The 124,390-nt window shown below is 44.2% G+C and overlaps 5 protein-coding genes across 7 annotated transcripts in view; 2 read left to right on the top strand and 3 right to left on the bottom strand.

Annotated features, from left to right (window-relative positions):
- Positions 1–11,623: 11,623 nt before the first annotated feature.
- On the bottom strand, positions 11,624–45,462 carry Ubqln1 (ubiquilin 1). 2 transcript variants are annotated; one of them, XM_027409726.1, is made up of 11 exons: positions 45,307–45,462; positions 30,649–30,800; positions 27,985–28,100; positions 25,120–25,382; positions 23,771–23,929; positions 23,450–23,684; positions 18,897–19,039; positions 16,433–16,516; positions 15,104–15,219; positions 14,761–14,929; positions 11,624–13,468 (listed from the first exon to the last, which is right to left on the bottom strand). In XM_027409726.1, the coding sequence occupies exons 1-11, from the start codon at positions 45,460–45,462 to the stop codon at positions 13,316–13,318; spliced, it is 1,746 nt and encodes a 581-aa protein (XP_027265527.1). In that variant the 3' UTR covers positions 11,624–13,315. The 2 variants fall into 2 exon arrangements, with proteins under 2 accessions (XP_027265527.1, XP_027265528.1); XM_027409727.1 differs by lacking the exon at positions 16,433–16,516 and having other exon boundaries at positions 13,316–13,468.
- LOC103160266 (translation initiation factor IF-2-like) lies at positions 45,461–50,513 on the top strand. The gene is made up of 3 exons (XM_027409601.2): positions 45,461–45,709; positions 45,753–46,821; positions 49,380–50,513. The coding sequence occupies exons 1-2, from the start codon at positions 45,461–45,463 to the stop codon at positions 46,488–46,490; spliced, it is 987 nt and encodes a 328-aa protein (XP_027265402.1). The 3' UTR covers positions 46,491–46,821; positions 49,380–50,513.
- Positions 50,514–58,707: 8,194 nt separating this feature from the next.
- On the bottom strand, positions 58,708–95,177 carry Gkap1 (G kinase anchoring protein 1). 2 transcript variants are annotated; one of them, XM_027409724.2, is made up of 12 exons: positions 95,048–95,177; positions 87,326–87,571; positions 86,725–86,871; positions 84,163–84,240; positions 80,522–80,645; positions 74,911–74,933; positions 67,123–67,275; positions 64,445–64,546; positions 63,116–63,179; positions 61,793–61,863; positions 61,298–61,375; positions 58,708–59,022 (listed from the first exon to the last, which is right to left on the bottom strand). In XM_027409724.2, exons 2-12 carry the CDS (start codon positions 87,539–87,541, stop codon positions 58,975–58,977), a joined length of 1,104 nt encoding a protein of 367 aa, XP_027265525.1. In that variant the 5' UTR covers positions 87,542–87,571; positions 95,048–95,177; the 3' UTR covers positions 58,708–58,974. The 2 variants fall into 2 exon arrangements, with proteins under 2 accessions (XP_027265525.1, XP_027265526.1); XM_027409725.2 differs by lacking the exon at positions 95,048–95,177 and adding an exon at positions 88,888–89,016.
- On the top strand, positions 94,487–100,953 carry LOC113830912 (translation initiation factor IF-2-like). Its single transcript, XM_035441738.1, has 4 exons — positions 94,487–94,549; positions 94,944–95,575; positions 95,631–96,721; positions 98,680–100,953. The coding sequence occupies exons 1-3, from the start codon at positions 94,487–94,489 to the stop codon at positions 96,583–96,585; spliced, it is 1,650 nt and encodes a 549-aa protein (XP_035297629.1). The 3' UTR covers positions 96,586–96,721; positions 98,680–100,953.
- An 8,126-nt stretch (positions 100,954–109,079) lies between these two features.
- The window catches only part of Kif27 (kinesin family member 27), a 64,293-nt gene continuing 48,982 nt past the window's right edge, over positions 109,080–124,390 (bottom strand). Inside the window, exons 13-17 of the mRNA XM_027409723.2 lie at positions 122,689–122,904; positions 116,123–116,329; positions 114,126–114,324; positions 112,249–112,413; positions 109,080–110,334 (exon numbers count right to left, since the gene is read on the bottom strand). Of these exons, the coding sequence (XP_027265524.1) occupies positions 109,853–110,334; positions 112,249–112,413; positions 114,126–114,324; positions 116,123–116,329; positions 122,689–122,904 (1,269 nt within the window). The 3' untranslated portion in view covers positions 109,080–109,852. The remainder of the gene's footprint in view (positions 110,335–112,248; positions 112,414–114,125; positions 114,325–116,122; positions 116,330–122,688; positions 122,905–124,390) is intronic.

A 124,390-nucleotide genomic window follows, 5' to 3' on the forward strand; every position in this document is an offset into this window, starting at 1 on the left:
CTCAGCGCAGTGGGAGCCAAGAGGAACTGCAGTAAACTCCATCCACAGAGGGAGTAATAAATCTCACCCAGAGGGCTGGCAGACGCCTGTGAGAGGACCTGAAGAGAAGCTCCGCATCCAACTCTCTCTCACATTACTCAACATTTTACCTTTTTATTATATTTTGCTATTTTTTTTTTTTTTTTTTTTTTTTTGGTTTTTTGAGACAGGGTTTCTCTGTGGCTTTGGAGGCTGTCCTGGAACTAGCTCTTGTAGACCAGGCTGGTCTCAAACTCACAGAGATCCGCCTGTCTCTGCCTCCTGAGTGCTGGGACTAAAGGCTTACTATTTTCTTTTTAATCATTTTTATTTTGTTTTGTTCTTAACACTCCAATAGATGAATTCAACGATATTAAAATGATTGAAATGCTACATAAAAAAAATGGAGCCAGGCGTTGGTGGTGCACGCTTTTAATCCCAGCACTCGGGAGGCAGAGGCAGGCGGATCTCTCTGAGTTCCAGGCCAGCCTGGTCTATACTGAAAGTTCCAGGTTACTTACTCGGAGCTACATAGTGACACCTGTCTTCACAAAAAGGAAAAAAAAAAGTTTGGGTTGATGGCTCAGGAGCAAGAGTGCCTACTGCTCTTGAAGAAGGCCTGTATTCGGTTCCCAGCACCCACACTGACTCACAATCATCTGCACCTCCAGACCCAGAAGATGTGATTTCTCTTCCACCCCTGCAGGCCTCTGCACACATGTACACAGGAACATACTTTGAGAAACACACACACATCAAATGATTTTGTTTTAAGGATGAACGACTTCAAGAGACTGCAGATGAAGGCAATTTACAATTTGGATGAAAAACTCAACTTCAAAGAGAAATTCAGCAAAAAGGATGCCACAAAAAAATAAAATACTGGAACATAAAGTTCAATAAATCAACTCAGCGGAGAGCATCACCAACAGACCAGCTAATTCTACACATGAGGACTGGTGGGCCGGGTGTAACACGGATAATAAAAGCCCCAGAGACAGATACTGGGGCTCAAGCTTCAAGCTGAAGATCAGGGAAGCAAAGCAGCCGGCCACCAGCTCTCACCTCTACCTCAGACGGAAAGGTGATCCTGGCTCCACCAAACCTGAGACTGCTATGCTCTGTTCCCCCATAACACAAGCTGCTCCTGGAGTGTGATTTTGAGCCCCTCCCAGGGTTTGCTTCAGATTACACATTGCTGCTTTTGCCTACAGATGACATTTCCAAGAATGGGTTGTCCTCGTGATGCATACAGCTGAACTTTCCTTGTGTAACTTAGCCTAGCCCCCAGATTATAACTTGCTTGCTGCCCTGAATGCAATAGGCTATTGTATGATGTCAGTCTCTCTGTGGAGCTTACAGAGGTTGTGGAAAGCCTCTGAAACCCCTCGGACACTATATGTCATGGATTGCAGAAGGAAGCAAGGGGAACTAGAGGAGGAGGTGTGTCTAAATCTCACATGCTACTTCAAGCTCTGGTGTCATTCTAAGTGTGTTCCCCAGCCTTGCCCAGATCATTCCTGGTCACCATAGGGTCCCCTCGGTTTACCATAACTACAACCTATCCCCGCCATGGCAAAGTCCTTATTGTAGCCGCAAGGAACTCTTCTTTCACCAAACCCATGCCCACTGTGACAATACCATTCCTAGGCAGGTGGTCCCAAGTACAAACCAGCTAGAGTGAGCCAGCAGTGTTTCTTCATGGTTGCTGCTGTACTTCCTTGGCTCTGAGTTCCTTGATCTGAGGTGACGTCCCTCACTGATGAATCCTGACCTGGCACTGTCAGCTCAGTAGACATTTTCTCCCCTAAGGTGCTCTTGATCTCACAGCCTCAGGAATGAAACTACACCACACCCTAGCCAGCCCCCGTACCTGGGGCCTCTCAGCCTAGACTGCCAGTTGCTAACACTCTCCTACTCCCATCCTGTTTTCTCCAAACCCTTGGTTCTCAATTATGAAGGGCAGTGCAGGGTCTTAGCCCAACCATGGAAGGCTGATCTGGGTCCGAGGAAAGGTAAGTGCATGGCTCCCCCATTTCCCCAGCCTCCCAGAGACAATCAGATGCGGCAGGGAGTCTAGTCAAGCAGGAACCCATTTATTGTCACACAGCAAGCATCTGTTAAAGGAAAAAACCGCACAGCGGGGAAACAGCCAGCCAATGGTTTGAAAGGTCAGCCTATCTCAGCCAATGGTTTGAAAGGTCAGCCTATCTCAGCCAATGGTTTGAAAGGTCAGCCTATCTCAGCCAATGGTTTGAAAGGTCAGCCTATCAAGCACCTGGGCGCTCTACACTTTACCTAGTGAACATGAGCTGTTCATGCAGTGACCTCATCTGGTTTGGTCTAGGCAACCAATCACCTTTTTTGGTAAACAAATCAGGACTCGCCCATCTGACTTCCCTCAGCGCCATCTTTGACTGGCTCGTGTGCCCTACAGACGCCCCCTTTTTGTTCTAGACTATGGCCCCACCTCATTCCAAGTACGGGCTTCTTTGCACCTCCACAGAGGTTCACCTCTAATAGCACCTTTTGTCAAGGTCACTCAAAAGGGAGATATCCTCAGGGCTGAGCCTATCACAATGTACGTGAGGGGTCATCAGTTGGGTGTCTTGAGTCTTTGTTTTGATTATTCTGACCAGCCTATTGGAAAGGCGGGGCCCAAAGACACAAATAAAGGTTATTACTATAAAGGAACCCAACAGGGTGGAGACTGCCTTATCCAGGAGTCCGTTCCTGTTTTCTCACCTCCATTGTGGACAGTAGAAGGTGTCCACACCACCACATTTGGGTATGTCCGTTGCTGTTTAATTGTTCCCGGGGCATATGCAAAAGTCAGTGTCCCATAAGGCTGCCCTATTGGGACCATGTGAGCAGCCCGGTGATTGGGGGCCCAATACATGGGGCAGGTTGCACCCCCACAACCCTCCACATTCAGACCGTCCTTCATGAAGAGAGGTCTAGTCTCCCACACCCCAAGATCCTCAGGCCAGGTCACAGAGGTCGAAGAAGAGTGTGGGCCATCAGGTCTGGGGGACTGCCTCATTTGTGGTGCTGTTGAGGACATCTCCATTGGTGGCATCGATCACCATCCACGTCCATCGTTGGAGACGATGAGGGTTCTGCTGAGTGGTCACTGGAGCAGTCAGCATCAGCAGCAGGAGCATCAGAGCAGTCAGGAAGTGGGCATCATCTGTAATTTTTAAAGAACACAAGAGCCTCTCAAGGGTCCGGCGCCCTTGGACATGGTTAGGTATCATTGTCTTGGCCCTGTTATTTCAGAAGATGAGCCTTCACCACACCATTGTTGCTTCCTTTCCTTGTTGGTCAACATGTTCTTAGTCATCCTCCTGCATTGTGGGAACAGGCAGGAATCTTAGATTTCTGGCTGGAAGCCTGATGGGTGCTTCCTCCCCTATAGGGAAGACATCCAAATCCTCTTCCCATTCTAATTAATGGGTCTGGGCCCCTCCATTGGGATGTTAGAGGGTCTTTCCATTTGACCTTAACTTGGGGTTTGGGGTTTAGGTGGCCCCAATGTTTTTGGAACTTAGATTTGGTTGTTCCCTTAGAAAAATTTAAAATATTAATAGTAAATAAAGCCATTCCTAGTTGTAAATGGGGGCTGATTTCCCCTTTTTGTTTTAAAAGTTGTTCTTTAAGACATTGACAGTTTCTTTCTACAATTGCTTGTCCCTGAGGGTTGTAAGGGACTCCTGTAGTATGTTTGATGTGCCACCTATTGGAAAATTCTGCCATGGAATTACTGGCAAAGCAAGGACCATTATCAGTCTTAACCTGTGTGGGTAATCCTGAAAGATCCCAGGAAGCTCAGGCCTCCAGGATCTCAGCCCAAGACCATGGTCACCCCAATCACCAGGCAGAGTTGAAAACTTGATGCACGAGGCTTTATTATAATTGTTTAAGAGCTAACCCCATGTTAGCTTGGGTCTTTCATCCACCCGCCAGGGCAGATGGCTAGAAAAGACAGAGCAAAGCGTCTGCGTAGAGATCTTATAGGGCAGCGTAAGGGGAGTGTCTAGGGGTACGCACAGGCTCAGGATTGGTGTGCCTCCAGGCTTGGAGGGTTTGCCCTGTGTTGATTGGTCAACTGGTTGTTATGGCCCATAGGCCCTCCCAGGGCGGTTGCTATGCTCTGCGCATCATTGCTGTGCACTTGTCCGCAAAGCACACCCAGAGCCGTAAAGCATACCACCACCAGCTAACTTCTGATTGGTTCTTTGCCACGAGGCAGGCATCTGACCTCCTAGTGACTAAGACAAGGCCAGACAAGCATGTGTTTGGCTATTATGGCTGCAGAAATGGGGAGCTGGTCCCTTCAATCCTAGGGTTTTGAAACATTGGAGGAAGTGAGCTTGAACATATTTGGTTTTTCTCCTGTATGTGCAGTGGCCCAACAGGCCCCCGAATAAGTGTCTATGGAGACAAAATCATACCTCTGTTTGCCAAAAGCTGGAAAATGAGTAACATCAGTTTGCCAGAGGGTATTGGGCTGTAGGCATCTGGGGTTAACTCCTGGTGGCTGTAGAGGGGAATGCTTAGATACAGTTGACATGATTAGCAGGTGTGAACTATCCTTTTTAGTTCTTTCATAGAATCATTGGGAATCTATTATCTAGTCCCCTCCAATTGACAGGGGTCATATCATGCAATTGAATGGCTTCCTGTAGGGCTCTGGGGCTGTCTCTACTCTGTCTGCCCATTCATTACCCTTAGTTAGGAACCCTGGGAGGCCAGAGTGCCCCTGAAGGTACTGAAGGTAAATTGGTGCTTCTTGATCCTCTAAAAGGACCTTAAGAGCCACCATGAGGGGGAATATAGGGCGATTATCTAACCAAATGTGTGCTTGTGGGATATGGGCAAGTAAGTTAACCACATAGAGACTGTCTGAAAAAAGATTGCAGGGCTCAGAGATGTCCTATAATGCCAGGATCACAGCCAGCATTTCCTTATTGGGCAGAACCCTGGCAGGGTTTAGATCTTTGGTGGCTTGGTGTCACTTGGTATACCCTAAAGGCAATGTAGGCAGAGCCTGCTCGGCTTCTCGCCGCGCCCCGCCGCCCCCCCTCCCCCCCCCGCACTTCTGGGATGGGCTCGGATGGAAACAAGGCAGGCATCTTTGGGGGGGGTGTCTCTATGAAAGAGGAGCCCATTTGGACAGCCCATTGTGGCAATCAATATTCCCCATAAATCCTTCTAAGGTGAGAGTGAGGCAGGCATTAGCCCGAGCAAGCCATTCAACATCTGCCACCCGAAAGAGGAAGACAATGGTGTGGGGTTTAGCCCATAGTGTCGCTGGGCTTGGGTTCTCCTGTCCTTTATGAAGGTATCAGCGAGCTGATCTGCCTGAGAGTAGACCTGGGGTGTTAATTAATCTCCCCCAGTAAGCGCTGGAGCTGGTTCAGGATCATAGATTCAGGCCCCTCCAGAGCAGGCTTAAGTGGGCTAACCTGGGTGATTGTGAGGTTCGACCCAAGTACTTTGAGGGGGGCACCTTTTGGACCTTTTCTGGGGCAACAGTAAAGCCTCCTTTTTTAAGCAATTGGAGCACCTGTGTTACAAAGCCATCCAGATATGCTGGATCCCTATGTCTCAAAATTAAATCATCCATGTAAGCATATATTATTAAATCTTTTGACTTTGGAGAGTAGCAAGATACTGTTGACAAAAGGCCAGGCTATTAGCCATTCCCTGTTGTAGCACTACACATTTAAAACGTTGATCAGGTTTGGAATAATTAAGGGAAGGAACAGAGAAGGCAAATTTATCACCATCCTCTGGATGTAGGGGTATAGAAAAGAAGCAATCCTTAATATCAGTTACCATGAATGTATATTCTGTGGGAATAGCAGGGGTCCAGGGCATGCCCCTTAGGGGGCGCCTACTAGTTCCATCTTCTCATTTGTCTTTTGAAAATCTTGGAGCATGCACCAAGACCCAGACACTTTTTGAATTACAATTACTAGGGTGTTCCATGGGCTTGTAAAAAGACATGTGTCCCCGCCTTTAATTGTTCGTCCACTAGCTGGTGGAGAGCTGGCAGCTTAGGTTTAGTCAGTGACCACTGCTCCATCCATATGGGTTTTCCAGGTGCCCATCTGGTAGGCGGCATTTGGTGGGCAGTGGCCGTTACGATTGGGGTATGCCCGGATGACCTCTGAGGCCCCCTGTGGTTGTGGAGGTTGAAATAATCCTTCTCTGTGACCCCCTTAGGTCATTTCCCACCCATGTGCCTCTTCCTTTTCCTCATAAAAAGCCCATTTGTCCTGGCCCAGCAAATTGGCAGTAAGGCCTCTGACCACTAAGGGGTATCTTTCCTTGGTCCCCATCTGGGCTGGTCCAGAGCATTAAGGTCACTGTTTCTCTTGATTGGGAGTTACCTCCCACCCCCAATACTGAAGGCCCAGGTGCCAGCTCTCAGGTGGAAGGTACTTCCTCCTCCCAGAGTACTGTCCTGTCTGCCCCTGTCTACTAACAGTGAAACTTCTTACCACCTATAAAGTGGTCATTTCTGGATGAAGTCCTTCAATCAAGGGGACAGTCCAGTGGGCTTGTGTTGTCAGTGTATGAGACTTTCCAATCCTACCTTTAGAGAGGCTTCCTCCCTTTTTTAATGGGGCTGGGGGCTGCCCCTCCTCTAGTTTAAAGGCTGCCCCTCCAGGTCAAATTTTGATCTAGTCTTCCATTGGTATCCCTTCCTGCACCGAGGGCATGGGGTAGAGGGAGGCTTAGCCTCTCCTGGCCTGTTGGGGGGGGTGTTGAGGCAGTCACTTTTAAAATGTCCCTCCTGCCCACATCTAAAGCATGTCCCTTTTCCCAGCATTCTTGAGGACCCTTGACCTTGGGTTGCCAGGGCCTGGGTGACAGCCTCTGCCATGGCACATGTCTGTGCCTGTAAGGTCAGGGCCAGAGACTGGGACTGGTGTTGTTGGGTAACTACATCTTGGGAGGCTACCTCCCATCTGCTCAGGTAACTGTCTTTTAATTCCACACAGGCCATTTATGGTCCCCATTCATGCCTTCCCATACGAACAGCGTGATAAATTGTTCTCTGAGGTCTCCCAGCTTGCGCTGTACACTCTGTTGGACCCAGTCTATAAACTCTGGCAAAGGCTCACTGGGCTTATGCCTCACCTCAGCTATGGGGGACTCAGTAGGTCCATCATCCAGTTTAGCCCAGGTGTTCAACCCAGCCTGCCTCACCTGATCCCGATGTGGCCCAGGGACCCCTGCTTGCTGGACCCCAGTGGAGTAACCATCTCCAGTTCCTGAGAGCATAGCATAGGTAATAGGGATGGCAGGGATAGCTTGCCTATTTGCCTCTGCTCATACCCTACACCACTCCTTATAAAAGGCACACCATTTGATAAACTGAGGACTAGGGAGGACTGCCTTAGTTAGCCATATCCAGCCAGTCCTTGAGAACGCACAGATGATAGGTGATGTCCTGCAACAGGGTCTGTGCCCAAGGGAATTAGGGCCATCTTTCACCACGGCCTTGCAGAGCTCTAAGATCCTTGGCCTCCCAAGCATACCAGTCTAGAGGCCTGCCTGGCCCAGGGGCCAAGTTTACCAGGTAGGCTTGGTTGGGGTGGTGGGGTTGCTAGTTGCATCCTCCCATCCCTCGATTGGTGTAGGCCTCTGCATAAACCGGGTCTCCAGGTCTCGACCTGCCTTGTCCCATCGATCATAGGTCGATCATGGTCTTGATCATGGGTCTAGGTCTCGAGGATTTTCCCTGAGGGAGGTATAGGGGGGACTCAACCTCCTTGCTCTTGGAGTTATCTGGGGCAGATGGTTGGGTCCATTCCACCTCTGCCTCATCTTTGGCAGACCTCTCCAGTTCCTCTCCTCCTCCCCCCTTCTTCCTGAAAATAGAGTTACCCATACTGAGGGTCTCACTTACCCTGAGAGTAAAGGGAGCATCTAGTAATATTAGAAAAGGCTGCTAAACAAGTCTTACTAGTGGGCTTAACACACTTAATATTCTTCTATGAAGAATACATAATAGGCAGTTATTTCTCTGCCACATTTTGGGTCATGTACACTTTTGTCACAAATTCTTTTAGTGGACTGTGCTACATTTTGCCTATTAAATTTGAATAGCTATAATGTCTTTTATTTCTTAAACCAATTTATTTTTTTAAAAGATTAATTTATTATGTACAGTGTTCTGCCTGCATGCATGCCTGCAGGCCACAAGAGGGCACAAGATTTCATTACAGATGGTTGTGAGCCACCATGTGGGTACTGGGAATTGAACTCGGCACCTTTGGAAGAGCAGGCAGTGTTCTTAACCATGGAGCCATCTCCCCAGCCCCTATAATATCTCTTTTGAATTAAAAATCCCCAGAGAAGTGCAGAGGCCAGACGGTTGGGAATCCCTAATGTGAAAATCAGAAATCTGAAACCTTGAGAGTCAACATGGTGATGCCACAACTTGAACTCATGTTACAGACTGCTGTCAAGACGCAAGCATAGTTTACCTAGCATCACTCCCCAAAGACAAGACCCCTCCAGCCCTCTTCAGCTGTGACCTGCCTTAGATGCCCAGCTCCATAGACCCAAGCATGTTCTCAGAGTACAATAACACAGCAGGCTGTAGGGAGACACCGTAACCACGCCTCCTAAGGGCTGGATACAGGTGTGCCTGACCACGCCCATCAGGGTGTGGTCAAGGTGATGTCAAGTTGACATGATAAAGGTTTGAAAGGATAGCCAAGGCTCTTCTGTCGGCTGCTTCTGCTCGCTCTGGTTTCCCCATCAGTTGGCATTTACTTATTAAAGATATCCTGGCCATTATTGGCTACGTATTAGTTATTCATCGTAATAGCAGGCATACAGGTCCAACATAGTTAACGATCTCCCCGCCACCTGCACAAAATCAAGCACCCTTAGTCACTTAGTTTTCTCTTTTCTTTCTTGTTTTCTGCTCTGTGGGATAATGATTTTGTTTAAAATGGCAGAAAGACCAGCAGACAGGACAAGAAAAAGAGGAAGCATGTATGTTCATACATGGCACTGAAAGTCAGCCTGCTGGAAAAACTGGACAGTGGTGTCAGTGTAAGCCATTCTATAAAAGAGTGTGGTACGAGAGACTACTACCAGATATGACCTGAAGAAAAGAAACTGTTGAAGGTCTGTGCTGACTGTGAGCCAAAATTAACAAAAAATAGAAAACCATGGCGTAAAGCTCTAAGCCTGAAGTCCCCTGGCCGGGTGCATGCTGCTGGATGGTGTGCTGCCTGAGAAAGGCAAAGGTGTGTCACAGTCAACTCCAAACCCAGAGGAACTGTGACTACTCAAAGGACACCGGGGAAGCTCAAAAGAGGGAACGGAGTAACACTGCAAAGATGTGTAGCAAAACAGCATCTGCAGCAGAGCACTTCACGGAGAACGTGAACTCTGAGGATCCCTGGACATTAACAATGAGCCAGGCACCACTGTTTGTTCGTTCGGTTCATTCATTCGGCTGTGGTAAATAAAACAAAGGGACTGGGCCTGCATCAAGATGTCCATAACATGTGATGAAGACACTGTTGACATTGCCAAACAGTGCCTCTAGGCAATGTGGTGCAACCACGTGTGCGACGAGCTTACTGAAGGGCTGGGCCATGTGCCTCCCTACTAGAAGTCAAGTCGGTTATCACACAGGAGACTTCTGAGACAACATCTGAAAAAGCCAGTCAGCAACCTATTCCCACACACCTCTACAAGATCCATTTCCTGGTTCCTGGGCTGTTGTTGACGGTTCTCACCTAATTAACAGCCCAAGGCCTAGCGACACTTGGATGAGAAACCGTACTGCAGCTGAAAACTGCAGGCTGCCGTTAAACCGCTGACTTGGGAAGTCCAGCCCAAGTATGTGATTTTTCTCCCACTGGATTAGCATGTCATATTTTTCACTACTTACCCATGTTGAACAGGTGTAAGGGAATGGTTGTTCACTTGGTTGACAATGGTAGCAGGATGTCAAACAGCCATATTGTCCACATAGGGGGGAGAGATAATGATACACTTGCTTTCTGGTCAGTCAGTGGACACAAACTGTTTCATTCACAGTGATTTAAAATACTGTGTGTAAGGTGTGCGTGAAACATTAGTGAATTTTATATCTGGACTTGGGGTGTACTCCTTAGATATCTCACTAGATACAACTACTCCAAAACCCAAAACTTTGGCTGTAGAGCATTTCAGATAATAGATATTCCTAACATGAGATTTCTGGTGGCTGTAGTGAATGCTTACACACACCCCCACACACCCCCACACACCTGTGGACTTCAGGTGTGGGCTAAGTTCCAGGCACACTTCTATTTCCTTAGGCTGTCTTTGTTCTGATTACATATAGCTGCTGTCACATAATAAAAGGAAATGCGACTCGCTAAAACAAAACAAAACCCACAGAGGCCAGTGGATCTTTGTGAGTTCGAGGACAGCCAGGGATACAAGGCCTTGTCTAATTAATAATCCCCGTCATTACTATAGTTAAACCAAACTTGAAATCCCAGCCCCCTTTTTTGTTTTTTTCGAGACGGAGTTTCTCTGTGGCTTTGCAGTCTATCCTGGCACTTGCTCTGTAGACTGGGCTGGTCTGGAACTCACAGAGATCCACCTGCCTCTGCCTTCCAAATGCTGGGATTAAAGGTGTGCGCCACCACCGCCTGGCCCCTTTCTTCTTTTGATACACAGGATCTCACTTTATATCCAGACTGGCCTCAAAATCTGGATCTCCCCCTAGTTACAGGCACTCATGACCCCACCTGGCTTGGAATCAGAAATTGTGAACACACAGAGAGGCCTAGCTGTCATTTAAAGTGGGACACAAATAATGAGTAACTCAAATGAGTTAGACCAAGTTTGAGATGAACTGAAGGAGAGTACTCACGCAACCAGTCAGTCCTCTACACCAGGCGAACCATGGAACACAGAGAGAGCCGCCTGCATGCAACCCTCATATTTAAGGTCTTTCTTGCTACGCCACTGACCACGCCTTAGTGTGCATGGTATGCATCACCTGTGCCAGCCCCCAAGAGGGCGGGGCTAAGATTACCCCTACAGACATTTGCATGTTTGCTATCTGGTAACTGTTGAGAGTTTCAATTTTCTCCCCTCCATTCTTTACTCCAATGGCTCTAAAGACTGACGTGGCGGAAGAACAATCTATGCCTGTACTCAATGTTTTCCAACCACAGGCTCTGCTGTTCTTATGTAGGGTCATCCCTAAACAAACCTACTGGGAGCTAAAGCATCCAGTCAAAGAGCACTCAGCAGCCCTAACCTACCAGATGGCTCATTGTCTCAACACCACCTAGCGGGACAGGCTGGCTCACAACCGTTATCACAATACTCAGGAGGAGGACCAGTGCAGATCCAGTCTGGGGATACATACATAATGAGTTTCAGAATAGCCAGATCTACGGAGTAAGACAGTGTTGTACAAACCACTGCTGTACCCCTTCCCCAACCCCCAAAAGAAATATCCAATTAAAAAAAAAAAATCCAGAATAAATCAAGCCAAATAGCCTTTAAGACGTGTTGAGAAAAAACAGACATTTTTTCTACAAAAGAGGCAAGACAACCAGTGTAAAAGCTGGAGATTTATTGTTATTTGTGATTAATAAATCAAACTGGCTATGACACAGCCCCTCTGTGGTGCCATTCACCAGTACAAAAGTCTCTAACCCAGACATAAGGCAGAGAGAGCAGAGAGACACACGAGCACTACCTTCACCAGCCAGGCCTCCACCCCGACTTTTGTACATGCTTTCTTCTTGGGGACAATGTCAGAGCAGTGCACAGTCTGGGGTCAACCTGACCTCTCAACCTTTTAATAGCAAGCAACTTACAGAGTTAAAGAGTTCACCATCTACTTCCCTTGATTTGTTTGTCTGAAGTCACTTCAGATTATTTTAACATTATAACTTTGGGTAACTGTACAAGAGAGAATACAATGACCTAAGAGAATACTGAACCAGAGTCAGCCAAGTATGTCACTGACCCTAAAGTTATATTTTAATTGGTCCCGAAGGAATGTATCACCCCAACAGTGTGAGAGTTAGGCAAACAGAACTTCTTTGGGAAGGAAGGAAGAGGCTATAGCATAGCCAAACTTACTCAACTGTGAAAACGGCTCTTTGTGTTCACCAGACTGACACTACTGTATGCATAAACTCTTCACAGACCTTGGTTGTCAGTATCACTTAGTTCAGGCTGGCCCAATCCAGAATAGATTCTGTCTCATCCCACCCCCACCCCCCTCTGAGGCTCTGAACAGCACGACAGACATTCAACTACTTCTTCGTAATAGAACTAGGCAAACACTTCAGAAACAAGTGGCTCACTCACTAATCATTTTAAATCCGGGTATTGCCTATGAATGAGAGAGCTGATAAACCCAAGAGACAGCTCTACTTTTATATGGCAATTAAGACGGAAACGTCAGCACTTTCAGGGAAGACAACATTTCAATCCCACTCAATGCTGCCTGGACACCTATGGGGAGCAGGAAGCCCCGGAAAATGCACTGGAGTCTGTTACAGTGCTCCTCAGTCTGAACAAAATATAGGTAATTTACAGCTATTATGTGAATGCTGAGATATTGTTACATTATATTGTCTGTACAATTAAATGTCCCTAAAGAGATAACCAGAGTCAGTTTTTCTTTATTTCCTGCTGAGAGGTGTTTATCAAAGAAGCTGTAAGATTCTACACAATTAGGAATCCTTGTTTTACTTTTTTGGTTACAGGAATTTTGCTTAGATGACCTAGAAATGTGCAGTAATTTGTACTGTATACAAATAAGCAAAATTGTCAGTAGTACAAACCTTACAGCATTATTTGCAAAAATACATGCCAAAGTCACAGTAAGCAATATTGTACCACAAACCATGGAGCGCAAATGATCTGCTTTTAATGCCTTTATTCTACATAAATTACTACCATGGGGTTATGTTTAAAAAGCAAGTTAGTTGGACAGATGCAGGACAAAAATTTGTTCACCCAATTAGAAAAGGTGATATTTAAAAAAAAAAAAATTACAATAAATGCCAAGTGTTTGATGCATGCAGCAGCCTTAACTGAAAACATTGATTCCCACTGTTTCACAGAGATTCAGAACCCAGCACAGAAGTCTTACTGCACTCCACCTCAGGTGCTTCCTACCGGTCTCTTTTATAACAGCACAGAGTTCCCATGAAATAAAGCAGGTTATTTTAAAGATTTAAGAGCCGTTATCAAAAATAAATTACATTTTTTCCCCCAGGATACAGAAATGCTGCTATGATGGCTGGGAGCCCAGCAACCGTTCAATTGCTGCGTTGATGTCACCCCCTGTTGCTATCAGTGCTTGCAAGTTTGCTTCACGGTTCAAAAATCCCATGGCACTGAGCTGTTCCAGTTGTTGCTGGAACCTGACTTCTGGGCTCTGCAGCTGTTGAGAAGAACAAAGAAGCACATTCTAAGGAGAGGCAGTCTTCAAACACCTCAACTGCCTTTTAAACGGTATACGCTGGTTGGCCAAGCTTGTTTTAAATTGCTACCTGTGCCTTGAGATATAACCACCATATTTGGCTATTTATTAAAGAGAGTGAACTTACTCAACTAAAATATACAAGACCATCTATAATTATTTTATAAACAAAGTGGACATTTCCAGGTGTTACTTTGTAATTTATCCTTATCATATTTATCATATTTACTTCAAATGAGCAAAATATGATTTAAAATAATTTAGTTATAATTTATAAATATATTTAAAAATTGTTTAACATTTTATTTTAGAATAGTTCATTCCTAAACTATGTAATTCTGCCTTTAAAACACCTTACAGAATGGGGGTGAATACTTGGGGGCCTTGGATTTGATTCCCCAGGCCCTCCCTCTCTCCTCTCACAATGGGTAAAACACGCTCAACAAATTCCATTACTTCAGAGGCTCATGAACAAGCAGAAACTCTTTTAAGAGCCCATGTAAAGACAGCTGGTGCTTTCTCTTGTATTGATACTGAGTGTACATCAATTACAATATACTAACTAGCCTGATGGCAGAATTTATTTTCTAACCTTATCTTAGGTGTTATATGTGTTTCGCCTGTATGGGTACCATGTGCATGCCTGATGCCCACAGAAGTGAAAAGAGCCCTGAGACTGGAATTATATATGGTTGTGAGCGGCCATGTAGGTGCTGAGAATTGGATCCGGCTCTGGAAGCACAGCCAATGTTCTTAACCACTGAGCAAGTCATTTCTCCAGGCCTCCTTAATGATAAATTCTTGGTAAAGACAATAAATGTTCACAGCTACAAGACCATTACTAAGGAGTCCACGTGTTCAGTTACTACAGGATGTGCTGGGGGAGTGGACAGGCTACAGTTGGAAGCCTAGATATGGCTGTTCTGAGACACTGACAATGTTTTTAGGTTTTCCCTGATAAACCCTTAGAAAATAAAACTTATTTCAAATGGCTTTGAAGAAAGAACTTCAAAACTCACATTTTATAAGGCTGTTTCTGAACACTAAGCATTATATTAAAGCATTCTTTCCTTTGGTATCTGATATAGCAGCAAAATTAACAATTTCCATAACACCTGTTTTTAGATTTAATGTCCGTGAATAGTAACTTTTCATCACCTCAACACTAAATGGCCGCTGCTCTCTTTCTGCCTTTCTTGAAAATTCTATATGTAAGTCAGGAATGCAAAATCCGTAAAGAAAAGCATTGTCACCTGAGGGTTCACCCCAGCAAGAGCCTGCAGCATTTGCTGGATAAACTGCTGGTGGCCCGGCTCAGTAGTGCCCCCTGGGGGGCTCGTGTTTTCACTAGGTGCAGTGTTGGGTGCATTGTTTGCTGAAGAGCCTCCAGAATTGCCTGCTGCCCCAACACCAGGAGAAAGCCTAGAGAAAGAACACACAGCCCATCAGCTGATGAACCAGTTACATTTTAACATAATATTGGCTAAGCTATCTTCTTAAAAGTTAGCAGGTGTAACTTTGAAAATTGACCAAGAAATAACTCAACAACCCAAATAAAAGGCAGAACGATACTAAATCTTCCCCAAATAAGCCTACCCTGGGATGAGGCCGGGGGCTTCTGTTGCCAATGTCTGCAAGCCCTGCTGGATCTGCAACAATGCCTGCATAGCTCTAGGGTTTGACATCGCTGAGAGCGTGTCAGGGCTCTGCATCTAAGGAAGAAGAGAAACAGTGTTACCAAAGGTTAAAAGGAAAAACAGGGTTACCAAAGGTTAAAAGCAAGGAGACACATTTTTTCCAACTTTGCCACATTTTTGAAGAAAATCTAAAACTTTACTCCCAGACAGCAGTATTTTATATTTCTTCACAAAATACATACCAACCCTCCTCTTTGACAGTAAATTCCATTAAGAAATCATTACTTGACTCAGTTGCAAGCCTGCCATAAAAGCCGTTCTCAGAATGAAGACAGAAGCCACGTTTCCCCCTTTTCCAAAGGAATGGAAAAAACAAAACAAAAACAAAAACAAAAACTCTAAGCGAGCCCCAAAAGCACCATGTATTGGACGGCGGTAATGCGGTGGGAGCAGTGTCTCTTCTGACCACGCACTGTCTGCCGCTAATCTAGCAACGTCACCAGTCTGCCACCTCAAACAACTGCTCCACCGCTGAGTCAACAGTGTCCTAAGCTTAGATTTGTTACTTTCCAACACCCACGCCTGACTGACAGAGGGAGCTTACGCCACTGCAGCAGACCAAGGACAACCACTGGCCGTGGATGACGGACGACTGGCTGGCCTGACAATCATTTCAGATATGAACCCTGAGAACTACCAGTTTCAAAAGCACCAACGCCACTCTCACGGCTTTAAATAATACTATGACAATCTCGGGCACTGCCTTTTTTGAAAAACCTCCCTGACATGACAACACTGATGATTTTAACTTACTAGTTCTGGTTTGGAGGAAATGAGGTCCACTCCCTGGAGAACAAGCATTCTAATATCTTGGAAGAAACTGACACATCACAACAAAAAACCCAACCTGTGAAGTAAGCGAGGGCAGCTCTTCTGTGTCACTCAGAACTAGTGCAAACTCTAGAGAGAGTGTGTGTGTGTGCGCATGCATGTGTGTGCGTGCATGTGCGTGCGCGTGTGCACACGTGTGCGAGAGGGAGCACTGTACAGCTAGTAAAGGGAAGGGAATGGTCTGACGTCAACAAGGCATTGCAAACCCGAATCCTCATGAGCAAAGACAACGCGGTTCTCTCCTCACAGGATAAGCACAGTCAGGAGTGACACGGGCTGGGAAGGATCAGGCTCAGTGTCCGCAAGCGGGCAGAGTCACTCGCTCCTCCGCACTGGACGCGCTCACCATCAATCCCTTCAAGCAGACCATTACAGACAGCAGCATCTTCTTACTCACTTGTTGGAGGAAAGTTGGGAGCTGTTGTCTCATTTGTTCTTGAAGCTGAGGATTTCCAGCAAATAGGGGATTATTCAGCATCATCTATGGGGCAAGTGTTCAAACAATTTTAACTGGAAATATCTGAAACAAGTAATGTACCTGGTTTAATATTCTCCTTTCCTTCAAGTGCCTAAATTGGCACTTACAAGGGAGGAAGGGAGAACATACATAAAAAGGGGCAGGGAAGTTCTGTTCACAAGAAGCTTAGGGGGCAGAGGCAAGAAAGGAGGAAGGTAAGTAGGAGGGAGGGAGGGTGGGAGGGAGGGAGGGGGAGGGGGGAGGGCAGCTTCTCTTTCACAGAGAGTGGTGGATGATGGATGCCATGCTGGGCCCTAAAAAATAAAAGCAATTGTTTTGTTGCCTTTTCCTTGAAAGAAGGTGAACCTCTGCCTTTGAGGGGGAAACCGGGAGTGCCAGGCTCTCAGGAAGATAACACTTTTGGCTACACTACGGAATAAAAGAAACATCAATATGTAAAAGCTTAAGTATGGATGGCTTGCTGAGAAACCCAACACACAAGCAGCAGCAGCACAGAGAAAACCCAGATCTGGAGCCACTGTTATACCTGCCCACTACTAACAGTCGATATTAGGTCCACAATAAACACAACACAGCAACCAACTGGCCAGAGAAATGGACTGCTAGGTGAAGCCAGCCCAAACTAGCACCAACAGTCCTCTGGGGTAGTGCTAAAACACCCCAGACCCAAAGATGTGATGAGATCACCAAGATTAACGTCTGGGTTCCACCTCATGAGCACCACAGGTAGAAAGTGGGGTACCACCTAACTAACCCTCAAACTACGGGTGCATGGTCGCCTGTAGGTAAGATCATCCTACACAGTCAGCAAACCAGAGACTGCCAAGTTCAAGAGAGACAGACGGTGTGTCACTTTCCTATGCTGGACTGACAGCCTGTTTACCTGTCCAAAGTCTGGGAAGGAAATGGTCTTTGCCCTCAACTAGGTAACCACACTGAAGAACAACTGTACGAAAATCCTGCAGAAAGAGTTCTCCCTCCCTCCTTCAACACCATCAAAGCAGGAGACAGTTAATGTTTTATGGACACAGAGTGAGTGTTTCAGGGTGGGCAGGAGAGAGCAGGAGCTGCTCCAGGCCAGGATGGCCTCTTCATTCTTCCAGACAGACGCTGCTTTGCTGTGAGGCTGTTTACCACTCATCACATTCACTTTTCATTTTCAATTACTCAAAAAAAGCCTGTCACAGAAAAATCACCTTTTCACTTATTATTTCTCCTAACTTACCTGAACCTTCATACCACAATTAAGCTTTTACATTTAAAATATTTTAAATATTGAAGCTTCCAAAGATAAACTATAAACCACCTGATGCTGGAGCACACTGTAAAAGTTGTAAAATAGCCGGGCGTTGGTGTGCACGCCTTTAATCCCAGCACAAGGGAGGCAGAGGCAGGCGGGTCTCTGTGAGTTCGAGACCAGCCTGGTCTCCAGAGTGAGTGCCAGGATAGTCTCCAAAGCCACAGAGAAACCCTGTCTCGAACCCTCCCCTCCAAAAAAAAAAGTTTTAAAATATTCTCTCATAAGAGACACTACCTAGCATTGTCAGTGTTTTTGCTTTGCAGTTAGAAAACAAGTGTGCATGTAAAGCCGATAAGTCCTTTATAAACATAATCTTACATGGAATATGTTTGCTGAGGATGAATTTTAAGGATGATGTACACATTTAGTGTTATAACCAAATATATACTTGGAAATACAGGAAAGCGTCACTTATACATTTCTACATCTTAGCTACGCAAGTGACAAAAGCAGCTCAGGGTACATTAACATCAAGTTGTGAATTCATAATTCACAAGGCCAGCCTTCATAGGAACAGCATTATGCATTATTCTTTAACTATCTGTACTTACATAACTATCACCGAGGCCCCACCTCACAGACACCCGCTATACCCTTGTGCCAATGTGCTTTTAGGGTTTTGGAAATAAAAATCACTTCATCCAGCGCAATGAAACAAGTCTTTAAAAGTAAATGAGAGGAGCTATAGAGGAAAGCATTCTGAACTGCTAACACAGCAGTAGCCACTGGACGATCACAGTCTGTGGCATGCCCTCCTCCATGGTTCAGGCCCAGGAGTGGGTGCTGCTCTGGGTGGCACACTACTGCCAGAGAGCTGACACCCAGGCAACAGAGAAACAGGGGGAGTGAGACCACAGCAAATTCTCTAAAAGCTTCAGTGTGGCTTTTTTAAAAGCACATCTCATCCACAAATAGCAGAAATGAGGTTGTTGCAAGTACATACAAAGTAAAACTGCCCCCAAAGGGGAGGTGCAGTTTGTCCACATCTCTAGCATGCTGAGAGAGCACAAGACCAATGTGCCAGGAACAGAATCATGGACTGTTGAGTTCACAATGCGCTGGCAAACACAATCACAAGCTTACCTGCGCAGCGAGGTCAGGGTTCTGGCTTAGTGACTGCATCATGCTCCTCATGTAGGGGGCAGACAGCATGTTCTGCATAAGCTGCGGGTTCTCAGTTATTTGCTGCAACAAGCTTTGCATTCCTGGTGTGTTGAACATACTAGCTAAAATTTTATTTACAAAAAAAACCAAACAAACAAAAGCCAGATTAATACATAGTAATGTTTAAATACAGTGTATACTGTACTAAAATTTTAGCTACTGAAAGTGGCATATGGCCATTTTCCCTTAGCAGTAGGTCCACTTTATGCAAATATGAAGTGACAACAACCTTTACAAGTAGTTCAACAGCTAAATTTCACAGTGCACGGTTTCTGAGAAGCAATGAGAAAATGCCATCACGCCCTACGCCATGCCTTCCTCCAGCATACCCTGGCCTAATAAGGGTCATGACCCGTTAAGATCACTTAGCTCAGCTTTCAGACCAACCCTTCCTTATTTTACTCAGTGATGTCTCCAAGGCACAAGAATAATGACACTTGCGAGGCCAGCTTATTCTACAGACTAAGTCCCGGACTGTCAGGACTATTTTACAGAGAAACCCTGTCTCGAAAAACAAGAAGAAAAATCAAAAAGAATTCTGACACTGGCACTTTAGAGGCACCAGAAAGAAGTGAGTTTGCTTTCTTCAAGTGAAGAACAGTCCTGACATAACTGAAGGGAAAGAAAAGATAACGTTAACCGACTATTTATTTTTTCGAGGCAGGGTTTCTCTGTGGCTTTGGAGTCTGTCCTGGAACTCACAAGAGATCTGCCTGCCAATTGCCTCCTGAGTGCCGAAATTAAAGGCGTGTGCCACCACCTCCCAGTGGAACTACTTAATTCTTTACTTCCGTTCTAAGTTTTGAATTAATGTCCCTTTATCTGGCTGAAAGCACTTTACGATTCCCACTTATGTTTCTAATTTGCTCCAAGTCTTGTGTTTGTGGTGTACCTATATTATGAAGTTTCAAGTTAGCTTTTTCCACACTCCAAAGTTCAAAAATAGCCTAAAGGACCCACCAATCTGGCTTTCACAACCTGTTTTTTACATAGCCCACAAAGTGAACATCATAGAAATGTGGAAGCTACTGAAATCCACACTCAGTGACTTGTGCCATTTTGCAGGAACAGCTATGCTGACTCTATTGCTGTGTGTTTTTACACTATAAAGGCAGGGCACCTAAAGGGACTGTGGTGTCACAATGCTCCATGTGGCTTTGTAGTAGCCACAAGAAACCTCTCTAGCACCCTGTTTTTCTTAATCACAAGTACAAATTAATCATGTAAGTAAAATAAGAGAAGCAAACTGTTAATATCATGGGTTTAAGGAACAATGGGGTATGCATTACTTTACCAAATGAAATGGCTACTTCACATCAAAGAATAAAACATACATAGACATTAATTATCAGACTAAACAGGTATCACAACATTCCAGCCAGGCACGAGATCACTCAGGAGGCCCAGGTAGAATGGTTAAGTTCCAAGCTGGTCTGTGGTACATGAGACCCAGTCTCAAAAAATGAAACAACAGGGCTGAGATGACTCAGCGGTTAGAGTTGGTGCCTGTTTCAGAGGACCCAGGCTCAAGTCCCAGGGCCCATATAACAGATTACAACCGTCTATAACTCCAGCACTAGATGCAACGCCCCCTTCTGGCCTCTGCAGGCACTGCAGACATACACACAGGCAAACACCCATGCTCATAAAATGTTTTCAAGATATTGGCTCAAGGATGAGATTAATCTTCTTTTAAATGAGAACATCCAGTCAATGTTATGAAACCTTCGATAGCTTTAGAAATTAGTTTTTACCAGAAACTGAAGTTTCTCCATGGACTGAGCACTTACTGTAACTAGCTCTGTAGGCCAGGCTGGCCTCAAACAAAAAACCTCAAGTCACCAACTCAGCAGTCCATCTAACAATGAGCTGAGTAGACAGCTCTCAAAAGACATACAGATACTTGAGAAGTTCAACATCCTTGGGCACCAGGGAAATGCAAGACTGCTTTGGGATTCCACCTCATTCCAGCTAGAATGCTTAGAAAACACTGGCAAGAAGGACAGGGCACTAGGAGACCTTAGTCACTGTACATGGGCTACAGACTCATGCAGCCCCTATGGAAATCAGCACAGAGCACCCTACCCCTGAAAACAGAATCACACCATGACCCAGCTACACCCCATTCTTGGGCACAGATCTGAAGGACTCTTAAGTGACACAGTGTTGTGTTATTCATGACAGCCAGGCTAAAGAGCCAGCCTAGATGTCCACTAACAGACAGACAGAGAGTACGTGAACTGAACTATATATGCAGTGCAAGTTTATGCAACTGTAAAGAATTACAATTCGCAGGAACATGCATGAAAGCAACTGGAAATCCTTATGCTGAGTAAAACAAGCCAAACTTAGATATGTTTTCTCTCTCACGAGGAGCTAGATATAAGGCTATTTAAACCATGAGAGGGCGATCAGAGAGGGGAGAAAGAGATCCTAACAGAGGTGGTAAACCCCTGAATACACGCAATAAATAAGCAGGCATGGGGTTATCAGGGGGAAGAAAGAAAGTCACTTTGGGAAAATGGACATGGGGAGGGCAGAAGGAAAGGGGAGCAAATAAGAAAAATGTATAAAGATTCATTCGCACAAAGCTTTCACTGTGAAACCCAATGCTTTTTTCTTTCTTTCTTTTTTTTTTTTTAAAGTTTTTCCAGACAGAGTTTCTCTGTGTAGCCTTGAGTGTTTTAGAACTCAGTGATCTGCCTGCACCTGCTGGGGTTAAAGGGGTGTGTCATCTTGCCCAGCAACCCAATGCTTTTTATGCTAATCTAAAAAGAACAACTTAACCTCCTTCCGCCACAGATCTCATATCTCCCCATCAAAGATTCTGGTTCACGAGGTCTGACATCAAGACCCCCAAACTTGGCTTTTGGGTGAGGAATCAGCCACTGTTACCTAGCCTGGTTGTGGTCTTCTACATCCACGCAGTCTCCCCACCTCAGTCTCCCAAGTAGCTGGATTATGGACCTGAGTCTGGCTGCAAAAACTTGCTAGTTAACACATCTTCAGCTATGTTGGACCTGGCCTTTGGACTGATATTTGAGAATCCATAGGCATAGAACGTAAGACCAACTAAAACCCAGGAAATAAAAACAATTTCTCTTGACACTATCTTATTAGGATGTGTGATTACAAAACCGCTTTAGAAATCTTTAGTAACACTCTTACTGACAATGTGCAATTAACCATCATGTATGTAAAGTTTCCTTCAGAAAAAGAAAACCAAAACCTTTCACATAACAATGAGAATGAATCAGGAAGAAAGCAGCTAATTATCCTCGTCTCCAACTATGCTAACACGGGAGCAGCAGTTCACATACATCATCCAACTCATTCCAACTCACGGAAGTCACAATTTTCAAGCCCATTCTGGCTTCTGCTAAGATCCAACTCAGAGTGCTTTCACCTTACCTGAATCTCAATTCTGCTTTCCACGCTGCATGCCTAATCCTTGTGCTCTACATCTCTACAAAGTATAGGAAAACTAGGCTGAAAGAAGGACAGACAGACGGGCGTGCACGGTAATAAAGCTTATATCCCCAAAGGAAATACTTGTCAGCAAAACAGACATGCACAGCATAAATGTATTTCAAAGTGAGTGCAAACAGACACAAAGAAAAGAACTACACCCTGTGGTCTGTGTCTATGAATACTGAGAGCTAAAGATTGCTTGCTGACTGTCTCAGAGGAAATGTCTGAATTGGTGTGGCAGCAACTTAGGATTAGACATCTAAACCTGCAGTTTCTATGCTACGTCTGGTGTCTAACCAATAACAGTATAGTCATGGTGATAATGAGGGCAACTGTTTTACTCCTCCATCAGTGAGTGGGTACATGGCTTATGTTTCATGTGACCCAGCCATGTTTCATGTCCTGGGTCACTCAAATGACCTCAGGATCAAGTTCCTTTATTAATTCTGACTCTTCCCAACACATTAGCACTTTTATGTAACTATGACAAAATATTGGCCATAAGACATAATAAAAGAAGAGTTTATGATGGCTCCTGGTTTTGAAGACAGTCCACAACAGCATGGAGATCGCAGCAAAGCATGACAGCCAAGAAGCAGGGAAGGAGCGTCCTAGGCTCCATCTCTAGTGACCCACCCATTTCCTAGAGTTTCCAGTACCTTCCCAATAGTGCCAGCAGCTGAGGCTTTAACACATGAATCTGTGAGGGGCATTCCATTCCAACCCATAATACCCAAAACATCGTCTCTGAAAAGTAGCCAGGATGATTTCACTATCATCTTAAGTTTCCATGAGTTCCTGTACACACTCACTCTAAGTAGATATTTAAGGGAAATGTGTTACACCCCATAGATATATATCCATAGATATAAACAATTTAAAAAGCCCATCCCTCAAACAATCCCAAAAGCCTGCAACAGAGAGTCTTCATAAAAGAGATGCACACGAATGGATAGGTAAGCACCAGCAACCACTTCATTATCAATGCAAGGCGTACATACCCGCTGCTCCAGACACCGAGCCTGGTCCTGAGGTATTCTGCCCAGCTGGGGTACTGGCGGCACCCCCAGCAGAGCCGCTCACAGTGCTAGCAGCGTTGCCAGAGGCTGGTGAACTCTGGGAAGTCTGCGGAGCCCATGGGTTGGGTAGTGGATCCCTATTTTCTGTTCGAGAAGGCTGACTTCCTTCACCCGAGGAAGTGCTGCTCACTAAGGAAGCAAACGGATTACCACCAAACTGAAAGACAAGAAAAGCAGATTAACAGATACGGTGTTACTTTTCAGGGAACACCTCTTGGCCTGCGCCTGGGAACAGCTGGTCACCTGCTCCTGCGCAGCATTCAGCATAGGCTCCTGGATGTCTGTGTACATGCGTCGTAAGGCATTGTAGCCCCCAGGGATACTCTCCAGGTTGCTCAAGGCTCGGTCCTGGTTCCTCATCATTTCCTGCATCATTGCTGGATTTCTGGCAAGTTCCAATGTCTAAGAAAGAAATCTCCATTTAAAAAAAAAAAAAAAGCACTGAAATGCAAGGAATCCCTTCAGGGTTTAACTAGCTGAAGTCAACTTGGATTAGCTCCTGCACCAGGCCCAGAAAACTGAATGCAGCCACTGGTGCTAAGTGCCAGGTAGTCAAACTTAACTTTAAACAGCCATTTTGAACAATATAAAACAGAGGATTCCAGTCAAGCTGAGTCAGCATCCTACCTCTACCAGGAAAGGTGACTGTCACCTGTGCTCCGCCTGCTAGAAACCCGGACTCATTTGCTCAGTTCTGTATCATCCAACTTTAGAACCAATAAAAACCAAATACAGTTTTAAACCAAATTTGTTATAATATTTAAATTAGGAAAGTACTTCTTAAAATTCCTGGTGGATTTCATCTCTAAAAACAATATATATTTATGGGATATCATAAAACAGTTTGAATGAATGGTACATCTCCAAAAAATGGACTTTTTTATTTCTTAAATCTTCACCCCTCCCCCCCTTTTAAAAGATTTTATTTGTTATGTATTTAGTCTTCTGCCTGCAGGCCAGCAGAGGGCACCAGATCTCATTCAAGTTGGTTGTGAGCCAGCATGTGGCTGCTGGGAATTGAACCCAGGACCTCTGGAAGAGCAGTCAGTGCTCTTAACTGCTGAGCCATCTTGTCCAGCTCCTTACCCCTTTTTTTGAGACAGGATTTCTCTACATAGTCCCTGGTGGCCTCAAACTCACAACAGATCTTCCTGCCTCTAACTCCCAAGTATGGATATTAAAGCTGTGCACCACCATGCCCAATCTAAATGCTTTTATTGAAAAAAAATTTTCATATAATGTATTTTGACAAAATACAAAACTGTGTTGCTGGTTTTGTTTTGTTTTGTTTTGTTTTTTAATGTGTGAGAGGTCACTGACGTTACCTCTCCATTCTGTACTCTAAGACCCTTCTCTCAGACCCATAGCACAGAGGAGAAAGGGGAATGGAAGGTTTGACCTCTATTGAGTGTTTTTTTTTTTTTTTTTTTAAATAATTTCCAAGCATAGCAGAGAGGTCAGAGTTCAAACAGACCAAATTATTATTAGTGTTCTGCTGACTTTCCTTAAACAATGGCTAGAATTCTCTTTAGTTTTGCAGTACATACACAGGTGATCTCTGGAACCACAGAAAGTACCAGCTCTCTACACACCTGTCTCATTATGTCTGGATTGTTGAGCATGTGGCTGATCTCTGGGTTCCTCTGTATCAACTGCTGCATCTGCGGATTGGCCATGATCAATTGGCGCATCAGGTCAGGGTTGGATAGCATGCTCTGAACGAAGGGGTTTTCCATGATCTGCACCATCATCTCAGGGTTGGACAGAAGCTGCCGTTGCATTTGGCTCTGTAGTTCAGAGAAGTTGGTGGTATTTAAACCCAAACTACTCAGACCTGCAAGTCCTCCAAGTCCACCTTACAGGATAAGAGGAAAAAACAAAAATGAAAATCAAAAGCTTGTGCTAAACATGAAGAATTATTAACTCAATAATACATAAACCATTTAAAACAAACAACTTCTCTCATTCATTTTTATGGTATTAGGTTATACTTACTATTACACTATTCAGCTTTAATTCCTATGCTATGGCTTAGATATGAAGTGTTGCCCCAAAGCCTTGATCCTCAGCTGGTGACAGTGATGAAGGTGATTGTGGCGCTAATGAGTTCGTAGCTCAATGGACTATGCAGTGCAGTCCATTGGAAGGGCCTTCCTGCTGCTATGGATAGAGGACTTCTACATCCGTGTTATAAAGACACACTTGTACTCCACACTGGAGAGAAAAACCTGCATAATACTCGGTAACACCATACAGCACACACTGCTAATGTTGTCCCAAGCTAATCTCACCCACAGCACACCAGATGCCCCTGTCATTACAGCACCGATACCAAGCAGACACTAATTATTCTCAAGGTTTCAGGAACTGCCTGAACCCAGGCACCCAAGGAATAGGAAAGGAGTGAAAGGTGTAACACGGGAGACAGACCCTGCCAGTCTCATGGCTGACTGACTGTCTCATGGCTGGCTGGCTGACCTGAGAGGCAAACCTGAGCTCTGAAATGATCAACTTTGTTTCTGTCCTCCCTACCCCATATCCTCTGCTGGCAGAAGATAAGATGTCGCCTCCTCAGATTAGCAGCTCTGGAATAAAGCACAGCTTACAAACTCAACCTGCCTCTTCTCATTCGCCTTTGCAGTGACAGCAGAGGCTCCCAGGCTGCGGCTACACTGTGCGGGAAGCAGCTCTCTGCTGCACCTTCCTTGCCACACCACAGGCCTTAATGTAGCAGCTGTCCATCCGCTGAAACCATGAAACTCTTCTTCCCAGGGTTTGTCACAGTGGATCCCACCTCCCACCCCAAATACATCCTACCAGCAAACTTAGCCACATTTTCAACTTTGATTCTTCACAGAACCAACTAGACATATTTTTTCTTCTTCTTTCTTTCTTTTTTTTTTTTTTTTGTGGTGCGGGGCAGGGTTGAGACAGGGTTTCTCTGTGGCTTTGGAGGCTGTCCTGGAACTAGCTCTTGTAGACCAGACTGGTTTCAAACTTACAGAGATCCGCCTGCCTCTGCCTCTCGAGTGCTGGAATTAAAGGCATACGCCACCACCACCCAGCCCTAGACATATTTTTTTAACCTTCCTGGTATTAGACTATATTTGTTCCTTCTTGATCCCTCACAGGGTTCCTAAAAAACCTAGGCATTTTGAATGCCTTTTGTTATGACAGCAGGTCCTGTAGATCGCTCACTCCACTGATGGAGGCTAACGATGGAGGGTGATGGAGATGGTCACCAGAAAGTCTGGTGGCACTTTCAGCCCCACCAATCACTCATGGAAGGAAAAAAGCAGCAGCTGGAGACTCCTCCCCGTGTAAACCTAAAAGAGCTTCTATTTGTTATTAGTGTTGTGTGTTGTACAGCAATCTATGCCAGGCTCTAAAACTTGTGCATCATATATTGGCACACTATAATTGAGTTACCCAAAAATTCCCACGGAAAGGACAAAGGTTATGGTCCTAACATGTGAAAACAACCCTAAGAAAAACTCCAAAGCACTGTACTAGCTATGACCTTGGGGACTGATACTGACATTTAAGCAATTCTTCTATTTAGCCCAACCTTTGTTAGCTTCAGAAGGTTTTTACTCAACAAAATCTCAACATATGCAACTGAATAAAGAGTCGCAGTGTAGAGCTGGGAAGTTGTGTGAGGCGCTTGCACAGCACACAGGGGGACAAGGCAGGGGAGGAGGGCAAAGGGGTTGAGGTGAGGGGGAGGGAGGCAGAAGGAAGGGAAGTGGCTTGGGCTCAAGCATTAGATTTAACTATGTTTTATTTTATCTATATGCGTGTTTTACTTGCACGCATGTAAATATGTGCACCACATGCGTGCCTAGTGTCCACGGGGTCAGAAGACGGTGTCAGAGCCCTTGGAACTGGAGTTATGGATGCTTGCAAGCCACAGCGTGGGTGCTGGGAACTGAACCCAGGTCCCCTACCAAGAGCAGTGTGTCATCTCTTAACTACAGCCCCTAGGACAGTTTCAAAGTAACTAATGTAGGTCCAGAGTGATTCTGTATGCCTGCAATCTCCACACCAGGAAAGCCAAAGTAGAAAGATCAGAGTTCAAGGCAAAACAAAAAGATAACAAGTAACTAGTGCAGTCCACCCAATACCTGTCTTATACAAATGAAAAAATGGTCACTCACTTGATCACACCTTATTATCAACTAACTATATCCTCATAGGCAATTATGTGGCAGTAAGATTACTAGGTACGTATAGCCTACATTTCTTTCATATAAAACAGAAGTATGTCATTTGCTAAATAAAAATGTAAGCCAATCAAACATATTGTATCCCAAGCTACTTTTTTTTTAACACAATTACAGAAGTAAACTATGAAAGGTTTTTTAAAAATTGTTTAAGTGATTTATGTTTTATCCTGTCATTTTATCTAAAACTATCCCTGGAGGAAGAGAACCTTTCACCCCCATAACAGCACTCACCTAAGCCAAAAGGGCTGCTAGCAGCAGGAGCAGATGTGGAGTTACTATTAGGAGATGATGTATTGGTCGCATTGCTTCCAGGGGTATTTGTTTGCTGAGCTGAATTATCTTGTGGCCTAGTGAAAATAATTAAATCACAATGTAAGATGCAGAACTCATTGTTTTTGAAAGAATTTCTAAAATTCCATAGCCAGAAACAAAGGGTAAGCTCTCATAAACAGAACTGTCATTAGTACCCTGTCTGAAATGATTGAGCATTAGGAACAAATACTGGAAGCAGTAAACTTTATAAAATTACTGTCTGTCCTCTTTGAATATAATATACAGGTGACTGTTCCATTACTTTCATGGTGACTATACAAGAAAGAACTGACAAGTCATCTACAGAAGATAATCCATGGTCACTAACACTCACAAAGCTCAAACACTTAGACCATTTTCTAGGGTTAGGAGCAATTTAACTTCAGCCCATAACACTGTTAAAAGAAAAGAAAAAAAAAAAATTCAGAAGATACTTTAAGGGGCTGGAGAGATGGCTCAGTAGTTAAGAGCACTTGCTGCTCTTCCAGAGGACCAAGTTCAAGTCCCAGCACCCACATCAGGTGGCTCACTACTAACTACTACTACCTACCTGTAATTCCAGTCCCAGGGTATCCAATACCTCCAAAGGTATTGCACTCATGTACACATACATACCCACCGATAGACAAACACAATTTTAAAGATAAAAATAAAATCTCAAAAAGAGGACACTTTAATTATGTTAAAAGCCGGCAGACTGCCAAGGCATTGGCTGTGACAAAGTAGAGTTTGTGAGGGGCTGGTTCTGACATTACTCTGCAACCCTGTCCCATGCAGCTCTCTTTGGCTGCCAGGCTACTGACAATGGTTCGACTGATGGAGTTTCCCCAGGAACCCCATGCTGGGAGAAGGAAAGGCTAGAAACCTGGTCAATTGGAGGGAGAACTGTCTCCTGGAGTGCGAGTTCATCAAAGTTTTGACAACTGAAAAGAAAACCTTGTAGGAGAGACTGACGCTAAGACAGGGATGGGCCCAGAGGCGGGACCTCACTTTTACCAGGACTGCTTAGATACGAATACCTCTATCCTCTATTTAAACCTAACCCTTTGCCAGGAACCCCGAGAAGGGGGTGGGGAGGTAGTCACTGAACTCTATTTGTTCTTCTTCCCGTGTGTGACCACATTCAGTGGTTTCCCTTCTCTGGTCATCAGCATTCCTTGCCTGTTTAACTGAACAACTGAGGGCATGCTAAGGACAGGCGGCAGCTCTGACACTGACAGTTTGGGTGTCATCATTACTTAATACTTTCAAGAACAGCAGGACTTTACGCCTTTGTGTGCCCTGTGTAGCAGTCAGGCATCTGCCTGTGTCCTCACTAGAGCTGCAGGGCAGGCCTGTGAGAAGTTATCAAGGGTACAGAAGAGCACAGGAAGGTCGGACAGTGGTGGTGCATGCCTTTAATCCCAGCACTCGGGAGGCAGAGGCAGGCGTATCTCTGAGTTCGAGGCCAGCCTGGTCTGTACAGAGAACACCAGGATAGACTCCAAAGCTACACAGAGAAACCCTGTCTCAAAAAAACAAACAAAAAAAGCACAGGAAGACTGAATTTCCTTATCAACTCTCTGGGAACACCAGCGCAAAAGCCTGCCTGACCTGAGTAATAATGGCTCAGAAGTTCCTAGAGCAGATGCAAGCTCTGGAAAGACATGCTTCAATACAATGCTGCAGCCTGTAGTAATGGGAGAGCCAGAAGAATCAGACTCATTGTCCACAGTGAGGCATTCCTGTTAACCCCAGCATTCAGGAGGCTAAGGCAGGAGAAGCAAGTCCATGGTCAGCTTGGACTAGGCTGATAGCTGTCTCAAAAAGAAAGCTAGCATGGCAACACATGTATGCATTGCAAGGACTTGGGATGCCAAGGGAACATGGCAACAGACTCAGGCTGACCCGGGTAAGCAGCTCAGCAAGTCATGGCTAGCTTCAAAGTTAATAATACCCCGCCCACCAGTGGCACCAGGACCTATCCCCAGTGCATAAACTGGCTTTTTGGAGTCCATTCCCTATGGTAAGGGAGAGGCTTGGTCCTCCCTCAACTTGTTATGCCAGACTTCATTGACTCCCCAAGGAAGGCCTATCCTCTCTAAGGAGTAGATATGGATTGGGTTGGGAAGGGAAGGGGGGAGGAGATGAGAGAAGGGGAGGGAGCAGGAACTGGGATGGTATGTGAAATGAAAAATAAAATTTTTAAATAAAAATGTTTTTCTCAAAAATTGATCACACAATAAATTATGACTGATTAGTCTGTAGTCTACTAATATGTTACTAAAATCATGTCTAAAAATTTTCTAAAGCCAAGAGAACACCTAAAAAAAAGCTGTTAACTAAAAAAATGTCAACATAATGTCAGTTGAATTTTCTAAAGTATTAAAAGAGGAACTGCCCTGATTTGCACCGCAACCCTCTCCACAGAAACATTTACCTAACAAGCATGCCAGAACCAGTCCTAGCATGGAGCCAGTCACACTATTTCTCACCTAAACATTCTGCTATCAACATAAACAAAGAAAAATACTTTAACCATTTAAATACTAATGATAAGGAAAGACCTTTAAAGCCAAAACTGGCTCCTTTAAGAAGACATACCTGTTCTGTGTTTTGATGACAAGGTGAACTGTAAGTCCGTCGTGAATTCCATGCTGACTCAAGGTATCTTGATCTTTTAGAATTTTTCCAGCAAATATCAACACAAGTTGGTCAGTATGAGATTTGAAACGTTTAGAGATTTCTTCTTTGAACTGAGTGAGATAAAATATGTATGTTTAGTAACGGGGGTTTGTGCAGCACCATCCAGACGGGAGAGGCCCTACCACTACAAGCATCTCCATTTTAAGTGTCCAACAGCCACACCTCTAACACAAAGGACTTACTCTAGAAGTGTTAATAGACGTAATCACTGGGCCTAAGATGGAGACACGGTGTTTGTTTCCCTCTTGGGGGTGGGGGGTGTCACAATTAGCCCCGTTTCCTAGACTTCCACCTCCAGCCCCCTTTCTTTTAGTTCAATATACACACAGCCAAGCTCACAGTCTCACCATCTTTACTGACTATCCTAACACTGTATATAACTGCAGTATTTTCTTTGGTTGGTTTGGTTCTGAAATAGGATATGTCACTCTGTAGCAGAGGGTAACCTCAAACTGCCAGCCCTGGCATGACAGGCTCGAGCACCTCCTCACCCAACAACCTGGATTTTACAACCTACTTTCTCAACTCAGGCACACAGCCAACCTTCTGAGAAAGCCCAAGAAAGCATGAAGATGCATAGAACTGCACTACAACAAATATTCTGGAACTTCATCATCTGAGCCCTCTTCCTTCCATTTGAAACTATATGATACATAATCTTTTTTGTCATTGTTGTCTCAAAAACCAACTGTTTTAACCTTAAGCTCAGAAAGTCCTTTTAGTTTTTATCTCCCTCACATTCTGAAGTAAATAATCTAAAATAAAACCATTCGGCTGGCAAGATGGCTCAGGGAGTAAACATGCTCACTTAACAACCTGAGGTCTACCCCTGGGACCTACATGGTGGGAGCAGAGAACTGGCCTTTGACTTTCACATGTGCTGTGGTATGCATGGGTGAGTGCGCGCGCGCACGCACACACACAAAATAGAATCATATAGCCTTTTACAGTGTTTGAAGATTTGAAGGTAAGATGCTAGATCTAAGGTGTGCTCCTACATTTGCCTCTAAATTCCCATTAACATAAAAGATGTCTTTAAGCTTTACTGAGTTATAACTCATGAGTTTGAAGCCAGCCTGGTCTACATAGGGAATTCCAGAACAGCCAAGACTACATAGTGAGATCCTGTCTCCAAATATCTATCTCTCACATCCCATATAATTTGGCCACTTAAGTGTATTACTCAAAGACCTTTAGTCTATTTAGAAATGGATTGTAATGACTGCAATTTCAGAACATCCCCATTAAGCCAAAGAGAAATCTGTACCCTTCAAGCTGTCACCTCCCTATAAACTTCATACCCGTTTCCCAGAAATCACCACTAATTTACTTTCTGTGTCTCTAAACTTGCCTATTTGGGACCCTTCATTCTGATGGGTAACTTACTCAACCATACAGTACATGGTCCTTGGTACTGACCTCTTACAGCATACCTGTACTCCATTGTAGATAATTAGCATTAGGTTTTACTTTGTTTGAAAACTATTCACTGTCCACTTCTGTTTCTGATCTAATATCCTTAAATCAAAATCTTTAAAAAATATTAATAAGCCACTAGTTTATCCAATCAAAAAACTAAGAAAGCATTATACAAGTGTCTGAAACCTACAGTAATTTCCCGAAAGCTGAAAACTAGCAAAACAACCAATCTCTTATAGAAACAGGAGAAACATTTCTCAACTCATTTCACAAGGCCCTTATTACCAGAGACAAAAACTAGTAAAAGTATTGAAGAAAACAGCATTACTCCAGAACAGACTAACACCATCAGATCTAATTTAGCTGTGTGAGCACCAGGGGCTGGGGGTGGGGCGGGAGGTAGGTAACATTGATGGTCATGATCAAATACATATATATAAACACACAAAATTTATCAAAAAATAAAAAATGTTATTTAAAAAAGTCTCAGTGACCAACAATTGAGCTTAGTCTATAAATGGCAGGTTGAATCATGTGGGGAGAAGTCAGGTAGATTAACTGACAAGAAAGGCCACATAGTCAATGCTACAAAGGCATGTTGACAGCATTACTTCATAGCACAATTAAGTGAATTAAGAATTTAAAAAAAAAAGCATCTTAAACTAGACAGAAGTGTCCCTACAGAATAATGGCAAGTGTATACTTAGCTATGAACCAGTTCCCTCTAAGTCAGTAACAAAGTGGATTGTGTCAACTTGGGACCTGGTCGTTGCCAATGCAAGAAGTTGGAAGGAGAGAAAGAGCAGGAAATTCTTACCAGTCTCTGGCCATTTAAAAACACAACTGGATGCAACTTAAAAACATCTTTTGGGTGGTGGCGGCAGCACACACCTTTAACCCCAGCACTCAGGAGGCAGAGGCAGAGGCAGACAGATCTCTTGAATTTTGACTTGAAAGCCAGCCTGATCTACAGAGTGAGTTGCCGGACAGCCAGGGCTACACAGAGAAACCGTCTTGGAGGTGGGAAAATTAGAAGATGAACAACAGACAAGGCAAAAAATTTGCAAAATGTATATTCTGATAATCAGATATTGCCCAAATATACAAAGCACTCATAAAACTTCACAGTAACAACCCAATTTTAAAATGGGCCAAAGCAGTCACTTCACCAGAGATATACAGATGACAAATTAGCATGAATGATGCTCCCCCAGCACACCCAGAAGATGTAAAACTAAAGCAAAGAGATAAGCAACAGACATGCATTAAAACATTCAAAATTCAGAATACCAACACTACCAAGTGCTGGCAAGGATAGGGAGCAACAAAAGGCCTTCGCTAAGGTGTGGGTGCAGAATGAAGAGCTACTACTGCAGAAGACAGCCTAGCTGTTTCCTAGGAAAGCAAACGTACACTCAGCATGAAATTCAGCAACTACTCCTTTATATTTACCACACGGAACTGAGAGCTGTTCACAATAAAATCTTCACGTAGACCTATAAAGGCTCCATTCATCATCGCCAAAATTTGGAAGTATCCAAGATAAACTATGGTGCGTTCAGATAACACAATGCTCATGCCTAGAAGAGAGCTCTCAGGTCATGAAAGGGCATGGAGAAACTTTAAATGCAGATTCCTAAGCAAAAGCCGATGAACTGAAAAGGCACCTAGTATGTGACTCCAGCTTACTGGCGAAGCCTAGGACCCTCTCCCTGCAAGCTAGACAAGTTCTCTACACTGAGTAGCATCACCTCAGAGTCTCCACCTAGGTAATTATAAACTTTGTTTTCAAAGAGAAAGAGAACTAGTAACCTAGAATTTTACATTCAGTATAAGTTCCTCAAAATTAAACTGAAATGTAAAGACAAACAAAACAGGTTAGGAAATGCAATAGGTTCCTTCAGGCAAGGAAAATGACCTTGGATGAAGGAATAAAAATGAAAAACTGTACAGACAACTCTTATAGCCAATATTACAAAACCCTAATAAATCTTGGGTCATTTGACAGGGACCACAAGAGGAAATGGGAAATCCAGGGTATACAGGGTTCAAGAATTCTAGGATCTATGCATTCATTATTTTAGAAGCATCGAGGAATTCTTGATTTGAACAATTTATAAAATTCATGGAGAAATCTCCAAAGGATATAAAAACAGTACACATCTGTCAATCTAAAAAGGAGGCAAATGGAATAATACAAAACACTTGATCCGAAGGGAAAAAGGAAAAGAAAACAACAACAACAACAATAACAACAAAAAAGGAGTGCACAGAACAGGCAGGATAAACAAAACCCAAATGTGCCTAGGCCCACACAGCAGACTGTGAATACAAAGACCGACCTCTTCATACTGCCAAAGAGAGAAATTGAAGGCTGCGGATGCAGCTCCCCAGTTGGCAGAGCACGTGCCTAGCGCACAGGTGGTTCTGGATGAGATCCTCAGCATCACCCAACAGGGGTTGGAGGGAAGGAGCTGATAATATGGACATGGCCAGCAGGTGTGGGGACACACCCCTTTAAGCTCAGGACTTGGGAGGTAGAGGTGAACAGATCTCTGTAAGACAGTGGTCAGCCTGATCTACACAGTAAGACCCTGTCTCAAAATCAATAAAAGTGACCTACCCACTTCCACAAGAGCATCTTTTAAAGCACATTTAACAAAATAGGTCAGACACCAGGACACGTCTTGTTAACACATTTCAAAAATTGAATCTTATCAAGTATGTACTTAAATGACATTCAATTAAACACTGCAAGAAAGATACTACCTCTTAAATGGAACAAAGATTCTCTCTCTCTCTCTCTCTCTCTCTCTCTCTCTCTCTCTCTCTCTCTCTCACACACACACACACACACACACACACACACACTAAACTATCAATCATAAAGAGTGAAAAAGAAAGTTATTGATAAAACAGCTGCCACACAGATAACCAGCAGAGGGGGCTGGAGAGACCGCTCGGCAGTGATGAGCCCCACCCCCACCCCCTCACCCCAGGCGATAGAGGATCTGAGTTTGGTTCCTCATAACCAACAGGGCAGCTTACAACCATCTCTAACTCTGGTCCAGCACTCTGCCTGGCTCCCATCGTCAGCATGCACATGGTGTACACACACACATGCAGGCAAAACATTCACATAAATTAATAACAGCAAATCTTTTAAAATATAACCAACAGAGAACACAAACTCAGATTTGATAAAAGTGTCCTACAAATTAGCAAGAAACACAACCTAAATGAAGAATGTGAGAGGGATCCCTCCATGGCAGAAGGTGCTCTTCCTTGTCCACGGTCAGACAACTATAAATCACAACCAGAAACCATCGCTAATGATGCAGGGTTTGCAGAGGACGCGCATTAACTGGACACCACATGAACTTCAGGCTCAAGTGTAAGCCAGTCGGTTTTATGTGCATGTTTCATGGGACATACTGCATTTGATTACCAAGACCCTACTTACAGGTTCCTCGCTCATGGTTTTACCAAGTTACATTCAGGGAAGTTCCAAATACATTAACCAAATAGTGAAAACAACTAAAAAGTGCCTGAATTATACATTTGCTTAGTAGAATACAGTATTCAAGAACAAATGAACAACAGCCATGTGTCATCACAGATATCTCAAAAGAAATCAATTACAAGTGAAGATAAACTCTGGTTTCACTTATATAAAACTCAAGAGAAGGGGCAGGAATAAAATCTGTTTTTTCTAAAGTGTGTGGGACTGGAGATGTAGCATGCTTGCCTCACATCTGCATGCACTGGGCCCTACATTCACAACTCGGCACCACACAAACTGAGTACACCACTTGCAATCCCAGCACTCAGGAGGTCAAAGCAGGAGGACCAGTCATCCTTGGCTACTCAGAGCTCAAGGCCAGACAGTCTAGACAAACCATGCGCCCCAGGTTCAGTAAGAGACGGAGTCTCAAAAAGTAAGACATAGAGCAACAAAGGACCTCAGTCTCAAGCTCCCACATGCATGTACATGTGCCTGCACAAACACACACACAACCCTTTATGTTAACCGTTTTATTGCAGGGCTATTATTATTTTCTGGTATCATATCACCGCATTCAATGTTTATAACAAAATCCCGAAAACAACAACAACAAAAAAAAGCAGAGTCCTGACAGACACATATGAAGTCACCTTCTCTCAAGAAGTAAAGGGCTGTTAACAATTAGTGTCAGACAGTAGGGTCCCACCTCACTGGGCCTCTTCGTTTTGAGAGGCACCCCAGGTGTGAAGTACGGGCTTATGAAACTTCATGTTGACAGTCATAAATGGGGACAGCTGCAGCTGCAAAGAGCATTGTTTGCACTCTTCTCAAAGGGAAACTGTACTAGCTGACTCCCACGATTTAGCTCTCAGAAAAAGCTGAAGAGATGTCACAGTGGTCAAAAAGCAATTGTTGCTCTTGCAGAGGACCAGATCTCAGCACCCTCATCAATAGCTCACAACTGCCTGCAAGTCCAGCTCCAGGGTAATCAGACATCCTCTGTGGACACCTCCCATGCTCACATCCACACACACATAATAAAACACATCTTTAAGAAAAAAAAAAATCACACCGAGCAGTGGTGGCAAATGCCTTTAATCCCAGCACTCTGGAGGCAGAGGCAGGTGTATATCTGTTAGTTAGAGACCAGCCTGATCTACAAGAGCTAGTTCTAGGACAGCCTCCAAAGCTACAGAGAAAACCTGTCTCAAAAAACCAAACCAAAAATAAAATAAAATATCACATTGCCAGGCTTCGGTGTAGCATGTCTCTAAACCCAGCACCTGAGAGGTAGATGGATCTCTAAGTTCAAGGGCAACGTGCTCTAGAGAGCAAGTTCCAGGACAGCCAGGGCTACACAGAGAAGCCCTGTCTCAGGATGGGGGAACCAAAGAGAATGAAGGAAAGTAAAACAATTCCAACTAATTGAGGTATTAAAACTATCTCCGTGGTCGATGGCAGACAGGGTTCAGGAGATAGAAGCACTTGTCATGCAGTCCTAAAAACCTGAGTTCAGTTCCTGGGACTTACACACAGTGGAAGGAGAGAACTGTGTCTAAAGCTGTCCCTTGACCTCCACACATGTGCCTCGGCATGCATACACACATCCCTCTGAAGAAGGAAAATAAAAACCATGCAAAATCTGAAACACTTCTGATCTCAACCATTCCAGATAAGGAATTTGCAAACTGTGCCTTCATTCTTAAAAAGGTTAACTTGATAGTTAACACTGTCACCCTGATAGGATGACAAAAGACGAGGATACAAACTTCTGCATGACTCTGAAGAAGTAATAAGACTGACAGCATTCCATACTGGGGTCCTGGGCTGAATAAGGAGGAGGAAGCAGAGCACCAGTGCTCAGGCCTCTACTTCCTGCCTGTTCAAACAAAGTGCTACTACTCCAGATGCCCTTCCCTCCATGATGGGCTGTGCTGTGGAAAGGTGAGCCAAAATTAACCCTTCCTTCCCTAAGGTGTTATTGTCAGCTTTTTTTTTTTTAAGATTTTATTTATTTATTTATTTATTTATTTATTTATTATGTATACAACATTCTGCTTCCATGTATATCTGCACACCAGAAGAGGGCACCAGATCTCATTACAGACGGTTGTGAACCACCATGTGGTTGCTGGGAATTGAACTCAGGACCTCTGGAAGAACAGACAATGCTCTTAACCTCTGAGCCACCTCTCCAGCCCCAGCTTTTTTTTTTTTTTTTTGTAAATCACAGTACTCAAAAAAGTAACAATGTTAAGAAGTCTTGAGAAGAATGCATTATGCTTTGGACTGCCTGCAACAAACAAGGAAGGCATGATTATTAGTAGTAACAATCATAAAAGCCAGTCGATGTCAGGGAGGAAAGAGCTAGTGACTGGGTGGCTGCCAGCTGCTGGGATGGAGGGAAGGAGTGCTTGTGTAATGGCTACAAGTTTCAATTCTGCAAAAGAGAATGGCTCCTGAAAAAGGGCAACACTTGACAGCTGCACAGCAGCTGAATTTACTTTCACTCAATTCCACACTCACAGTGAAGATGGCAGAGAGGGCTCCGAGATGCTAACTGGCTAAGTACAGTGCTCTTGTGAAGGACCCTAGGAGGTGGCTCACAACTGCGGGCAGCTCCGGCTCTAAGGCTCCAACATCTCTGGCCCTTCACTCATGTGCACACACTACACACCAACCCACAAGCATGCATGTATCTGCACAATTTAAAAGTTAAACTGAAACAAAAAAAAAAAAAAAAAAAAATTGGGGGGGAGTGGGAGGATTCGAGGCAGGGTTTCTCTGTGGCTTTGGAGCCTGTCCTGGAACTAGCTCTTGTAGACCAGGCTGGTCTTGAACTCAAAGAGATCCACCTGCCTCTGCCTCCTGAGTGCTGGGATTAAAGACGTGCCACCACCACCACCACCGTCATAAACCAAAAACGTTTAGCCTTAACAGATTTTAAAAGTTCAGCTTTATTGCTTCCTAAGAAAATTACATTTGTTCCTTACACTGTTCTACTAAAGAACTATTTATTTTATGTGCATGGTATTTTGCCTGCATGTATGTCTACTTATTACTGTACTGGTGCCTGTAGAGGCCAGAAAAGGGTGTTGATCCTTTGAGAACAGTTACAAAAGGTTGTAAGCCACAGTGTGGTTGTTAGGGATCTAATCCCAGACTTCTCCAAGAGCAGCCCACAGAGCAGTTCCCCGCTAAATCCACCTAATAAGCCACTCTGTTACATAGTAAAAGATTTCCAGTGGACATTGTAACAAGCTTGCAGTTTCTGTAACAGCTACATAAAGTCTATCTTGTTTCGAGAGGCCAGACTGTTCTGCTGTGAAAGGAGCCAGCCACACGCAGTACAAAGGCAGGCAGGAATTGCCCTGCCGTAGTTGCAGACCTCTGCCTAGGAAACCCACTTAAGTAATAGCGTCTTAATTTTGGGGAATTTTTGAAGCAGTTTAATACTGGTGGCTTGAAATCTACCACTGTGAAAATATTTACTACATACAATCAAGCAAATACTCCACATCTGTGCTTTTTTCCCTGGAGAACTGACTGACAATTATTTACCAGCTTAACACAGACTCAGCAAAAAAATTGGTTTCTCTACACATCTGAAAATTTACCAGGGGTCAGTGAGATGGCTCAGCAAGTGCTTGCAGCCAGGCTGGATGACCTGAATTTGAACAACAGGACTGACGTAGAGGAAAAAGGACAGAAGCAATTCACACATGTTGTCTTCTGACTTCCATATGTGCCCTGTCCTGGTACACATGCCCATACAAGAAATATAATAAAATTATCTTTGATATAAAATTTTCTATGAGACAGAGGATCTCTCCAAACGAGAAATGAGGAGTGGGTGAGACAGCTTAGAGGTGGAAAACACCTGTTATCCAAGCTTATTAGTGATTCCACAGTCAAAGAACCAACTCCTGAGAGCTGTCCTGATTAGCACATGCCAAGATACACACACACACACACACAAATATGATTTTTGTTTGTTTTTTTGAGGCAGGGCTTCTTTGTGTAATAGCTCTAGCTGTCCTGGAATCCTGTAGACCAGGCTGGCCTCGAAGTTACAGAGATCCACCTGCCTCTGCTTCCTGAGTGTTTGGATTAAAAACATACCACCCAGCTCACATGTAAAATAAGTTAAAAAGTTGAGCTGGGCTGGGTATGGTGGTTCATACCTTAAAATCCCAGCACCTGAGGTAGAAGCAGAAGGATCTTTTGTGAGTTTGTGGTCAGCCTGGTCTACATAAAGAGTTACAGGACAGCCAGGGCTACTTAGAGAGACCACATTTCAAAGAAAGAGTTCTGAGCTAGGAGAATTGGTTAATTAAGGAAGAAAAACTTAAGGTGAGGTTTCCAGGTGATGACTACCGTTTGTATATGCTTCACTCAGTACTAGTTCTACAATGGGTATTTAATATTAAATACATATTACTGTGCAAAATGTTCCAAATTCATCCACAAACACAATGTTTAGGGAGCCTATACTATGGCCCAGGTTCTTGGAATAGAACAGTAAAAATCACAGCTCTTTCCTAGCAGAGCAGCATTAAGTAATCATAACTATGTAATTTTGAACTGCAATAAATTCTCTCTCTCTCTCTCTCTCTCTCTCTCTCTCTCTCTCTCTCTCTCACACACACACACACACACACACACACACACACACACACACACACACGCTAATGGTATCTTGCCTGGGCAATCTGAGATACTTTGAGAAACTGACCTCTGTTGTGCAATTGAAAGGATTGGTGGGAGCCAACAACGAGTAGGAAGCAGGCTAGAGTAAGCTGTACAAAAGTCCTCAGGCAGGGAGTAAATGTAGTAACAGGTCAAGGTATTACAAAGACAGCAGGGCTAACAAAAAAGATCAAGGAGCCCTGCCATTAACTTAGACTTCAAGATAAATGCAAGTTTAAATTTGGTGAGGGAATTTGAGATTGTATTCTGGGAATAAATGGGAGGGGAGAAATAAAGAGAAGTCAGAGACTACCAATGAGCCACAATGTCATTTCCAGACAAGCAATGGCAACTTAGTTGGGCCTATCCTCATAAGTTTTAAGCAACTACCTGATATCTAATTACACTGCTCCAGCAATTTGTTATCAAGACACCATTTCTCCCAAGAGGTGTTTATGCAAATCTCAACTATTGGTATTATACTGGAAATTGAAACTTAAAATCTAAAATGTCAATTCAAAAACTCCATATTATTAGTCTTCAGAAAGACGGTACAATTTCCTAGTAGAGAAAGTTGACCAGAGATGAGTGAGAGCTCAATGTTGACAGCAAGGGCTCTTACGGGGATCTGGGTTCTCAGGACTCAAATAGTGGGTTTTAGAGGATCCACGCCCTTTTCTGGTCCCCACAGGCACCAGACACATGTGGCACATCCACAAACATGCACAAAACACCCATACACACACATTTTTTAAAAAGCTAGTTTTTTTGGGGGGAAGGGCACTGTTTTAAATTGTTACTATATTCGCAAGGCTGTGGGGAGGAGGACACACAGGACAAGATGCACAAGGTGGAGCTCAGAGAACAACTTCTGAGATCAGTTCTCTCCTTCCACAAGTAGCTGGGATTCAAAGCTCAGGCTGTCAGTCAGGACTGACAAGCACTTACCCAGTGAACCACAGAGCCAGTCAATGTGCAAAATCACTTTAACAGGCAACAGCTGGGTTTTCCTGTGTGGTGCAACTACGCCTTAATCTCAAAATCTGCCAAAAATAGTTTATTATATTTAAAAAAACAAAAACAACAACAAAAATATCTCTAGATGTGGTGGCACACACCTTTAATCCTGGCACTTGGGAAGTAGAGGCAGGCAGATCTCTGTGAGTTTGAGGGCAGTCAGGGCTACCCAGAGAGACCCTGTCTCAAAAAACAAAACAAAAAAACCCAAACCAAACAAAAACAAACCATATTTCAAAATTACTATAACATGGCCATCTTAAAAGGGTATCAGTAATAATTAACAACATCTTAGTGGCATTCAACAGCCACTAGGACAGTTAAAATCAAAGACAGACAATAGCAAGTGTCAATGATAAACTAGTAATTGAAACAGCCTGTTCAGAAAATACTTTGGCAATTACCCAGAGAGTCAAACATACAGTTACCATGTGACCCAGCAATTCTACTTCTAGGTCTACACCCAAGAAAAATGAAACCATATGTCTACAAAAACAAAACAAAACAAAACACATGTATCATAAGTGTTCAGAGACATTATTCACAACAAAAAACAGAAACTTACATGATCAATAAGTAATGAAGAAATAAGATGTGGTACACATCCATATAGTGGCATATTACTGAGCAATATATAGGAAATACTTGGGGCAATTTTGAGATAGTTCAGAAGGTAAAGGTATTTACCATCACACCTGGTGTCATGACTTCAGTCCTTACGACCTACACATTACCTTCTAATCGCCACACACACATTACACATATGGAGAGTAAATAAGGCTCTACAGGGAGCACTTGCTTCAAAAACTAAAACAAGGATGCCCGGTGATGGTGGTGGTGGCAGCAGCACACGCTTTTAATCCCAGCACTCAGGAGGCAGAGGCAGGCGGATCTCTGAGTTCGAGACCAGCCTGGTCTACAGAGCAAGTGCCAGGATAGGCTCCAAAGCTACACAGAGAAACCCTGTTTCGAAAAACAAACAAAAACAAACAAACAAAAAACCCAAACAAAAAAAGTGTGATTTGCCTAACAGCATAAGCTTTCAATATTCTTTTTTTCCTACCCCCTCACAGGTTAAGAATTTTCAGAATCAAGTATTTCCCAACATCAGCCTGCCATTTGAGAGGATGTGGAGTGCACTGGGGACTCAGTCAGGGCCTCCTGTATCTGAACCACACGCTCCACCACTGAACCCTAACCCCAGCCCCACTCACAATCACTAAGCATTTTTAAAGGCAATCTTATTGCCACCAAATACTACTCATCAACAAACTTTAATCTGTAGTAAATATCAAACCTACTAAATTCTATAAGAAAAATTAAGTTACAAAATGGTAGACCTTGTCTTGTGCTACAAATAGTTTTATATTTTTTTTGTACATGTTTCTAAGTCTGCTCCCCTGACTCACTCAGCAGTTTGATGTGTTTTCCGTTTGTGGTACAGGGGTAAGCTTTCAACTTTCATCACATTTTCTGTTTCCACAGAAAACAGAGAAAGCTTTAAACATTAAGCAATATCAGAGTAAGTTACTTTAGGAAGGTTTTACTTTTACCCATTAAATCATTTTTAGTTACAGCATAGTGAAATATAAACTTCTACGGAATTTAAAACTTTAGTGTCACTCTTTAAAAAAAAATCTTACAAATCTTCACATAAATAATTTTTTCATTTATTATATTTCTAAAGTCCTGAAATAAAATGGGGAAGCTGTCAGGATGGAAATTTAAGCTGGGAATCTTAGACTCAAGAGCTTCATGATTTATTATCGCTACACATTCATTAAACAGCTACAATAAAAAATAAAAACAAACAAACAAAAAAACCTTGTACATAGCAAATATTAGCAAGGATACAGAACAAGAGAAATACACACCCATATGCTGTTGGTTGTGTCTTATAAAACTAAACAGAACTGGCCAGATGAGGTGGCGCAAGCCCTCAATCCATCCCAGCACTTGTGAGATCCAAGTCAGCCTGGTCTACAAAGCAAGTTCCAGGACAGCTGGGGCTACATAATGAAACACTGTCTCAAAATAAAACAAACAAAATAGCAGGGCATGCTGGCACAGGCCTTTAATCCCAGCACTAGGGAGGCAGAGGCAAGTGGATCTCTGAGCTGGACTATAGAGTTCCAGGACACCCAAGGCTGTTTCACAGAGAAACTCTTGTCTTGAAAAACCAAAACAGCACCACAACAAAACTCAAAAAGTAAACAGAAGCATTCTAATGCAGATAAAGGCATATATTGTCAAAATGATTTATATGCGACTGTTCACAGCAACTACAATTGAGAAAGACCCTGGACAGTAGATTGTGGCATATGCATGCTATGGAAAACCACAGAGCAGTTAGGTACTGAGCTGGGGACATGGGTCAGTGGTAGAGTGGAGCCTGTGCCTAGTATGCAAACATCTGGGGTGGGAGGGGTACAAACATTCACAAGGATGAATCTCAAAAATATGCTGAAGAGGGAAAGAAAAAAAGTCTTTCCCAAAAGATTTCATTATATACAACTCTGCGTATGTGAACTTCTGGACAGGCAAAATCAATCTCTGGTGGGGGAAAAAAAAATCCCCACGGGGGTGACAAAGAGTGACTTCTTTAAAGAGAAGGTGAGACAAAAGCTTTCAAGTCAGCTCTAACAGGCCACACCTAGTTGTGTGCTTGGCTGGCACAGGTGTAGATGGGTTTGTGAAAACTGGCTAAGGCACCCACGTGCACATCAAATTTATGTGGAATAAATTTCCACAACAGTGGTTTTCAAGTTAACTAACACGCACACGGCTTACGTGCCTTGTAAGGTGATACCGATATCGGTATTTACACCTTAAAAATGTATTTTAGAAATAAGGGACGCATAACACAGCAAGTGCAGGAAAATGTCAATCGTGGGTGAGGCACACACATGCTGGAAAACACAAAGACGTTCAACCTTTTACAGCAGCGTTAACAAGGAATGGTGATTCAGTCAACAGTAGTTCCCTCAGCTGATGCCACACACCCTCCTGTTTCACAAAAAAAAAACAAAAACAAAAAAAAAAAAAAAAAACGACTTCACCTTTGGAACTAGATAAACGTTCAGAGAACCTAAAGGCACATTCCAGTGCCTGTTAATTGCGTCCTCGCACAAAACCGTCCACGATGTTGAGACTGTCAACAATCCGAGTGCTCTAGAACGTGCTAAACAGATAAATCTGCTAACTTTTACCAGGGGCTCTTAATTAGCTGCAAAATTTGCTTTCCCTGAACGGGATTTAAAGCGATTATTTGTTTAGTAAGACTCCCCGTTAACACCAATTCTGTTTTCTTGCGTCCGGCGGCAACCACCTAACACCCCGGCAGGTAGGTATGGCTCTCGTCCCCCTGGAGTCGAACAATAACCTGCCCCGTGACGGGCGGGCGAGCCGGCGAGCGGGCGAGCGGCTGGGCGATGACGAAGGTTATTGAGACAGAAACAGCGAGTCGTCCGTGAATCAAAGTCTTTGACTTTTCTCCCTCGGGCGTGAGCTTATCACCAGGCTGACTGAAAGCGATCTCCACGTCACAATTTTAAATATATATGTATATATATAATAGCGTATATATAATAAAAGGCTGAAAGGTGTGGGGGGGACACACAACACAGAACGCAGCCTGCACGTGCTCCTCACCCCCAAATCTCTGCGATTCGCCGGCAGGTGAAACAATGACCCCCACCGGGCCCCGCCCGCCTCACCTCACCGCCCCGCCGCCCCGCCAGCCGGGCCACAGAGGCCGAGCGAGCGCCGCCCGCGCCCTGCCCGCCCGCTCCTTTGTCAGGAGCCGAGGCCCGGAGCTCGGCGGCCGCCGCTCGCCCTCCCCCGGCCCCGCAGAGCCCCGCAGAGCCCCGCAGGGCCGGGCCCGGCCGCCCTCCCCGCCCCGGCGCCCCGGCGCCCCGGGGCCTCACCTGCTGGACCGAGCTGTCCTCGGGCACAGCGAACTCCTCCTTCTCCTTGGGCGTCTTCACCGTGACCTTCATGATCTTGGGCTCCGCGGGGCCGCCGTCGGCCGCGGCTGCGTCCTGCGCGCCCGGGGGGCCGCCGCTCTCGGCGCTCTCGGCCATGGCGGTGACTCAGGCGACCGGGACCCTGCGGGCTGCGGCCGGCTCGGCGCGGCGCGGCGGAGCGGAGCGGGCACGGGCTGCGGCGGGGCCGCCGAGGGCGCGCGGGCACGGGCTGCGGTGCGGTGCGGTGCGGTGCGGGCCCGGGCGGGCGATCGATGGCTCGGCTGCCGTCTCCGCGTCGCCGCGCCGCCGCCGCCGCCGCCGCTTCCTCCTCCCGCACCTCCCCCACGTCCGTCGCCGGCGCCGCGCAGGGCACGCTGGGTAACGCGCTGGCCGCCGCGCCGACTCAGGGGCGCGGGGCACGCCGGGAAGCCGAGTCCTCGCCCGCCTCACGCCTGCCGCCGCCGCGCGCCGCCGCCGGGCTGACGAGGGGCGCGGGCTCCTCCGGCTCCAAGGCAGCCGCGGCGGCGGCAGGGGGAAGGGGACAGCGAGTTAACTCGGTTCGCTTCATCGCCCCCGCTGCGTCGGGAGCCGCTCCCCGGGGTCTCTGCGGGGCGCCGCCGCGGCGCCCTGAAATGACGTCACGGCCGGCGGCGAACTTGCTGGAAGCGGCCTGGCCCGCTGGGCCTGCGCTCCCGGTGTCCCCCGACCCGGCCCCGGTGGCCGGCGGCCCGCGCGGGCACTTGGTTCTGAGGAGCGCAGCGTGTGCCCGGGCGGAAGGGGCTGGGGCCGCCCGCCCGGCTCTGGGCCCCGCTGGAGCTGCGCCACCGCGGGCGGGCGCGGAGACGGGAACGGACGCGGGGCAGCGCCAGCGCCAGCGCCAGCGCGGGGCCCACAGCCCGCAGGCGTGGGTGCAGGGAGGCCGCGGCCCCGTCCCCGGAGCCAGGCCGGACACACGGCCGCCCTGCTCCGCCTTCCACGCTGTGCGCGGCAGACGCGGGTGCCCAGGGCGGGCCGCTCCACGGGTGGGCTGCAGCCTGGGGCTCGTGTGCGCCTCCAGGACGCGGTCCAAAGTTACTGCGCCCCCCCCCCCCCAGGCCCGAGGTGCCCTCCGGGGTAACCCCAGTGGAGAACGTAGGTCCAGTTAAGTTATTTCCGTTTCAGCCGTGACCCCCACGCCATCCATAACTTGCGATACATTGTGGCACTTGGCACACTAGCTGGTGCTGCACCAAGGTGAGCGCTGACAGAGCACCGTGACCCAAATACGCAAAGACATCCCATATTTTTGCTCTTAGGCCATCGAACCCTTTTCCGTGATTAACTGCTGTTGCATAAACACGTCTTAGCAGAGCCCTTTGAAATCTGGGTCAGAGTTGCGGCGGCGGTGTAAATTGCAAGACGAGGTATCGGTGGATATCACTTAGTGCCTGCCAGCATTGTTCAGCGACAGGAAGCGTTTACAAGGCCTATGTCTAGGTACGAGACGATCGCTTACTTCTTGGGGGTAGGAAGTTCCACCGTTGGGCAAGCAAGTATTTTGGACATTTCTTCTGTATATTTAAGTAAAATCTCTCCCCAACTTCATTAGCTCCCTGTTCTCATCTGGTTTTCCTTCATGCAGTATTTTCCCAGGCTGCCTTTCAGCCTACAGTGACCTCCCTTCCCTTCCCATTTCTTTACTCTTACGTCGCATTCCCCTGGAAGTCTTTACTCCCTTGCCCTTTAGAAACCTAACCTCTAGCTGTGTACACATGGAATAGCCCTACAATTGTCTAGATTGGTTCTTTTCTTTCTTTCTTTCTTTCTTTTTTTGGGTGGGGGCGTGTGTTTCCAGACGGGGTTTCTCTGTGTAGCTCTGGCTGGCCTGGAACTCACAGAGATCTGCCTGCCTCTGCCTTCTGAGTGCTGGGATCAAAGATGTGGGCTACCATGCCCAACCTAAATTGATTTCTGAACAGTTGTAGTATAGCATGTTATGAACGACTGTTCTACCAGCCAGCCAAGCAAGCAGCTGCCACCTTGGCAAGTTCAGCTTCATTCCCTAGGAAAGGGTTGACCCTAGCTGGCCTTGACTGTCTCACCCCATCTGGAGTGGGAGGGAGAGTCACAAGATGCTCACCACCTGGCCATTCCCTACCGCCTGTTTGCCTTGGGGCCCTAATTGCACATTGCCCCAAGGCTCTGAAGAAATTTAGGGGAGGGGGCTCCATCTATGTGACTAACTGAAGGCCCTCAGCCCTGCTACATTAAGGCTTTCCAGGAGCACCTGCCCCCCACCCCCCACTAAGGAACCCCTCACCTATGCTCTGTAAGGAAGTACGATAAACTCATGGGTTCTCCCAAGTGATCTTTGAAGGAATCATGCCTTAGTTTGTTGTTGAGACCTTAGAGGGGGTAGCCATTGCTTATGTTGTCCCCTGGGAAGGAACCTTAGCAATATGGCACACTTTATGAATTATTTAGTGTATCAGTTGCTTTCTTTATTGCTTTAATCAAAAGGTAGGTATAGCCAAGGATGAGCCTCACTGATGCCTTGGGTGTATATAGTCAGGCTGACAGTCAAAGTTAACCATCACAGGCAAGGTAGGGTGTCATTAATTGCCCGTTGTCATGGTGTTAACCTGACAGAATCATAAACTATAAAGGACCACTGGCAGTGTGGACAGGGATTTTCTAGATAAGAGATCTATAGACTTGCTCCAAGGATATGGGTCCAGTGGGCCATATAGTCTCTGTCCAAAGTACTCAGTGAGGATACATTGCTGCCCCTTTGCTCCAGATGTCTATTTGAACCTTTTTTTGGGAAGGGTGGGGGGTAGCTTTTATTAAGTTGTTGGTTCTGGAGATAATTATAAGAACATGTTTCAATTCTTCTACATTTAGTTGAGTACAATTAATTCCCAAATACTGAATCTAAGATTGATGGAAAGCATTTCCCAATTTCCTTGCAAATGTCCAATTTAAACTACCAACTTGAGTCACTTGGGTCATAAAACACCTGGAATTTGACCATTCAGCTCTCACAATCTAGTTTGAGCAGCTCCAACTAGATGATGCCTCATGGCTTTAGTCCTAGCACGTGGGAGGCAGAGGTGGGCAGATGTCTGACTTCAAGGGCAGTTTGACCTACTGAACAAGTTCTAGGACAGCTAGGGCTCCACAGAAGAACCTTGTGTTGTAGGGGAGTATTCCCTGACAACATGAGTTAATCAAGAATTTATTGAGCACCATTTAGCAAGTTTATTCTAAGCCTGTGTATAGGAATTGATGTAACTTAAGTACAGTGTCATACATATGTCAGATAGGAGATAAAAGCATGCACTCTTCATGTTTCTCCCTGTGGTAGTTTTTGTCAACTTAACACAAACTAGAGTCATCAGAGAGAAGGGAGCCTCAATTGAGAAAACAAAGCACCTCCATAAGATGAGGCTGTAGCCAAGCCTTCGGGACACTACATTTTCTTAGTGATCGATGTGGGAGGGACATTGTGGGTGGGACAACCCCTGAGCTGGTGGTCCTAGGTTCTATAAGAAAGCAGGCTGAGCAAGCCCTGAGGAGCAGGCCAGTGAGCAGCTGCCCTCCACTGCATCAGCTCCTGCCTCTTTGAGCTCCTGTCCTGACTTCCTTTGATGGTGAACAGTGATGGTGAACATTTACATAGTAAATGTAACCCAAATAAACCTTTTCCTTCTCACGTTACTTTTGGTCATGTTTCGTCACAGCAATAGTACCACTAACTAGGACACTTCCCTACTGTACAATCTGTATAAAATAAAGACCAAGAGCTTTAGTAGAGGCTGGAGGATCTGAAGTTCCAGATCTTCTTCAGATACATAGTTTGAGGCCTACCTTAAAAGAAAAAAAAAAAAAAAGAAAGAAATGACATTTTATCAAAGCTCTTTTAGTTCCATATCTGTGTAATACTCAGAATAAATCTTAGTGTGCTTTCCCCAGTCTGTGGTGTTGCCAATATCCCATTATAAACTCACATTTAATTTTAGTTGTATTTCATGATCATGTTTTTTTTTATCTAGGTAGTATTTACTTGAGATTTGGGAAGAAGCCTAAGAATATCCCAGTGAATCTTCGTGTGGCATCTTCTGTTGCTTGCACACAAAAGGCACTGCTGGTTATGGGAACAAGACTGTAGGTGCTGCCCATCTTACAGAAGTTGTCAGACTGGTTCTCCTGGAAACTAGGGACACAATGTAACTGCTCTGGTAGATAGGCTGTGGCTTTATTCTTTTTGGTTTTCAAAATTGCAAACCTAGTAATTTCTTCGCAGATGACAGCTTTATCCCAAACAACTGGATTTAAAATGTGTTTCCTAAGCTCCTCTATGTAAAGATTTTGCTGCTATATATTTGTGGAAACCATAATCAGATAAGCTGTATGGAAATGGTAAATGCTCTACAGTAACAAATTTCAAACTGTTTGATGAAGCAAATCTAGGATAACTCGGTGTTTTAGGGAAAACAGGTCTTCAGGACTAAAGTCAGGTCTGTAAGGAAAGGAAGGCCTTTACCTCCCTTTGCAGCACCCTGGGGGATCCCCACGTGAACTTGTGACTTGTTAACTGCATCATTTAATCGCTACTTCAGTTACTACTTTCTACTCTGTATTTGCCTTTTCTCTTGTAAGGAGGCCTCCTTCACCTGCAACAATGTAGCCAAGAATTCTGTAGACTAGATTTGGACAGGTATTGTGAAACAGTTTCCTCTGAGATTGAAACATTCCATCCTTCAAGGAAACTCCTTAATTAGTAAAGTAAACAGCTTGAAATAGCTTCAGGAAGTCCCTGAAACTCACCAGATTCCCAAGTCCCCTCCCTGCCAGAGTTCGCAATAGGAACAGAGTTGCAAAGAAGATTCTCACATAAGCCAAGCTACAAAACAGACAACCCTAGCCCAGCTGCCTGGGCTACAACAAAGCAGTAGGACTGACTAGAAGACAAATAGTAATGCCAACCGAGGAACTAAACACTCTCCAACATGTTAACTTGCTTTGGTCTATGTAGTGAGCTTTAGGTCCCCAGCTTTGTGAGCTGTCACCGGGCTGGAGTGGGTGGTGATGTGGCTGTCTTCAAGTCATTTCTGCTGCTATAAGTAACACCTCACACACATTCCTATAAGTAACCCCAATAAAACTCATTGGCTTGCCAAATTGGACTTTGATGGTATCCCTGCTTTGGTCTCTCCTGGGACCCCTATCTGGGGTGAGTAGATATGTGTGCTATGTCTCCCCAGGAAAGTTTTGTCACACAACAATATGCAAGCAAGGGGACCCCATAAAGATGGATCTCTGTGAGTTCAAGGCCACCCAGGGATACACGAGATTGAATCAGTCTAAAAGAGTAACAGATCACACGCCTTTAATTCCAGCACTAGAGGGATATAAAAGATAGAAGTAGGGTCTTCAGTCTCCAGCCACACTGAAGATAGGGGCATTCAGTCTCCAGCCACACTGAAGATAGGGGCATTCAGTCTCCAGCCACACTGAAGATAGGGGCATTCAGTCTCCAGCCACACTGAAGATAGGGGCATTCAGTCTCCAGCCACACTGAAGATAGGGGCATTCAGTCTCCAGCCACACTGAAGATGAGGGGCATTCAGTCTCCAGCCACACTGAAGATAGGGGCATTCAGTCTCCAGCCACACTGAAGATAGGGGCATTCAGTCTCCAGCCACACTGAAGATAGGGGCATTCAGTCTCCAGCCACACTGAAGATAGGGGCATTCAGTCTCCAGCCACACTGAAGATAGGGGCATTCAGTCTCCAGCCACACTGAAGATGATAGGGGCATTCAGTCTCCAGCCACACTGAAGATAGGGGCATTCAGTCTCCAGCCACACTGAAGATAGGGGCATTCAGTCTCCAGCCACACTGAAGATGATAGGGGCATTCAGTCTCCAGCCACACTGTTCGGCAGGTTCTGACACTCCCACATCAATCATCAATAAAGAAAAGGTACCATAGGCCAACCTGGTGGGGGCATTTTCTCAATTGAAGTTCCCTCTTCCAAAATGACTCTAGCTGGGTCAAACTGACATAAAACTAACCATCACAATTGGTTGGAGATAATAGATAACCTTAAATCCTGCTCTTAAGTGTAATGGTGGATATTTTCGGTGCTGTGTGTCAGCATTGAGACTGAACTGGCTCAGCAGATCAGAATTTCCATAAGGCTTCAACTAAGCTGAGCCCTCCGAGTGAGGCCCTAGGACACATGGACACATGGACAGCTGTCAAGTGAGGGTCCCGCTGAACAAACAGCTTTTCTTCAGGGAGAAAAGTCAAAAGGACAGGTAGGAGAGGGATAAATTTTATTAATGACAAACCCCTTACGAAATCAATTTTGTCTGTGACAACTTTGTAAATGTATATAATACAAAACAATCACACTCCCTCCTCCTCATCCCTGTTACCCTCCTTTTGGCTGTACTTCCTGCTTCAAGTCCCCATTCCGCTCTAACCAGTGTCACGCACATGGGCAATGGTATAAGGTTATCCACTGCACCATGGGTGAACCACCACCAACTGCGTCACTGAAGACAGCGTCACTCTTCCCCAGCAACCTAGGATTGCTACTAGAGCCCCTGGATGGGATCCTGTGAGCCCCGACCTTTCTAGGATTGAATGTTTAGGGGTTCCGCCTTGTACAGGCTCTTATGCAGACAACCGCAACTGTTTGGGGTTCATGCATGCCTCAGACAGGTCATGTGGATGAGACCTCCTTTCATAGCCCTGATCCTTACCACCTGGCTCTTACCTTCCACTGGTTTTGCTTCTTCAGTGTTCCCTGAGCCCTGGTGTGGGAAGGTATGATATGGGAACCCCACTTAAGGTTGAGCACACAGCAGTCACCTGATCTCAACATCTCAACCAGCCTTGAGTCTGCTTTAACTGCTACTTGCTGCTAAAAGCTTCTTTGATCAAAACTGAGGACAGTGCCAGCCAAAGGTTTGACAACATAACCATTTAGCAGAATAAACAAACGTGCTTCTGACCTCCCCAGTGATGGGTCTTTGACAAGATCCACAGTATTAGGCATGAATTCCCTCAAATGGAATGGGCCTCAAGAGCCCATCAGAAGCCAATTGGTTACCCTGAAACAGTTGTGCCACTATTATTTCAGTAAGCATCTGTTGCCTGGCAACTTGATATTGTAGTTTGCAAGGTTCAAAGCTGGGAAATACCACATCTGACTTCTACTCCCCAAACTGCCTACATAGCAACTTCTGGTACCATAAATGACACCTAGCAGTGAAGATGCTTTCTGCTTGGTTTCAACATGGCTTCTTTACATTCTGAAACCAGGCTGTATGGTTGTCATCAACAAAAGGGGTGTCTTACCATCCTGCTCTGGCGGGCAAGCAGGGGCAATGGCCATAGGATGTATAATTTAGGAGGTATTTGGAACCAATAATTCCTGGTGAGGTATCTCATACTCAGGACTGGAAGCTTTGCTTTGTAACTCAGGGCTTGTGCAATGGGAAATGCAACTTTAAAAAATTATTTGACAATTTCATATATGTATGCAATATGTTCTGATCACGCTCTCCTTCCATCCTCTCTTGGTTTTACCCCTGAAGTCCCTCACCCCAGCCATCTCGCCCATCACTAGCAGTCTTTTCCTATGTTCTTGACTTGGGCTGTTAGTGACCTGAGCAGTTCAGCCAGGGCCATCTGTGTGATAACTGGATCCTTTTGTGGTCATTGATGTATGCACATAGGCACTGGTTCTCCCCCTCCCTGAGTCTCCTGGCGACAGCACTTCAGCTGTCAAGAGTGGATGTGCAAATCCATCTCATGTCTTACCCAGAAGAGAACACTTTGCAGTCCTTTCCCTATCTTTCCTCTCTTTCTTTCTACCCACTCTTCTCCAGTGTCCCCTGATCCCAAGAGAGGATTGTATAAATGTTGTCCAGGACTGGCTGCATGCCACTTTTAACCCCCTAAGTCTTTACATTCACCACCAGTCACTGGAAAGAACTTTTCTAGTTAAGGTTGAAAGCAGCATTTGTCCATGGGTGTAAGCATAAATATTTAGAAGACAGCTAGGTCCATTTGCCAAGCTATGGTATGCGTCACCTCTCAGGGCCTATAATTTTTTCCACCATGGATTTTTGACTAGGTTTACAGTCCCAAGCCTTTGACTCTCTCCTGGTTTCAAATCTAATCAGAGAACAGAAAGCTGCTGCTTACTGTCCGAACAGTGGTTCACTATTTAATTTTGAAACTATTGTGGGGGTGGTGAGCACATGACAGAGCACACAAACAGAGGACTGTAGGCAGAGGTTTCTGTTCTGCCTGGTCCCACTGCCCCTCAGCCCCAAATAAACACACAGAGACTTATATTAAATATAAACTGTTTGGCCAATGGCTTAGGCTTCTTACTGGCTAGCTCTCTCTTAATTAGTCCATTTCTAATAAACTATGTATTTCCACATGGTCTTATTTTACCAGACAATATCCAGAATCCTGTCTTCCTGGTACTACATGGCCTCTCCTCTCTCCTCTACCCAGAATTCTCCTGACTTGTAGCCCCGCCTACACTTCTTATCTGGATACTGGCCAATCAGAGTTCTATTCATCAACCAATAAGAGAAACATATATACAGAAGGACTTTCCCCATCAGAGGAAAATAACCCCCTTTTGCTGCTTTTGTTTTCAGACACAGCTGTCCTGGAACTCGCTCTGCAGACCAGGCTGGCCTCGAACTCAAAGATCCTCCTGCCTCTGCCTCCCCAGTGCTGGGATTAAAGGCATGCACCACCACTGCCTGGCTTAAGCTTTTCTTTTCTTTCTTCTTTTTGTAGTTTTTTTCTTTAAAAATTTTATTGTATAAATGAATTGTTCATGGTATTAAAAAGAACATTTTCTTTTTTTTAAGATTTTATTTATTATGTATACAACATTCTGCATCCATGTATATCTGCACACCAGAAGAGGGCACCAGATCTCCTAACGGATGGTTGTGAGCCACCATGTGGTTGCTGGGAATTGAACTCAGAACCTCTGGAAGAACAGTTAGTGCTCTTAACCTCTGAGCCATCTCTCCAGACCCCCTACCTTAGTTTTCATGTTCCTGTTTCTCTTGTCTACCTGGAAGTCCCTTTTGCTGTAGACATTTTTCAGTCTATATTCATGCCATACACACATGGTTTTAGACATCTAAAATCTAGGAACAACAAATAAGGAAAACATACACTATTTGCCATTCTGAGACTGGCTTAATTTATATGATTATTTTGGGTTACACTCATTTTGCTGAAAACGTGACTTTATTCTGCTTTGTGGCAGAACACACAGGCCTATCTCACACTCCTCTGCTGTTGGGCACCTAGGTTGGTTCCTAATTAGACACTGTGGTACTTCAATAGGCATTGACTCTCAAGTAACTCGTGAGATCCTGACTTGGGCCCCCCCAGTAGTACTGTTAGCTGGGTCATATAGTGGATGACTATTGTCAGGAACCTGCACAATCATGTCCATGCTGGCCGTGCCAGTTCACACCCCCGGCATCGTGTAAGGGTCCCTTGGTCCACATTGTCACCAATGTGTATTTTCCCTTTTTGGTTAGTTTTTACTTTTGGAAAATGTGTATTATATTAACATCATTGGACCTCCCCCTCCTGTGCCCAGGTTCTGTCCTCTTGTTTTCTTTCTTTCCTTCTTTTTAAACCATGCAACAAAACCTAACAGAGGTTCAGCTATTACTGAAACTTGTAATTTCTAAACTCAAATTGGGGTGAATGGCTATAGTGTGGAGTAATGCCATGATTGCCCATTGGGAATGCAGAGTGAAGAATAGCCACCCCTCAGGTGGAGGACCAGGGGCAGGGGTGTCTCTTTCTGGATGTTGATAATCAGAAAGAGTATGACCACCTTCCAGTTACTTACCTGCAGAGGTGAGTCACTGCTGGATGGGGGGCAGTGATGCCCTCTTTGTCCTGGATCTTGTCCTTCACTTGGTGTCACTGGGTTCCACCTCTAAGGTGATGATGGTCTTGCTGGTCAGGGACTTCATGAGGATTTGCATTTTGACCTATTAATGTGATGAAACCACAAACCCACAAGAGTGTAAACGCACCTAGACACAAGGACCACTGAACTAGACAAAGCCTCTCGTCACTCGTATTGTTTTCTTAATGACTGCCACAATGGCTGGGGTGAAATGAAAATTCAGTGTAGCTTAATTTGCCTTAAGGTACTTTTTAAACTTTTTAAAAATTATTTTTAATTATGTGTATTTGTGTGTCTGCATCTGGCCTTTTGGATTTTTTTGAAAAACTGTTCACTAGCACATTTCTTTTGAGTGGTTGTGTTTCTTTAGATTTTGAGTTCTGTGAATAATCTAGATAGTTATCCTGTCAAACAAACATATTCTCATTCAGTGGGCTGTCTCTTCACAGTGGCTTCCTTTTCTGTGCAGATTTTTAGCGAGTGAGGTCCTGTTTGCCAGCAGATGGTCTCATTTCCTGAACAATTGAATACTGTTCAGAAAGTCCTTGCTTATGATTCTGTTTATTTTCTTCCTGTAACAGCTTCAGCTCAAGGACTTACATTAAGGTTTCTGAAGCATTTGGTGTTGATGTTTTAGAAGGGGCAAGAGGTAGGGATCTAGGTTTGTTTCCTCTGTGGGTATCGAGTTTTCTCAGCAATGCTTGTTGAAAAGGTTGTCTTTTCTGCAATGTCTATTTTAGCCTCTTTCTCAAAAATGTGGTGGCTGTGCTGTGTGGGTTGGCGCCTGTGTCCTCTGTTTTACTCTACAGATCTAGCTGTCTGTTTTGACAGTATCGTGCTCTTGCTTTGGAAGCTATCTAGTATAATAAGGAATAAGAGAATGCCCACACAATCAGCCCTGCTTGAGCCATTCCAGGGTCTTTTATGCTTCCATGTGAATTTAACATGATTATTTTGTTTTTGTGAAGAATGGTACTGCAATTTTCATGGGATCACACTGGATCTGCAGGTTGCCTTTTCACACTGTTCATATTCAAACTCTTAAACATGGGAGGTCATTCAAGTCTTTCACCTTATTGGTTAGGTTTATTTCTAGGTGTTTGTTTTTTTCAGTTGTGAAGAGAACGCCCTCCGCGATTTCTTTCTCAGCAATGGTTGTTACTGGTATAATAGGAAGGCTACTGAGTTTTGTTAGTTTTGTGTCCTCTTTTCCTATGTGTATTCTGAGGATTGAACTTGGGCCAGCAGATTTGACAGCAAGTTCCTTTATCTGCTGAGCCATCTCGATGGCCTATAACTCTATAACTCTCTTTTCTCCCTCTCGGCTGATGAGTATCAAAGGCTCAGCTCATTCTCACTTAGGCTGGAGATCTTGTTTTTGTCTCTGAAACATTTTCTTTCTCACTATTCATTTTCCTGCCTTGAGACAGAATCTCTATTACATAGCCCTGGCTGTCCTGGAACTAGCTATGTAGACCAGGCTGGCTTTGAATTCACAGCGCCCCACCTGCCTCTGAGCACCCAACTGCTGGAATTAAAGGCTTGTGTCACCACACCTGCCCTAAACTCAATTTCCTGAAGATCAGAGTGAGGAGCTAGTCACTAGTTAACCCTAGAGGTCTGTACAGGCAGCCGGGAAGTGATAAGGTGGGAGGAGGAGACAGGAAGTAGAGGAGGAGAGGCATGACTGTGGTTAGCTCTTTTATCTCTCTCATATTTCAGCTTTCACTCCTAATATCTGACTCTGACTTTCTATTATTAAGACCTATTAGAACTCATGCTACATTTTGGCACCCAATGTAGGTCACAAATTCATGAAAAAGCTGCTTGCCTGTTGCTTTGCAGCTACCGGCACAGGCCTGAGCTGCACGTGGGTCCCACCTTATCACTTCCTCCCTCTGCCTAGCCATATCACTTCCTGTCTGTCTGTACAGACCTCCAGTCCTCTATAGCTAACTAGTGGCTAACTCCGAATTCTGATCTTCAGGCAAGCTTCATTTGTTAGAGTATAAACAAGATATCACCACATTTTTCCTTCACTTATCAAATGATGTTAATTTCTTAATTTCAAGCTCAAGATGGACTGCCAGCTATCTTCACTCTGCTTTTCTAATTACTACCCTGTGTAAACATCCATGCTTTGTCAAAATGAAGGCCATCTGGGCAGCCAGGGTAACTCAGTAGTGTTTCCTGCTTACCCCGGGGTGTGTGTGAGGCCCTGGGCTGGACTTAAGGCGTCTACTTTTCCACCATGCTTTGCTTATTGTTTCTTCTTTTAGCCTCAGTTCTATTTCCCTTTCCTGCCTGAATATCCCCTTTATCAATTAAACACTGCTTTAGCATCTACTCTATGCCTCACGACAGACTAGCACCAAGCATACAAGGACTGGAAAATCACAGCTCTTTGCAAGGTTCATATAACCAGATGGAAGAAGTCAGAAAAGGAGACGCAATAATGACAGCTCATCTCATTTCTGTTGTTTGTTTCTCAAAAACTGTCCAGAAATAGAGCCACTAAGTGGTTCAGGGGTGAGGGTGCTTGCCCTCAAGCTTGACACCCTGAGTCTGAGAGCCAGGACCCAGATGGCAGGAGGAAGAGTTACTGTCTGTGTTCTCTGATGTCTTCACATGTGCTATAGAACACGCATCACTCAGTACATTAGAAAAATAAAATAAAAAGACTGTCAAAAAAGGAACCTTGGAGGCTAGAGAGGTGACTTAGTGATTAACAGCACTTGTGGCTCTCGCAGAAAAACTTAATTCTGTTCCCAGGACCTACGTAGTGGCTTACAGGCATCCCTAACTCCATTTTCAGGGAATCTGATGCCCTCTCCGGCCTCCATGGGTGCCAGGAACGCACGCGCACACACGCACACACATATGGAGTATTTCAGTAATATTGACTCAAGAGGCCAAGGTCAGTGTTCATGTATTCACTTCTGATATCACACACTGCTTTAGCCACTCAGCAATCTATTTCAAAGGACAGACACTATTTTAATGACTCATAATTGAGCCCCATTAGCAGCTGACTATTCTAGCGATTTCACAGCGGTTGCTCTCCCCTCACTGAGACCCTCAGTGTTGCTGTCTAGTTCTCACTGCAGCGAGGCCAGGCTACTAGTTAAGCACATCTAGTCCAGATTTTATCCCTTCTGCCAGAATGCTTCTCAACAAATCCACAGGAAAAATTCTCCCTAAACATCATCTCTCGTAAGCTCTCTCAGCTAACATGCGGTGGGAACGTGTGGTGATTATTTTTCCCTCTTACTTCGCTCACCACCAATTGCACTCTTTCTACTCACTTGCTCTCCTCGAGGGCTTAGCACACAGAGTTGTTGGAAACTAAGCAATGACAATGGCACACTGTTCAGGAGCCTTTAAAGATCAGGCAGTTTAGTGGAAGAGTAAATTAATTTTATTGACTGATGAAAAACTAAAGTCATAAGAAGTTTGGACAGAAAACAATAATCAAGTCCTGCTGGTATTCTATATTTTCTTTTAAGCCAAAAGAACATAAAATTGTAGACTATGAGTGAGCTAGTTGCTTTTAGTTCCTTCAACAAAAACTGCACAATTCAGCAGTTGCACAGAATTAAATATACACATTTCTGCAAAGTTCTGAAAGTCCTGTGTGCTGATCTCAAAGGCTGCTGTAGTAATCACCTACACTGGTCAGACTCAGGGTTCCTTTTCCCTTTTCTGCCGCTCTGCAAGGAAAAACAGCACATTATTTTAGACATACACACCAGCTCAGCATTTTTAGTTTATAAGTACACAAAATCAAAACATAGCCAGGTATTCTATCGGCTGCTTGCACAGTTACTTTTACAAATGCTAAATAAAGCAAAAGTATTTCTATAGAGATCTGTTTAGGCTGATTAAGTAAGACCACAATTATATCTCATGTTTTCAGAGTTCACTTTGTCTTAAATACTTTAAAAAGTAAAAAATGAAGTTCATTCATTTCATATAATCAGCAAATTTGGTAATTCAGTTAATTACTTTGTTGGTAATTTAATTTATAGTTTATGTATGTATAGTTTTATTCTTACTAGTTTTAGAATTTAAATTTTTTTTAATTTATTTTTATTTTCTGTATATGGGTGTTTTGCCTGCACATATGTCTGTGTACTACTTTAACACCTGGTTCCCAGGGAGGACAAATGACAGTGTCAGATCTCCTAAAGCTAAAGTTACAGAAGGTTGTGAGCTGCCATGTGGGTGCTGGGAATTGAACCCAGGTCCTCTGGAAGAGCAGTCAGTGCTCTTAACTGCTGAGCCAACTCTTCAGCCCCAGCATTAGAAATTTGACTTTCAGGCTGGGACTGAGGGCAAAACTCCCACACACATAAAATAAAAATAAATACTTAAAAGTCTAAGAATATCGGCAGTGGTGGTACACGCCTTTAATCCCAGCACTCTCGAGGCAGAGGCAGGCGGATCCCTGTGAGTTTGAAGCCAGTTTGGTCTATAGAGCTAGATCCAGAACAGTCAGGGCTACACAGAGAAACCCTGTCTCAAAATAACAAAAAAGTCTAGGAATATGCTAACGGTGCATTTCTCGGCTGCATCAGGGCATGTCAGGCCAGGCTCATCTGAAAGGGCAGTGGCTTCTCTTCATCTCCTTCACCCTTTGCCTACAGCTTCCCTTTGAAATCAAATACACCAATCTTCTAAATTAAAAGACAACCCCAAAACTCCTAAATATATGAACACTGTTCTTCACTCCTGATTACACGGAAGGGCCAAAAAGATTTATTCATTTAGGGAAAAAATGTACTGATTTTGTGGGAAATGAAATGTGAAATAGCATGTATTTAAAAAGATTTAGTACCTATTAGTAGGAAAATAAAAATATGTTTAGGAAACACTCTTTTAAGGCAAATAGCCACTATGTTTAGGCCCTACTGTTGTGTACCCTAAAATTCTTATCATGTTTCTCAATCAAAGAATATCCAGTAACACAACTGGGGTAAGCACCATGTCTACGGTACCGCCAATGTGAAAAAATCCAATGAGATTAAAACAAAAAAACCCAATTAACAGACATACAAGGACTGCTTTCAACATCTCATTGTGATCAGCTTGGCCTTGAACTCAGAGAGAAACACCTGCCTCTGCCTCCCGAGTGCTGGGATTAAAGGTGTGCGCCACCTTGCCAGGCTTGATTACTTTTTATAATCTCTATGCCTCCAGTGGCTTTTAAGTCTTTTTTTTTTTTAACCCTGATTTCACATCGGTGATTTACATGTATTTGTGTAAGTATGTAAAAACCATCTGACACATTGCTTAATGGAAAATACTGATTACTCTCAATGTTTCATACAAGAAAAAAGAGCTACATTATCTTCCTAAGCCTAGCAAAATCTAAAATATCATCAAAATAATAATGAATGCAAAGAACATCAACAGATAGAAAAATCACTGGGTGAAAGGTCACATAATCTCAAAGTGTCAATCTTTACATCCAAGTCCTCAACTGCGTAAGCTGTGGCGTATGTCATCTTGTGCCTTCCTGTTACGTAATTAACAGCACATATTATTTACCCGACTCTAATGCATTTCTTGAATCACTTTAGTTATTGTTGTGCATACCAATATCTAGAGTTACTTTTATATTTCTGAACATGTACATGATCTGGCCAGTAACAGAAGCATTACCATGGAGAGATAGGTAACTTAGCGGTGAAGAGTGCTTGCTCTTCCAGAGGACCTGAGTTCAGTTCCCAGCCCAGGTCAGGAGGCTCACAAGTATTGCCAACCCCAGCTTCAGGGGATCCAGCACACTCTAAGGCCTCCACATGCAGCTCCCATACACACAAACTCAAACACATAAATAAAAATAAATTTATTATTTTTACAAAATCATTAATATATCTGGTGAATAAATTTTTGCTTAAAAATAAAATAGCACATTTATTCTTACATTGTATCTTATCCAAATGTAGCTATAAAGATAATTTCAAAATTATAAAAACATACCTGGTATTTGGCTAATTCTGCCTGTAATACTTTCACTTTAGATCTTTCTTGTTCCAATGCGGCATGAAGTGAACTCACCTATAACCAAACAACCAGTAAGAAAACCCTCTTTGCCTTTTTGGGCATGCATATTAATTCTGAACATATCCAGTGTGCTAAACTCTGACTCTTTGCATGGTTCCCATGAGACTCTCAGGTGAGCATCAGACAGGAGCTCCTGCTCACAGTCAAGAGAAAACCACGCCAGGAACAAGGTAAGCTCTGCCTGCTGTGGGTGTTCATGTCCACTAACCCACACCCTACTTCAGACTGTTTAGGACACACCACCATCTGTAATGGACAGGCTCAAACGCTCCTTGCTGATACACAATAGTCATGAGTACTTTCTGTTGCTTTCCCGCCTGCTTAGTGGGCAGTGTTTCTATTCTGTGGGGCATAACAATTAAGACCTCAGAACAGACACGGAAAGCAGTGCACAGGCCCCGAGCTCCTCACCTGGACTGTCAGCTCATTCTTGATGCTCTGTGACTCATCCACTTGCAGAAGTATCTCTGCCTTGTCTTTCACTGAGGGAAGGAAAACAGCAGAGTCACTGTTGCAGTCACTCCAGTGCTGAGCGGGACAGACTTCAGGACAATGCCGTCACAAGAGTGCATGCTCTTTTGGAGCCTGACTCGTCTTATTTCTCACTAGAGAATTCTGGTCACTATTACTGCAACACGTTTAAATTTTTCTGTGGTGTTGAAATACTAGCTGCATAGATATGATGATTAATTTTTCAATTTACAGTAACTAGGACAGGTATATATATATATAAGAAAACAAAAAATTACAAGGAAAAAAACTATAATCTTGGATATTTATCTGTGTATTAGGTCATGTTACTTCTTATACTTTTTGTTACACTTATTTATTTACTTCTCTGTGTGTGTGACAGGATAACTTGTCACAGTCAGTTCTTTCATTCCATCACAGAAGTTCCAGGGCTCAAACTCAGCTCAGCTTTACCTGCTGAGCCATCATTTTACTTCACAGCCCAGGCTGGCCCCTGGACTTCTGATCCTCTTGCCTCCATTTCCAAGGTTCTGGGATTACAGACACAAACCATTACACCTGGCTTCTTGGCTAATCTTAAAAAGCATAAAGCAGGGCTAGAGAGATGGCTCAGGTGTTAAGAGCACTGACTGCTCTTCCAGAGGACCCAGGTTCAACTCCCAACACCCACATGGCAGCTCACAACTGTCTGTAACTCCAGTTCCAGGGGATCTAATACCTTCACACCAATGCACATAAAATAAAGTTAAATAAATTTAAAAAAAAGCATAAAGCCAGGTGCTGTAAGAGGCCTGTGATAATATTACAAGAAACTGTCCAACTTGTATCACTCTGGGAAATTGTGTGTGTATGTGTGTGTGTGTTGATAATACATGAAACTTGACCATTTCTCTTCAGATATTAAGACTGCCTTTAATTCTAAAACATACACAAAGGCTGAGCGTGGTGCACAGCCCTCTAACCCAAGCACTTAAAGGCAGAGGCAAGTCGGGTAGACACAGCAAGTTTCAGGGCAGTCAGAGCTACACAGAGCTGCACCTATCTCAAAGAAACAAACAAAACCAGGGAGCAGTGGCTGCTGTTATGGGGACCCGGGTTCAGCTCCCAGCAACCACATGGTGGCTCACAACCCAACGTTGTGATTCCACTTCCAGAGAACCTATACCCTTCTCTGGTGTCTGTGGGCACCAGGCACACTCACAATGCACATACATACACATAAAATAATTACAAAACAACCCTAACAACACATGAATCACTTACTTTCTCCTTCCTGGAGCATTTTCAACAATTGTCCATTTCTTGCTTTTACTTCTTTATATTTTGCCTAATAATCAAAGAAAAGAGATTTTAACTTTTAGAAATTAACTGATAAATTATGGTCTACTTTTAACTTATTGGGCTGTGCATTCTATATTTGCTTAAAAACATAAATCATTTATGAAATAAATCAAATAGAGGCAGATGTAATCAGGACTACTTAATTAAACTTAAAGGGGAGTCAACAAGCTGGTTTAGAAGGTAAAGTCTGCTAACATGAGTTTGATCCCTGGAACCCACACAAAGGTAGAAGGATAAAATTGGTCCCACAGAGCTGAAATCTATGTGTGTTGTGGTATCTGCACACATACAAATAATGAAATATAAAAAAATTTCAAAGTAGTAGGGGATAAAAGTCAGGAAAAATTAAAATTTCCTGATGGATTTTTCTTTCTTCCCAAATAAAAACTTTAATTCCAACTAATTTCAATAAAAAAATCAAAAGAAAATGGCTCGCAGCATTTTACTGGACTGCCTTGCAAGTTTTACCAGAATTCCCCGAGTCTGTTCTACAACCAATACTGTTAGATAGAGAACTAGTGGCACTACTGGACTTTTTCAGTTCCTTTTCCCAAATGCCTTGGTTCTTCTAATCCTAATCAACAATACACTATACATTCATGAATAAGAGGCACTGTGTTCCCAAATGGACCATTTGAATTTTTGATAAATGTCTCCCCAAATGGTCTTCACTGAACATGTTTCTTTTAGTACTCTGAAATACTTTCAGACACTAATAAGCAATTAGTGAAAACAATATATATTAAATGTTGTAAAAAGATAAAAGCCTAAAAATGTTTGTGTAAAAAAGTTGTCATTTTTCCTCTCAGCATGTACCAGGTTTCATTTTATTTCTACAGTGCTGGGGTCCAACTTAGGGCCTCACCGAACACACAAAGCAAGCAGCTACCACTGACGATGCCAAAGCCCATTTAAATATAATTTATTTGGGGGGAGGGGCAAGGGTTGAGACAGGGTTTCTCTGTGTAACAGCCCTGGCTGTCTGTAGGCCAGGCTGACCTTGAACTCACAGAGATCCTCCTGCCTCTGCCTCCTTAGTGCTGGGATTAAAGGCGTGGCCACCACCACCTGGCTCACTGAATTTTACAATATATATTTTATAACAAAATTCATACCACTATTTAGACTGTAAGTGAACAGTCAGTTTAATAGAATGAATAACAATGACTATTTCTGGTAACTGAATAAAAACATATAAAAGCCAGAAAAGATAAGTTTCTGATTCTTCTGTGTAAGTGAGCGGACACGCACCTCCCACTGGGTGATGACAGCTTTGAGCTTCTGAATTTCAGCGTCTTTCCTTTCAAGTTCGAGCTTCAGTCTCTCAATTCTCCCATCTTTCAGACCCACTTCCTGAAAAAGAAGAACACTGCTTTTCATCAAGACCGTCCCACCTGTCATTGTTCACAAACGTTTTGTGAAAAAAGAGGAAAAGTAGACTATTTCTTAAGCAATTTTGAATTACTGTATTTCTACCTTTATTCAATTACATGATCCTAGCTATATATAGTGATAGCAAATAGGATTTTTATGACAAGCTGTAAGTATACTCTAGAGCAATATCCAAAAACGGTAATTCTATCCTAGAATAAACACGTGCAGAGGTTCCCTGACACACAGGGTCTCTACCCAGCCCTGGCTGTCCTGGAACTTACTATGTAGACCATGCTAACCTCGAATTCAAGAGACTCCTGCCTCTGCCTCCTGAGTGCTGGGATTAAAGGTGTGTCCATCTGGTTATATTTTCCTAAGAGTAATGCACACAGATGCTCAATGAGTAGTTTCTAGCTGCCAGGGAAAGGGGACTGAGACATTTTTGTCCTTATGAAACTTGTCTAACACAGCATGGGGATTTCACAGAGTGCACATGCTATATAGAAGCAAGGTTTAAGCTGTGAGGTAAACTGTCATACAGTGTTATGGTACAAGAAGACTTGGAGCTGATTGTGGTGAGATGGTGCTAGGGCCAAGGAGGCTAACACCTGAGAATTACTTGAGCCCACAAGTTAAACCCAAGCAAGATAAAGGTCACTCTTCATTTTTCTGAAAACATCTGAAATAACTGTCTGGCCCTGTACCCATCTGACTGTTTAGGAGGTCAGGAGCTTGGGTGCTCCCTGTTGGAAGGGTCTTATGTTTTTGTCCTGTGATTTTCCAATCTGGTGGTTTGAGTATCTTCCCATCTTGGGTGGGGTGGTGGGGTGGTGGATCTTTTTCTTGCCCAGCCTTCTCTTGAAGGCTTGATCCTGGTACACTTACCAAAGCGAAACAAGTTGCCTCTGGGGGTGGCTTCCGCTTCTCTCCTCCCTGACAGGGCTACTCAGGCGACTGTCCTAGCCCCTGTGCTGCCTGTCTGTGTCCCATGCTTTCCAGGGTCCTTTTCTTTATTTTCTGGGTTTCCAAAGCTGTTCCTGTCTCTTTCCTCCCCCCCCCCACTCTGGAACAGAATCTTTTTTCCTTATTCTGCTTTTCTTAAAAGCTTCCTGGCTTACACGGAGGCATTCTCAAGTCTATCATCTTGTATGTAAATCTGATGGTATTACCTATTGTGTGTGATCCATCTCAGCCTCTCACACACTAGGGTTGCAGACCTCAGACACTACATATAGTAATCTCATTAAACTATTACTTAGTGACTTTTCTCAATATACGGTGTATTTTTAAAATTCACTGTGATAATCCATGTTGCTTTCTATAGGTTCAATTCATTCATTTTGACTGACTTTGCTACTATAATCTGACTTTTACACATAAAATCATGTGTAGAATTATTATTCCAGCAGCCAGGCATGGTGGCGCACGTCTTTAATCCCAGCACTTAGGAGGCAGAGGCAGGTGGATCTCTGAGTCCGAGGCCAGCCAGGTCTACAGAGAGTGCTCCAGGACAGCGAGAGCTGTTACACAGAGAAACCCTGTCTGGAAAAACATGGAAAAGAATTACTATAGCATAAGTCATGTCCATCAGCTAGCTTCAGGCTTAAGATACTGACACAGTGTTTTTCAAATGGTTTTACCAGTCTTCATTCTGCCTAGCCTGCTACACCTTCCTGTCTCCTTGCAATTCTTATCCAGCCCCATGCATACTCTTCATGTTCCTTCAACTTTTTAGACTGCAATAAAATTACTAAATGAGTTTATTCTGCTCAAAAATTTCCTAAAATTCTTTGCTGTCTGTCTATTGACTAAATTACAAATTAGGCTTTGAATATCCCATAATCCTTTCCAATCTACTCATTAAACTTACACAACATCCTCCTTTAATTACTCTGGCTTCTATTTCACTCTGTCCATATTTTGACTGAAGAATTCTAGTTTCTTCATCCTCATCTTTGCATGCTCAGATCCCTCTCCCCTGTTATCTTCCAACTCAAATGTTAATTTCTCTCCTGAAACCCATCATAATGTCCAGTCTTATTAAACTAACGAGCCTATGTTTTGTATGCACAAGTCTTTTATCTATATAAAACAATTATCTATTAAATATATATTGTGCACATATACTGTTAAGTATTTTAAATTGTGATTTCTAACTCTTGATAATCATAGAAGAAAGGAAACAGCCATGTTCCAGTGAGGTCGAGCAGATGAGCTGCAACACTAACATTTTCATAATATTTTATTTCAACATCTGTTCTCTTTCCATTACATCCATGTCATTCCGTGCCCTAATGCCACCTCGTCATCTAGTTATACTTACATACTCATACTCCTGAGAGTGCAGGGCCTGAGAGACAAGACTGCACAAACCCATAGTCACTAGAGAATTAACTGCACACACACACACACACACACTCTTTGCAGAATGGTGAGTAACATAGTATCCTAAAACTGTCATGGTATACAAATAGAGTTGAAGCCTGCCATTTACATTTCTTTAAAAAGAAAAAGAAAACTTCACTGTGATTTTAGGAGACTGTTATTTTACATGCCTGGTTGTGCTCGGGAGCAGGACAATGGTCTGTTCCGTTATACTCTGTAAGTTGGTCTCTTCTTTTTTCTCTAATAAGAATCTTGTGAACATCGTCTTCCAGTCTATTGAAGAATCCCCCATCATGTGATAAAGTCTGAGAAGAATTCGATTCCTGTCAAAATAAATCTTGACTTACTATCATCCCACACAAACACGCATACTAACCCTGTGAGTCACTAGAAGGACAGTGAAAGGGAACGGTTGCTAGGAGACACCTTGTCTCTGGAAGAGAAGCAGGAGACACACACTTGCAGGTGTCTTCTTCTTTCTCCTTCATGTGACTGCTGTTCTCAGAGCAGCAGACTGGTTTGGGACTTGTGGCCCTCCTGCCTCAGCTCCTCACATGCTGGAACCAGGGCTCTGTAGTATCATGGGAGGGCACTGTTTGCCTTTTAAATTTTTACTATGCACACACCACACAGTTCACCTTGTTAGCATGTGAAGGTCCCAGGAAGAGTTGTCTGTCACCACAAACAGCTTTACACTCTCCTCATTCTGCACTCATCAGCAGCCAGTCTGTCACCGACGCTCTTCTCTGCCCTAGGCAACACTCATTTTCTGTCTCTGTGGACTCATCTATTCTGACATTTCATATAAACAGAATAATTGTGTTTTCTGTCTCATACTTTGATCCATCAATATGTTTAGAGGGTCCTGCCATGTGACGACAGGGATTGTTGCTTCATTTTTATTACCAAGTAATACCCATTTTACATTGTATTTCTCTTGTCACTGGTGGACCGACATCATGTGTTTATGGACAGTGTATAATCCTTTTTGAGAAATGTTAACTTAAACCCTTGCTCATTTTTCTGTTTTTGTTTTTGTTTTTTTGTTTTTCGAGACAGGGTTTCTCTGTGTAGCTTTGGAGCCTATCCTGGCACTCGCTCTGGAGACCAGGCTGGCCTCCAACTCACAGAGATCCACCTGCCTCTGCCTCCCGAGTGCTGGGATTAAAGGCGTGTGCCACCAACGCCCGGCTCCCTTGCTCATTTTTAACTGAGTTACTTGCTTACTCACTTTCGAGTTATAAGGATTCTGTCTTTTGGCTAGAGACATGGACCCACGGTTAAGAGTGTGCACCGTTCTTGCAGAAGGCTTGAGTTCAGTTCCCAGCACCCACTTCAGGTGACTCGTAACAGCCTATAACTCCAGCTCCAGGGGATCAGACACTATCTCCTGGCCTCTGCTCGCAAGTGCACAGACCTGTCCCTTAGACATGTCCCCCAGACATATGCATTTACAATAAATACAGATCTAAAAAAATAATCTATGTATTCTAAAAAGCTAAGCATGGTGACAAATGCCTATAATCCCAGTTGGTGATAGGGGGGCCAGAAAGATCTGTCCTGCTGAGGACATGTGACTTTGTGAATCTCTTCTGTCCCCTCCCATTCTCAAGTCTGAGAATAAGATGGTCTGACACCCCCTCAATAAGGTGAAGAGCTACTGAGGAGGACACTGGACACTGACTTTTGGCCCCCACAAACACACACATGCACAAACACAGATATGTACACACACAAAACTTACATATTTTACATCAGCATCTCATCAAATAGTATTTGCAAATATTTTCTCTCATTCTAAGGACTGCCTTAGCAAGGTTTTCATGCCTTCTATGTAACACATACGTTTTAGTTGCTTTTTTGTTTTTAACTAGGGACTGAGTTCAGGATTTCTTTACTTCCTGTTTCCTTCAAAGAGTTTCTGGGCTCCAGCTCTAACATTTAGCAAACCTTTCAACTTAGATCTGCCTTTGTGGTGTTGGGACTCAAAGCTAGGCATGGCCTTGCTGATGTCAGTAGTGGGTCCTTGACCACAGGAGCTGCAACTCCAGCCTGCCATTTCCAACGCTCTGTCCAAGCAATCTCCCAGCCTCTCAAGGAGCTGGGATGCAGGTGCACACGCTGCTGCTGCATTTCAGGTTTTACATGCGCTCCTGTGATCTACTCTGAGTTAGTTTCTGTGTATGGGGTGCAGAAGGCACCCCAATGTATTCCTCTGCATAGAGATATCTAACATTTATTCAAGGAGAAGACTATTTGTCCATTCTGAATTATCTTGGCACTCATACTCAAAAGTCAAGCAAATACAAATATCAGGGTTTACTTCTGAACTCTTAATTCCTTCAACCTCTATGCTCATTCTCAAGACTCAATTCTCAGTAGAAAACTGACTTGATTACTATAGCTTTCTATCTGCATTGTTGCACATTGCATTTAGAAGTCATTTGGATACCAGGCAGTGGTGGTGCATATCTGAGTTCTAGGGAGTTCTAGGACAGCCAGGGCTACACAGAGAAACCCTGTCTCAACTCCCCTCCCCAGCGAAAAAAGCCATTTTGACAAAAACTGTGTGTTACAAGCATTCTTCCCACCAGCCTGGTCCCACAGCCACCTTAGCCCCAAACAAATACACAGACGCTAGTTATGAAACTGTTGGCCGGTGGCTTGGGCTTCTTACTGGCTAGCTCTGTCTTAATTATTAACCCATAACTACTAGTCTGTGTATTTCTCTTTTTTTGAGACAGGGTTTCTCTGTGTAGCTTTGGAGCCTATCCTGGCACTCGCTCTGGAGACCAGGCTGGCCTCCAACTCACAGAGATCCGCCTGCCTCTGCCTCCCGAGTGCTGGGGTTAAAGGCGTGTGCCACCAATGCACATGATCTTATTTTACCAGAGAACACCTGACTCGTGTCCCCTCTTCCCGGACTCACATGTCAACTCCTCTCTGCCTACACTTCCCAGAATTCTCCATGTCTCCTAGCCCCACCTATCTTCCTGCCTGGCCAATCAGTGTTTTATTCATCAGCCAATAAGAGAAACATATACAGAATAACATCTCCCATCAACTGTGCATACAAATAAAGACACTATACTAAAGAGATGTGATTTTAACACCAACTATCCAATTACTTAAACTTAGAGACTTTACACATTCTCTAATAGAAATAGGATTTTTTCCTCATTATTAAGCACAGAGACTGAAGAAATTGCCCCCCTGTCCTCACAGTTCTTCCCTCCATCCCACACCCTTAGGCTACAGTACAGAGTTTTATCATGTTCGACTATATATTTTTTTATTGTGTATAGTGTTCTGTCTGCATGTGCACCCGTGTGCATGCCAGAAGATGGCACCAGATCTCATTATAGATGGTTGTGAGCCAACATGTGGTTGCTGGGAATTGAACTCAGGACCTTTGGAAGAGCAGTCAGTGCTCTTAACCTCTGAGCCATCTCTCCAGCCCCATGTTCGACTATATTTGTAAACATTAATACCTCCATAACACTTCAGAAAGTAAAATGTCTGAATGAAGATTTACTTGGATCAATACAAACTAGAGCATGAAATACCTGTGGAGAGCTTCATGTCCTGCAGAGCACAGACACACTGCTTTACCTGAGTCACATGAACACCAGGAGAGGCTGACAGAGCTTCAAGACTTGGATGCCCAGGAGCCACCGCCAAGTGGCATAGACATAATTACAAGTACTGCTTCCTGAGCCACTCCCACTATAGTCTGGTAAGACCTCATTTAAAGCACAGGACAGTGCTGATCTTCCATGCAAGGAGCAGCAGGCTGACCAACTTCTGGACTCACACCAGCCAGTGGCCCTGTTGACTGACTGGGTTTTTGAGAGAGATCTCACTGTTCACTCTGCAGCTCTGGTGGGCCTTGGATTCCCAGAGACTCACACCTCTATGCTGAGGTCAAGGGCCTTGGATTCCCAGAGACTCACACCTCTATGCTGAGGTCAAGGGCTTTGGATTCCCAGAGACTCACACCTCTATGCTGAGATCAAGGGCACACATCATGCTGACCACCTTCTGATTGCTACTCTTCTTACCAGAGCTGCTATCCCCAAAACAATTTTAGCCCCTCAGTATTCTGAATGACACACACATAAAACACATGTAGAACAGGCAAGAGCTGCAAAGACTGTTAACGATGATAACACAATTTTGACAAACACAAGAAAGCATATTCATTAGTCATCATGAAAATAAAACTGAAATTCAATGAGATACACTGTAGTCCCACTAGAGACAGTATTAGGTGCTAGCGAGGATATGTAAAGCTAGAACTTCTCACATACCACTGGTGGGAGTAGTAAATGGCACATTCACTCTTAAACAACATGACAGGCTCCTAACATTCCAACAGTTTCAACCAGGTCTCCTGGTACCGCTGAAGCAGGGGGAGCAGCAGGTCAAGGCTTGCCTGGGATACAGAGTTCAAGGCCAGCCTGGATAATGTAGTAAGAGCATGTTTGAAAAGCTAAAGGCCTTCACACTTTGTAACTTAGTAAAATGCTTGCCTAGCTGCTCAAGGCCCTGGGTCAATGCCCAGAACATTACAAAGAGGCAAATATTTTCAACCCCTACCTCTGCAAAAAAAGAAAAAATATACTACATAGTCTAGCAATTTCAGCACCAGAGAGAAGTTAAAAACACAGAACCACATAAATATTATCAATAGTTTATAACTGAATATAAAACATGTCCACAGTGTTCAGCAATAAAGCTGAATGAACTATTACTTGTTTGTTTGAGACAGGGTCTCATCTGTAGCCCAGAAACTATATAGACCAGGATGGCCTTGCCTCCTCAGTGTTGGGATACAGTGTGCAACTATGTTTAGCTGGATGAACTACTGATACATGCCACAACACCATCAGCCTGAAAACACTATACCCGGGGAAAAGGCCAATCATCAAAGAACACACAAAGTCTGTTCACAGGTTACCAGAAAATACAAATCTGTAGAAAACAAACACAAAATAGTCACTGCCAGGGACTCAAGAGGGGAGTAGAAGGGAACTCTGGGGGGGTTAATGGGCAATTCTAAATCTAGACTGTAATTATGGTCATATAACTCCTTAAATGCACTACAAACGGGGCTGGGAGTTTAGCTCAGTGGTTAAACAATTGTTTAATGTATCTGAGAGGCCGGGTTTGATTCTCTATCTGTGTTCACACTTTGTTATATACATGAAATGGTAAATGTGATACAAAGTGTGTAACTCAATAAAGCTGTCATTTGAAATTGTGTTGTTGACTTAGGGGGAGTGTGGTGGGGGAAGAAGCCAGAGAACCTGTTTACTGCAAGAGTTAGTGCTCTTCTGTCACGCGGATCCCAGGGATTGCACTAGGATCCTCAGGCTTGGCAGCAAGTGCTTCCCCACGAGCCACTTTGCCAGTCAGTAAACTTCGAGCAAAAGAGCCACCTGTGACCTTGCTTCTCTTGAAACTAGAGCATGACCTACCTGTGCCTTCCTGCACCCTTTGTAATCCTCCACACCAACTTCCTGCCTCCTCCAAGCAGCCACGACCCTGACTTCAGTGTCCGTCACTTCCACCGTGTTATTAAGCAAACAGCAGTAAACAACAAAACTTCATTCTGTTGTTTTATTTCACCTGTGTAATTCTTGGCTTAGGCATTTTGCAATAGGGACACCATGCATAACCTGAATGAGGCCTGCCCATTACAGCTGGCAATCTCTCAAGTCTCTTCTAACAGACTTCTTCTATCTTTCCACAACCACTTTTTCTTCACAGTCTTGCCAGAGAGACCAGGTGAGTTGTTGGACAAAAAATCCACCCCCCAGATTTTCTGAGAATCAACACAGGGCCTTATTTATGTGGACAAATACTCCACCATTAGCAACATCTGCAGCTGCTCAAACGTTTCCTTCAGGTTGGTCTCACAGACACTCTGAGCCCTGAAACTCATGTAGCATAGATGCCCTCATAAGGCTTGACTTATATTTAGGTTAAGCACTGTTTTTGAGCACAAAAGTTGTATTATTACTTCATAAAGCTCTGTGTTACCACCCTAAAATAAGTATTCTACTAAAGATAAACATCTGGATTTATTCTAGATACATAAATCTTGGGTAAGATCAAGAGTAAGCCAGGTCATTGTACACACAAATACCAACATTTATGTATATGGTTCCCAGGTGGTCACATATGTAAGCTTCTCTAGAGCAGGTGGATCTGGGATGCCTGCACAATCTTACCTTGTATGTATTTGTGTGTATTTGTGGAGTGCTTCTGCACATGTGTGCAGCAGTCAGAACTAGACATCAAGCATCCTTCTTTGTCACTTCCCCCCTATCCCTTAAGGCAGGCTCTCTCTCTGATCCTTAAGCTTGTATCATCTCAGCTATAATCAGGCCAGCAGGTCCAGCAATCCTCCTGTTCCTACCCGTCTCAGAGCTGGGATTACAGGATAAGCACAGCACTCATGACATATGAACTCATGTGTGAACTGCAACACTCCACCACTGATCATTCTCCAGCCTAAAATTTTCTTATTTCTGAGGGTTCCATGTAACCTCTTAATGTCCAGCTTTATAATTTAAAGATCTCTTTTTCAAAAGATTTATTTATTATTTATATGTATAGTATTCTGCATCTATGTATGCCTGCATACCAGAAGAGGGCACCAGATCTCATTATAGATGGCTGTGAGCCACCATGTGGTTGCTGGGACGTGACCTCAGGACCTCTGGAAGAACAGTCAGTGCTCTTAACCTCTAAGCCATCTCTCCAGCCCTAATTTAAAGATCTCTTAATGCACTACAACACACAATCTTCACAATGGTCCATCTCCACCTGCTACCCCACCCTCAACTAGTCAAGTGTTTGTAATGTATTCCAAGAAGAAGTCACCTCAAATTAACTATCACAGATGACCCTAGTTGGTTCTTTCCTTCCACCACTTGGGTCTCAAGGATCGGATTCAGGTTGTCAGGTGCTTGACAGCAAGCACCTTCATGTGCTGAACCATCTTGCTAGCCTTGCCCTCCCCACCCCCACCCCTGGATTTTTCTGTTGTTTTGGCTTTTAGTCACAGGGTCTTGCCCTGAACCAAAATCTCCTGCCTTTGCCTCCCAAGTGTGAGATTTGTAAACATGTGTCATCACATCTAGAAGGATGAGCATTTTTATAGATTATTTTTTTTCTGTGTACCACATACAGGGTGGCACATGAACCATGCCATATGCAGAGGTGAGGGGAAAAAAAAAAAACGGTAGGGGTCAGGTCTCCTCTACCACATGGGTCCCAAAGGTGGACGGCACCTATGGAACAACATCTGCACTTGTTTCTGTCCTCCACACAAGAGTGTGCACACACACACACACACACACACCACACTTGCATACACCTGTGCACACACAACCTTGTACACACATGCATGAACACCTGTGCACACAGAGCCAGGCACACACACTTCTCAACACCCACCCGTGTGCACACATGCCTTCCCCAACACAAAACAATGAACACATTACAAATATAAAAATTAGCACCAGGCAGTGGTGTCTCACTACCTTTAGTCCCAGCACTTGGGAGGTACAGGCTGGTGGATCTCTGAATTTGAGGCCATCCTGGTCTATAGAGTAAGTTCCAGAATAGCCAGAACTACATGGAGAAACCCTTTTTTGAAAAATAATGATAATGATACAAAAATTAAAATACAGATTTGGAGGCTAAATCACTTCTTTGAATTTTAAGCTTATAAGACACAAATTAGTTTATTAATGCCAAATGAAACTGTAGTTTATGCAAATAATCACTTTTATTCTACTGTATTTATATCCTTATAATACCAGAAACATGAGTTTAGTCAAGACAAACCTTTAAGTGCCATGTCTCTAGAAAAAGACTTACTGCTAATCATATAGTACTATTCTTCAGTGTTTTCTAGACTATAGGACAATCACAGTAAAACTTACCTCTGTCTTTTTACTAGTATGATCTGTAAATGAAAAAAGAAAAGTTTTACTGGAAAGAATTAACTAGAAATATTTTAACATGTAAAAAAAGAAGTATCTGAAAGAATGTTAACATTGTGAAGAGTTACAAACATAATTTTCTAAGATTCACATCTGATTTACTTTCAGGCTTGTTCAGCTCAGGGATTACATCTTATATCCTAGTAGATGCCACCACACCAAGAGATGTTATTAGATTTTAAATATGTGAGATTTATATATGACTCAGTTACCTGGCTTCATTTATTTTCCAGGAGACAGAAATTTGAGGAGATACATCTATGTACAAAATCAAATCACAGATTTGATGTTCTGATTACTATCTTTGTCGAATGAAATAAAAAATACGATAGCAATTTATGTCCTTAAAAGCTATTTGCTATATTATTTTAAGATACTCATAGTGATTTAATTATACTGTAACACAATCCTTAGCATATTTTCATACATATTTATAGATGTCTATTCATAGAATTTAACAATGGAACAATAACAGATAAAACACACCATGGACAAGAAACTCCCACATGGCCCTCTAGTCAGGAGTGACTGAGAGCCATTCAAAGGAGGGAACAGTTGAATCCAAAGTGTAGGCAGGACTAAATACTGGAATTTAGGGGTGAGCGTCATAATAAGTACTTGCATTTAAGTCAGGGTGATCAGGACATGTAAGTACTCAACACTGCTCTTGTATACAAACAGTTATCCCTCCAGAGAAGAACCTGACTGTCATTTTCTACATCATCTGTTCATTAGAACAAGTATAATACACGGTCAATATCAAAGCCCTAATTAACATCAAACTACCAAATGATCATTCTTCTGGTCTGTTCTCAGTAGCATGATATCATCCAAGAGAAAAACATAGCTGTGATCATCACAAAGTATGTAGCTGACGTTTGCTATACTCGCAGTGCAGTTAGTAAGTGTGCTCACACCCTGAGACACTAAACACACAGGAGGACATGTATTCTGTAGTAAGTGTGCTCACACCCTGAGACACTAAACACACAGGAGGACATGTATTCTGTGGTAAGTGTGCTCACACCCTGAGACACTAAACACACAGGAGGACATGTATTCTGTGGTAAGTGTGCTCACACCCTGAGACACTAAACACACAGGAGGACATGTATTCTGTGGTAAGTGTGCTCACACCCTGAGACACTAAACACACAGGAGGACATGTATTCTGTGGTAAGTGTGCTCACACCCTGAGACACTAAACACACAGGAGGACATGTATTCTGTGGTAAGTGTGCTCACACCCTGAGACACTAAACACACAGGAGGACAAGTATTCTGTAGTAAGTGTGCTCACACCCTGAGACACTAAACACACAGGAGGACATGTATTCTGTAGTAAGTGTGCTCACACCCTCAGACACTAAACACACAGGAGGACATGTATTCTGTAGTAAGTGTGCTCACACCCTCAGACACTAAACACACAGGAGGACAAGTATTCTGTAGTAAGTGTGCTCACACCCTCAGACACTAAACACACAGGAGGACATGTATTCTGTAGTAAGTGTGCTCACACCCTCAGACACTAAACACACAGGAGGACATGTATTCTGTAGTAAGTGTGCTCACACCCTGAGACACTAAACACACAGGAGGACATGTATTCTGTAGTAAGTGTGCTCACACCCTGAGACACTAAACACACAGGAGGACATGTATTCTGTGGTAAGTGTGCTCACACCCTCAGACACTAAACACACAGGAGGACATGTATTCTGTAGTAAGTGTGCTCACACCCTCAGACACTAAACACACAGGAGGACAAGTATTCTGTAGTAAGTGTGCTCACACCCTGAGACACTAAACACACAGGAGGACATGTATTCTGTAGTAAGTGTGCTCACACCCTGAGACACTAAACACACAGGAGGACATGTATTCTGTGGTAAGTGTGCTCACACCCTCAGACACTAAACACACAGGAGGACATGTATTCTGTAGTAAGTGTGCTCACACCCTCAGACACTAAACACACAGGAGGACATGTATTCTGTCTCCTGGATCCCAGGCTGACTTCCAAGTCATTATGCCTCTGAGGATGAAACTCAACTTCTTACCTCCCTGCCTCCATCGCTTCAATGCTAGAATTACAAGCGTGTCCTACAGAGCTCAGTGTGGGGGCTAGGAATCAAATTCAGGCTTCCTCCATGGTTACTAAGTGTCCTACCTCCCCAGTCCATGGTAAGATATAATAAAATTTAAGAGACATGTCCCACTGATTAAGAGCACTGGCTGCTCTTGCAGAGGACCTGGATTAGATTCCCAGCACCCACATGGTGGCTCACAGCTGCCTGTAATGTCTGTTCCAGGGGATCTGATGTCCTTCTCTGACTTCCACAGGAACCAGCACACATGTGGTGAATAGATATATATCTAGGAAAAAACATTCTTACAATAAAAATAAAGATATATATTATATATATTTTAAATTTACAAAACTAAAAAATGTATTATCTTATTCTATGTGCATGGGTGGGTGTTTTGCCCGCATGTATGTATGTGCACCATGTCTGAGTGGTGCTCAATGAGGCCAGAAGAGGGCATCGGATTCCCTGAACTGTAGTGACAGACAGTTGTGGGTGCTGACTTAACTGCTGAGCCATCTCCATAGCCCCAACATTTATTGTGTAGAAAATTCTTCTTGAGCCAGGCAGGGGTGGGGCACACCTTCAAACCCAGCACTCAGGAAGCAGAGGCAGGCAGATCTCTGTGAATTCAAGGCCAGCCTGGTCTCCAGGGCGAGTGCCAGGACAGGTTCCAAAGCTACACAGAGAAACCCTGTCTGGACAAACAAAACAAAACAAAGAAAAAATTAAGTTCTTTTTGGTAAACTTGGATATTTTACTTTAATGTGCATGGTTCATCCCTATATCAAGGAACTTACTTAGATGACAGAAAACCTTTCTTCATTTTTAGGATTTTTATGTGTATGTGCGTGTTGTGTGTGTCCATCCACATGTGCGCAGGTGCCAGCAGAGACCACTAGAGGGAGTCAGAGTTGACATTGGAGTTATAGTAGTTGGGAGCTGCTTGCACAAACAGCACAAACAGCCATGATTCTAACTAGTATAGGCAGGGCACTGGTTAATAAAATTCCCTGTAGTGAAAGTGAGTTCCAATAGACCGGATAATACAAAAGATACTAGTCACATGGAGCTACTGAGCACCCGGTGTGTGCCTAACGCTAGTAAGAAACTGCATTTGTAGTTATTCATCCCCACACATGGACAGCAGCTGCTGGACTGTGTATCAGTTCCTGTATTATAAACAGCTTCCAGATCTGTTTGCGCTTTGCTATTTGACAGTACAACAATACCATCTCATTCTAAAATTTGTATTTTCATCTTCTAAAATATAACAAAGAGGTGACCAATAATTGCTAAAACCAAAAGAAGTTATTTCAAGGCTACTATAAACTCAACCAGGTAGGATGGTAATACATTTTTGTTTTATTTGAAAGGTCTTGCAATGCAGTCCAAACTAGCGTGGAACCATATCTTCCTGCCTCAGCCTCCCGTGATCTGGGACTACAGCCATGCACTACCATGTTAGAAATACCATACTTAATTCCTCAAAAAGTAAAAATGTCAAATCTTACTTTTAGTTTCTAGAAAAGGGACAAATTCAGAAATATAACAAGGTTAATTTTCACTAAGTTTTACAGTGTCTCACTGACTTGTTTAATTTTTAAGCCCTCAAATAGTTATTTCTAAACAGACTTCTGCTTTAAATTTTTGCCACTGTAAAATTCAAGTTAAGTATAACTATCACTGGGGAATTATTATGCAATGAGATTTGATTTTAAGCTTCTGCCCTGCTTGGGAAACAACCTAATAGCCCGCCATGAACAATCCAAGCTCTGGAAACACATTATACTTCCTGCTCTAAGAAACTTTCACCAAAAGCCTGGGAAGATGGTGGTGAGTGTCTGTGAGACCAGGAGTTTGGGGGCAGAATGGTTACAATACAGAGTGCCAAAGAGACAGAAATGGGATCTCAAGCACAGCCAGTGTCACACGCTAAGGTGGCCGCTGTCAGGGAAGCACCGTGGCGGGCACCTGGTACAATGTGACCCTCAGAATGAATGTGTGCAGTGCCAGATTCAGGAGGCTCAACTCAACGCCAAGGAAGAAACAACACCACAGCAGACCTCAAGCACATGCTACAATGGGCACAGGGATCTGAAACTGAGAAACAGCCACAGTGCACCATTCCCTTCCCATGCCAGTGCCTGGGGGACAGGTGATCTGACCAAGAGCCAGGGACTATGGTACTAGAACTCAGCCCCCTTAATCCACCAGCACAAGGGTGCAGCTCGGCAGCAGCATCTACAGAGGAAGCACAAGGTCAGGAGAGCCGCACCATTCACCTTGTAAGGAACTTGCCTTCCCCCCAATCATAAGCCCAAAATGAGACCCACATAAAATAAATGTACAACAGTGGGGAGCACCTGAGACTAAAAACTGAAGGTCACACACAAACAACGACACTCAAAATCCACAGCCGAAGATCCCCTTGGACACCACCCACAAGCTGACAGCTTCTTTGTACCAGAGAACAAGGATGACCAGGTTCCTGAATTGCCAAAAATACATCAGAACGCCTCTTTAAAAAACAATCAAGAAAATCCAAATAAAGAGATAAAGGACTTTAAGACCTATACAAGAAAATTATTGAATTGATTCAACAGCTAGACAAGAAAGTTACAGAGTGGATGATACAATCACTAACTTAGAGGAAAAATTTCCTAGAGGGAAGAGGGAGACAGATGCCTGCAGTTCTGGAAGCCCTGCAAGGCCTGTCCTGAGGTGACATACACAGCAGAAGTGGTTTAGATAGAGCCGCCTGCAGGTTACACAGTGATATTCAGGGTGCAGTGTTTGTGAGCTGCTGGAGTGGCTTTGGTGATGCAGCTTTCAAAGACTCACCTGTGTCCCTACAAGCGACCTCTCCCCCATGCTTCTGTAAGGAAGCCCAATGAACTCACTGGTCCAGCAAGCTAGACTTGAAGGCAGCTGTCTTCCTGGTCTGCTGTTGGTGCCCTCTCCTGATTGAACAGACCCTTGCCCTCATCTCCTCAGGAGGTTACACAGCACTTTCTCTCTGGCCCTTCTGTCTTCTACCATTTGAGCAGCAGGCACTGACAGATTCTGACACCTCGACACCGAACTTTCTCATCTCCAGAACCATGAGCCAGTGCACTTGTGTTTGTTGGAAATTACCTGACACAGCAGTACAAAATGAACTCACACAGGCTTATATTTTTATACTCTACATGGTAATCAAGCCAAACCAAAATCAGTGAAGGACTCCTAACTATAAAAGACTCAGCTGGTAGATTCTTGGGCAGTATAAGCAGCTTCTGGTCTGATCCCCAGCACCACATAAACTAGACATGGAACACCCGTGCCTGTGATCTTGAGGCAAAGGCAGGAGGAGGACCCTCGGTATGAAGTCAGCCTGGGGTACAAGAGTCCACATCTAAGAAGAGACAAAAAGACAAGTTAACACAGCGCTGGTGTAGCAAGGGTTGCACATACTTTACCTTCACACTGAAAATCTTTTAGGGACACTGTGAGAGGTTTGTCTTTTCCCTGCTGGTTCTTTCTTTTATCTTTTTTATTTATAACTTTTGACTGAGTTGAAGCATTTTCAGCATTTTCATAATCCTAAAAAGAATTACCAACAGTAATTAAGTTTGGTTTATAAAGCATAACATCAACTCCTCAATATGTTTCTTAATGTTTTACTTTTAAAAATTAAAGGCAAATAAAAAACTGAAAACTTAGGCCAGCCAAAATGTATGAAAATTCCTATATAGTTACTGTTCATCTTCTCAACTGAAAACATTAAAGTAAAAATACAGACTGATTTGTAAACCTCCCCTACTGACAACTTATTATTCTTTCCTTCAAGACTAAATTTAAGAGAATAATCTACAGTTTCCAGTCTCATTCCCTGAACTGGGTTATTCTGTTGTTCTGACAATAACATTAAGATCAGCTTTCTCCTAACGACCAAATCTAAAAGACAGTATTTTTTAACCAACTCTTGTTTTTTAAAGATGTTTTTATTTTTACATGTAGGGGTGTTGCCTAAACCCTTGTCTGGTACCCAAGGAGGTCAGAAGGGGGTATTGGATCCCTTGGAACTGGAGTTACAGGTGTTGTGAGCTGCCATGCGGGTGCTGGGAATGGAACTCTGGTCCTCCGGAAGAGCAGCTAGTGCTCTTAACCACTGAACCAGCCCCCAACTCCATACATTAAAAAAAAATGGTTTTCTCTATCCACTGTAATGACTCAAGTATCCATTGTTTCTTTTCCCAACCCTCCTAGTAAGAACATGGCTGTTATCCAGGCTACCCATTCTTAACTACTCTTATATGCTCTTCAATATCCAAGTTTCCCCCTTTTCACTAACGATTTCTCTATGTGCAGACATCAGCTGCAGTGCTCAACACCCTCTGCCACACAGTGCTTATTCTTCAACCAACAACCCTGGCTTCCCACATGGTCCTCTACTATGTGCTTGGCTCTACTGCCCTCTGCACAGCTGTCAGTTAGAACCCACATCTTATATGCAAATGAGCCACTCAGTTAGTTACTAGGTCTTGCTGAGTTTATTTCCTAAGGATCTCTTTGCCCTTTGTATTTCTGTCATTTCCTTTCTCTTCTTTTGCTTGGACAGTGAGTCTCTAATTTCACCTAATTTCAGGTGACATCAACTTAAAAGAAACAGCAGTACCTTAGGAGAAGGCACGCCCAGGTGTGTTTAGACGCCTCTCCTCCCAATCCATACTCAAGCTTCCCCGATCACTCACTCAATTTCACACGGAGCACTTTCTCACACATTAGCACATCATCCCTGAGGGTACCTACTGCTTGGTGAGCACTGGCACACCCAGTGAGACTTTGCGAAGTCCTCTTGACAGGCACTGAGAAGCTGCTGCTGCTCTGCTCTCAGCACTAGTGGGGGATCATTTGCGTGTCTCTTGAACTAAGCACAGGGCTGAGACTGTCTTTACCTTCATGTGCTAAGGAACAGTTCTCCCATTTGATAAGCACCTGGTGCGTGCCCAATGGAAAAGGACAGAAAACAGCATCCCTCATTTCCTCTTTTCTGTGTTTGAGACATGAGTTCGTTTTGTGGCCCAATCTGGATTAGTACACACTATGCAATCCAACTTTATACAGCCCCAGCTGGCCTGATGCTGTGACATCCTCCTGGTTTTGCCTCATCAGTGCTGGGATTATAGACGTGAGCCAGCAAATGACCCAGACTTTCATTATTTGTTATACAAATTCACAGGTGAGGCTAATCTCAGGGCGGGGACCGGGTAGACATGGACCAGGTGGTATTAGCTGTGCAAGTGTGAGCACTGGCACTCATCCCCAGCCTCGTGTAAAGTAAGAACAACTGGAGCAGCACTGAGTTCCTGGGATCCCAGAGCTGGGGGAAGGGCAGGCAGGAGCAGCCCTGGGGCTTGCCAGCTGCCAATCTAGTGGAGTCTGTGAGCTCCAGCTTTAATAGAGACCCTGTCACAAAATAAGATGGAGAGAGACGGAAGAAGACACGCAGTGCTGATTTCTGGCCTCCCCACCCATGTGCCTGCATGCCTGCACACACACACACACACACACACACACACTTATGGTTATTTGATTGAAATACTGAATTGTAAACTCCATGAACACACTAACAATTATACAAAACTGCCTTTACATTCAAAAATAACACTTCCATTCTCTGAGAGTCATTACTGTCTGACAAAATCCATGCTTTGGTGCTGGGTCTGTGAATTTAGCAAGAAAACTGGCTGGGATCATGACATTTCATCCACACCATTTGTTCCACTCCTGAACAGCTCATCATTTTAGCTTCAGAACAACAACATACACCCAACAATGGGCAATCGTTACAGTATGGTAATATTCTATAACTTAAAATCTTATGCATTAATTCAGAAATAAAGGAGTACCTTGCCAAATATAACCTTCAAGCCCATGTAAGTGGTTCAATCACAGTGAAGTGTGTTGTATTCACTTTTATACTAGCTTGGATTTTTATCTAAGTGGACACCTAACCATTTTGGTTACAATCATTCTTTTGTTTTTTGGCTGCAAGTGCACTCTACACATTATGCCTGTGTCTCACCTCCGGAGACCAGGGAGGGTGTCAGATCCCCTGGGCCTGGAGCTCCCTGTGGGTGCTGGGAATTGAACCTGAGTCCTATGGAAGGACAGCAGTGCTCTTAAGCTCTGAGCCATCTTTCCAAGCCCTGTTTTTGGTCATAATTGTTTCAATTACTTAGTATACAAGGAATAAGGACATGGGAAATAAAGTATACAGGGTACATAGGCCACCTGACTGACAATTTCTTTTTTTTTTCAGAGAAATCATCTGCTGTGGTTTCTATTCCTGTCTTCCTTTCTCCTGGGATAGAGGCACCAGTGGACTGTGGCACAGCCAAAAAGACTGTAATCATGACAGGGGGCATTAAGTTATAACGCGAATGAACTCGTGAACAACAAAAATCCTAATAAATGTTACCAATATGTCTCATAAACCAAATCTCACAATTGACCACGGGAACTGGAACCCAGTTACTTTTCACATACTCTCCCTCTGGTCAGAGATGCACAATGGCCAGTGCTAATGGCAGTCAGTCCTGGGGTGAGCTCTGTCTGTACTGCACGCTTCTCCGGCAGGAAGCCTTTCAGTGGCTCCTGTGCCCTGCAGCGCTCCCATCTCCTTAATTCTTAAGTCTACCTTTGAGGAGGGAGCAGCACTAGTGAGTGGACCAGGGCCTCATGTGTGCTAATCATACCCTTGTCCACTGAGCACCCCTTAGATCCCTAAATGGGCTTATATTCTATGTTCATTTAAAATGAACACAAATCATCTGGCATTAACTTCATTTCTTTTGTTTGCTTCATCTTGCTTGGAGAAACTAGACATTCCAAGTCATCAGACAAAGTGTGGCTCACCTTTTCTGTCCCTCACGATCTGAGGAAGGAATCCTATCATGGATTTCTAGGGCAAACTTTATTTTTTGTAGTTCCAGGGTCTAATACCAAATTACATCCCAGCCCTAAAGGAGAAATTTTATATACATCCAGGAAGGACTGACCTGAGCTTTGGCCACTTAAAAGTTTTAAATGTTTACATTGGTAAATATCTAAGTACCTGTTTGTGCTCTTCATATTCTAATTTACTCAGCAACAATGCCTTCTCAAGATCAGCTTCAAACATTTCAGATGTCAGCTAAAAAAAGTTTCAGAATAAACAGTTTTATACCATACTCTCAAAATAACCTTGATATATGATAATACACACAGGAAAAGAAAAAGAATGCACTTTAAATGAAAAGTTATCACTTCTCCAAACTTATCTAACCATGCTATCCTAGGAACCTGTATTGTATAAAAGTGTAACTCCTAATTTTTGAAATTTCTATTTCCTTTTTCATTGCTATTTTGAGTTCATATTTGTGTCTATATATGCTACAGATGTCTGTTTCTTCTCTCACAAACCCCTCACTTAATACTTCAAACAAACTATTCCGATATCCCCTGATTCAGCAGGACACCTGAGATTCCCACTACTCTGACACAGTACCACACCAACACCCAAGCTGAACTACCCCAGACACAGAAGTGAGCCAGGTCTTTCTGTTCTTGTAGGCATTGCCTTCAGATACCTCAAGAAAGGTTTAACCACCTGATATCAGTCTGCAGTGTGGTGTCTGCCAGCTCTGGCCTCTGAGTGTTCCAGATAAAAGAGTATCTTAACTAGAAAACTGTTAATATTGAATTCTACAAATTAAACTTTTCTTTCTAACTGAAATCACCCTTTTGAAAGTATCTCATCTAATCTTATGCTGAGACAAAAACAGCAAAACAAGTTGGCTTTACACAGAAAAGCACTAACATAAAAATACAATGAGAATTAAAATGACAAATGAGAGTAGTAGCGAGAATTCTTCTTGGTCGTAATAATAAAAACTCAGAGACAGATATTGGGGTTAAAGCTGAAGATCAGAGAAGCAAAGCGGCCAGTCACTAGAGAGTTCTTGCCTCTACCAACACTCAGACCGAAACGGTGATCCTGTCCTCAGACTGCATCTCCAGACTGCATCTGTCTCCACCAAACCTCAGACTGCACTGAGCTCCTGTCTCCTCCCACCTTATATTCCTCCCTAGTGCTGGCATTAAAGGCGTGGGATCCCAAGTGCTGAGATCATCTTTGTGTCAGCTGTTTCTCATTTAGACTGGATCAATTTCATGTAGCTCAGGGTGGCCTTGAATTAACAGAGAGATCCGCCTGCCTCTGTCACCCAAGTGCTGGGATTAAAGGTGTGCACCACCACTGCCTGGCCTCTAGGACTAACTAGTGTGGCTAGCTTTGCACACTGATCTTCAGGCAAGCTGTATTTGTTAGATCATAAACAAAATATCACCACAAAGAGTACATGCAAGGATCTAAGTAAGTTACAGTAAACTGCATCTTCTAAACAATAATCTATAAAAACTGAGATGAACTCAATTCAAATGAACTGTTATCAGGAAATAGCACTTTACAATTTAATTACAGGAGATGGAGAGGCAGCTCAGTAAGCACTGGCTGCTCTTGCAGAGGACCCACGTTAGACTCCCAGCACCCACATGGCTGCTCACGGCCATCTGTAACTCTAGTTCCAGGGGCTCTGGCACCCTCTTCTGACCTCTGCAAGCACTAGGCACACATGTGGGGCACACACATGCATTCAGGGAAAACTCCATAAACATTAAAACAATCATTATATAATGAAAATAATAATAAAGTAAAAACAGGATTTATGTATGTTAGTCACATAAAAAGAATATATAAATCAATATCTAAAATATGATGATCTTAACAAAAAAGTAAAAAATTTACTCTGAACAAAGCTGGTCAATTTGCATTAAAATCCTTTTTTTGTTTGTTTGTTTGTTTTTGTTTTTCGAGACAGGGTTTCTCTGTGTAGCTTTGGAGCCTATCCTGGCACTTGCTCTGGAGACTAGGCTGGCCTCGAACTCATAGAGATCCGTCTGTCTCTGCCTCCCGAGTGCTGGGATTAAAGGCATGTGCCACCAACGCCCAGCCTGAGCTTCCACTATTAATGATAAGTCTCCATGTCATTTTTTGTGAGCCCGACTATACTATGTATAGTTTAGCTGTTCCAGAACTCACTACACAGACCAGATTGGTCTTGGCATAGAAATGAAACTTAAAAGTGTAAAACAAACAAACAAAACAACAAGGAAAACAAAACCATCGCTCTCCCTGGAATCTGCCTTTAACTTAAGACTTTCTCATTGTGCAGGCACGTGGCCTAAAGCATGATAAGAAGCAAAGACAGTCCTTCAAAAATTTGAAGTAAGTTGATTATATTTCTCTATGTTCCTCACACTCTTTTCATTTGTAAACAGTAAATGAATTAAAAAACAAAACAAGGAAACACAAAAACCAGGGCCAGGGTTGTAGCTCAAGGGCAGAGCACATGCTACACATACCCTAACTCTGGGTTTGATTCCCAGAACCCACAAACATACATTCAACTGCTTTGCACTGACAGATCTAACATACAATACACACACTAGCCGCAGCCTCTGGTCAAAGCCGCACCTGTGAGCCATCCAACACTAACAGCTGTTTAGAACACCAGAGACAGGACTCAGAGTGCTGCCATCTTAAAGCTCCACAGACTCAAGAGACAAAGCAAGGTACCTGTTCATCCCTCTGTCTCCACTCCTGCCAGTTTTCTTCCCGAGACTCCTTCTGTGCTGGGGTTGGCAAGGGAAGCTGCTCTTGTTGGACATTGCAAATGGCGTGGGAGGATTTCTGGGGAATTTTCTTAAAAGCAAGATTCCTGAGCTATAAAATAAGCACAAAATATATTAAATTCAATGCACCAATGCTAATGATTTTAATTTTAAAATTACTTATCATCTAAATACTCATTATATTAACTTATAATCTTAAGTAAAATTTATGGGTTTTATTTGTCTTTACTTATAAATTTATTAATTTGTTCATTTCACAAAGTCTCACTACCCTGTCCAGGCTGGCTCAAGGAACCCGTCAGCTCAGTCTCTGAAAAGCTGGGGCTCCAGGCACGGGCTGCCTACTTTTGAGACTTATGTTTTAACTTAAGAACACGAACACACAAGCTGCTCTGGGGTAAGTGTTCACTGCATTTGGGTGCAGGTGGCTGTGTGTTCACCAAGTAGCTCTGCTCCAGAGATGGGTCACAACGCTGGCTGGACCAGTGTGGCTACATCGTGTGCTCACAGTCTTAGGGAGACAGACAAAGAACTCCAACAGCTACCTCATTTGCTTCACTCTGTTGCTGTTCCTTCTTTTTTCTTCTTTTCTCTCTCTTTTTTTCATTTGTAGTTGATTTGTTTCCCAAAGTTTGAGACTTCCCATTATTCCGGCCTTTGCCTTTTCCGGGCTCAGAATCAGAACCACTGCCACTGTCAACTTGTAACAGGGCAAACCGAGAGGCAGTAGTGAGAACAGAGCTAAGGACTGCTGAAGCCATGGTTCAGATGGCTTTCTACAGCAGCACCTCCTGCGGGCAGGGAGAAGAGGAGACGATGAGAAAACACGACATGCGTTGCTCCTGACATCAGATTTGGTAGTGTCTGGATTTGTACCCACATTTCATTGGCATTAACATATTTTTAACTTAAGTAAACAACATAAAATTAAGATGTGGGTTTTATTTATCTCATTGGTAACAATCACACACCATGCTCATTCCCACATCTGATTTTACCATCCTTGACTTTGCTTCTCTGTAAATGCTTCTGTGGTGTGCATGTACACACGCACAGGGAAGTCCTAAAGCACTGTGGGCCGCCGTGGAAGAGGAGGAGCAGAACTTTCCATTATACACAGAGACCCGCACTGCAGCTACGTTTATCATGGACTTCCAAGAAAACAAAAGAACATTCTTACATTCAAAATGCTCAAGTTTGATTATAAAGACTGAGACCTGACAACTAATTTAAAAAATAAAGAGCTTACATTCCCTCATACACAGAATTCATGCCTAGTATGGTCAACTTTGGCTAAAGCCTATGGCTGATGAGATCATAGGCCCTGGGGGACTTACTACTGTTGTTTTGCTGAAAAGGCATGACAAACCACCTCGATCAGTACTGCTCTTAGCCTTGGAGAGGGAATCTTTTGTTTAGAATGGAGTGTAGTTAATAATTGGCCAAAATGCTGAGAGTAAGTGACTTATATGCTCAGTGCATGCAGGAGCTGAGCCCTCAGTGACCAGAAAAGGGCACCGGGTCCCCTAGAACTGCTGCACAGATGGTTGTGGGCCCTGTGTGTGTGGTGAAAACCAAGCCTGTGTCCTCTGCAAGGGCTGTTAAGTGCTCTTACCCACTGAAGCAATTCTTTAACCTGAGATACCAGCTTTAAGCGACTCCATGTTCTCTTTCCCCTCCTAAATTCCTGGAAGCATATGCCACACTGGGATGGGGCTGGCTCTCTTAGCCAGATTTCAGAGACTCTGAAGTCACAGTGAGTTAACCCTTTAATAACCCCAGGAGGCATGTGGGTTAAAGTTGTGCTACTTTAAGCTCCTGGGATTTTCCGACTGTTACTGCAATATAACCTTAGCTTCATGGTGACATATTTTAAAGGCATTTCCTTTCCATTCTAGAATTGATAGCAAAACCACAAATTTTGTGCTTGGATTGTTCTATATGAGTTAAATGTTTACAAATATTTATTCTAAAACATTTCTCCAAGGCTCAGAGATTTCTTTCTATGGCATAAAGCAGTTTCCAGTTTATCTTCAGGTAAAGTTTCTTTCAGATCTCTGAGAGACCAAGAAAGCCCTAGGGAAGTAACCACCTCTGGGACAGTCACCTTCAGATGCATGGAGCCTCCTCTGGTGTTGGGTGGTTCCTGGTTCCTCCTACACGTGCTGTCCTGTCACCTTGGAAAGGCAGCTGGGATCACTGCAAGCCCTCGGCTGAGCCATGGAGCCACTGTGAGTTGGTGCTGCTATGCTGCAGTTGCCCCAGGAACAAGGCGCACAGCACAGGGAAGAGCAGCTCAGGAGTGGAAGCCCCATCTTCTATGAGCAGATTATAAGCAATTGCCTTAACCCTCTATGTGGTGATATGTTGTTTATGATTTAATAAAGCTTGCCTGAGGGTTCAGAGTGCAAAGCCAGCCAGTCATATAGCAAGGCAGTGGTGGCCATACCTTTAATCCCAGGACTCAGGAGACAGAGGTAGATGAATCTCTGTGAGTTCAAGGCCACCCAGAGCTACATGAATGTGAATCAGTTTAAAAAGAGGAACAGTTCACACAAAGGAGATCTCAGCACTTGGGATACAGGCCTTTAATCCCAGCACTAGGGAGGCATAAAAGACATGAGATTTAGTTTCCACAGAGGGAGAGGATTATAGTCTGAGGCTGGCTGGAGAGTAGTGCAGTGTGCACTGTACTCTGAGGACTTGTGGAGACAGGATCACCCATTTCGGGCAGAGGTAGAGGTAAGAGCGAGTGGCCTGGCTGCTTTGCTTTTCTGATTTTCAGCTTGAACCCCAATATCTGTCTCTGGGTTTTTATTATTCGTGTGACATCTTTACACTGACACTTTCCCGCCTTTGGTAGCTACATGCCATTTTAGTAGCACAAAAATTTATCTACAAGGTCATGCTTAGACAATGCAAACATATTGTCAACCAGAGCTTTGTCATCAGTTTAAAACAGCTGATGTTAGAAACTCTGAATAAATTTGAATTATTGAGTTTATACGAATTTAGTATTTAGTGCCTGTCTTGGTAACTTACAGTTCTATGTCTCCTGATAACAATTTTTTAAAAATATGAAAGTATTTCTTCCATTAGCTCTATATGTACACTCACAGGTCTCTTTCCAGTTTGAGACAGTAAGATGTCTTTTTCCTTTGTGTTAGAAAGGCTGATGTCAAAGAGCAGAGGTTACTAAGCCAAGAGCTCAGCCTGGAGGCCAGGGAGCTGAGTCAAGCCTGATCTGTTGTTCCTCAGAGTATACCCCCAAGCTACCCACTATCTTCCTCCTCTGCGAAATGGGGAGAGCAGCACCGATTCCCAGTAGGTCAGCACGTGTGAGCTGTGCACAGCGGCAGCATAAGCTCTTGAATGTCAGCACTTCCTGGTATATTTAGCTGTAATGTCTTGCATGAGTTAAATGCTCATAAATATCTATTCTAAGACACCTCTTGAAGAGGAGTTAGGACCTGGCACAACTAAAATGTAAGTACACATGACAATTCCATTGCAAAATATGTTCTGAAATTCAAACCAACACTTGCCCCATCTAGAAACTAATAAGGTTTTAACCTTTGAAATGAAAGAAAAAAGGTTTTAGGTTAAAAAAAAAAAAAAGTCGGTGGCGGCACACTCCTTTAATCCCAGCACTTGGGAGGGAGAGGCAGGTGGATCTCTGTGAGTTCGAGACCAGCCTGGTCTACAAGAGCAAGTTCCAGGACAGCCTCCAAAGCCACAGAGAAATCCTGTCTCGAACTCCCCCATACCCCCGACCCAAAAAAAAAGGTTTTAGCTATTAAGTAGGAATTGGGCAGTCAGTCAGCAAAGCTCCATCAAGACCTATTGAGTGCATGGCTCTACCTGAGACCAACAGCTACAGCTGGTCCTTTTTTTTGAGACAGGATTTGAATATGTAGCCCTGGCTATCCTGGAACTCATTTTGTAGACCAGGCTGGCCTCAAACTCAGAGAGATTCCCTGGCCTCTGCCTCCCCAGTGCGCCACCACTGCCCAGCAGGACTAGGTCTGTAGTATTTCCTGAATAAGTGACAATTACAAAAGGCAAATCACAAAGGGAACATTAGAATAAATCTTTGGACTGAGAAGAGCCAACAGTAACTGTCCACAAGACAAAGCACCCCGACTAAGAAGCTGTACCCCAGCAACAGCTCACATGTTAGTCACTTTAAGAGGGTTGGGTGCAAAGAGAGAAAAAAGCTCATGAGTAATGGTGACCCCTAGTTTGCTCAAGGCTAAGGGTCAAAAAAGGACAGGACAGTGGCAGTCACCTGAGCAATAATAAATTACTTTAAGCATGCTAAATTTTAATATAGTAAATATATTTAAGACAAAAAATGGTTCTACTTCGTCTTCTCAAGCTAAGTTCACGTGGTCCCTGTTCTTTTTGAAACCTGGATTCTCTCTAGGTATCTAACCCAGAGTAACCTCTGAGGCCCAGGCTGGCCTCCAGGCACTGGGATGATAGGTATGTTCTGTGACTCTGACTGTACTCAAGACCAACAGTGGTACATCCTCTACCTCAGCAGCTCACACAGACATCCCAGTTCCCATAGTTCACACCGACATCCCAGTTCCCACAGTTCACACAAACATCCCAGTTCCCACAGCTCACACAGACATCCCAGCTCCCACAGCTCACACAGACATCCCAGTTCCCACAGACATCCCAGTTCCCACAGTTCCCACAGACATCCCAGTTCACACAGCTCACACAGACATCCCAGTTCCCACAGTTCACACAGACATCCCAGTTCCCACAGTTCACACAGACATCCCAGTTCCCACAGTTCCCACAGACATTCCAGTTCACACAGACATCCCAGTTCTCACAGCTCACACAGACATCCCAGTTCCCACAGCTCACACAGACATCCCAGCTCCCACAGCTCACACAGACATTCCAGTTCACACAGACATCCCAGCTCCCACAGCTCACACAGACATCCCAGCTCCCACAGCTCACACAGACATCCCAGCTCCCACAGCTCACACAGACATCCCAGCTCCCACAGCTCACACAGACATCCCAGCTCCCACAGCTCACACAGACATCCCAGCTCCCACAGACATCCCAGGTCCCACAGCTCACACAGACATCCCAGTTCCCACAGCTCACACAGACATTCCAGTTCACACAGACATCCCAGCTCCCACAGCTCACACAGACATCCCAGCTCCCACAGCTCACACAGACATCCCAGCTCCCACAGCTCACACAGACATCCCAGTTCACACAGTTCACACAGACATCCCAGTTCCCACAGTTCACACAGACATCCCAGTTCCCACAGTTCACACAGACATCCCAGTTCACACAGTTCACACAGACATCCCAGTTCACACAGACATCCCAGTTCCCACAGCTCACACAGACATCCCAGCTCCCACAGCTCCCACAGACATCCCAGGTCCTAACGTTGGTCCTGCAGGGTGTGGCTGGGGTTTGTGCTCCTTTAGACTTATGTCCTCAGCTTCAGCATCTCCACCTCCAGTCACACCCGAGAGTAAGACAGCATCACTTCCTCTCCTCCCATCCTCTTTCAAGCATACTTAGTTCTTTAAATCCAGATATTACATACTCATCTATATATACCACATAGTTAAGGCACACAACTTAAATTGCAGAATAATGGCTTCCACTAAGGTAGTCCATAAATATGGTGTTTACTATACAGACATTTATATATTACTAAAATACTATAAAGTCAACTTTAAAAATCTAAGTATAGTTTTGTATTTTTTCCTCTCTACCCTTGGAGTCTTCCATTAAAAACAACTTCAATGTTGGGGTGTAGCTTAGTATAGGACAGCTGCTTTGCTTTCCAGTACTACTGAACATAAATAGTAAACTTTTCTTCTACGAAATAAAATTGTAAAGCTAGTAGAAGGTGTTGATGAAAAACTGAAGACATTCACAAGATAATTTACAAAATGTTGCAGGGAAAAATCAAAAGAAACTTAAGTTTACAATAAAAACATGCAGATTATCTATCACATGCAAGCCCATCTCATAGTTCTGTTACTTTAACTGAGGCTACAGAACAACAAACACTGCATTATACTCCATACTCTAAAATCCAGCTAGCTGCTTCCTAAACATTACTGCTCATGTTACATTTCTATAGTGATTCCTCAGACTGTCCATGTCCCTCAAGAACACACAGTTCTTGTTGCTTGTTACTTGTTCCTGTCGTTACCTACACCATTCCTTTGCTCTAGAACATCTCCTCCACTTAAAGCTTCTCCATCTCAAATTGAGTCCTGTTGCAAGTCAACTCTGATCTACACTCAATCAGACATTGCTACCCTTACATTTACTCCTTAAAACAGCAAATAGCCATCATTGTTTCTAGCTCCCTACTGTCCTGACTTCAGAATGCTGAAGAACACGGATCTCTTCCCTATTTTTTCCACAAAACATAAAGGACTGGGCACGCACACACCAACAGATAAATTTATCAGTCAGTTGTAATGTGCATATCTGCAGTCTCAGCACTAGCAGGGCCAAGGCAGGGAGGTCCTATGTTCAAGGCTAGCCTGGGCTACACAGTAGGAAACTTGTCTCAGCAAAAAGAAATAATGACATCACTCTTACTGGCTGGGGCCTAATTACATCTTCCAGATACTGAGTGCTATACCCAGGTGTGTGCTGAAATGTGTGCTTCTCAACTGGGAACACGAGGGTGCAGAGTGCCATGTACACGAGCAACCGTCAGTTCAAAACTGTTGCATTAAAAGCACCATCACAACCAATTATTCCTACAACTGTTTTCTCTAGGAAATCTTGTTTTTGTAGGAAGTTTTTGGCTCTGTGTCAAGTGGTGATTTTTAAGAGGTGTGGGTTTGAGATAAACTGTTTGTAGTAAACAGTAGGCTAAGCTGCAACCAGCAAGACTGATAAATGTTCTATCTTCTTGGTGTCTGTGAAGGGCCACAGCCATTATGACCCCCTCCTCTATGACCTCACTAGAGTCAGGAAAGAACTCGTCCAGGGTAACTCACTAACTTCATTTTCACTCAAGAACCATCATTTTTATCCCTTTAAAAAATGAACAGTAGTTATCGTCTGTGTTAATACTATCAACCAGTTAGCCTGATCCAAAAAGAATCTGAAATGTAAATGCCTTTGGCGACTGTGGCTCTGTGCTTTGAGACAGGATTTCTCTCTGCAGCCTAGACTGGGACCAAACTCTCAATCCTCCTGCCCCAGCCTGCTGAGTCCTGGGAATGCAGGTGTATACCAACAACTTCCAGCTAGAGGCCTTGGTCAAATCTAATGGATTAAAAACAACAAATGGATGAATTAGACTATGAAAGGTCCTGGGTTTGATGACAAGCATTCCCTCCCCCAAATTACAAATGAGCATGAAATGAATCTGTGTACCTATCATTCTGACTTCTTAAAACTTAAGATTCATAGGCACCAAGGGCCAAGTTTATTCTGAAGCTTTGCTTCCAACACACTTACTGCAAATGACATAAACTTCAAGGTATACCCCGAACCCCCCACCCCCTACACACACACACACAACACACACACACACACACACACAGAGAGAGAGAGAGAGAGAGAGAGAGAGAGAGAGAGAGAGAGAGAGAGAGAGAGAGAGCGCTTAGTACAGCCTCCCCTCTGTGAGCAGCAACTCTTTGTGTGGCTTGAAAACTCTTTCTAAACAAATCCAAACAATGTACTACGGGGATTCTGTCACGAATTCCCTCCGGTCCACGCGGAGGCTCCTGCTCTGCCGTGTTTGCTAGAAGCCCCTGGGTTAGGACAAGCAAGTTTATTTTGATCTTTAATGAGTATCTCACTAACTAGGCCTTAACCACTCACCAGCTTCAGGGGTATAAACTAGTGTTGGGAAACCCTAGGTTCCTAGAAAGGTTTTCAAGACAGCATGACGAGTTTTCCATAGCGTCTCCAACATTTCTGGAGCTGCAGCTCAACTTGACTCTGGTGACAGGTGCAAGCACGTCCTTGTAAAGCGCGCAGGGCGCAGGACCCTGTGTTTTCCGGCGCTGGGACAGCAGGTCTTTGGCTACAACTCCCCCCCACCCCGTCACCGACCGAGAAACAGGGCCGTGAGAGGGGGCGGGGCAGACAATGGGATAAACTCCTGTCCGGACTTCCCGGGTGTGCGAGCACCCTAGCGCCGGCGGCGACCCCACCACAGGCGGACTGGGAAGAGCACAGGCGGCCCGGGACCCTGCTCGCCCGCCGCCCGCCCCGCCCGCCCGCCCGTCTACCTGTGCCTGCCGGGAGGGGAGGAGGGCGGCGCGGCGCGGCGCGGTGCGGTGCGGTGCGGGGGGCCGCCCCTCACTCTCCCTCCTCCTCCGGGAACCAGAGCCAAATCTCACGCACGAGCCGCTCCGGGTGCTCCAAAACTTGTCCGCGAAGTACCCGGAGAACGAGCGCAGGGCGGGCGAGCCCCAGCTGCAGCCGAGACGCGGCGTCCAAGCCTGCAAGCGACACGGGCGTCAGGGGGGCGCCCAGGAAAGCTCCGGGCGAGCGGGCGAGCGGGCGAGCGGCCGCACCTGTCACCCCCGCGGCCCGGGCGGACGAGGCCTGCGGCCCGCACTCGCCCGCACCTCCGCGGCCCTCTCACCTTCCCGCCGCCCGGCCCGGCCCGGCCCGGCCCGGCCCCCGCCTCAGGCCGCACTCGGCCGCGTCGCCTCAGCCGCGAGCTGCGGGGCTCCGCGGACCGACTCACCGGGCCTCGCCGCGGCGCGGCCGCTCTCCTCTCCCCGCCGCTCCCGCGCAGCCCCGGGCGTTGGGCGCGGGGCGTCCGCAGTAACGGGCCCGCGGCCGGGCGGCGGGCGGGCGGGCGAGCGGGCGGGCGCGCGGAGGGCGAGCGGCGAGCGGGCGAGCGGGCGGAGCGGCAGGCCTGGCGCTCGCCCGCAGCGGCGCGCGGGACTTCTTTCTGAGGGTCGCGGCGCGGCGGACGCGGACGCGGACGCCGAGCAGAGGTCCGCGGGGGACGGACGGACGGACGGACGGACGGACGGACGGACGGAGCGGCCGCGGAGGACCAGAACCACCTGCTGGAGGAGCCGCGCTACGGGGGCCGCGCAGGGTCCAAACGGCTCGCGCAGGCTGCGGCTCCGCGGTCCCCGGGGTCGCCGGGCCGGGGAGGTGGGAGGGAGGCCTTCCGGGACGGGATCGGCTGGCCGGGCTCTCGGGAGGCCCGGGGCGGGGGAGGAGCTCCGGCCGCCGGCGGAGGGCGGCGTCGCGAGCCGGGATGCGGTGCAAACGGCACGGGGCGGCCTGGGGTTCCTGGGGCGAGCGGAGCGGAGCGGGGTCGGGCCGGGGTCCCGGCGAGCGTGAGTTTTGCAAAGTGAGCGGCTTGCCGCACCCCGCGCGGTCACATCCGCGGGCGAGCACCCGAGCTACCCTCGCCCTCCCAGAGGAAGCGGCGAAGCCGAACCGCGGCCCCGGCCGGGCCTTGTGGAAAAATACAGACCACTCCGCGGGATCCGAGGCCCCGGGCGAGCGGGCGAGCATCTGCGGGGCAGCGCGAGGGATCGGCCTGGGAAGAGGTGGAGTTTTGCAGGGAGACCTGGGGCCTGGCTTAGACCGAGGCCATTGGACGCTGCGCTGCACACCGAGGGGAGACGCCAGAGGCTGGGCATGTTGGCAAGTGACAGGGACAGCTGGAAGCGAAAGGCAGCACTGGCTCCAAGTGGAAGGATTTGTGTTTAAGGGGCAGTGTTTTGGTTGTGTGGGTTTTTTTGGGGGGGGGGGCGTTAGAAGTTTGGAGGGAGGAAAGAAGGCTTTTGCTTTGTAAGCACCGTCTGCAGGAAAGTAAACGTCGGAGATGGAAAGCGGATACGGTAGAAAGAAGGTAGTGGCGAGCTGCGACAGCTGTAGAGGGGTGACGACACACACCTGTGATCCCAGCACCTGGGAGCCTGATCCAAAAAGTGAGTCCAAGGCCAGTGGTTGCTCAGAAACATTGGTCTACCTGTGTTAGGGACCAAGAGGAGGGGGTGAGACTGAGATAAGGGGAGGCAGATAGAGAAATTTAACAGGATTTCGAAGCTTGATGAGAGAGAGAGAGAGAGAGAGAGAGAGAGAGAGAGAGAGAGAGAGAGAGAGAGAGAGAGAGAGAGAGAGAGAGAGAAAGGGAGGACTGGATGATTGTAAGAGGGAAATAATACAAGAGAAAGGAGACAGCTACTTTTAATTTTTTTACTTATTTTAGTAATTAATTTATTTTACATTCAGGCTGCAGTTTCCCTCCCTCCCTCCTCTCCCCCAGTCCCTCTGTCCCCACCCCTCCAATCCACTCCTCCATTTCTGTTTAGCAAAGGTTATGTCTTCCATGGATATCAAAACATTCCATGTCAACTTTCCATAAGACTATGCACCTCCCCATGCATTAAAGCTGCGCACGGTGACCCAGTATTCAGAGTAGGGTCCCAAGAGCCAGTAAAAGAGTCAGAGACAGCCCCAGACAGCTACTTTTTAAAAAATGTGCCTGCATGTATGTCTGAGCATGTCAGATCCCCTAGAACTGGAGTTACAGACAGGTGTGAGCTGCTACATGGATGCTGGGAACTGAACCCTGGTCCCCTGGAAGAGCAGACAGTACTAAACTGCTGAGCCACCTCTCCAGCACCAGACAGCTACTTTTTAAAAAAAGACCATCAGTTGGACATTCGGAGGGGTTGGAGGCAGCCATATAGATGTGGTCCCCGAGAAGTTAGAAAGAAAAGTTCTGAAATAGGCAGAGGAACCGGACTGGAAAATACACTGGGGGCCAGGGAAATGGTTGAGTGGATAGTTTGAATTCTATCCCCAGAATGACTGCAGACTCTCCCAACACGCTGGCCTCAGTGATGAGCAGGCAGGGACAGGAGAATCCCTGGGTCTTTCTAGCCAGCCTGTCTCAAACAAAACAAAACAAAACAAACAAAAAACCAAGGTGTACAGCTTGAGGAATAATAAACAAAGCTGTCCCTCTAGCCCTCCCCCCAACATGATCCACCTGCATGTACATGATGAACAACACACACACACACACACACACACACACACACACACACACAGAGAGAGAGAGACACACAGACATACATCCACACACAGACACACACACACACACACACACACACACACAGAGACACACAGAGACACACAGACATACATCCACACACAGACACACACACACACACACACACACACACACACACACACACACAGGCACACAGACATATATCCACACACATAGACACACACACACACACACACACACACACACAAAAGAAATAGACTGGAAATTCCTCAGCCTAGCAGTGTATTGCTGTGAAAGAAGTGAGTAGACTCTGTCTTTAAATACATTGTGAGAGTCTTGCTACATCAAGGATGGCCACATCTGTGTCACCAGCAAGTCTGTTACAAACGTGGGAATCTCAGGCCTCAACACAGACCTGCCAACAAACATCCTCAGCTTCAAAGAAATTCAGCATTTGGGAACCTCGGATAAACATGAGAAAAGTCAACAGTTGAGAAGGAAGAGGAGCACCTGAGTAGGCCAGAGCACCAAAGCAGGGGTGACTTCAGGCTCACAAAGCTGGGCACATGGGAGTGCAGGTCAGTGCCATCAACTGAGGGACAGCAGTGTTTATGGTCTGAGATTCGTGCTGTGAGCCCCACACCAGCCATATTCTCGATAGAAGCTTAGGGACTCTTACTTTCTGACTGGGGGTTGCTGTGTGCACACACTTTTGACATGTCGAAGTAAGTGGGTGTACTAATAGATGGATAACAGAGCGTCTCTAAGGGTAGCTTCTGCTTTCTCAGTGGAGTGGGGAACAAGGCCATCTTTTGTCTGTCACAATCCCGTCCCTGGGTGCAGACTGCTTTTCTCCTCCTCTTTCAGTGAGTACTTCTAGAGCAGGCCATGCCTGCCACGGTCAGATTGGAGCCTTTACTTGAGTGGTGTTCTTCTGCCTGGTGTTTCCTCTTCTGCGAACTGGACCCTGGACACAGCAGCTCTGCTTGGATTATCTAGATTTTCTCAAGCTCCTGGAATTGGCAGAGCCACAAGAAAGTATCTGGATGAAGAAGAGCTTCCGACTCGACATAGAACACGCAATTATGTGAATGATGTGTGGACTTGGACTTTGGGGTCCATTCGTTGTAGCCATTTGGCCTCCTCTACTTAACATGGCATTACCTAAAACTCAACCAGGAAGAATAGATGCTGGCGTGTCTGAGTGGAGAAAAGTGATCAGACTGAGCTTTCCAGACACCACTAAACCCTTCCATGAAGGGCCATGAATTTACAGTGAGGCCATTCATCCAGTCATACCCTCTTCTCCAGTCCTTATGCATGCACTGAGGAGGCAGCAGGGCAGGGCAGGGAGCTGGCCAGGAAGTACAATCGAGAAGGACAAAGTGTTTGAAGGCAGAAACAAAGGAAGCATTATTATAGCAGGCATGGGAGGAGGGAAGGTTAAGAATAGAGCAAGGAGTGGCTAGAAATATGATAAGGTTGGAGCTGGAGAGGTGGCTCAGTTGTTAAGAGCTCTGGCTGCTCCCCCAGAGGACCTGGGTAGGTCTGATTCCCAGCACCCACATGGTGGCTCACAAACATCTGTAACTCCAATCTCAGAATATCTTCTGGCCTCCAGGCACCATGCATGAATGTGGTACACAGGTAATACATGCAGGAACACATTTAAAAAATAAGGTTTCTAAACTTGTGTGTTTGATCACGTTAACTAATTTTTAGAATTTGGGTGCTGTGGAACAATCTTTGTACACTGTAAATATGTATTGCTCTCATTAATAAAAGCTGATTGGCTGATGGCTAGACAGGATTTATGGGGCAGAGAGAATGCTAGGAAGAAGGAGTGTGGAGCCAGGGGAGTCGCTGCCAGCAGATGGAAAGAAAGGACATACAGGAGAGGTAAAAGCCTTGGGGCAGCACATAGGTAGAAATGTGTTAATTTAAGTTTTAAGAGCAGGCTGGAGAGATGGCTCAGCCGTTAAAGGTTAGGCTTACAACCAAAAATATAAGTTAATAATATAATATAAGTTGCAAGAGCTAGTTAGTAATAAGCCTGAGCTAGTGGTTGAGCATTTGTAATTAATTAATAATATGTCTTTGAGTGCTTTTTGGGAAGTGGTAGCGGAACAGAGCTGATTGTGGTCCCTATGGAAAGGTCCTATGGGAAACGACCTACAAACAGCACAGTCGAAGAGTACAATCTGCACATTAAAATTAAAAGGTCTGTATATCGAGTCCTTTGTACTCCCAAATAACAACACAGACTTTTTACTATGAACTCTTCGGCTTGTGCCCAACTAGCTCTTATAACTTAAAGTAACCTGCTCTATTAATCTGTGTTTCTCCATGTGGCTTTTTTTTCTCTCTCTCTATTCTGTATATCTGACTTGGTGTCTCCCCATCTCTCTTCTTCCCAGAGTTTTTTCTCCCCCTGGAAGTCCCACCTATTTCCTCCTGTCTAGCTATTGGCCATCCTGTGGTGATATATTATTTAAGATCTAATAAAGCAACTGGAAATCAAATTGCAAAGCTGTCCAGAGCCATAGAGGCCAAATATCCATGCTTTACCATTTATATGTAGCCATGTGTTGTCATGGTTATCCACATGTTTTACAGTTCGTATGTAGCCGAGTGCTGTCTTGGTTATCCACGTTTCACTGTTCGTATGTAGCCGAGTGCTGTCTTGATTAACAGCACACACACAGCAGTGCTCTCATGAGATTGAGGACAGCACACCACACACAGCAGTGGCCTCATGAGACTGAGGACAGCACACCACACACCACACACAGCACACACAGCACACACACACAGCACACACAGCAGTGCTCTCAGGAGACTGAGGACAGCACACCACATACCACACACCACACACAGCAGTGCTCTCATGAGACTGAGGACAGTACACCACACACCACACACAGCAGTGCTCTCAGGAGACTGAGGACAGCACACCACACACCACACACAGCAGTGCTCTCAGGAGAGTGAAGTGCACAGTGCTGCCAGCTGCAGCTCAGGACTTGGCCTGAATCAGGGCGATCATAACTTTGCTCCCTACCTAAGCTACATAGAGAGTTTGAGGCAAGCAGAACCCATCTCAAAGAAATAAAAACAACCAACCAAGGTACTGTTGCCTAATGACATGTAGCTGTGTCCGTCTATGTAAGTGGCCCTCCGTGCTGTGCAGTGACTAAATCGCCTCACTGTACTTTCTCAGAACAGACCGGTCACTATACAGTATCAGACTCTCCCATGCGCGTCTGTGTGAAAGAGCTCCTGTTTCCCCAGTTCCCCTGTGAGAGGCTTGCTTGCCGAAGCAGTGCTACCAGCAGGTGGTTGGACCTTAAGGACATGGGGCCTGCCGGAAGGGTTTTCGGTCGATGGGGACAGCTCCTGAAGGGGATGGTAGAGCTTCACACCTTCCCTCATTTCAGCCCTGGCAACAAAACAGGGTCTCACTTCCTAAATGCTCCTGTCCAAAGGCAGAGGGGCCAGTCAGTCACAGTCCGGACCTCCAAAACCGAGCCCAAATCACTCTTCTCCCTGTAAGTTGTCTACGTTAGGTACTTATCAGCATAATGCAAAGCTGATTACCATGCTTTAGGAACCAGCTATTCCAAGAGAAGAGATCTCTCAAATAGGAAGTTTGCCCGCTATAGTGAGGAGGTGGGAACTTTTTAAAATCTCTTACAGTGAAGCTATCCACACTATCAGAGATTTCATGAGATTTCTATCACTGACTCTTAAATGTACGTAAATACTTTAGGATATGCATATATTTGAAGACCAAATTGCATTGAAGACCAGCCTAAATGAACAAACTTGAACTTTTAGAAGAATAAGATGGGGGGGGGTTTATAACCCAGTGCACACATAATAAAAAGTTACCAGTTTTCTTTTTAAAAAAATTGAAAAGAACCCAACAATATTTCATGTATATAGGTGGTTTGCTTGCGTCTATGTCTGTGCTCCAAGCACAGTGCCCTCAAAGCCCAGAACAGGGCATTGGAGTTAGAGATGGTTGTGAGCTGCCATGTGGGTGCTGGTAATTGAAGCCTGCTCTGGTAGGGCAGTGCCCTAGTTAGGCTTTCAGTTGCTGCGATGAAACACCATGACCAAAGCTACTTGGGGAGGAAAGGGTTTATTTTACTTACACATTCATATTGCTGGACAGGAACTCAAACAGGGAAGGAACCTGGGGGCAGGAGCTGAAGCAGAGGCCATGGAGGGGAGCTGCTTACTGGCTTGCTCCTCAGGGCTTGCTCAACCCACCTTCTTATAGAACCCAGGACCACCAGCCCAAGGATGGCCCCACCTATCAAATGCTGCCCCCACCACCAATCACTAATTAAGAAAGCGCCCTACAGACTCATCTAGAGCCCAGTCTTACTGGAGGCATGATCATAACTTGTATTAAGCTGACAAACTAGCCAGCACATACAGTGTTTTTAACTGCTGAGCCAACCCAAAATCTTAAACATTCTGATTTCCATCTGCTTTATCCAGGAAATTGCCAGAGAGAAGTACTCTACACAAATAAGGGCACAAATCAAGAGATAAAAAAATGAGCATCTGATAGAAAGAAACCAAAGAGAGGACGGGGACGAAACGCCCTTAGTAAAGTAAAGGGGCAGCTGGCTCTGGGAAGAAGACTGTCCAGGCTGGAGACCAGCTGGCCAGTCCTGTTGCTGTGGGGTGGAGGGCTCCAGGGAACCCATCTCCAGAATCGGGTAGCAGTGTGTTTGAACCATGTGAATGAAACGTTCCAACTCTGTTGGGACACACAGACGAAATGCTGACTGGTGTAGAGGAAACTGGGCAAATTAGAAAAAGGGGCGGTTCTGAATGGCAACCAAACAGCCGTCCTCAGCAAGTCTCCTGCTCTAGGGCACCAGTTCCATCTGTTAGCCGAGGAAGCTGAGGCCGAAGCGGTGCTGCTTTACGGTTCCCTGCCTGCTCAGGCATGTGGGCAGCACAGAGCAGACCTGCAGCTGTGCCACTGCAGAGCAGACGGCGGAACTGAAGGGATCCCTTACTGTGGGACATAGCTCATCTAGTTACAGTGCAGTTGGGGTTCTGTGGTTGTCAATATGGTGCAGAAATGGGTCCATCTCTGTGAGTTCAAGGCCAGCCTGGTCTACAGAGTGAGTTCCAGGACAGCCAGAGCCACACTGTGTCTCAACAACAAAAGTCAAAATTTCATCAGGTCATTGTCTCCCTTCCCATGGAGTACAGACTTGCTTGACTTGGCCAGTTAAAATCAGTCAGATCTTTACTACCCAGCTTCCTTGCTCATGGGAGATGCTAAATTTTCTGCTTTTAGATGCTGGGAATTTAACTTGGGTCCTTACACATGCGGGGCAAGCTCTCTGGGACTGAGCTATAGTCCCAGCCCTCCCTCAGGAAGTGTCTGGAAGTTGTCTCCCCTCCTATTGGTTCACAATCCCACAGAACTCTTCAGACTGTAGGTTCTACTCCCTTGAGTCTTATCTTCCCTATTTGTCTCATCGGGTCACAGATACTCCGATCTAGAGATGAAGCATTTTTTAACATTCTAGATACGCATAAACTAATGGGAAGGAGCTCCCCCTGAAAACCCATGCTGGACAGGCTGACCTGGTAACGTCAAATTTGATCTCATTACTTCTGTATCTGGTACATGCCAAATGAAGATAGGTCTGACTATCTGTCTATGAAATGAGCTGCCAAATGAGGCAGGTTTCTTCAGCTTCAAGAAATGACATTTTCCAGCTATGGTTCAGTTATTCTGAAGCAATTATTGCTAAAGGAAGGAATGACAAATAGACCAAAATGCTGGTCAAAATCCCAGTAAAAATGTAGCTTTTCACTCACAAATCAAGGGTAGTCACAAAGTATGAGTTATGCCTATGAAAATGGATTCAGCAAGTTTTAAAACTCCTTGCCTGACAGAAGTCACATGACAATTCAGAGATTATGGTAGCCACTGTTGTTAAGATATATGACTAAAGTGGAGATGAACTCATTTAGAAAATGCTTTACTACAACTTTGGGAACTTATGGGTAATCTCATCCTAAACACACAGTGTGTTACATATGAAAGTGCTTTTATACATTTCTCAGGTAAAGCAGCACATATATTATTATATAGTAATTTAAAATGGCCAGTTTTCTTCTCAAAGTGATTAAATATTGCATTTGAAATAGCATTTAAGAGTAAAGGAATGATGAGCGGCCTTTTTTATTTTCAGGGCAGCTTACTGGTGGTTTAGAAAACAGCACTAATGCACTCTGTGAGGATTATAACTGGGGTAGTGGTGACCGCTGATCCCCAGAGCCGCCTGAGGAGACGTCCTGTGAGAGGAGCTGCTCTTAGGCTGAGGCCCAGAACTAATAATTCAGAGGCTGCCCAGCCTGGAGATGACGGTAACTTCAAAAAGACACTGGCTTCAGCCCAGGAGTCCTCTAGTTTCCCACTCTTTCCAAATAGAAAATGTAGCCATGCTAAAAAATAACAAAGCTGACAGGTTTAAAACTGACAAATTTTCAGATCTATCAGCTAGTAAATTCTTCTAGGTCCTCAGTCCTGCAGTGTTGGGAGATGTCACAGCAAGCCACAAACAAAAGTGGACAGCGAGTTCAGCTATTCAGGACAGACAGATGGCTACTGGTTTTAGTCAGTTCTCAGTGAACACCTTTCTCCACATGAATATTTTAAGGGAAAATTAAGCAAAATAATTGAGATTACGCTGTTTAGTGCAGATGAATCATCAGGTTGCCTAAGTCAGATATTTGATCAGCCCTTTCTGTTTCTTCACTGTAAATCACTCCAGTCTTAACGAATTGCATTAGCTTATATATTGACTGTTGCTTGTGTGTCAACTGAATGGCTTCCCGTTTCCCCCAGTTCTGCCTTATCGGGCTTTTTATATAAATAATCCTGAGTAAATGGTAACCACAGGAAAAGAAAAAGTATAAAAATGCACTGTGTGTTTTCAAATGGCAAGTTCTGTGCTCATTATGAGTCTTCTGAGAGGGGTGCTGTGTGTCTGTCTTCTGAGAGGGGTGCTGTGTGTCTGTCTTCTGCAGGGGGATCTTTCTGTAGGAGTCTTCTGTAGGCTTAGAGACACCTGGATGTTAAGTTTCTGTTCTTTTTGCCAGAAAAGACAAATCCTCTCCAAATACTTAAAAATTTTCTTTGCTGTTTTATGAAGTACTTTTCAGTGAGCCTCTCTGTATTGTTCCTGCCATTCCTTTTCTTAGTTATGTGTCTCAGCTCAGCTGGATCCCAGTGGAGATCCAGGATAAGCACCACATGCCCACAGTTTGTGGCTGATAAATGGGGACATGGGTCCAAGTGGTGATTCTTTAAAACAACATAGAAGATGCTACTTAGGCCGGTGCAGTGATGGCTGCCTGCAATTCCATCACTCCAGAGGGCCCAGAGGGCCTAGATAGCAGAGCTAAGAGCTGGAGGCAAAACTTGCCAGAAGGAAGAAGGGATAAGGGTAGAGAACAGGGATAGGGTAGGGAAGGAAAGGAGACAGAGGAGAGGAGGGGAGAGGAGAGTGGAGAGGGGAGAGGAAAGGGGAGGGAAAAGAAGGGGAGGGGAGAAAACAGGAGGAAAGGAGAGATGAGATAGAAGGGAAGAGAAAAGAGAAGACAGAGGGGAGGGAAGAGGAGGAAAAGGAGATGGGAGGAGGGGAGAGGAAGGCAGAGGAGAGTCAGGGAGGGGTAGAGGGAAGCAGAAAAGGAGAAAGTGAAGGGAGGAGTGGAGGGAGGAGGGGAAAGGAAGAGAGGAGACAAGGGGAGAGGAGAATGCATGGGTATTTCGGGAGCTGCAGAGCTGGTTCAGTTGTTCCCAATGTCTGCGTCAGGCAGGCAGCTCACAACTGCCCATAGCTGCAGAGCCTTCTGGCTGACTTTGGGCACCTGTAATAAGTGCATATTCTCTCTCTTACACACACATATAAAATTTCAAAATCGTTAAAAAAAAAAAGAGTCACTTTAAGCTCAATGTTGAGGGCTTGTGTAGCATACACAAGGCCTTGGGTTTGATTCCCCTGCCATGTAAAAAGCAGACACCTCAAATCAAATGAACAATATTTACCTACATGGATCTGAAAAAAATACTTTATTTTGTATATACTGTAACAAGCTTAAAATATAAAACATGAATAAGTTTAAGGCAATTTCCTTTGTTCTGCTTTAATGACACAAGCATTTTTAAAGAAAGGTTTTAAACTTTTTACTGTTTTCTGAGTGGCTCTATTCTTTGAGCATAATGGGTCTTATAAATTAGAATGAGGTCTATGAAACGGTTCTGTCTCTCTTAAAGCAATCTAGCGATAACCCAGTAGAGATCTCTGTGTTAAAGTTAGCCAACAGAATAGAGCACCAAGTCTACTTTTAATCTTTGGGTTCACATTACATTGCTGCCACTCGAGATAAAGGCAGTTCTGACTAAGGACTGTTGTGGGGTCCACCAGAGAAGACAGCTCAGTTATGAGTTTAAGCAAATAGAAAGTCCTTATTAGCTGGCTAGTGACTACACTGGGTGTTTGGGATCCCAGTGTAACCCCGAGCTGAGCCTTTCTCAGGGTGAGCTTCTAGGCATGAAAACCATATTCTGGGTTGTCATACTTCAGTTAACAGGAAGGGTTAGCCAGAAGCAGAGCTACCTCCCGAAGTCAAAAGCAAGGGTTAGCACATTCAGAGACTCGCCACAACTCTGGACTTGATGGATTGGTCCTGTGACGAATCTTTGCTGGTGGTGCTGTCTACATGCTGAGTTTACAGCCTGGTGAGTTTTACAGCCTGAATGGCACCCATCATGGAGTCAGTTGTGCTCCGGTCTGGGGCCCTGTTACAAGGACATTCCTATAACAAATATTAAAATATATTAAAAGAGACAAATATAGCTTGCCTGTCCTGGGGGGGGGGGTTCTTTCAAATTCTAATAAAATTGTCCAGAGTGGGGGCAAACATTAAAAGCTGACATGGTAACATAAGGTTTTCTTTTTTATAACTTCCCTTTTTTATAACTCCTCTCACGCTGGATTCAATTGAAAGGTTGGCATATAACCATAAATACCATTTTCAAAGTATTTGGTGGGCGTGAGCAGCTCATCCTAAGAGAAGGAAATAAGCAGGGAGCCCCATGTTACAGTTTTAAATGTAAAACACATGTGATGTTTTTTTAAAATACCAAAGGAGTTGAGAGAATTGCCACGATGAGTGACCTTCTATTTGGACCCCTTCCTATCATTCCCATGCAATGTCTGAGGACTCGTTGTGCCAGGGCAGCCCTTACTGGTGGCTTGGTTCTGTTATAACCAGTCCCCCAAGGCATCTGTTCTTAAATAAAAGCATAACTTTATTGCTGTAGGTTATTATAAACACAGCAATAGCTAAAGAAAAGAAAGTTCATGTCACTGAAAATCATGTTTCTGCTGACTCTTTGAACTCCAAGTTTGTAAGGGTATGAATGAGTGAGGGACCCAAGAACTCACATCAGAAGAGAAATCAAACCAGAGCCCCAAGGGTGCCTGTGAGAGCAGCAGGGCACTTCTTAGCCAGCCCACAGCACAGAGGTTCTGGGTGCAAAAGCCCCCCCTCCCTCCTTCAGTGTTGTCGATACCCATGGTTCCAGACTTAGAAATTTCTAGTGATACTCTGGTTAGGGAAGGAAAGTATTGGAAAGAGACAGACCTTTTCCCTTTAAATACTCTGTTGCATGTAGAAAATATAAGAATAAAATGAATGACAAATACCTGTTTTGTATAGACTGGGCAGTGGTGGTACACGCCTTTAATCCCAGCTAGGGAGACAGATGATCTCAGTTTGAGGCCAGCTTGGTCTACAGAGTGAGTTTCAGCACAGCCAGGGCTACACAGAGAAACCCTGTCTTGAAAAAAACAAAAACAAAATTAAAAAAACCCATTTTCTACTGAGAAAGTCAGGCTGGGGAGATACTCAGGGGTAAAGCGCTGGCTGCTAAAGAGTGAGAGCAGCCACATAAGGCCGGGTGTGGTGTCTGACTTTAAGCCAGTACTGCAGTGGCGGGGCAGGAAGAGAAGCCGGTGCTCTTGGGTCTTGATGGCCAGCCTAAATAGTGACTAGGTTCAGTGAGAACCCTTTCCCAAAAATTATGCATAAAGCACCCAACTTCATTCTCTGGCCTCCAGAGGCACGTACACAGTGAATATATGTGAGCGAGCACACCCCATGGGAAACGGGATTTCGTCTGCACTGGGGAGTGCAGAATCCCTTGTATTCTCATTACTCTATAAGCATACTGACCCAACTAGAATGAATTGCTCACCTCTAAATTACATGTTTGGGACATTATTTACATAGTTTGAGTATGTGGATGAAATCTATCAAAGCATATACAAGATACAAATTAAATGTTTAACAAAAATGGGGAAAGCACACCTTTGTTACTTGGCACCCAATTCACATTTGTATTATCTGATGAAATCATTGTAGTTTTATGTAACTTCTGTTGCTTTGTTAGTGAAAACGAGGTGTATATTTCCACAGGTAAACTAAATGTTTTTATTTCTTGGTCAAGAGGGATTCTTGCATCAAAACACAATCATATGAATTAGTAAGGCACAGCACGTTACTTAAATTTAAAGAGATTTACAATTAGGACCTTCATTACTAAAGATATTTACTAATATATAATTTTTGTTTGTTGATACAGGGTCTCTCTATGTAGTCCTAGTTGTTCTAGAGCTCACTATGTAGACAGAGTTCCACCTGCCTCTGCCTCCAGAGTGCTGGGATTAAAGACGTGTATATACCACACTCAGCTTAATATAGAGTTTATGTTTAGTTGAAGGCACTGACATTTTTGCCATGAGACTAATATATGAAATAGGGTGTGTGTGTGTGTGTGTGTGTGTGTGTGTGTGTGTGTGTGTGTGTGTGCGCGCGCGCGCGCTCGTGCGCACAGACACAGATACACTTAAATAAAACTCAGCAAGGGAGTAGGTGTCGAGAGAATCCAGTGAGAATTGAGTCAGCACCTGTAAGGTAGTTTTGCTACTGGCTCCACACAACTTTAATTAATCCAAAAAGGAACAACTTTGGCTTACATGTGAAAGTTTGGAAAAGAAATACTTCAGGGCAGTATAATGGGATGTTGCCTGTCGTAGACGAATATGGTAGGAAAGAATTAATTGCTCATTTAAGATTTCACGTATGAATTTGTACCCCAGGGCCATCAAGCCTTTGGAGCTGGACGCCAAGGCTGTCACATCTCAGTTTTCAGCCTATCAAGATGGAAGCATTACCCATGAGCTCCACAAGGCCACACTGCTCGAAAGTGGCCTCTTAGGATGCTGGGGTATTTGGTGTGACTCTGTGGTCCTTCCCTGTCCTGTTCAGGAAGCTGCAACCATTTCTCACAATTCTGACTTCATATGAGTGGGGATGTGACATACACAGGGCGGGATAAAGGTGAAAATTGTGTTCTATTATGTTATCAAACAATATACAGTAACTATAAAAGCGAAGACACTATGTTGGAGTTAAACCACCTCTGTGGACCCTAACAACCGTAACGCACCCTTGGCTCACAGGCTTAATTCTGGCAAACAAACACAGGAGGTAGGTAACTCTGGCACAACTGGGATTTATCTGGAGCTTAAAAAATAGCAACACATGTATATTTTAACATTCCAATACTTAAGGGTTATAATGTACTTCTATAATAGGCCTTTATATCATATAGAGTAGTATACATTTGAACAGTGTTTTAGTCTTTGTTTTGTTCTCCAAATGTACTTTAAAAAGTAAAGCAAATATGCCTAGAAAAGAACTTAAGTACACTTATGTAAGTAGAAATAGTTCAATGTACCAAGCATTCAAAAATGCATTTATGAAACAGGAAACCCCTAAAATACACTACAGTACACAAGAGTACCACCAGCCCCTCCCCTGTCCTGCACCCTGGGAAGATGCTGGTGACTCTGAGCGTTCATTCTCTAAGTTAGAAAAAGGGCTCTTTTCACATACTTAATAAATTAAAAGTTTTATTGTCCAGTGCCTATGCTTTGGAGTCATTGGTTTCCTCAGGTGCTTCAAGGGAATCAGCAGTCACTGACAGGACCCCAGCTCCCACACTGGAGCGTCGTAATGACAGCTCCAAGGCAGAAATCTGACGCAATTCTCTGCGACACAGTTTGACAGGCTTGACACCCTGAAGCTGCCCGGGGTCTTTCCCAGGCTGAAATTGGGATGGTGGTGGACTCTGAGAGTGTGGGACCGGGCGCTCCTCCGGGTTATCGGCGTTGCTCAACACTCGGCCACTGGGGGGCGCCAGCGAGCCCCCGACTGGAAGTGCTGCTTCTGGGCTGCCTTCCAGAACCTGCGGGGCCAGCGCTGCCGTTTTTAAGCTGCTTGAAGAGTCCTCTACTTCTCTTTCTCTTCCATTCAGCTTTGCGTTTTCAGTTCCAGATGCCCATTTTGGTTCTCCAGCAAGCCCCGCCGCCTCTTCTGGGTTCGGGACTCCATCTCCAGCATCACGAGCTAAGGAGAACCCACAGAGAACAAAGCAAAGCAAACATCATCTCAGAGCAAGGTACTTTCGCTACCACATCCTAACAAGCGGCATCATTTAACCCAACACACACACTGCTTGCAGACTTTTGCTTAATGACTTCAAATAGATGTGTGACTACGAATCAATCTTGACTCACTTATAAACATCTCGAAATGTGAATAATGGATTTTTTTTTTTAAATCACTAAAGTTGAAAAACATGTTGTGATTTGGGTACTCTCTAGAAACCTGAGTACTTTGTGTATCTCTGAAATCTTTTTAAAGGAAGTTATTGATTTTTAAGTTTAATTTAATGCAATTCAGTATTGTTATCCATCTGTAGTCTGATGTGCACCACAGCTCCCACTGTTAGAATGCAGGTCAGGACACAGCTCTTCAGTGAGTGGAGAGTGGAGCCCTCACAAGTCCTCAGTGGTAACAAGTCTGCCGGGGCATGAGTGTTAAAGCTTACTGGGGACTAGAATGCTCCCACAGCAACCTTAGGAGCCACTGCTTATAGTCTACTTTGTGTCTGTTCTAATTCCATGTGAAGATCTGTGTTAGCGACGACTTCATGTTTTCTGGTTTAGAGGGATTAAAAAGGTAGACAATAAATTCTGCAATGTTTCCTTAGTACCAGGGAAGCTTAAAACTTTGCAAAATCAGTTGTTTTAAACCCCGGATTATAAACTAGAATATGGTTGTCTAATATCTTCTTTAGTCATAGAAATTATTGTTAAAAATCAGCTAATGTGTTGCTTTTGTAAATTCCCTAACTTTGAAATTTGGGGTCAAGTTATTTCAGAAATATTGGTTGACACCCTATTTTGAGATCCTATAAAATAAGTATTACCTTCCAGGAACTTTGTCATGGTAATTGTTCTGTTGTGAAGGAGCTAATTTTACATACGTACATTTAATTATTATACAAGGAAATCTCTTTGAATTTGGTCATGTTTTAAATGTCTGGAGGAAACACCTTGGGACTGCCTTAGGAACACATGATTTTACTTTCACTTGTATTATTCTCCTTTGGAAAATTCTTCAAAGTCTTTCTAAAAAGACTCTGGAGCTAGAGTTACAGGCAGCCATGTGGGCCCTAGGTCCACGGCAAGAGCAGCCAGTTCTCCAACCCTGGATCTCCTTTGCTCAGTTGCTTATGGTGATCAGAAGGCTTGCTTTCCTATAATGTAAGGAAGTAACAGTTAAATGATAGCACAGTCCGCCCTAAGGGCTAAGAGTCAAGGGCAGCAAAAGCCAATGCCACACAGCAGGCAATTAGTAAAAATAATCATTCCTACTGTTTACGTATTATTTTAACATAGCTTATATATTTAAATTTTACACATTTTTTTAAATGTTTCAGAGTCAAGTATATTCCTCACTGGTTAATAAGGGAATGTTAACAAGGCTGTAGCTGTAGTCATGAAGTGAAATGAACAATTTTATAGCTTCTCTTCATATTGATAAACTCAAGGGCAGATTTAAGTGTCTGAGCTGAGGCTAACCCTCAGAGTATATACCTGCTGAGCATATGTGAGGTGCCACACTCCTAGTACAAGAGGGAAGACGTTCAATTCATTAATTCACTGCACAAGGGAAAATTAAGCCCAGCACTTATACTACTTAACAATATTTTGAGCACATTATACTTTCATTTTCAAACCTGATTTTAATATTTTTCATAGTGAATAAAACCTTTAATATTTTTCATAGTGAATGAAACCTTGACCATAAGAAAAAAAAGATCACTGGATACATGGGTGGTGTGTGTCTTTAATCCCAGCACTCAGGAGGCAGAGGCAGGTGGATCTCTGTGAGTTCCAGGACAACCTGGTCTACACTAGGCAGATGTGTGGGAAGGGAGCGGGTTAAGATGGCAGGTGACACTAAAAGCCTTACGATCTGCTAATGACAGCTGCCAGGGCGATGCTCCTCGGGCCGTCTCTATCATTTTCTTCTTAAGATCTCTGCTGGTTTTCTTATAGAAGTAAAGATCTTTTTCCAGCTGCTGGATTTTTTCTTCATATTTTTTTAAGGTTTTTAAAATGCCTTCTCCATCTTGCTCTACAAAGCAAAAATTTACATTTAACCTTAGCTTTAAACAAACAATTCAAAAGTTTAACATAGCTCCAGACTCATGTTAAAGGGGTCAGAAGTACGTGATATGTATCTGTTACCTGAAGGGGTTTGTTCAGCCACAATATGGATTCTTTTGGCTATAAAGCCTCTTTCAAAGGATCAATCCCTTCATTTCCTTCTCCGCCTACTCTTGACCAGCCACTCCCTGATCACAACTCAGCATCTTTGCCATTTGCTGCTGAGAAGGCTTATCAGGAGCAGCAGAATGGGCACTTCCACTTAAAAACAACTCTCCCAGCATTCTGTGTGACATATTACTTCAAGCTTGCATTAGGGTCTGTGGATATATGGAAAGTTATATGCTGGGTTTATAGGCCCAAGAATCTGAAGAGTAAATAACAAGGGAAAAACTCTCTGGAATAGGGGAGGGGGAGCTTTGGTGGTTGCTCAGGTAATTTAAGACTTCCATTGTTCTATTAACGATAAAGTCCAGCTTTGTGAGCTTCAGAAAACACACTCTCAGACCTATGCCCTCCTTTGTACTCTTATCTCTTATTTCACCCATCATCTAGCTTTAAGAGTTGCTTAAAATCAGCAACATTCCAATAGTAGAATGCATGACTCACATGCAAGGCCTAGGCTCTGGTCTTCAGCAGCAAAACCAAAAAGCCCAACCAATCAAAAGCCACACAGCTTATCGGCTTTATTTCCCATATGAATATAGTTGAAATTAGAACTTTCTCAAATTGTTAATAATTTTAATTGTGTGTATAATCTGCATTAATAACTATAGAAACAATCTGATTTTTATTAGTTTCTTGAGACACAGTATCCTGAGAATAAGAGGTGCTAGGAAGGGAACCCAAGGGTTCACGTGTGATCTGCAAGCACTCTACCCACTGATCTATGAACTAGCTGTCTAACCCTAGTCATCTCAAAGAAGCACACAAAAGCCCTATTCGAGTGTGACTGAGCAAAGAACAGGGCATGTGTGACTGCAGCGGTGTGTGGGTCCCTGCAGAGGGAAACCCTGTTCATTAGGTAAAGTGGTTGTTAATTAACACCGTCAAATCCACAGATTGATGTTTTCCAATTCTCTGCTTCTTTCAAACCCCTTCAGCCCATTGCAGCTCTGTATTCATGAATATCAGGGCCAAGCAGCCTGAGCCGGAGCTGCAGCAGGTTCAGCTGACTGTGTCGCCACAGGACCCGTTCAGACACCTGCCACATACACAGGTAATGGGAGGCCAGGTCACCATGATAGCTCTCTTTCTACACCAGAAGCTACTGTTGAACTAACTGCTGCTGGCCACTAATATTCTAATATTCTAATATTATGACCCATGATATAACCTTAATGCATATAGTTTTATAATCTACTAAAATTGTAACAAGAGATATAACCAGGAATGACAGCAGGACCTATCTCTTCATCTGTACATGAAATAGCCAGAAGGTGTCTGCATTTCCACATAAAGCCAGACCAACAATAAAACCAACAGGATGGCAGGAGTTCTTGAGTGCCTGCCGGGGAGGAGGCAAAAGGGACAGCACCTGGAGCAAGAGCCATCTCACACTACAATTACACACAAGCGACAGCCACATGTGTCAGGAGCAACTGTGCACACATGAGGTCACACTCTGGACTTGCTTCCCTCCTCAGCACTTCCCCGACCCCAGCTGACACCCAAGGTCACCTCTGAAATGATGTAGCAACAGCTGCAGCCTCTGCTCCTGCTCCTTTTGCTGCAGGGTGAGTCTGCGGTCGCACTGCAGTCTCAGGTGCTCCAGGGCAGACTCTAACTCATGGACCAGGCTGTCTCGCTCCAGAACCTTCATTTTCATCTCTTTATTCTGCAACTGTAGTTTGCGTTCAGCTTCTCGCAAATTAATCACCTATCAAAGACATCTTTTACTTTTAAGTATATTTTACATAGCCTAACACAATAGATCAGTCCAGTTTTCCTGGACCACATGAAAAAGCTGCTTAACCTCAGTAACATCTTCAGTGCCTTCAGAAGGTGTTGGATGCCCGGGCAAATGCTTTAAAACATAACTTATAGAGTAGCCTAACAACCGTTTGAATTTGTTGCAGTTCTGAATTGGTAATACTTTCATTTTCAATACAATATTAAACTCCTAGTTACCCCTCTAAAACTTCTTACGTAAGATCTCTGTAGTTCAGATTTTATGATTCTCTTGCTTGCTTGCTTTTTCTTTTGGAGACATGGTTTTTACTCTATTGCCCTGGCTGGCCTTGTGCTTGACTTATTTATTTATTATGTACACAACATTCTGCTTCCATGTATATCTGCACATCAGAAGAGGGCACCAGATCTCATTACAGATGGTTGTGAGCCACCATGTGGCTGCTGGGAATTGAACTCAGGACCTCTGGAATAGCAGCCGGTGCTCTTAATCCCTGAGCCATCTCTCCAGCCCTTGTGCTTGACTCTGAAGTGCTAGCAATGTATAGACACCAGCCACCATGCCTGGCTGTAACCTATAACTGTTTCTCTCGTCCACATGGATATTGGGAAATGTTTTTATTCTTGCAACATCTACCCTGTTTTAAGTTAAAGAATATTTTGAGACAGAGGTTCCACTCAGGCCATTGTGTGTGTCTGCTGAGGTGTGTCTGCTGTGTTGTAGGAAGCAGAGCACTGTGGTAGCGTCTGTGCTGTAGAAATAACAGCACTCCCTGATGGCCTCCACAAGCAACACCCACTTCCACACAGTGGCTTTGGCTAGAGCCCTCAGAGACTCTGTCTCCAAGCCTAGGCCACATGCCAACCAAATCCAGTCTCATCAGAAATAGCTACTGACTCCTTACACAAGCTTCAGGGGACTATGCTTAATACTTTCATTAAGTTATTTATTTATTTATTTATTTATTTATTTATTTATTTATTTATTTTTAAACAGGATCTCACTATGTATCTCTGGCTGTCTTGTAACTCACTCTGTGGACCAGGCTAGCCTCAAACTGGATCTCAAACAGAGATCCACCTGTCTCTGTCTCCCTAGTGCTGGGATTAAAGGTGTGCGCTGCCACCATACTGAGCTTTTCATTTCCTTTTTATGTCACACAATTAGACCTTGAAAAAGTCTCTGTCTTACTTTGTATCAACTATTGGATACTCCCATTAATTCAATATTTTTTAGGGAAAAGCCATTCTTCATGATACATATTTTAAGTGAAAAAATACTAGAGAAAATATCAACATAGTTCTCAATGATACAAAAATCCCTAACTGCCAATTTTTGGTGGGATAATCTAATTAAGTATATTCAAATTAATAAACCCTGTTCCTGTCATTGCCACCTCATCTCCACTTGTACATCATGATGAGAAACGCACACGTTTGGTCTGTTCACAGCAATGGAGGAAGGAAAACTTCAGGACCCTAGACTTTTCATGAATAGCATTTAAATTTAGAATCAAGAAATAACAAGGAAGGATATAAATTAAATTGTCTAAAATGAGACTTCCTATCAAGGGGACCTTCAATTTTAACCATCTCATAAAGTTAGGCTTATTTGGATAATTCACAAAAGCTTCTGATAATACATAAAGAAAAACTGTGCTTAAATTTAGTTAAACCATCAAATCTTTCAGCCTTTCACTCAGCATAAATAAGGGTACCTTGACCCTTTTTGTAATACAGACAAGTGTTGTTCTTTGGAAACATACCTTATTGAAATATTTGAAAAGAATAGCTCTAATCTCGGTAATATTCAGGCAAACTAGTTTTTCTAGAACCTCTGCTTCACTCCGGGACAGACTCTGCATTGATGCTCTGAGTGAGTCCTGGCGGTTCTGGATGCTTTCGCTCTTGAATTCAATCGCGGCTTCCAAAGCTTCTATTCCTTCTTCAAGTTGGAAAAGAAGATGTTCTTCCTACAGACCATAGAGAGCATTCATCTTAAGAAAATGATAACCTGAAGTCTGTCACATGCTAACCTCCAATCTCAGCATGTGACCGAGTCTAAGGGACTGGTCCCTTAGACCCTCACTAGTGTTAAGGGTGCAGTGTTTGAGATTTGGCTAAGCTGTGCGATTCATCACATGTCAGTGTATATAAAGCAGAACCATCAAGTCTTCACAAACATCATGCTAAGTGAGTTGTGTGGTGTGCAGCAAACACTGATTACCTAATCCAAAGGGCACAGCATTCCTAAGGTGCATTTAAATGCAGACTCCCCACTGATGAGGTGTAGTGGGTCTGATGCACCTCCCAAAGACCTAGCAAAGCAGCCCAGTGCGAGAACACCAGACAGGGACACTTGCACTTGGGACCAGCAACTGAGAGCTAGTGATAAAAGTGGAGCCTCTGGAGAAAAATGCAGCATAGGTGACAGAGGCTGGCCTGATCCAAGGGACTGGAGCATTCCTAAGATTCCTATGACATGTGATTTAAATGGTGGCACTACAATATCAGTTAATATACTGTTTGTGTTCCAAGACAAACTAGTTCTTTGACTTGTCCAAATCAATGCTGTCTGGGAGAAAGTGGCAACCAAGACGTGGATGCATCTCTGCTCCTGTGTCTGTGCTGAGGTCACCTAGAGCAAGTTTCTCCAGGAAGACTGCTTTGCCCAGACTCTCAACCTTGCTGCTGAGTACAGTGCTTATCACGGAGTTTAAACTTAGTATTTGTTGAATGAGTTAATGAAAACTATTTTCCCACCACTCCTAAGAGTTGTTAGTGACTCCCAGACATCCTTTTTTGCAGCCTAAGAGTCAGATAATGACTCATCTAGTAGGAAGTCAAAAACTTACTTTAGAAAGCCATCTTATAAAATCTTCTGGAAGAACAATTTGGGGAAAACATTCAATGGCCATTTCTCTGTGCACTAACTAACCATCATTTGATTGTATGATAATTGTTGCAAAATAAACAAAATAATCATATTTTGAAGGATTTTCATAATTTTAACATTATGCATACATGTATATTGTCTGTGCATGTGAGTGCAAGAGCACTGCAGAATCTAGGAGAGGACATTGGCTGTCTTGAGCTAGAGTTACAGGTGGCTGTGAGCTGCCCAATGTGGGTGCTGGGAACTGAACTCAGTCCTAGCCACTGAAGCTATCTTTTAAGCCCCAATAATCACATCTTTAAATAACTTATTATTTTTATTTTATGTGCATTGGTATGAACGTGTCACAGATCCCCTAGAACAGAGTTACAGACAGTTGTAAACTGCCATGTGGGTGCTGGGAGTAGAGCCTGGGTCCTCTGGAAGAGCAGTCAGTGCTCTTAACTACTGAGCCATCTCTCCAACCCCCAATAATTACATTTTTTAGAGGAAAAACATCTTTAAATACTTTGGAAAGGCGCTTAAGTTTTGGGTGTAAGTTAAGGAACTGCTAAGAAAGTATGATACCTAACTATAGGAGTCCATAGAACTATAGGAGTCCATAGAACTATAGGAGTCCATAGAACTATAGGAGTCCATAGAATTACCCCTTCCAAATAACTGCCGCACATGGGCCAGTGACAGGACTCAGTGGGCAAAGGCTTTTGCTGCCAAGCCTTATGGCGTCAGTCTGTTCTCTGGAATCCACATGACAGAAGTAAAGAAGCAGCTCCCCAGTTGTCCACAGACCTTCATATATGAGCTACGGCACACATAGATGTGTGTGCACACACATGCAAATGCACCTGTGTACGTATACCCGCACACACACTGCACACCACACGCATACCCGCACACACACTGCACACCACACACTGAAATTTTAAGAGTAAAAAGTTAAATGTAGTTATGATTTATTAAAGCTTGCCTGAGGATTCAAAAAGCAAAGTCAGCCACAAGCCATAGAAGCCAGGCACACACCTTTAATCCCAGCAGGCAGAAGCTAGGAGGTGGTGGTGCACACCTTTAATCCTAGGACTCAGGATTAAGAGGTAGACGGGTCTCTGTGAGTCCAAGGCCACCCAAATCTACACAAGAATGACTCAGTCTAAAAGAGAATTATAGCTCACACCCTTAATCCCAACATTAGGGAAGTATGTAAGGCAGAAGGAAGGTCTCAGAGAGGCATTTATTCTCCAGCTACGCTGAGGAGAGGTTACAGTCTGAAGCGTGGTAAAGAGCTCCTGTGTGGATCAGTCCTTTCAGCCTGAGCTAGAGGTGAGAGCTAGTGGCCGGCTGCTTTGCTTTTCTGGTATTCAGCTTGAAGTTTGAGCCCCAATATCAGTCTCTGGGTCTTTTATTTATTCATGTTACAGTCCTCCAATTGGAGGTCTGTGGCTGTGGTAAACTGTCACGGTACATTACCATCACTTTAAAACTCTCAGTTGACATTCTGAAATAGCAGGTCTGGGTGAGGCCTAAGGATTTTCTTTATAAATAGGCCTCCCAGAGAACCAGGGCCTGGAGCCCGGTCTCTAATGAAGAAGCGAGAGAAAAGTTTTCCTGCAAGGACAGGGTTATGTGTACACTTTGGATAAATGAATGTTTAAACATAAAACAAGGAACTAATTAGGCATAGAAAACATGAACACCTGCAACTCTGAATTAACAAGCTACAGTGTTCATCATGTGATCTGCAGCAACACGTGTAGAAATGGAAAGAATTCAGTTAATAAAATAAGTCAAAAGTGGGGAGTAGAACAGCAGTCAGCAGAAACTGCTAAGTGGGGAGGTTAACAGGTACCCAATACAGTTAGAGAGATCCAGTTCTCATGTTCCATAGCAGAGCAGGTATCCCAGTCAGTCACCTGAGAAGGGCTTCTCAATGGAGGTGTTTCCAAGGCCAGACTAACCTGTGGATAGATCTGATTGGCGGATACAGGAAGACCCAGTGGACTGTTGTTCTGGGATGCATACAAAAGCAAGCTAAGCATGAGCCAGCAAACATTCTAACAAGCTGTGCTCCTCCATGGTATCTGTTTCAGGTCCTTGCTCATATTCCTGCCCTGACTTCCTATAGGGATGGACTATGACCTGTACGCGGAAATAAACCTTTTCTTCCCCTGAGTTGTTTTCAATCAGTACTTCATCACAGCAACCAGAGAAGTGGGGTGTTGCTGTGGTGAACCTGGCCACACAGTTTTGAGAAGAATGTAGAAGACCTTCAACTGTGGGCTAAAAAGCTGTTGGGCACTCAGAGCTTCATAAGGACATGTTGTGAGCAAGGAAGACTCGAATTCCAAGAGAAATGCAGATGACGGACGCCTGGGATCAGAGGGAAGCACAGATTCTGTTACAACTTGGGATGGAGCCATTGTGAGACACAGGGCTGAGAATCAGCTATGATTAACAAGAGATCACTCTACTGAGTGAAGTATGTTCCATGGAAGAAGCAGGGTCAGCACACAGAAGCTGGACTCCAAGGGGGCCAATACTGTGTCTCACTCAATTGGCAGCCAAACTTAGCAATTTGCAAAAGTTCTGCAAAGTACTGGTTTGGAAAGCAAGACTGCAGTACTCAGAGAGTGAATGAAGCCTGGTGCCATGTGGTAGGGACAGAAAGTCCTGGAACTTCTGTCCTGGGGTCTGCAGGCAGGTTGACTTGGCCCCTGAGGACCAAACAACCCAGAGTCTGCTGACATCTCTGGGCTAGTCCTGCTCCCACCCACCTGGAGAGCGAGTGCCTCAGACTCGCCTGCACCCATCTTGAGACCCATCCGAGTATCAGATCCTCTTGCACCCACTGGAAGAGAACCTTGAACCCGTACACACCAGGAGAGGAAGAGGCACCACCTGCACCCACTGGAAGAAGAGATGGGAAGAAGACAGAACACATCCAACAACAGGAAAGCCAACACGACGCCACCAGAGTCCAGAGACTGCACACCAGCAAGACCTGAGCACCCAGCACACCAGAGTCCAGAGACTGCACACCAGCAAGACCTGAGCACCCAGCACACCAGAGTCCAGAGACTGCATGCCAGCAAGACCTGAGCACCCAGCACACCAGAGTCCAGAGACTACGCCAGCAAGACCTGAGCACCTGAGCACCCAGCACACCAGAGTCCAGAGACTGCACACCAGCAAGACCTGAGCACCCAGCACACCAGAGCCCAGAGACTGTACACCAGAAGACCTGAGCATCCAACACACCAGAGTCCAGAGACTCTACACCAGCAAGACCTGAGCACCCAGCACAGACGAAGCAGAAGACAGCAACCTTAAAAACAACTTCATGCACATGATAGAGACCCGAAGAGAGGAAATGAGAAAATCCTTCAGAGAAATGGAAGAAAAGACAAACCAAAAATTTCAAGAAACAGTTCAAACAGTGCAAGGTTTGAAAGCTGAGATAGAGGAAAAAAAAAACCCCAAAATAAACAAACAAAAAACAAAAACAAAACACCACAGCCTAAGGGAAAAAGCTGGGTAAACGATCAGGAACTACAGATGCAAGCATAACCAACACAATTCAAGAGATGGAAGAGAGAATCTCAGGCACTGAAGATACACTAGGAGAAATAGACTCATCAAGCAAAGAAAATCTTAAGTCCAACAAATCCCTAACACAAAACATCCAGGAAATATGGGACACCGTGAAAAGGCCAACCCTAAGAATAATAGGTATAGAAGAAGGTGAAGAAACCCAACTCAAAGGTGCAGAAAACATATTCAACTAATCTTGGCTTTAAAACACACCAGTGAGGGCAGAGTGCACTTCAAAACTAAAGAAGGCCAGAGAGGAGCTTACAAGGCCAGATGGAGCACAACTGTATTCTACCTGGGACGGTGTTGTTCAGGGGGTGTTGTCCATGTTATCTGCCACAGAACTCCACATTGCCATGTGGTTGGCCTAGAACTGGCCTTGAACTTGCAACTCAGCCTCCCAAGTGCCAGGATTCAGGTATATACTACCATGGCTTCACTGTTGGTTAATAATGGGCTTCTGCCTCTGCAAATAGTTTTCTCACCTTTCTGTCATGTTTATCCACTCTGACCTCTGCACTACTCTGTGTAAAGTGTTATTTTGTAGCAAGTATAGCTTTACCACATTACCTGCAATTGTCTTTTTAATGTTCTTTAGGGATTCAGTTTCCTTATATTTCCATCTTCCCAGTTAGAATACATAACTTAGCAGTTTGTTTACTTCTTTGCTTCCCTCTATATGGCCTACTAACAGTCCTGGGCTGACAGAATCCCTTAATGTTTAAGCTTGCTGTGTTTTAAGTGCTTATCCCTTCCAACCTAGTTGTTCAGGGCTCTGGGGCCTCTGCACAGCTATCCAAGTTAAGTCATAAGTTAAGACAGCCATCTAATGTAGTCCCAATTCCTTCCATCAGTTCATTCAACAGCAGATTCACAGTAGACTGACAGTACACCCTTTCTGCTGTTTCTTCACGAGCCCCTCTAACATGTCACCCAATCTAAAACACAAGGTTCAGCAAGGCACACGACCCCTGCAGGTCACCGTCTTTCAGCACTTGCCTCTGCTTTGGAATGATAGGCCCTAACGATAAATATTTGGAGAGAAATTTCAGGTTCAAAAACTAACATGAAATAAGGCATTGGGATCATTTTCCACTGAAATAAAATGTGTTTAAAAAGAAAGTCTGGGGCACTTTGAAAGCCACTTTGAAAGCCAATGAATGAATCATCTCATATATTAGAAAACAAACCAAAAACAGGCCAGGTGGTGATGCATGTCTTTAATCCTAGAGGCAGCAAGATCTCTGTGAGTTCAAGGACAGCCTGGTCTACAGCACTAGTTCTAGGTCGGCCAGGGAAAGAAACAAAGAAACCCTGTTTTGAAAAACAAGTATTTTATTGGGACTTGTATTTCATTTGAATGGTGGAGAATTTTCTCTGAAAAACCATCCCTTTCTCAGTCAAATCTCCATGGAAAAAATTAATAGGCATGTTTTATGTGTGAACTACCTATCAAAATTATCAAAGATGACAGATGAGGACCACATGGTGAACTCCTCCATGTTGTCCTCTGACCTTACAAACATACCATGGTAGAAGAGACAGAAGTTACCTTTTCTCCTTGAAAGATAAATAGAAAGAGGCTTTCAAATTATTTTCGGGTGAGAAACAGCGGAGGAGACCACCCTCAAGGGCTGTGTTGGTTCCCTAGTGCCTGGTAATGCCAGGAAGAGTCCATGCAGGTGCTGTTCTGTGAAGATACCTACCTCTCATCAAAGCATGGCTTTTAGTACCAAAAAGATGCCAGATGAACTCATCAGTGGACACAGTCTTGAAATAGTTTATCAGGTTTATGATTATGTGATATCACCCATCATACAACAACTCCAGCTCCAAAGAATACTGACTTACTTTGGGGGACAGCACTCTACCGCTCGCTAGCTTTTCGTCCACAGCATTCCTCTGCCTCTGCAGCTGATCCCTTTCTTTCTGGAGAGCCTGAACCTGTTCAGAAATCTTCATTTTCTCCTCAGTTGTGCTGCTCTCAAGCTTCAAACTTTTATCCGACAACTCTTGCTCCAACAAGTTCAGGCGAGCTGATATTTTCAGACTATCTGTGCTTAAGTCCTAAAAGACAAACCCACCAGACAGAAAAAGTTAAAAGGAATTCAGACAGCTTAGAAAACAGAAAAAATATCAGTAAGATACTAAATGGTTCTATTTTTAACTTTTATTTTCTTCCATAAACTTTCAAAAAGGGTACATCCACTAAAATCTTAAATTTAATTGTTCCTTAAAAAATATATGGGTTTGAAGTATGAAGTTACAGGGGCTGGAGAGGCGGCTCAGTGCTTAAGAGCACTGGCTGCTGTTGCTGAGGACCAAGGTTCAGTTCCCAGCACTCACTTGGTAGTGAACAATGTCTGGAGCTCCAGTTTCAGGGGATCTGGTGCCCTCTTCTGGCCTCCCTGGGCACTGCACACATACAGGCAAAACACTCAGGCTCATTTACAAAAAAAAAAAAAAAAAAAAAAAAAAAAAAAAAAAAAAAAATCAAAGGTTTTGAGAGGCAGTATGATCTTTTTTTTTTTCATTATTTTATTCCTTAGCTCATTACATGGTAAACTGTTACAGTTTTTTAAGAGGTTTATAATGTGGGAAATTACCAATACGGAGCCAGTTAGAGATACAAGGGATTTTAATAGGGAAAAACCTTACTTACAGAGCGACCTAGCCAGCCGGTGTGCAGCAGCAGTCTGTACAGCAAGCCGAAAGGTGAAACCAAAAGTACCCAGCCACCTGACCGCCTCCCACTCTACTTCACCCTGACCATGCCTCAAGGCATGGTCAGACACATGCCTACAGCCTCCCCTACAGGTTTACATTTGGTGTGTTTCAGCATACTTTTTATTCTTCATTATGGTCAGAAAATATAAGAATCTGGTCACGTTTATGGAGATGTCCATTATTAAAATAATTTGTAAGGATACTGTATTATATACTTCCATATGGTTTCTAATATATATATAAGCTATCATAAAGTTTACCACATCATAATAAAAAGCAGAACCATTTTCCAATAAGTCTCCTAAAGTCCTTTTAGTTGGTTCTCCTATTATTTTGCCCATATGTCTAAACTACCAATTTCTGATACGGTCTGTATCCTACAGGAGTAAGAATTTAGCACTCATGTCTCCCCTTCTCTGTGCACATCCCTCCTCTATGTTCCCACTCTAAGTTATAGTAGAGCTCCTCATTATGAACTTGTGACTACTAACTATAGCTGACGTGTCTGTAAAAAATATTTCCTCTTGAAATTTCTTGAACCTTACAACTAAGTCTTCTCCAACAAAACTAAAATCTCACTTTCATTTAATCAGTTATTAAGAATTGTATTCAATATTATCTTTTATTTTTAGATTTATTTTTTACTTACTATGTGCATGCGCACACACATGCTTGTGTGTGTGTCTGTATGTGTGTGTGTGTGTGAATGTGTGTGTGTGTGCAACAGCACAAGTATGAGAGTCAGAGGACAGCTGTTGCACACACACACACACACACACACACACACACACTCGTCTTCAGAGTGAATCACACACTCCAGCAGTTT

The sequence above is a fragment of the Cricetulus griseus genome, chromosome 3 (assembly GCF_003668045.3).
Source record: "Cricetulus griseus strain 17A/GY chromosome 3, alternate assembly CriGri-PICRH-1.0, whole genome shotgun sequence".
Lineage (NCBI taxonomy): Eukaryota > Metazoa > Chordata > Mammalia > Rodentia > Cricetidae > Cricetulus > Cricetulus griseus.

What these genes read in the sequence shown, in the direction of transcription:
- LOC103160266 (XM_027409601.2), top strand. Translation starts at nt 45,461, where the DNA reads ATGGCGGTGACTCAGGCGACCGGGACCCTGCGGGCTGCGGCCGGCTCG. An exon ending in ACGTCCGTCGCCGGCGCCGC is followed by an intron (nt 45,710 to 45,752) that starts GCAGGGCACGCT and finishes GCGCCGACTCAG; the next exon opens with GGGCGCGGGGCACGCCGGGA.
- Ubqln1 (XM_027409726.1), bottom strand. Translation starts at nt 45,462, where the DNA reads ATGGCCGAGAGCGCCGAGAGCGGCGGCCCCCCGGGCGCGCAGGACGCA. An exon ending in GTCATCAAAACACAGAACAG is followed by an intron (nt 28,101 to 30,648) that starts GTATGTCTTCTT and finishes TATTTTCACTAG; the next exon opens with GCCACAAGATAATTCAGCTC. An exon ending in TTGCTGGGGTGAACCCTCAG is followed by an intron (nt 13,469 to 14,760) that starts GTGACAATGCTT and finishes TCTTCTCAACAG; the next exon opens with CTGCAGAGCCCAGAAGTCAG.
- Gkap1 (XM_027409724.2), bottom strand. Translation starts at nt 87,541, where the DNA reads ATGGCTTCAGCAGTCCTTAGCTCTGTTCTCACTACTGCCTCTCGGTTT. An exon ending in AAAAGATTTTCAGTGTGAAG is followed by an intron (nt 74,934 to 80,521) that starts GTAAAGTATGTG and finishes TTTCATTTACAG; the next exon opens with ATCATACTAGTAAAAAGACA. An exon ending in CAGAATTAGCCAAATACCAG is followed by an intron (nt 59,023 to 61,297) that starts GTATGTTTTTAT and finishes TTTTCCTTGCAG; the next exon opens with AGCGGCAGAAAAGGGAAAAG.
- LOC113830912 (XM_035441738.1), top strand. Translation starts at nt 94,487, where the DNA reads ATGTACTACGGGGATTCTGTCACGAATTCCCTCCGGTCCACGCGGAGG. An exon ending in GGAGGCTCCTGCTCTGCCGT is followed by an intron (nt 94,550 to 94,943) that starts GTTTGCTAGAAG and finishes CGGGTGTGCGAG; the next exon opens with CACCCTAGCGCCGGCGGCGA. An exon ending in CGCGCAGCCCCGGGCGTTGG is followed by an intron (nt 95,576 to 95,630) that starts GCGCGGGGCGTC and finishes CGGGCGGGCGAG; the next exon opens with CGGGCGGGCGCGCGGAGGGC.